The sequence below is a fragment of the Emys orbicularis genome, chromosome 9 (genome assembly GCF_028017835.1).
Source record: "Emys orbicularis isolate rEmyOrb1 chromosome 9, rEmyOrb1.hap1, whole genome shotgun sequence".
NCBI lineage: Eukaryota > Metazoa > Chordata > Testudines > Emydidae > Emys > Emys orbicularis.
Window position 1 is genome coordinate 27,759,013 of NC_088691.1, and position 144,179 is coordinate 27,903,191.

The following is a 144,179-nucleotide window of genomic DNA, read 5'->3' on the forward strand; positions in this document are numbered from 1 at the left end:
CTGTTTTTAAAGTGAGTGCTCGTGAATGAGATAGTCCTCGCACGTAGCCAAGCTATTACTAGCAAGCATTGTGCGGGTGACTGCACATCGCACTGACTGAGTTCTTAGGACCTGTCCTGGCACTGAGTCATCCCATAGAGTTAATTTTGCAACGTGGCAACATCCACAACTGATTTCACCAAAATGACTCTCATCCCCTGTGTGAGATTTGCGATCAGTTTCCTAGAGAAAGGCATTACCCGACAAGATGGGAAAGCTCTCAGCAGTTGAGCTCCCAATACATATAGACATACACATCAGACCTCACTAACTGTACTGAAGCCTAGCTCTACTCCTGATCTTTAAGCTTTCCCAGTGTTCCCCCTGCACCACTGAAACACCTTTTGGGGAGCAGACCTGCAGTTACCCCCAAGGTGGCCATGCCACCATCCTTATTCCTTGCTCTCTCCAGGTCACATGATGGGCTTTAGGTTTCTTTACAGAATGAATGAATTCATGACCTCTGCCCTAAAGTACATAATGCAGCTTTGGGCACAGTTAAAAATAAATTGTCATAATTAAGAGCCTCTCTTGAAAATCCAGCCATTTATTTCAGTGCCTAAATGGGAGAGGAGCTCTTTTGAAAACCTGGAACTTTATCTCTGGTAGGTGTCCATTAGCAACTGTCCCATAACATATCAATCACCAATTCCAATTGCCTTACAATACGAAAGTGTTTTGCAGCAAATGAAAGTTGAGGAGAGTGTAATCACAACAAGGCCCAGACTACACTGGAAGCATAGCTAGACTGGATCTCATAATTACAAGGTATTGGCTAAAGCAAGATGGTCCCTTGGCAGGAAGGTCTGTATCTCTACAGCTACTTGCCATTTCCCTCAGACCTGGTCTACAATAGGGTTTCTTGACAAAAATATTCCCACTATTGCAAACTAGATTCAGCTCAACTAGCGATAACAGTGGTGAAAGCCTTAATGTGTAGACGAGGCTAGTAGAGAGAAAGGATAGTGCAGTAGTTAGGGCACTAGCCTGAGTCTTTGGAGACCTGGGCTCATTTCTCAGCTGAACCACAGAGTTTCCTGTGTCACCTTGGGCAAGTCATTAGTCTCTCTCTCGCTGTCTGTCTCCATTCACCATCTGTAAAATGGGGACAAGAGCATGGGGGTGTGGTGAGGATAAATACATTAAAGACTGGGAGGCACTTAGGTGCTACAGAGATGAGATTGATATAAATATCTGAGATAGACAGACAGACATCTCCCCTCATCCACCAGTGTACACTACTGTTATTGTTTATTTGCATTGCAGTAGTGCCTAGGAGCCCTACTCATGGGCCAGAACTCCATTGTACTATGCACTGTACAAAGAGAACAAAAAGCTGGTCCATGCCCCAGACAGCTTGCAGCCTAAGTAAAAAATGTTAATGTTAGACCTGCTTTTAGCAGGGCTAGACACTGTGGGGTTAAATGCCACGGCCTATTTTGAGACAAAAGTTGACACCTTTGGCAAAATTCTAATGATATGGCCACAGCCACAGTCCCAGAATCTCTCAGGTCTCTGTGTCAGCCCTTTTGATATTTTTAATGGCTCCCCCATCGCTGTAGAACATTTCATTTATATTCCCTCTGGGGCACTTTGTTTGGGTGTGAGGTTATAACAGACCATTGTTGCCCCTTTTAGTCTGAGTGGTTAGCCAATCTGGGTTGCTTGCATTAGGAGGAGAAATTGGTGATGGAGTCAGGTATTTTTCTGGTGCAATCCCGTTTATTTACAGAGAATGGACACAAAGTCCTGTTTCCCTGATCACAGTTGGTACAAACAACAGCAGGCAGTTTCCTTGCTCAGAAATCAGTCTGCCTTTCCAGCAAATCCTGTGCCCAAAAGAAACTCAGTCTCTTGACTTCCTCACAAGACCATGCTCACAACTGCTTTCTCCTGACTTTCTGCTTCTCTCAGGCACAGACACACGAGTGTAATCAATCAATGCCCCACCACCTGCAATTAGTCCCCAAGAAAGCCCCTTAACCCACACAGCATAGCTTCTGCTCAGGCCTTGCCTTCCTGCTCATTGTCTTGGGTGGTGACTTTCTATTCTTTCAGCTACCACTGCACAAAGAGTCATTCAGTTTTCCTTCCATTTAGCCTGAATGAAAGGTGGTTGACTTCAACTAAGGGCTTGTCTACACTGGCACTTTACAGCACTGCAACTTTCTGGCTCGGGGGGGAGGGGGGGAGTGAAAAAACACCCCCCTGAGCGCAGCAAGTTTCAGCGCTGTAAAGCACCAGTGTAGACTGCCCCAGCACTGGGAGCTGCACCCCTCCTGGAGGTGGGTTTTTTAGAGCACTGGAAGAGCTCTTTCCCAGCGCTGCACGGCGACCACACAAGGCACGTTAAAGCGCTGCCACGGCAGCACTTTAGCGTTGCCAGTGTAGACTAGCCCTAAGTTTGCAATTGATCTTTATGTAACCCTTCTGCCCCTCTGAGTTGGCAGCAACAAGGGCCGGGTTCCGTATCTAGGGGTTCCGTTTCAATAACGCAATGCAAAACCGGCTCGAGCCCCCACCCAGTGACCTGGGACAATTACATACCACCCCCCGGGTGCCTCTAGGAGGCAATACTTCCCCTCTCGCAAGCACGGAGTCTGAGTGTAGCAAAAGCCTTTTAATAAAGGAGGGAAACAATGCGGCATTATGTTGGGGAACAACCACAAACAGGATTCATAACACAAACCATGAGCAAAAGACCCACCTTCAAGTAAGTTTGGCAGTGTCCTTTTCCCCTCAGGGTCTTAAGTCCAATCACCCCAAAGTCCAACAACCCCAAAGTCTCTGTCCCTGGTCAGTGCCGCCCCAGAGTTCAAAAGTTTATCTGCAGAGTTTTACCCCCCCAGCCTGGGCGGAAATGGGGGGGGGGCGCATGGGATGTTAAGGGGCACCTTACGTGGTCCGAGGCCGACTGCCCCACCTCTCCGTGGAGTTCTGCTGCAGCCTTTACCACGAATGGCTCCACTCTACCAGCCGCGCCACGCTGCTCCTCCAGCCATCCCATGAACTGCTCCAGCTGCCCCCGCAAATGGCTCAGCTCTGCGCCGCTCCGCTCGCTGTTCCGTGGGCCGCTCCAACCGTCCCACAAACTGCTCGGGTCTGCCAGCTGCTTAGCAATATTTCTTCAGGCTCCCCCACTGGTTAACACAGCACTCAGTGATCTCAGCTCAGCAATTTTAGCTCTTTTAGTGATTTCAGCTTGTAGTAGGGGAGCCCCAGTGCTCGTGCACCATTGGCCCAAAGTGAATTCAGTTCAGCGACTTCTAGTTAGACTCCTAATGGAAGCAAACTTAGCCCTGCTATTCAACAGTGGAGAGAGGGGGAAGTGCAATTGGTTTTCCAGGCCCTCAAAAGGGGCCCATACCATCAGGTACACATACCTGTCCCCAACCTCTCTCTATTCACTGGGTTTTGTAACCCATGCCCCTTGTCTAGCGAGTGCTACTTAGTTACTGGTGAGTCCCTCTGTCATACAACAGTTCCACTGGCCTTGATTCACAGAATCAGGGTAACAACACTTTATTCTTCCTGCCCCAATAACAGAGAAACTGGGGATCGCACACCAGCCAAAGTAACCACTTTCAGTTGTTGTTGTCCCAGGCTAGGCGGGTGGGTGTGCCTATTCAAACAAGATCAGCCCCTGAAGTTCTTTTCCACCCTCGCTATAATTCACCACCAGATGTCAGGGTAGAGCTCATCCTGACTCTGCTTACATATAAATCAAAGACACGCTTGATGATAGCCATTAATACCTTCCAGCGTAACATGTAGTTCAAGAAGTTCATGCTCCAAAAAAAGTGTAGTCTACTCCTATTTTGCACCAAAACACATCAAAATAATTTTGGGCCTTTTCAATGGACTCTTGACAGAGTCAAAATTTTCAGTTGAAAATTTCAACAAAAAAATAATTTTCATAATTTTTTGGGGGGAGGAGGAATTCCGCCCATCACTAATAAAAAGATTTCCAACTATGTTGTTGCTTAGGGATTTTCTTTTCCCTAAAGAACACAAACTCTTGCTGCACAAAGGATGTGGCCCGTAGTGTTTACCTATAAAACAAAATATCTGCCATCTTTAGTAAGTCCCGGTGATGGATTTGTATCATTGTATCTCTATCATCAAACTACCAACTCCATTTTGTTTTGTAAATGCAATTTTGACGGTAGACTGCACTGTACCTTCACTGTTGTCTTTTAACCTCTGCCTCGAGTGGAAAACACCAGGAGGTGTCAGGAGAAATCCCTGCACCTAGCAGAGGGCTCACAATGGAAAGCAATCCAGAGTTGTTTACCGGGATGATCTTCCATCAAATGGAAGATCAATAAGACATGAGGTGGCAACCATCCAGATGATCCCATTCTACCAGACATAACCAAGTAATGGATCACGTGAAAGGCACTTGAAGCTGCTCAGGGTGGTGGACACCTGACAGAGAGGACCGCAATTTATAAAAAAGACTCACTCCAGCAAGACATGGGGAGCAGACCAGGCCCAGAAAAAGACAAGGTAGGGCAGGAAGAGACAAGGAATCTTGGACCTCCTGAAAAGGCAGTGACCAAATCCCAAAAGGCTCTTGGAGAGGTCATTAAACTGAGGCAGGGGTTTGCATGCAGATTTTGTTTTTCTGCAGATCTCTATATCTCTTTTGCTATTCATAAATCATGTGTGTTTAGAAATTCCTTTGCAGAGTCTTTGTTACTTGTTTTCACTGTCACATAGTCCCCATGAGGGAAACAGTAAACCAGAGGGTCCTCAGCTTTTGTCCATTGTTACTGGGGAGGTTTGGGAGAGCAGGCCACAGTGTTGCCAAGTAGGCAAGTCATTTGTCCAGTTTTAAACCAAACAGTCCTCTTTTTGGGTGGTTTGTCCCCTGTCTGATACTGAGACAAAACCAGAGGTGGCTTTGTCCGATATCAGGCATGGGACGCCATTTTGAAGAGCACCCCATGCTGTGCTGCTCCGCTCCGCTTCCACTGGTATGACCTCACATTCACCAGGCATAAGAAATCACGTTCTTCAAAATAGCATCCTTCATGTGGTGTGACTTCGTACGCACAAGGTCATGCAAGCAGGGGTGGGGACATGCCAGCAGGGACCGGCCTTCGCCATTCCCAGAAATACCGGCATGTCCAATATTCTGGGAATGCTTGAGTGGCCACCCTGCCCAACTGCCACTTAGTGAAAGTTGCTGGATGAGCCTTGAAAAGTCATTAGAATAGCACAAAAAAACACCACCACAACTCCAGGGAGCCTGTAGAAATAGTCATGCAGTGTGTCTCTGTCTGTTCAGTGGCAGAAGCAGCCACCAGGTGCTTCTCTCCCTTCCAGTTTAATGTATGCCACTGCGAGAGGGAAGGGAGCAGCAATGGTCAGTTACCTGCAGCTCACCACTCCCACAACACAGCTCGGGGTCTATTCCCCTTGCACCATTCCCAAAGAGAAGGAGGAAATCCACAACAGGAGCATCACAGAACATTTCCTGCTGAATGCCCCCTCTTCTTCTTCTGGCCCCGCCCCCCGCCAAAGTCTGAGCTGCTCTCATCAGGCTCCAACATGTGCGGAGCACTGTGTGCATTAAAAATAAAAAGCCTTGTTGGGCACAATTATAAAACAAGAGGCGAGCAGGGCAGAGCTGGAGTCATTAAAATAAAGGATCTTCAATTGCAAAAAGAGTTTTTTCCCCACCCATCGCCTCCTTTCACACCGCCTATCAGCCACCCACCTCCACAAAGCATAAATTAACTTCCTGCAGCCGCTGAACAAGGCTGACTTTTTTTGCCTTCCATCTGCCGTATGTTCAGCATCTCCAGCGCAGGAGATCACACTGCAGCTCAGCACCGATCACTGAAGGCAACAAGTTGAAGTGGAAATCCTGTGCCCGTTGGCATTTTTTTTTTATTTTTAGCCATGCATGTAATGCACAGCCCAGGCAAGATGTCTGTCTCTGAGCAACTTGCAAAATGTATTGCAAGCTGCAATCTTCCCAACATCTTGAGATGGGGGGATAGAGGGGGGAGGTCAAGAGGTAGGGCGGGGAGGAGCTGGTAATTCGCTATTCATTTGATCTTGCACAGGGGGGAGTTTTTGAGATTTCCCTCTCCCCTTCCCCATGTACAGTCTGACAGGCATGAAGAGGTTCTGGCAAACCACTCTTAACGCTGAAGAAAAAATCCCTGCATACATGGGCTATTAAACGCTTTCATGCTGCAAAGAATTCACCTGTGCCTGGGTCTCAGGACCATCCTGGGACTAGCCACTGGGGGAGGAAGGGGAGTCCTGTGCTGATTGAAGTGCTATGCTTTCTTGCTGCTTAAAAGTGCCCCACCGGCACAGCAAACAGGTTGAGATTAAAGAGTAAACTCGGTAAACAGAGTAGCCATCAAACAAAGGGCTTTTTGGACACTCCGCCTTGCACCCAATCTGGTGCCCTCCAGTGTACAAGTGCCTCCAGCAGCAAGACTGCTCTAGAAAAGTCCAAACTCAGCCCCTCCCTGAGCCCAGGCAGGCATGTCACAGAATCTTTTCATTCTGTATTTAAGATTATGGAAAGTTACCTGAATGTCACCAGACTAGATTTTACAAGTCACAGGTTAGTGACTTGTGTCAGAGTTCAAGGCCAGGAGTCACCACTAGATCTAGTCTGGCCTCCTGTACATCCCAGGCCACCACCCAGCACCCGCACACTAACCCCACAGGAAATGAGACCAAAGCATTACAGCCCACAGGAGACTACACTATTATGTGCCACAGGCAGAGAATAGGAGGGACCGAGGTGCTTGAGGCCCCTGCAATGGCAGGGAAATGATTAAGATACAGACAGATAATATTGGCAAGTGACCCATGCCCACATACTGGGTAGGAAGGCGAAAAAACTGGAGTCACTGCCAATCTGACCCAGAGAAAAATTCTTTCCCGACCCCACATATGGTGATCAGTTAGACCCTGAGCATGTGAGTGAGAACGAGCCAGCCAAGCACTTCAGAGACAGAATGCTCGGTGCCACCTCAAAGCCCTGGCCCACCCTACCCCAGTGTCCCATCTCCAGCCATGGCCATCTCTAATACTTCAGAGGAAGGAGATTTTAAAAAACCTCCCAGCATATATTGCATGGGGAATCCCTTCCTGACCCCCTGTCAGTGACCTGCTGAAACCCGTGCTTTAGGAATATAAGTCATAAAACTGAAGTGAACCCCGAGGCTGTTGAGCCCTGCTCCCTACCACCACAAGCAAAGCTTGAAAAATCTCCAGCAGACCTACAAAGTTGCTAGATCTTCTTTGCCAGAGTTGACAGCTCTTGTTCTTTGTCTCCAAGTGTTCTTGTCAAGTGCGTCTACCAAGCTGACATACCAACCTTCTTCATGTGCTCCTTCAGCATTTCAAACCACTTTTTTCAGGTCTTCCTTATGCTCTTTGTCCCAGGACTAAATAGCTCTTATACTCTCTAGCCAATATATCCCACATCTCATTGTCGCATCACCCAGCCAGCTCAGTCAATACTCCCTCAAGCTTTTTGATGATGGGGCTACCTATAACATGGTTTGTACTGTTTCATTGCATAGCCCATCAGTTCTCATCTTACCCAGCATTCACCTGAGTATTCTCATTTCAACAGTGTAAAGTAGTAGCACTCCTCTCTTCCTCATTGTCCAGCATTCCAACCCATACATCATGGCTGGTCTAATTATGATCTTATACACTTTGCTCCTACTTGACATATTCTTATTGCAGAGAATATGCAACTCCCTCCACTTACACTAAGCACTGTTCATGTGGCTCCTAACATCCACTCTACATTCCATCATGGCTCAGCATTGAACTAAGGTATTCAAACTGTTGCAGACTTTAACTCTATCCCAGCTAATTTTACTGTCTTCTCATTGTCCCTCTCAGTGAAGCATTGTGTGTATTTTGTCTTTTGTTGGCTGATTTATAAACCATTTTGGGGGGAAATCTGGGACTGGGAGTCTGTTGGGGTCACCTGGCAGAAGCAACCATGGCTGGTAAAAGAGAGTGTAACTCAAGTGTGGCCAGCAGGCTGCAGTTACACACAGACACTCAGGGTGCGGCTTGCATGCTGGAAGGATGTTTGTGAGCAGCCCAGGTGGGAGCTACTGCAGCAAGGCATTGTAAGGCACCCAAGGTTGCAGGATAGGGATGATCCAGACCCTCACTGGTCTGCATTGTACCCTGGTATGTCTCAGTCAGGAAACTACTACATTCTTGCACATCTCCTTTACACTTGAAGATGTGGCCAATGTTCTCTTCCTCAACTCATTGGGCATTTTGCCAGTAAGGAGAATCAAGTTGAAAAAATTGTTACCTTCCCTCATGGCCTAATGCCTCAATTGGATACCCCCTCCAGTCTCACCACCTTCCCCCATTTCATCATATTTAGTGCTCCTTAAGTCTCCACCATGGTGATAAGTCTTGTGAAGTTGTTGCTTGCACATACTCCCCCTCAATGGCTTCTTCACATTCTCTTAATTGAGCAGTGTCTCATAGAACAGCTGCCACCCAGTGATGTCATTGTCTTCCACCAGTACTCTTCTGTTTTCATCTTTGATACACTTCACAGCTCCCAAGTCCTCTGGGCTTCTTTGCCTAATCCTGGCTAATCTATATAATTCTTTTCCCCCCATCCTTCATCAGTAGTCCTGTGTCCAAGGCTTAAAATGCCTGACCTTCAGCTTCCACAACTACTCTTTTCTTTACCCGCTTCCCCAGCTTGTAATCCTCATAACTTTCCACCACTTAAACCTTTTGCTTAAACCTTTCCTCCTCCACTGCCTCCCGCACATCGCTGGGCCTGTTGGCACCCCCTCTTGTATGTAATCAAGTGCTTCTCCCTCTTTACAGAGTATGTATTGTCAAAAATCAGGCCATGGTCGCTGGTTAATTTGAAGGCATCTCTCCCCGTTCATTTCTTGTTTCCAAGCCTCATCCTCTGTGACAATCATCGTAGCCTTCATTGTGTTCTCCCACCCATTCATTGAGATCTGCTCCAATAACCAAGTACTCAGCTTGTGGTAATTCACTTTATCATTTGGTCCAGTGCTATTTGGAATTCCTCCTTCTCCTCACTTATACAACCAACCTACAGCATGCATCTCCATCCAACATTAAATATTTGTTCTCTGCTCCATGCTGTTCTCTGCTCAGGGCTATTCTGACTTTCATCAGCTGGTCACTCTTCCTTTGGATATCCACTACCTTATCTTGTATTATTTCTGCTACCATTAATCCTATTCCATTACTCCTTGCTACTGAACCATGATACATTATCTTCTAACCCTCCCTGTTCATGGATTTTGACCACTTCCATTTTGTCTCTTATATACAGCCAATGTACACTCTCCTTTTTAATATCTTGGTTACTTCTCTTGGTTTCCCAGTCACTGTTCACACAAATCAGGGAAGACAAATGTATTTCCTGGACTATCTTTTTTAGCCACGTATCTAAAATTCAATAGCCTTTTCCCATGTTCCACAGCCATCCAGCGAAGGGGTCGTGCATCACTTCCGGGGATTGTCCTAGCATTGTACTAATATATTCCCTGAAGACGAAGACCCTTAGGTCGTGTAATTGACACAACTTTTACAAAAAAAAGAGTTAGCCAGGCTTGACATTCTTAATTTGAAGTTGGAGTCCCTTCTTCAAGGCGGACTGCCTACAATGGCTAACAAGCCCTGGAGCAATCTAGTTATAGGGTACCCAACACCTACATTTCACCCCACCATGCACACTTTCAGTTAAGAACACCTCTACCACAAAAAGGCAAGTGGCAGGTATTTAGCTGTCAGAGACTACATATTACGCCAGCTGCATGAGGCATTTTCTAGGGAGTGAGAGCTCATCCTCAAACCTACCTCAACCATGACAGCTCTTTAGGAGGCACCTAAACGTTACTAGATCTAGCAACAAAAATAGCTAAATTGGCAACACTGCAAGAGCTACATATTGTATTGGAAAACTGGTCTGAAATGAACAAGAAGATACTCAATAAAGACAAGTGCAAAGTACTACAGTGAGGAAGGAAAAGTCAAATGCACAACTTCAAAATGGGGAATAACTGGCTAGGCAGTAGTACTGCTGAAAAGGATCGGAGGGTTCTAGTAGACCACAAATTGAATATGAGCCAACAGTGTGATGGAGTTGCTAAAAAGACTATCATCATTCTAGAGTGTAGAGTGTTGTATGTAAGACACAGGAAGTAACTGTCCTGCTCTACCTGGCACTGGTGAGGCCTCAGCTGATGTATTGTGTCCAATTCTGAGCACCACCCTTTAGGAAAGATGAGGATATACTGGAGAGAGTCCAGAGGAGAGAACAAAAATTATACAAGGTTTAGAAAACCTCACCTATGGGAAAAGATTTTAAAAACTGAGTATGCTTAATCTTGAGAAAAGAAGACTGAGGGGAGCAGGGCCGGCTCCAGGCACCAGCCGACCAAGCACGTGCTTGGGGCGGCACCTTGGGGCGGGGCGGCGCTCGGGTTTTTATTTATTTATTGGTTCGTCGGGGCAGCGCTGGAGGGTTTTGTTTGTTTCCGCGGTGCTGGGGGGGGGGGGCTTCGGGCGGCGTGGCGCTCGGGTGGGGTGGGGCTTCGGGCGGCGTGGTGATCAGGGGGGTGGGGCTTCGGGCGGCTCGGCGGGGCGGGGGCTTGCCGTGGCACTAGGGGGTGGGGGCTGGCATGGTGCGGTGCTCGGAGGGGGGTCGGGGCTGGCGCGGCATGGCGCTCGGAGGGGGCGGGGGCTTGGCGCGGCGCTCGGATGGGGGAGCGGGGGCTTGGCGTGGCGCTCGGATGGGGGTGGAGGCTGGTGCGGCGCGGCACAGCACTCGGAGGGAGGGCGGGGGCTTGGCGCAGAGCTCGGAGGAGGCGGGCTTTGGGCAGCGCGGCGCTGGGGGGGGCGGGGGCTTGCGCGGCGCGGGGGGGGCGGGGCTTTGGGCGGTGTGGTGCTTGCGGGGCGGGGATTTCGGCAGCGCGGTGCTGGGGGGGGTAGGGCGGCGTGGCGCTCGTGGGGGGGGTATGGCGGCGTGGCGCTCTTTTTTTTGGCCTGGGGTGGCAAAAAAGTTAGAGCTGGCCCCACAGGGGAGACCTGATAACAGTCTTCAAATATGTTAAGGGCTGTTATAAAGAGGATGGTGATCAATGGTTCTCCATGTCCACTGGAGGTAGGACATGAAGTAATGGGCTTAATCTGCAGCAAGGGAGATTTAGGTCAGATATTTGGAACAAATTTCCAACTGTAAGAGTAGTTAAGCTCTGGAATGGGCTGCCAAGAGAGGTTGTGGAATCCCTGCAATTGGATGTTTTTAAGAACAGGTTCAACAAACACCCATCAGGGATGGTCTAGGTCAGGCCTGCACAACATACGGCCCGCGGGCCGCATGCGGCCCGCGGGGGCTCACTGTGCGGCCCGCGGGGGCTCACTCTCAAGCCTGGGAGGGAGGGGGAGCAGCGGCGCGCGAATCAGCTGTTTCGCGCGCCGCGGCCGCTCGGGGTCTCCCCCTCCCTCCCAGGCTCTCAAACCTGGGAGGGAGGGGGGGGGAGATCCACAGCGGCCGCGGCGCGCGAAACCGGCCCCCCTGCCCCAAGCGGGACACGGGCAGGGAGCCCTCGCGCGCTGCCGCCCCCCCCCCCCCCCCAAGCAGGACACGGGCAGGGAGCCCTCGCGCGCTGCCGCGCCTCCACCCCCCCGCCCCAAGCGGGACATGGAGCCCGCGCACGGCGCCGCACCCCGCAGGCCTCAAGCAGGACAGGGAGCCCTCGCGCGCCGCTGCCCCTCCCCACTGCCCCAAGCGGGACACGGGCACGGAGCCCTCGTCCCGCCCCCAGCAGGGACACGGGGCTCAGCCACCGCCCCCGTCCTGAGCGCTTTTTGGCCCCCCCCCCCCCGGGACTCCTGCCCCATCCACCCCCCCGCGTTCCTTGATGCCCCCCCCCAGGACCCCTGCCCCATCCACCCCCTTCCCTGTCCCCTGACTGCCCTCTGCCGCCCCATCCAACTCCTCTCCTGATTCCCTATCCAACCACCCCTTCTCCCTGTCCCCTGACCACCCTTGGAACCCCTGCCCCTGACTGCCTCCCACCGCCCCATCCAACCCCTGCTCCTTCCTGACTGCCCCCTGGGACCCTTGCCCCCATTCAATCCCCCTGTTCCCTGCCATCTGACTGCCCCGACCCCTATCCACCCCCCCACCCCACCCCCTGAACTCCCCTGTCCTCTATCCAACACCCCCTCCCTGCTCCCTTACCGCGCTGCCTGGAGGTGGCTGGCGGCGCTACAGCCACGCCGCTCGGCTGGAGCCGGGCCACGCCGCCACTGTGCAGTGCCTGGAGCACTGGGTCAGGCTGAGCTTGCAGCCCCCCTGCTTCCCGCGAATCAGCTGTTCACGCAGGAAGCCTGGGAGGGCTGAGAAGCAAGCAGCGGCTTCGCGCTCAGGCCCAGGGAGGCGGAGCAGAGGTGAGCTGGGGCGGGGAGCGGTTCCCCTCCGCGCCCCTCCCCCCGGGTTACCTGCTGTGGCGCGGGCGGCTCCCCCCACCCCAGCTCACCTCCGCTCCGGCTCCCTGGGCTTGAGCGCGAAGCCACCGCTTGCTTCTCTGCCCTCCCAGGCTTCCCGCGCGAACAGCTGATTCGCGGGAAGCGGGGGGCGGGATGGGGAGAAGCGGGGCAGAGTGTTCAGAGGCAGAGGCGGAGCGGAGGTGAGCTGGGGCTGGGGAGCGGGGCGGAGAGCTGGAGCACCCATAGGGTCGGCTCCTAAGGCGCCACTTTTGGATAATGTGCTCAGGGGGAGTTATGTCCAGAAAAGAGGGGAATATTTGAGAATGTCAGTCTATCACACATGACTGTACGGAGAAGAATAGCTGACATTTCTACCAATTTAAGTGATCAGTTAAAGCAGAGAGTCAGTGAATTCTGCTTTTACTCCCTAGCTATGGATGAAAGCACCGATTTAAAAGACACCGCCCAACTTCTTATTTTTATTAGAGGTATTGATAAAAACTTTGAAATTACTGAAGAACTTGCTGGCATGTGCTCCATGACGGGTCGCACAACCGGAAAAGAAATTTCCAGTGAAGTGATAAAGTGCACGAATGATAAGTCGGGATTAGATTTCACAAACTTGGTGGCCATTTGTACTGATGGTGCTCCAGCTATGTGCCAAAAAAATGTTGGAGCAGTTACTCTTCTTGAAGAATTTATCGGGAGAGAAATAACCAAACATCACTTCATTATGCATCAGCAGGTTTTGTGTAGCAAAGTCTTAAAATTTGAGCATGTAATGTCAGTGGTAGTTTCCATTGTAAACTACATCCGTTCTAGAGGACTAAAACATAGGACATTTCGAGCCTTTCTTGAAGGGGTAGACACCGAGTGCAATGACTTAATCTACCATACAGAAGTGAGATGGTTGAGTCGAGGAAGAGTGCTCCAGCGTTTTGTTGCTTTGAAAGAGGAGGTAGCAAAATTCCTAGAAAATGGGCCAATAAAATTCCCAGAGCTTGAAAATGAGTCCTGGAATCAAGATCTCTTTTTCTTTTGTGATATTAGAGCACACCTGAATGATCTCAACATTCAACTTCAGGGAAAAAATCAACTTATATTTCAAATGTGTGCAGCAGTGAAAGCTTTCAAAATGAAATTGAAACTTTTCAGAAGTCAGCTGTCAAAAGGTGAAATGTGTCACTTTCCTACTTGTGCACAGTGTATCCCTCAGCACAAACACGCCGAGTTAGGAGAAAAATACGCAAAGCACATCATTCTTTTGATTGAAGAATTTGACAGAAGACTTACTTTGTCTAAAGAAGAAGACGTCCAGTTGAAGCTGATTGAAGATCCCTTTTCTGTGGATCCAGAGGAAGTGCCACTAGATTTGCAGTTGGAGGTTATTGAACTTCAGTGTTCAGCAGTTTACCGAAATAAGCACAGAGAAAGCAGCTTGCGGGACTTCTACAAAAGTCTGGACAATGAAGTTGCACTGAAAACGTTCAGCATTTTTGGACGCACTTACATATGTGAACAAACATTTTCCATCATGAACATGAATAAAAACAAGCAACGTTCTTCTCTGACTGACGACCATTTGGAAGACATTATGAAAATATCCACTTCAAATATGACCCCCAAATGCGACAAGCTTGTTGCCGAAAAGAGATGTAATATTTCTCATTAAATTTGCAAGGTAATTATGAAAAGTACAAATGTTTTCTTTCAACGGAACAGATGTTTTTAATTTTTCCATGATTAATAAAAAAATTTAAAAGAATTTAAAAAATTGTTTGATTTAATTGAAAAATTCTTAATAAAGTATCACACACCCTCCCCCACAAACCTTAGCTGTTTCGGCGGTGCGGTGCTGGGGAAGGAGGGTTTGTTTCCGCGGGGCTGGGCGGTGCTGGGGGGGGGTGTTTCCGCGGGGGCCGGGAGGTTTCGGCCCTCAGCTGTTTTCTTTGGAGTAATATGGCCCTCGCCGCTTTATGAGTTGTGCAGGCCTGGTCTAGGTCTATCTGGTGCAGGAGGTTGGACATGATGATTTGTCAAGGTCCTTTCCATCCCTACATTTCTATGAAAGGAGGGATCATTCTTCTCATTTTACAGATGGGGAAACTGAGGCACAGAGCAATGACTTGACCTGCCCAAGGTCAACCAGCAGGCTAGTAGCAGAGCTGGGAATAGAACTCTGTTCTCCTGAGCTGTCATCCAGTGCTCTATCCACTAAACCACACTGCCTACCTAGATAAAAAAAATCAAATATTGTGTGAAATAATTAATCAGAATAAAAAACAAAGAATGTGATCACTTTCCTTTGTTTCTCTAGCTGGGAAAAAAAAACTTCTGGAAAAACACCCAATATTCTAATGATTGAAGAGGTTTTAGATTGTGTCCAACAGGAAATTGTATTTTATGGTCACAACTAAGACTGGTTGTTTGTAACTGCAAAATATAGGAAAAGTCATGGCAAAAAAGGCCACCACCAGAAAGGGTACAGGAAAAAAAAATTAAAAATCATGAGGGCACATTCTTTTTGAGGAAAATATATAGTACTTTGTGGGGGAATGATGGGTTTACAATTGAAACCTATACTTACCCCTACACTCCTCTTTGCTGGACAGGTACAGAGAAGAGTTTGCAGCTCATGAAAACATCTTGCTCAGCCACAGGCAGACATGGTCATGACAAACATGAAGCTTCAGTCACGATGAGCCTAATTAATTTGACTTATTAAAAATATAATGAAAATGAATGGCAAAACTGGCAGCAAACATGAGGGCTGAGCTCTGTTTGTTAAAAGTGCTTTTTATGAGATGCATCTAAAAAAAGGCCCTGTTTGTTTCACCTCAGGTACACAATGAGTTTCCCTGAATCATTATAATCAACCAGTTACATAAAATGAAAGCAAGGAGACTGGCAAAGCTCTATTATGGCTGACAACATACTGAATGTAACGAAAGTAGGACAGGCTGGTTGTAATATTCTTGATTAATAGAAACAGTAACATCAGTGAAGAGTGAGGGATAGATTTCAAAAACACAGATTTCATATTTGCAGTAAGTACATACACAATGATAAGTGCAAAGAGAGGTGGGTCCTATAAAGGAGGGTTGCTAGCCTAGGAGTCTCCACTCCCCAATGTAAAGGCACCACTGATGCTCTGGAGTGGGATGACAATCAGGAAACCTGGAGTTCAGAAAACAAATTTTCTGAAACAAGACCAAAAGCACTTCACAGGCCGCATTCAGCTCAGGAAACCCTCCATAGTTCATTTGGGGATAGATCCTGCTTTCTTCATGCACATAAAGCTGACTTCAGGAGGTATTTGTGGTGCATGAAAAACACTGGGTTGGCTCCACAGACAGCTCCTCAAACAAAGCTCCTTGTATGGCATATTATCAAGTAATACACCTCCCAAACTATGCTCTAGACTTGGGCAGAAAATTACTCGTCGTTCAGATTTTTGGGAGGATGTTAGATAGTGACCACACAGGCCCAAATTCATTCCTGGTTCAACTCCATTGGCTTCCCCATGAGACTGCTCAAATGGGTAAATATTATTCACTCCCTCAAGTGTTTGCAGGATCAGGGCCTATATTAAGACTAGAACAGCAGGAGGAAAGTGCAACAGGAAGAGGGTAAGTGAGAAAAAAAATATATAATTGCCTGGTCACTTGAAAGGTTAAGGCAAATACATCTTGAGACTAACAAAGAAGGGCTATTTCCCTCCCTCCCTTCTCAGCCCTGATGGGATCCATCTGAATGAAGGTGCTGTTCTAAATGTACAATATCCTGGGAAGAGAGAAAGTTATCAAAGAAAATGGTATCTTGTTATGCGATTTCTTTTTAAACCTGTCCCAAGGCAACCCACGGTGGGCTGGGGGGGGGGGGGGGGAGGAGACGGCTGGACACATAACTAGGTCACCTAGGTGCTACTATAACAAAAATAATAATACAGGATGTAGGTGCTGTGCCCACAGCAAAAGGGGGAAGTGGTTAGTGAGCTTCCTTGCAGGGAAGTTTTAGAGGGAGAGGAAGATGCTGAACCGCCTGTGGGAAGCAGTAGTTCCATAGAAGTGTTTGGGCTCTGGGTAGAATCCCTGTTTGAAGACTTCAAGGGAGAAGCACACTGTACCTGGGTCAAGAGGACGTCTGCCTACAGAGCCTAAGAATGATTGGCGTCGCGAGTGAGAGACACTGTATTTAGTCTGTGGACTCACAGTTGGTTACTGTAGCATACCCTGGAGGACCAGGGTTTAGTCTGTGAGTTAGCCCCTCCAAGGGTTTTGGAATATAACCCTGTCTAATATCTAAACTGTTTATAATAGCGTGCTTTGTCCCACCAGTTACTCCCATAGCTGAAGGACAAGAGATCTGTGCAGTGGCTCTGCAGGTTCAAATTCTGATGATGAGCCTAGTGGGAATGAAAAAATATATATAAACCTATATATAAAGTTAGTGTAAGGGCCATGGAGTAATTGTTGGGGTGATTTTGTGTGTCAGAACATTGTATTTAGTAATAAATTTGGATGATGTGCTGAAATTACCTCTGAGCCCATTTTCCCTGATGGCTTGGGACTCCAGAACCCTGCCTTGTTGAGCCAGACATGCTAGTCTGCTGCAACACAGATCCAGGTCTGAACTACGCCCACGAAGCTGAAGGCTTTAACTGAAAACCACTCAGCAGGTTACCTGTCCTCAGCACCCAGACACCCAGTTCCCAATGGGATCCAAACCCCAAATAAATCTGTTTTACTCTGTATAAAGCTTAATATTGTCCACCCTCTATACCACTGATAGAGAGATATGCACAGCTGTTTGCTTCCCCGGGTATTAATCACTTACTCTGGGTTTAGTAATAAACAAAACTGATTTTATTAAGTATAAAAAGTAGGATTCAAGTAGTTTCAAGTAATAACAGACAGAACAAAGTAAGTTACCAAGCAAAATAAAACAAAACACGCAAGTCTAAGCCTAATACATTAAGAAACTGAATACAGATGAAATCTCACCCTCAGAGATGTTCCAATAAGCTTCTTTCACAGACTAGACTCCTTCTTAGTCTGGGCCCAATCCTTTCCCCTGGTACAGTTCTTGTTAGTTCCAGCTCAGGTGGTAACAAGGGGACTTCTCATGACTGGCAGCCTCCTTTGTTCTGTTCCACCCCCTTTTATAGCTTTGGCACAAGGCAGGAAACTTGCGTCTCTCTGGATCCCCACCCCTCCTTCTAAATTGAAAAGCACCAGGTTTAAGATGGATTCCAGTACCAGGTGACATGGTCACATGTTCTGTGAGACCCCAAGCCTCCATTCTTTCTGGCCTGACTCATATGAACACAGGAAGGCTTACAAGTAAACAGAGCCATTTACAACAAATTGTCCTGGTTAATGGGAGCCATCAATATTCTAAACCACCATTAATGGCCCACACTTTGCATAGTTACAATAGGACTTCAGAGTAATACTTTATATTTCTAGCTTCAGATACAAGTATGATACATTCGTACAAATAGGATAATCAGTAGATTACAAGCTTTTTAAAGAGACCTTTTGCATAAAGCATATTCCAGTTACATCACAATTTGTTTTATTGTTTCATTTGTACTGTTCACACTTTGAGCTACGGAGCCTTTCATCCTTACAGTTGTCTGTTTGAATCCAGTCCAACTCAGCAGAGATTCAAAGTTGCTCCAACCTAGAGGATGCCTAGTGTTCCCTATCCGAGAGAAGGCTAATGGGTCTCAATTCCAGCTTGCATGTTGCAAACCCTCACTAGATTTATCCCACTGTGCATGTTTGTATAGTGCCTGGCACAATACAGACCCCATCTCAGTTGGGTTCTCGGTCTATAAGAGCTCCTGCAGTGAGGACCAAAATTGCCTTACTATATGTTTGTGAGGGTTGGCAACACTGCAACTGTCACACAAATATTGAGAGTAAGCAGGGGGAGTTAAAGAAATCAGAAGACATCCAACCCCCCCCCCCCCATTTAATGTTCTTGATTTCTTTTTCAGAGGGGGGTGGCGAGCTGGACTTCCGATTTTTCAACTTTGGGGGTTGTTTATTCGGTGTTACTGGATGGGCTAAAGCTTCCTGGGATGGTGCTAGGCCAGATTACAATAATTATTTTAACATGATCGTGCCCAGTAGTTTTGTCTGAAAATCCCATGTATACCTCTCTTCCACTTGTAAAAATAAGGTCAAAGTTGAGGATTGGCACATACACAAGCATTGAAAATGTGGCCCTTAATATTAATCTGTCTTGTGTGCTCATGTACTACTAGAATCAGGGCTTAAATTCAGCTGGAGCTGTCCAGAGTGGAGCTCCAGAAAATATTTTCAACCCCGCTGGAGTTTTCATAGCATGTTGGGGGCAGGGAGGGGTGTGGGGGCATCTGGGAAATACTCTGAGAATTTTAAGCCCTGACTAGAATAATCTCATTAGAATTTGCTACATCACTGAAATCATGCAGCAAATAAATGTAGATTTCTCTAGTCCTGCTACATGGGCTGCATTTGCTATTAGCTAAATGATGCTGCTCCACAGCATATGTCCATTGGCAAATTTCATTTTCTTTGCACGTCAAACAGTTATCTCAACCGGTTTTAGCTTGGCTGACGACCAATATACACGGAAAGGATATTTTACAGTAGGAATTTTAATTTTGCCTCTTTAGCAGACTTAAGAATCTTAATATTGCATTTCTGAAAATATTGGCCCAAATTAATCCCTTGAGTTGAGCTGTACCAGTGATGAAACTGACCCATCTATATATACATCTTCCTGCCCTTTCAATTTTAAATTATTCAAGCAGACTCTGAATCCAGCTAATACTGGTAGGTTGTTAAAGGGAACTCTCAGGCTGTGCACAACTTTAAAGTATATTGCACTTAGAATACAAAATCATTCCTCTGTCATTAGTTTTCCTTGCCCTCTTACTAAATATTAGAGATATTATTGTTTAAATAAGGGCTTTCTCCTATGCAGCTAGGGTTCTCCTCCTTGCAAGTCTTGATTGTGGTATCACAAATTCAGTACTGTGACTTCTCTGCAGGATAATTTCCTTGGTGACACACTGTGAAGCTATAAACACAGGATTTTACAGCTTCAGTGCAGAAGCTGGGTCATTAGGGAGAATGATCTTAAGTCAGAAGAGTGCCATTGTCAAAGCCTTATGGGAAATCCACGCTGGAGCGTGGGGCTAAGTACCCAGACAGAAATAATCAATTGCTCTGTATGTCAGGGGCAGGGCCCATCGTGTGTGTGTGTGTGTGTGTGTGTGTGTGTGTGTGTGCGCGCGCACAGCATGGAGCACAGCAGAGCCTGGGTCCATGACTGCTGTTCCTAGGCACTACAGTAATATAAAGAAAGAAAGTGCAAGTAAGGCAGTGAAACATCCCTGGCTTGGCAAGGGCACTCTTCTCTATGTTCTAGAACTCATGCCCCCTCCAGCTCCTTCCAATGCCAGTACCACAGGCTCATGGCTCTGCTGGGCTGGGGCCCAGGAAGGAGAGAGAGAGAGAGAGAGAGCGCGCGCTTGCTTTCCGCACTACCTTGGAATCTACAGCTTTTCAAGTTTCCATAAGGGTCACTCTCTCAGTGCATCGTTACCTCTCAATAGCAGACCAGAACATTGGGCCACATGCTGCAGACTACAGAATAGCCAGGTATTTGGTACTTAGTATTTGAAAGTCGCACTCTGCTAAGAGCAGTTATGAGCACTTCCCTTGAAGATTTGTTTAAATATTAAGGGTGTTTATGTACATACAGGGACCACATTACAGTCTAGAGAGTAGAGTAACTAGCCATGCTTGGGAATAAACTTCAGCATTCACACATCTATTGCTAGGTCAAGATCCTTAAGGGGTAGGAGTTGCATCCAGCTTTGGTCCTTAGAACAGCCCCAGGCAGTTACTGATGTCTTTAGGATTCAGTCTCTTCACCACAGTCACGCTACACAGCAGTGGTGAAGAATGCTGCTGTGACAATTTCATGTCTGCTACTAATTATCGTATTTGCCTTTGATGCAACCTTTTCACATGAAATCTTTACATTCCCCACTGGTTCGCTCCAGGAAAAGTGTTGTCGTGCATCTTTAACTTTTATCTTGCTGACTTTTATAGGCATATAATCAGAAGCTTATAATCATCTTAGAATGCTGCTCAGAGTTGTGCATATAATTTGTTGCCAACTCTTTACAGTAGCAACAAAGGGAGGCTATTATATGATAACTTAATAACAGGAATCATTATGATCTCTTTGAAATACAAGCAGCAATTACATTCATTTGCACTGCACAATAGGATTTATTGTACTAACATCCTGGGGAAAAAATATGGAAATACCCTATTGCCCTAACCTTGAGGATTCATCATAATCCAGTATATTCACAGCAAGAAATCCTGATATTTTCTGTACAAGAGTGGAGTCCAAATAGGACCTCTCTCTCGGGCAAATCTGGCAACGTATGAAAAAAGTCTCTAGAAAACATGTGCCACCACCTTATTCCGAGTACATAAATGGGCACTTTCTTAGCAAACTATAATAATCAAAACAACACATACAAGAGAAGAGATTACTCTTTTTAATCTTTTTCTCTGTAGATTTTCCTTCATCTATTGATAAAAAGAAGGGACGTGGAAAAACAAACTTGCAATATGTTATTGGGATTCTCTGACTTTTTCCCATTTTAGTTTCATTCCATCAGACCTTTTCAATTTTCATTCCTTTTCCTTTATACTTACAATATTTTCATCCCTTCTGTCCTCTGTTCTCCCTTCTTATTCTCTGAGTTGCCAAACTCCAAACAAAACAAATTAAGGGTTGGGGTTTTCTCTCTCTGCCACTTTCCTTTCTGCTCACTCCATGCTTTCTTCATCACATCACTTCTTCCCTATTATAAAGTTCCCCCCTGTCTCGCTCCCTTTTCTTCCCCCCAAACCCTCCCCTCATCCCTCTGTCATGGGGTGCACCACTCACTCCTGGCCTGGAATCTCCTTCTGGTCACTCTGGTGATTAACTCTTGAGGCTGACGCCCCTGTCCGCAGTTTGCACACCAACGTGCTCTCTCCCCCTCTGGTCTGCAGCCCCAGGAACCGCAGTGTCCTCTTTGTGACTCAGCCCTCTGGCCAGATAACTCAGCATTCCCCCTTCCAGGGTAGCAAAGTCCCTTCTCCCTAGTAGTTCTAGAAAGTCTTCCCTTCCACTGCCTCCATGCCACTCCCTCAGTGGCTGGTAGGGGAACCCAGGCCTGCCCTCTACTCCCGGCTCCAGTCCAGGGACCCTCAGCTCAGCAGTTCTGGGCTTTGCCCTCTCAACCCTCACTGCTCCTTCCCTGGATTGCTTCCTACCACACCTTGTTCCCTTTCTCTCTCTGGGTGTACCAGCCCCAAACCCGCTTCCTTTTTCCCAGGGAGTGACTTCTGCCTGCTTTTCTGAAGCCTTCCCCATCAGCCCCCATCTCTTGCCAGCTACCTGTTTTATACAGGCCCCACCTGTTCCTTCACAGCTGAACCTGCTTCTAATTAGTTCCCTGCTCTCTGGCTCTTCCTACAGGTGCAGCCTGTGGAGTTGATTGGCCTGCGTGGCCACCTTAACTCCTTTCAGTCCTGTGTCCCCATCCCACAATTCTTACAATCACTCCAGTAATCTTGCCCCCAAATTTCCTTTTCCCTTACAGCACAGAAAGCCAGCTCCTCGTTCCTTATTTTGGGTCTTGGGAACTTCCGTGGTCCTCTAGCACCATAAAAATGTAGTAATGCAAGCTAGACAGATGTTGATACTCTGAAGTTAGCTTGTCTAACCTGGCCCTTTGACTCCAGACACCCACACAATCCCTGTAGAGCCAAAGAGAATAGTCTTTAAAATCATTTTGAAATCCCATCACTCCTATGGGAGCAAGAGAATCACACACAGGTATCCATGTTCATGAATAGTGCACAACAGTCGGGAGGTCACAGCAGGTGGTTTGTGAGAGATGCTTAGAAGGTGGATAAGAACTTTACACAAAACATGTAACAAAATTACAGGTGAGAGACTAATCATCAGGACAGCATCTGCTCCTCCCATAGGTATAGTTCTTGGAGAAGGGCTGCAACGTGCCAGATAATCTTGGATTTATTAGTCTATTGGCCATCCTGCAGAAATCCAAGACCAGCTGGAAGAGTCGAATGGAGTCCACCAGCATTTCCATTAGAATGGGGTTTTTACTCTCATAATTCCATGCCCCTTGGAAAGACCATGTGCTCTGCTAACTAGGTACAGTAACTCCTCACTTAAAGTCATCCCGGTTAACGTTTGATTGTTACGTCGCTGATCAATTAGGGAACATGCTCGTTTAAAGTTGCGCAATGCTCCCTTATAACGTTGTTTGGCAGCCGCCTGCTTTGTCCACTGCTTGCAGGAAGAGCAGCCCGTTGGAGCTAGCTGGTGGGGCCTTGGAACCAGGGTGGACCGGCAGCCCCCCATAAGCTCCCCCCTCCTCTAAATTCCCTGTGCGGCAGCCGCCCAGCAGGTTATCAATTGCCGGGCAGTTCAACTGTCCCTCCCCCCACTGCCCTGTGCTGTTCCTGCCCTCTGCCTTGGAGCTGCTCCCGGGACCTCCTGCTTGCTATGCAAGGAGGAGGAGAGGAGGGGGGGCTAATGTCAGGGTGTCCCCTCCCCCCTGCTCCTGCCCCCCCCCCCCGCTTACCTCATCTCCATAGAGTGGGGGGGGGAGGGACACGACAGGGCTCAGGACAGAGGGAGTTTACCCACAGCAGCTGCTGTCTCAACTTGCTGATCTATTTAAAAAGGCAATGTACTTAGAGTGGGGTCAGCGAACTTAAAGGGGCAATGCACATCTCTCTCTCTCTCACACACATACAGGTTGTGTGTCTCGGTCTCTGTCTGACATGCTGTCTCCCCTCCCTACATTTGTGCTGCCTTGTAGAGTGTGAGGCTACATTAACAACAATGTGCTAACCCTTGAGGGCTCAGCTGTTCAGTTCATCATTTAGCAGTAAGGCATTCCCTGGGAAATATCCCACCCTCTGACTTCACCACCTCAACCAAGCTTCACAATCATCATTGCTGTACACAGTATTAAATTGTTTAAAACTTCTACTCTGTGTGTGTGACCTGCCACAGTGGAAAACTTCCACAGCAGTGACTTGGAGGAAGCAGTTGCCATTAATACCTGGGCACAAAATGCTTCTAGGAAGCATGGATGTCCATGGTATTCTGTGCCCTTTCTGTGCCAGGATCTGCTCCCCTCCTGCTGACAAAAATTCAAAGAACACTCCATGAGTGGGAACTGATTGTATTTCCTTTCCCCCCATCCTGGCTTATCCTGTATGGCCCAAAGACCTTAAATAAGGAATTTATTTGGGAGCTTTCCATCAACCAGCCAATTGATGTTCCAATGATTACTATAGTATAAAAAGAACAATTTTCTCTAACTTCAATGTAGAATTATCCAGAGCTAAATCAAAAGTTGAATTTTAGGTATGCTTAGTTAAAGTTCTAACTAGTTCACTTGTCTTTATAATGTCTAAACTGTTTAATAAGTAATGCAAAATCAAAGTAAGATTTACTTTTTTTATTAAGACAATCCCACAGCTGGAAAAATGAAACATCCTAAATTACATAAGTGACTTCAAAAAAACTCTAGAAAAAAATCTTTACAAATTTACATTTTTACAATACAAAAACTAACAGCTCGTTGCATATAAATATTACATTTGGTCTGCCATCAAGTGGCATTAAAAATCCCTGAAGTATTCATTTAAAGGGACCTGAGATAGCGGATGTGAAGATAGGGGCATAAATATCCCCTTGAAAAAAATCAATACAGAAACTAGACATATCAGTTCAAATCAGTTTTGTGCATTTTTGGTGGAGTATTTTAAACTGTCAAGAACACCGAAATGTGCGAGGCTAGACAGCACCATTTCATTGTTCCAAGCCCCTCAACTGTAAAAACTGATATTTCTAAATGAAGTCTGCTGTAATGATTCTTATGTAAAGAATGAATAACCTATATTAATATTCCTAGGGAAAATTAAAAAACCAGCCTTAGATATAGGAGTATGTTGGGTTAACGCCACTTACTGAAAAAGCATTTTGAAAAACTAAGTGGGGTATTTGTCCGTCAAAAGAAAACCTCTATGAATGGTAACACCAAATAGCACAGAAACACCAATTTATCTTGCATTCAAACAGACCCTTTCGTTCTCTAACACTTCAAGTGCTCTCCTCTTGCCCTGCCCTTAGTTTCACAAATGTTTAATGCACCCAGAAACCGGGAAGGTATGCACTATCTTCTTATTTATAAGAGACTCGGAAATTGTTCTAAGATGTCTGGAAGTTAAAATATTTAATGATGAATTCACAAAACATGGCTGTCTTTATCTAACAGGAGCATTAGTTTGTTTGCATTTTCAGCACCAAACGCTGAACTTAGAAGTTCTCATTTAAACACTCATCAGATTTGAGGTACCCACATCCATGCATATATGTATTTAAGCACCATTTTCATACTCGAGTTAAGGCTGTGACAGCAATTCCACTGGAAATCTAATTTTTCAGGGATTCATAGCAGTTGCAGAAATTTGTTGTGGGCTGAAGCATAACATAGTAAAAATGTACAAGCTTCCAACAGGACTTTGTGTTTCTATCACTAAAAAAGACAACTTTTTAAACCAAAATTTTGCAGGCTATTACTTACTATACATAAAGGAGGTTTTTTTTAAAAAGTGTGTAAACATCCGATATACTAATATTTGAAAGTTAACTACTGCACATGCGCAGTAATTTTCTATAATACATACTTGTAAGAACATGACAGCTTCCTACATTACTAAATATAAATTTATCCATAGATTGTTAACTGCTCCTTCAGTCTATCAAGTAAATAATTAGCATTTTATAAAACTTTCCATAACAATTAAAAAAAAAAAAAAACACACACCAAGAAATGTAAACACAAAAATACATTTTAAAAACATTAAGTTGTGATACAGACCAACAATAGTAAGACACACTAAGTTAAGGCTGATAACATCCTTAACCTAAAACTGGTTTGTTTACTCTGTCATCATCTGCACAGGTTAAGGGTGAATTATTAGTCTTGAGTTAGTTATTAAATGCATTTTCTCATTTTAATACTGCATGATTTGGAATGTTCATCAGACACATTCTATAGACATCTCGGAGCCATATTTTCAAATATTTGCCAAGATTCATCTCACTTTTAGTAGTCAGCTCCTCAAAAACATTGTCAGAAGCAATACATTTTAATTGGTCTTTCCTAAATTTTTAATTACTGTATATGGATATTTTACCCGCCACACACCTGACTTCAATTCTCTTCAGTATTTCTATACTATACAGTTTTCATATTTATGTGCAGTAGAAACAGCCAGGTCTACATTTATTTTTTAATCATAAGGGAAGTTGATTAAAACAAACAGTATAAAGAACTTAAACTGAAATCACCCACAAGTTGGTTTCCTAACTGTAAATATTTTTGCCTCCTCTTACTTTTACATATCACAATTCTTGTATTATAAACATGCCAAATAATTTTCCTACGTGGCTCATTTTTCAGGTGAATTACTCCTCTAATACTTCTCTTTTTAAAGAAAACATACCATCATGTCTCTCCTTTTTAATCTTTGCAGTTTGTGAAGTTAGTAGGTTTGAAAGTGAGGGATTATTGCAGACTTGAAGCAGATATAGATACACATAGGTCTGAGTTAACTTCCCCACACAGCTCAGTTAATACACTTCACTTTTGTCCTAGCAAGACCTTGCTATTGTAGGGCTCAAGCTTGCACAGACTATAGCTATGAGTTATTTTGTAGGGTTTGGGTTTTTTTTTTTTTTTTTAAAAAGGAGTACAAGTGGGGATAAGTATGACACCAGAAAGGATGTGATATTGAGACGGAAGAGGGAAACTTCATTGGGAAGCTTGAGTACACCTCATGCTCTGTAAGTATAACAGCTAAAAAGACATGAATCCTCTTGACACGGACACAAAACGAAAAAAAGAGAGTGAGAAACTTAAATCCGATACTACAGTGATGCATGCTGTGTAAGAACCTGAATAAAGTAGTATAGGTTGCTTCCAACTGAAAGATCTCATGAAAACCCAAGATTTACTCCCTTTTCAAAAAAACACATACACTAAAGGCAATGGAGAAAACACTTTTTAGTAATTGACTAATACTATTCAGCTATTTTCAGCATTTCAGAATGCTTCATGTACCATAAAAGATTTTATTTAATATTCAAAAACTCTCCCTCCCCCCCACAAACTAAACAGATAACCAAAACCTTCAAAATATGCCTTGCTGATTGGTGTTTGTGATGCTGAGTTGTAACTGAATATTCCAAAATGCAGGTAAAATTGTATGCTAATCCCACTATCTCAGACACTGGAAAGGAAACACATGAGCTTTACAGGTGTTACATTAACTCACGTCCAGATAAAGAAAACGTGATAATTCAGATAATAGCATGAAACAATTTATTCGGGAGGTCAGGTGAGACCTAAATTTTTAATTCAAATAGTCAGAACTGGCCTGTACCTTTACCTCAGAGTGAGTGCAAACAGTACTTGCTCTGAGTTGAGTGTTTACACTAGTGTAAATGAAGACCTAAAGTGCAAGACAATGGAGAATCAGGCCCAACAACTTTCTACATTTCTATTCATTTACTACTAACACTTTTGGAAGGTTTGTTAATAAGCAAAATATGGCAAGAAAAAAAGCTTGACTTGAATTTACAGACAAGTGACTTTAGGTGGACAGATGAGAAAGAACCTAATGTATTCCTAATGGCCCAGCAAGAGCATCAGAGTTAAAGTTTCAGCTGATCCTGCTGACACAAATGGGGGGAATACTACGGAGTGCAGGAGCAGCAGCACAGGCAGGCTCTTAGGAGAGGACAGAGAAACAAAGAACGGAAGGCAAAAGGGATGGAACAAAGCCACAAAACCCAGGAGGGGACGGAGCAGAGACACGCAAAATAAGGGGAGGCAAAATGGAAGTCTGGGACTGGGGTGAAGGCCTAATGACAGATATCAGTGTTCAGGACCAAGCTTGGGCCTGTGTGCACTGGGCCTGCAGGAGTTGGGCGTGCTCCAGAGGTAGTAAGCTGGTATTCAAAACACACACACAAATGTTCAGCCCCCTCCTCTTGAAAGTATGTGGGTGGTGGGGGCCAAAGGAGCCCTCCAACACCCAACAATCACATGTAACTGCTGGCTGGTGGCTCTATTTGCAGTCCTGTTTCCTAAGGCTGGTAATGGGATGCCCTCGAACTGTTGACACTAGGGAGTGAGACCATCCAAAACTTCCATAAACATTCATACCCATTTCTGGAGAAAGCCTTGAAGCACTGGTACTTGAATATTAACTAAATATCAGCAATCTACAGCCCAACTAGGGATTTTGTTAACCATTAGTATTTTAAATATATGATCAAAACACCTTCATACACAAGTGTTAAAGAGTAGACCCAAACAGAAGTTACTTTTGGTTAAAACTGTATGAATAAAGATAATGCTGATGATTCTGCAATAAACTCGGGGTGGACAGAGCTCTGTGCCTGCATGGAACCCCATTGATTTCAAAGAGGCATTACATGGGCACAGAAGTTTTGGATTGGGGTCTGAAGGACTGGGTTGCAACCCTTTTGGTGCAAGGGCTATTCTTGTTTCATTGCTCCTGCTGCAGCTGTCAGGGTAAAAATCAAGTGTCATGCAGCTTTAAGTACGTGGCTTCTAACTGAATTTAACATCTGAGTAAAAAAAAAAAAAAAAAAAAAGTGTCCAACTTATTACAAAGTTAGAATTCATCCACAGAATGAGGCTGAGAGAGAAATCAAATATCTAAATTGGAAAAAAAAAATCCAGATACGAAATCAAGTAAAAATAGCATTCAAAAATATAAGTTATTTCTTTCATGCTTATAAAAAGGTTTTCATGCACAAAATAAAATAAAATTAAAAAAAAATCTCAGATTCTTTACAATAAGCAATAGCTCTGTTGTTCTAGCACACCTGCTGTCTGGCTCTTAATCACATAACACATTTTAGATTAATACTTACACCACAGCAAAGTGCTGTTTTACTGTTATCTTCACAGTACTTCATTACATATAAAAGATACATTTAAGAACATATTTACTCTTATTCTAATTGTTGCTAAAATACATTTAAACTTAGGAAATCATGATTTTTTCAGGAATCCGCGTTTTTCCTCCCTCCCACCCCCAAATAAATTAATAATTACAGCTTCAGCCAGCCAGAAACATATGAATAGCATTTCTTCAGAATCTCAGGACTTTAGCATAGGAATCTTAGCATTTATATTGGTTGGAAAGAACTTTGATCTAAAATGTATATGATTATGTCTAGGAACTGACATATCCATGCTTTTCCTGATTACATAGATATAGGGACCAATAACTCTAGGGAAGAATACATTTTCTTCTGAATACATACTGTAAGAGATGATAGGACAGGCATTTGTATTTTAAAGCCCAATACAGAGCTAGGAGATCCTCTGTATCCATTTCTTTGTTAAATGGACCATCTGAGTCATGCCCAGAAATTAGTTTTGGCATAATCAGGACAACAACTGTAACAAAAAGTTTGAGAGATTTTTTTTACTGTACCATAAATTCAGATCATTACCATGTACTACTTAGACTGCTTTCTTCTCCCCACTCCCAAGCCCGACGACCCTCACAGCATTTGTTCCAGTTATCTTGCACCTGACTAGAACTGTTGCAAAGAGAGATCAGCCTGCTAACATTTGTCATAGAAAAAAGGCCAGAACCAAATCTATTTATGTATGAAAATATACACTTCACTATTCCTCCCTCCCCCCCAGGTTTTCCAGAATTATTGACAAAGTGATAAAAGTTGCACATTGAGGAAGAAATTTCAGAATTGCATCCCTCATTTATTTCAATTTCCAAACCTCCTCTCTCATCCCTTTTTCTCCACGTGTAATCAATGACTCACTATCTCAACTCAGCTAGAGATGTCAGCTAGATGTCTCTTCCTTGGTCTAACATGACAGAGTCCCACAAATCTTTTAGCTGGACCCTACAAAGTAGAAGGCTGCAACTCTCCTTCTCATGCCACAAGAACAAGCATGTTCCAATTAATTAAACACAGCCAGTCATTCAGTCTGAAGAGCAAGATACAGAGTAATCTCCTAACCCTACATTTCCCTCATAGCATTGCATACTGTATTATTACTGCCAGAATGACCTCAGTGTGCAAATTATTATTTTTCAATGCAACATTTACAAGGTAAGAGTACAGTACAGTGTGAATTCTCTTCTGGAAGCTTGAGCTACAAGGACTCTTGTCAATGATATGAATGGAAACTTATCAGTAATGATACAAAAATATGAGTAGCCAGTAGAGACACGATAGCTCAATTTAGGTTTCTTTGAACGTTTCAATAATCAAATTAAAAACAGAAACAGACTTTCATTGAATAAGCGATACCAGAAATGTGTGAGAGCCCACTGGCTGTTTGCCCAACAAATTACCATCTGCTAAAAGCATATTAGGCTTGTGAAAGCTTTGATAGCTACACTAAGGTTTGTTTCAGAGTACCAATATGATGAAGAAATGGTTACTTCACAATGTGAGCAATTCCATCCCCGCTATACTCATTCTTGCCTCTTCTTCAATAAGCACTGCAGAATAACATCAATTTTCTTTTAAGTTTCCAGTAGTTGTAAACAGAGGTAGCTGAGCTACTATTAAGACATGTAATGCTTTGAAGAGGAGAAACCTTTCAAATGTTGAAATTAACCCTTTGCAGCACAATCTCTATTAATGCTATAAAAATATGAGAGGACAAAAAGAAAATAGATGCAAGTAACTTTTGCATTTGGCACCTTCTGTCTAGATATTCATACTTCTCAAGTATTCTCTTTTTAATAAAGTTAATGCACACATTAGGACACACCACATCAAAGGTTTGCTACATATTTACAAGGCACCAACCCTTTTCTCACTTTTTACATGAATTACGAACCAACAGAAAGCATTTCAAACCCTCCTAAACTGTAGTATAAACATACTTCAGTTCAGCACAATTCATGAAGTTTGGCCTGGGAAGATTAAAATAATCCAGATCCTTCTTACAATATAGAAACGGTAAACATTTTATAGCTGCCTTTAGGATTGGTGTATTGTGCAAAAGTTATAATTATTACTGTGTATAAGGATTTATGACAAACCATATAAAAACTCTGTAAGAAGGTGCTATTTCTAGAATACAAAAAAACAAAACAAGGGAGAGATTTCATAATCATGATTCAAAATGTCATGCTATTATTGAGAAGCTGGAAGCTCCTTGAAACAAAATGAACTTGTAGTGCGTGGGGAAGAATTTCTGTAATTTAAGGCCTAATAAGTAAGGCTTTTTTTGACCAATGAAGTGTGGCAATCTGAAGTCTTAAAACAAATGTATACTGGCATAATGGAAAAGCACCACTGTAGAAAGTGAGTGGAGTCCCCCCACAACTTGCTTGGTAGATTTTCTGGTAAAATCCCTGCAGTAGAAGGCCTTTGAAGTTCATTTGAAATTTTTTAAAGATGTTTATCTGTCAATAATTCCATCCCATGAGATGGCTAACCCTGGCTTTTTCTGTCATTTTCCGCACCCTGCCCGATCTGGAAGTACCGAGATTCAGAGGATCCTCGGTGTGCACAAAGTTGTCGTTATCTGAATCGTCATTATATAAAACAGTTCTCCTGCCCTCGTTCCTTGTTTTAATTCGTGGTGGCCTACTGAATCGTCCTCCAAACATATTCTCGCCAAATCGTCCGCCAAACAGATTCTCAAATTCATCATCTGCCATTCGTGCACGTTTGGCTCTGGTTGCTCCTCGTGAAGCTCCTCTACCTCCTCTGCCTCTTCTTCCTCCCCTGCCTCCTCTTCTTCCTCTGCCGCAGCCTCCTCTTCCTCCTCTGCCACCTCTTCCCCCTCTGCTCCATCTACCCCATCTGCCCCATCTACCTCTCCTCCCTGTTCCTCTACCCTGCCAGTTTCTTTTCCCACTAGCAATTTTCCTTTTAATTTTTCTTTTGGGTTTAGTTTGCACAACTTTACTGTAGTCATGATCTCCATCAATGTAATCCTGATCTGTTCTAGAGGTTGATTCAGAATCTGAATCAGAGCCACATCTGCTTTCAGAGCTTGAACTGGATCCTGACTCCCCACTTTCTGATGAAGATAAACCAGGTTTTTCTTTTAATTCTCTCTTCTTCTCCTCTTCCTCTAGGTGTTCCTCCTCTTCCGAGGCACTTACTAACTTTCTCTTGACTGCTATCCGAGGCTCTCTGCTATCACCATTTGTAAGTGGTCCATCAAGAGACTGATCTAAACAAACACAAAAAACAATCACTTGTTAACAGTGTGATAAAGTTAAATCTGAACTGCAGTAGTTCAAGGGAAAAATTCTTTTCAAATATAAAAAGGATTTTCTATTAAAATTTACATTTCTCTCCAATAGCTTGTGCTATCAGCCCTCATCAAACATCTGTTCTGTAAGGCCCCAATCAGCATTTCAATACATACTTAATATTAAGCATGTGAGTAGTCCAACTGAAATCAATGGGATTACTAGGTACTTAAAACTTAGCACATGCTTTAGTGCCTTTGCTGTGTTGGGGCTTAAAATGTTTCTCCTTTCACAGTTAACATATGCTGCTTGTGAAGGCTGAAAAATTACATTAATCCTGGAAAAGTGAAGCCCTACCCCATAACAAATAACACATTTTTGTAAGTGCACCTTAACATGATAGCAATTTTATTTACAAAAATATACATATGTTGGCAAACGTGTGTGTACCCTTTGACAATTTCAGAAGAGTAAAACACTTATACCTGTTCCAGCATAGCCTTGTGAAAATTCTAACCACTGTGTAACCCCAGATTAAAAAAGCCATGAGCTAGTCAGGACATTTCTGTTCAACTTTTAAAATATTTTCCCCCTTCTCTTCAGCTTTAATATCCCAAATAAAATGTCAGCGATTTCCTAAAAGCCTTTGGGAAACTCCTAACTTTCTTTGAGAATTATCAACTTTTCCCATCTTGGCGACATTTTAGGGGCATTGGTTGAATCTTTGGAGAACATTTATCCCATAATTTAGATAACAGATTTCAGAATTGTAAAAAATGTGTCCGGAAACATGACAAAGCAGGGAAATAAGCTCAATTTAATACTGCACTAAGGTAGAGAGATCACACGTACATTTAGCTGTTTGAAACAGCAGGGTTTAAGCCCACTAGGTAACTGTTTCAGTACAGGGCTCACTCTAGGATTGCCAGGTGTCCAGTTTTCTACCAGAAAGTCCAATCGAAAAGGGGACCTGGCAGTGTCTGGTCAGCACAGCTGACTGGACGCTAAAAGTCCGATTACCAGAGTAATCACGATCAGCCTCCACACCAAGATGGCGGGAAGAGCAGCAGCTGCTCAGATGCTAATGGGGAGAACTGGCTGGCTCCCAGCTCCAGCCTCTCGGGTGGAGAGACAGGTACCGGCACCGCTGCTGCCCGAGGGGAGATCCTGTCTGCCCCTCTCGTCCGCACCGCTGTGCCCTCATTTTCTTGCCCTGGCCCTTCACTCTGGGAACCGACCCCGCCTCGCTGTGGCCCGATTTCCCCACCCCCATCACACACACATCGTCCTGCCGCTGCCAGTTAATGGTTCCCCCAATTCCACCGCCCCCTCTCTGCCAGTTAGTGCCCCCACCCACAGCATGCTCCATCAATTCCAGTTAGTCATCCCCTCATACCCCCTCAATGCCATTTACTGCTCCCTCCACACACCCCGAGTCCTCTCAATGACACTTACTGCTCTCCCTAAAATTCTAGTGCCCACACACAGCGTTCCCCCTCAATGCCAGTTAGTGCCCCTACAGTACCAGCACCCCTCAATGCCAGTTACTGCCCCCCCTTTCCCCCCCTACACACTTGGGAAGTAGGGCAAGGCTACTTTTCTGTAAGTTATCAAGAGTGTCGATTAATACATTTCTATTCAAACAATATTCTGAGATGCCTATTCTAGCGACAGTTTTTAAAATAAGTTTGATTTAAAATATAATACTTTCTTAAACAGCCAAAAATCACTTCCCAGCTTTTCAAAGAACTATTTAGACACCTAAAAAGACTTAATTTCTATAAAAACAAATCTTAGTGTGCATAATACGCCAAAAGCCATAAAATTTGTATCAAATTTAGAGACTCTAAAACAGAAACAAGATGATCAGGAGTATGGAAAATGGGCCTGGTAGTTAGCAGCACCCTGGCAAATGGTTTGCTGCATTTTATAGCAGAATTACATATGCTGCCAGGTTTGTTTGGCGTGATCTTGATATATTATGTTATAGCAAGGCATTCTTGTTTGTATAGCTGAAACTTGCCTTTTCTAAGTTTGTGGAACTTCTCATTCACCTTCACCCCAAGAAAAAACTCACATTCCTGTACTGTTTGGTATCTAACACATAGAAAAGAGGTGGGATAGGCTTTTAACCAAGTTATAGGAAAAAATTTTCAACTTTTTTTTGGATGTTAGTGGCAGTGCTACATCTCACTTAATGCAGATGTACTTAAATGTGTTTAACCCTCACTTAAATCAGTTTAATTTAATTTAGTAGTTTACTAGTACATGGTAAACAAGGATTAAATGGGTTGAAGTGCATCTACATTAGGGGGTATCATCTATTTAACTACAAAGACTTCAACATTAATTTAGTTAAGATTGCACAACTTTTCTAATATAGACAAGCCCTAAGCATTAGGACACAATTGCAAATACATGCACATTGGGTAAATGTCAATATGTATTTGTATAATACCACACTGAATCAGTTCATTATGTTTGCTTCACTTGAGTGTGCAATCAGGTTTCTCTTTTAAAAATAAAAATAAAAACCTGAAAAGGTGTGTGGGGAAAGCCTACCTACAGAATAGGTGAGACATTTAATGAACGCTCCTAAGGCTAGAGGTTTTTTCTACATGATTTTTCTGTGGAGAATTTTGTTGTAGAAAGGTATCAAGTATGAGGAGAAAACAAAGTTTTCCAAAAGGCAAAGAACAAACACTTCTTTTAAACCTCTCACGCTGTTCTAAGTCTCAAAAATCAGCACCATCTTGCTCAATCACACCAGCTTCCTGGGAGGGGAGAGCGAGCAGGGGAGGAGGGGGCATCCTGGGGGAAGAGGTAGGGCAGGGGTGTCTGGTTTTCAACAATTAGAAAGTTGGCGACCGTAGTCCTCACGGAGATTGAGGAGCACACTGGAGAACTGTAGATTTATACCACAACTTGCAGTGCAATAAATGTTTGTCTACAGTAATCCATAGATGCCAGAAGCAGATTTCTTTTCTAGTAAAATTAGTCATCCAAAGAAAGCATATAACTTCCAACCTTGTTTAACTGGTGTGGATTTACTCCTGACTAGTCTATTTTTCCCTGGATCAATGTTATTTCCACTTCGGTTCTGTGTATTTAACCCAGATGAGGATGGTTGGCCCTCCGTTTCTTCACCAATGGCTGAACCCAGAGCCTCCTCTGTAGTATCTGAAACTTAAAACAGGACATAATAAACTCAAACGATTTCCTTAATCTCTCCTTATACTGACGTACTAGGGCACCGTGCAAACAATCAGATTTCACAGGTCCAAAATGGCTCAATCTTTTCTTTAATTAATGCAGGGGAAACCAAATTTTTTATACACTAGTAACTTACCAAGAACTTGACGGATGTATCTAGTTTGCATGTAATCTATGCCAAACGTACTTACATAACCAAAATCTTTAATTATACAGCAATTAGATACTAGCCTTTGATAGATTAATACAACGAGCTTGTTTAAGATCAGCAATAAATACCCCTCAGCTTTTCTTCATACTGCAGTTATTAGGAAGCAGCAGTGGAAATACTTTAGGCACTCCTGTTTTCAGACTTTGGTTCTGCCATGTACACCATTTTTTATTCTACTTACCATGAGATGACACTGAAGAGCTAGTCCTAGTCAAAGGCAGTGAGGTATTCTGGTTGATTTTAGGTTGCACCTTCACTTGTTTCTGTTTCCCTTTAGGGCTGAAGATATGAAACATCCCCAAAAATATACAAATGTTAATGCAAAAGGATTTAAAAAACAAAAAACACACATAACACTGTTATCAGGTTATCAGTGTAAATTGATATTTAAATGTAAAACGGAGCATCTGATTTTCTGTCTCAAAGATTACATAGCTGTAGTAATTGAAAATATATAATAAAGCAAAAATACTGGTGAATTTATTAAAGGAATACAACTGTTCAAGAACAAGATTTTATCTTGCTTTCCTAAAAGGAACATACAATTTGCTTTGTTAATGTGTTATAGAAATTAAATGTGGCTTTTATACAGCACCCACCCCTTATACGAGCTCCAGTGTTTAAACTCACCCACAGGAGAGATTGTACTATAAAATAAGCCATATTGTTACTGCCTTCTTATCTGAACGTTTATTTCCCCCTAAAACAGAGGATTTCAAAATATGCAAATAGAGAGTTTCATTATTAAGTTACCTGGATGCTCTGCTACTAGATGGTGAACTACTGCTGCTCCTTAGTCGTTTTCGGTATCGTGGCCTATTCCTCTTCTGACACTGCATGGCCAACTTGTATTCAGAGATGATGTTTTTAATATGATTTTCAAATAAGGCAGATAGTCTAAGCGTCATGCTATAGATCTGGAGAAAGAAGTTATGGCCATATTTACTGATTGCTCGAACTGTGGAGCAAAATTATTTTTAACATGCAAAATAATGTTGCAAAGATTCACAGAAATATATCAACCTTAATATTCCAAAAGCAAAATCCATACTGACAGACAACTGCAAAGATCATAGCACATGTACTAGTATAAAGAAGTCATCTGTATTCTAGCTATAGAAATCAATAATGAAGTATTTCAGAGTTTATGGTCTTAAAATATAATTAATCTTCTTTATTGTACAAACCAAATAGATGACAAACTAGACAAACAAGTTAAGAGGTACCCCTAATAAGAAAGGATGAAAACAATTCATTAAACCTCCTGAAGTCTCAAGTGAAGTTAAACATTTTTTTTTTTATTTTTTTTTTTAGAATATCAGGGTTGGAAGGGACCTCAGGAGGTCATCTAGTCCAACCCCCTGCTCAAAGCAGGACCAATCCCCAGACAGATTTTTGCCCTAGATCCCTAAATGGCTCCCTCAAGGATTGAACTCACAATCTTGGGTTTAGCAGGCCAATGCTCAAACCACTGAGCTATCCCTCTCCCCCTTTGCATGAAATCAAGTTTAGCCTATTTAATTAAAGGATAGATTTTTGATTAGCCCCAATACAGCTGACAGAGAAGCCTGGTAAGTTCAGCGTAAGTACAGCCAAGGCATCTCACCCTCTGCGCAGCCAAGTTAGCACTGCCTGGGTCATGCCTCCAGCACGAAGAAGGAAGGGCAGGGGCTCTATATCTGATACTCCCCTACTGAGTGAGTGGAGAGGAAGGGGATGAGAGTGGGAGGAGCCACAGCTTTACCTCCATATACAGTGGCTAGCAGATTGTATCCAGGTGTATGGAGGTGGGGGGAAGCTTTACCCCAAAAAAGGGTTAAGTAATTTCCTCCACACCAGAACAAAGAGGAGAACACTTGAGACTCTGAGGGCTTGTCTACATGGGGAAGTGCACATTAAGGTAGGGTGTGAATTCAAAGTGCACTAGATATTCCACATTAACTCCCCATGTAGACACTCATACTGCACTCCAAGTGTGCCCTTGGGAGGTTTAGCTTAATGCTTTTCCAAAGTGCATTAAGCTAATGCACACAAGGGCACTGTATTTATAGCACTAGCTACTGTGGGCTTTTTCTCTGTGTAGACCACCCTGAGCCACAGCCCATTCCACATGCTTAGCACGGGACAGTGCAGCGATCTGCCACCCAATACTCAGAGCTGAGCCTAACAGCCCAATCTAGCCCCAAACATGTTTCATTCTTAATACCTGATGCACATTTCATTTCCTGCATGGCAGCGGTACCTGAAATGGGAACCGGCATTCTTTCCAAGTATGTTAAATGGTGGCGTTAAATGAGTGTGCCAGGACAGGGGCATTACTTTTTAATATGCATTATTTTCCTGCATTACTAAAGATCATGCCTACATTGGTTTTGCTTGGCTTCTGGAATCACAGTAACATTACTGAGTTTCAGCTCTCGCATAGATTACCAGAAAAAGAAGCTCCAACTTTAGACAGTGTCAATAGATGAATTAAAAGTAGTTTTAGTAACTACACCTGCCAGTCTGGGTAACTTTACAACGACGACGTTCCAAATATAAATAATATAAACACTACTATTTTTAGCCCCGCAGTGCGAGCCCAAGTCAGTTGACCCAGGCTCTCCAACTCACTGCCATGGGTTTTTCCTACAGTGTAGATATACCTATAGTATCTAGATCAGTAGTTCTCAACCCATGGCCCACTTGCGGCCCAATCAGCACAGCGCTGCAGCCCATGTGACATCCTAAGATCCATACAGGTAGTATATATAGGGTGTGGATGCAGCCCACATACCACAGAGAGCTGCATATGCGGCCCACAATGGGAAATAGTTTGAGAACCACTGATCTAGACTATAACTACAGTATTTTTGAATGTTGTGCCTGAAAAGTTTTCAAGAAACTGAGACATAGTCACCTGAAGCATGTTCTGGGAGGGCTTTGCAAAGGGGATTTATTATCCTAGGTTCTTAAAATGACAAAGACTGTTCATTTATATTTTAAAATATCATGCTACGACCTCCATCTGCACATTCCAAGTGCCATTCATTCCTTATATGAAAGTGTGATTGAAGATCATAGCAGAAATGGCCTGAGATGTCACGTATCCATGTTTTTATCACTTACCCGTGACTTTTTATTAGGTGTGTAAGCTTTAGAGTTGCAGAATATTAAGCGAACATCCTTGTAAAATTCCAGAGGATTGGTGTAATTTCCTGCTTCCAAAGTTTCTTTCACAGTGCTGAAATCCATTGGAGTGTCTACAATATCTCGATAGTCCTACAAAAATAATGTATGCAATATTAACAAGTAGGTAAAGTTATCACTAGCTGCCATGAACTGGTTAAGTAAACATTACATGTGTTTTGCTTCATGTCCCTGTACAGTCCAATATCTCTCAAATTTATCCTACCCCACAAAATAATCAAACTGTTCCACAAACTCTGTTTTAGACTAAACTTAAATCTTCTAGCTACAAGACTCATATTTACAGATTCCAAGGGGCTTTGCTGGCACTCAAGGGTTCACATTCCATCAGAGGGGAAAATGAGTTTAATGGGCTAATCCATGTTCCTCCATTCAATAGCACTAACAGAATGTGTCTGGCAGTCTCTCCTCAAGAGATCGTGAGATGTAGGAACAACAGGAGGGTCTGAAGTGCACTGACTGAGCTCTCTGAAGAAAGTGGCTATTTCCTGCCAGCTCTATTCCTGCTCAGTCCAAGGCTACGGGTCCCTCATTTTCTCAGAGGGAATTAATTTAGCACTCATTGAGGAAGACAGACTGTGACTGACAAAGAGGAGCTCAGTAATGTATCCAGCAGCATGAAGAATATATGACTTCTTAAAAGACTGAAATATTATGATAAGAATTTTTTTTAAATTACAGAAAGTAGAAATATATTTACAGGATAGGAGAAGAGATCAACTGGCTGTCTAAAAGGCTCGGAGTCCTCACGTTCATATATTAGGCTTAACAACTGCTTGCACTGTTCTTTCCAAGCATCAGGGCTTGCTTTGAAGGGCTGCCTTTTTATTGGTCGTCTTACCTGAAGATTTTAAGGGAACAAAATAAAAGTTGTATTTTAATAACATTTAAAGTATAAAGGTTTTTGTATCTACTGGTCTTGGCTTTAAATTACTATCAATGTGCTCAGAAAATGGTTCAAAATTGAAGTCCATAACTAAAAACGTGCAACAAAAGTTGAGTGGCATAACAATATGGTCTATGCAATTTACTGAAGAATGCATTTTCTCTTTTAGTAATATAAAAATACCCAACTCAATATCCATACAACATTTTAGATGCAAGAGCTGTGGTTCAGAGCTGTGGTTCAGAGCTTTGTATTTCGGAAAGGCCACAATGCCTTATTGGCTGACGGGAAAGTTGCTCATTAATTACCATGGGAAAATAATTGCTTGTTGAAAGTTAAACTTTTATCTATTAAATGTAATATAGGCAGACTTCCGTGGTCATTAATTTAGTAATAGTATGTATTTATAAAGTAAACAAATTCAATATTTTTCTGTCTACTTCCATGACTGAAGGAACACAAGCAGCTTGTATATTGTTGGTTAATGCTCTTGTACAGATATCCAAAGTATCAGGACAGTAACAGCCACTAAGCAATCATCAAATTATTTCTATAGTAATATAAGGTCCTGATTCTGCCAAAAACTTACACATGTGCTTAAACTTAATACGTACAAGCAGTGACTGACTGACAACAGCCTGTGTAAAGTTAAATCTTTGCAGGATCAGGCCCTAAGTGAGGGTTGTTAATTCCGTGGACCAACCTAACTCCTGCAGCATAAACTGGACGCAGATAAGTTATTTACTCACTCTTCTTTTCCCAGATGAAGTTCCAGGCCCATCTGACTCTACATCTACTTCTGCCACCTAAAGGAAACGGTAATGATTATGCTCAAACAAGTGTTCGCATGAACACAAAGAACAAAACCAAACTATTACTGTGAGAATAAACGTGTTGGGTAAGATTACTGCAATTAAAAAAAAAAAAATGATTTAAGCAAAACTAGTGTTTTTTTTTTACTAGAACTTTCACTTTTTATATTTTAGTATCTTTAAACAGAAAAGCTGCTTCAACTCCCTGAGTTTGTTTCTGATGTGTGTGTGCGTATATATCTATACAGATATATATACAAAAATTAAAATGGATGGATGGATGGATGAGATGGAGTCTTGTAAGACCCCAAAGAGAATATACAATGTATGTTCAGTGCTCTCTTATTTTTAAAGAAGTCTCTATTCATTTAGTTACATATAGGTTACTAGAACAAGAAATAGCACAGGAGTACAAACAGAAAAACACCTTACTTGACAGGTAAAATGCAAGAGCTATTTGTGACGTTGTGCAGTCTATATGGTTTTATAAAAACATGATAATAAGTGACTATAATGCAAATGGGATATGCTTCGTGCAAAAGGTCTATTGTAAGGTATCATTACAAAGCTCATAATCTACTGAGTGTGATCATCCTATTTGTAGAAATGTACCACTCTTGTATCTAAAACTAGAAATATAAAACATAACTCTGAGGGCCTATTGTAATTATGTAAAGTGTGGGCCATTAATGATGGTTTGGAATCTTGATGACTCCCATTAACAGGACCATTATCCGCAGATGACTGTGTTTACCGGTTAGTCTTCCTGTATATGTGTGTGCTGGCAAGTGAGTAATGAAGTCTTGCAGTGACATATGATCATGTCACCTGAACTGGAATCCATCTTTAACCTGGTGCTTTTCCAGTGAGGGGGGGTGAAAACCCAGAGGGACAAAGGGTTCCCGCCTTATGCAAAAGATATATAAAGGGGTGGAAGAGAACAGAGGGGGAGAGGAGCCATCATGAAGAATCCCTTAGCTACCACCTGAGCTGGAACAAGAGCTGTACCAGGGGAAAGAATTGTGCCCAGGCCTGGAAGGTGTCCAGTCTGAGAAAAACTTACTGAAGCATCTCTGAGGGTGAGATTATCTGTATTTAGTTTGATTAGACATAGATTTGCGCATTTTATTTTATTTTGCTTGGTGACTTACTTTGTTCTGTCTGTTACTACTTGGAACCACTTAAATCCTACTGTCTGTATTTAATAAAATCACTTTTTATTTAGTAATTTACTCAGAGTATGTATTAATACCTGAGGGAGCAAACAACTGTGCATCTCTCTCTATCAGTGTTATAGAGGGCGAACAATTTATGAGTTTGCCCTGCATAAGCTTTATGCAGGGTAAAACGGATTTATCTGGGTTTAGACCCCATTGGGAGTTGGGCATCTGAGTGCTAAAGACAAGCACACTACCGTGAGCTGTTTTCAGGTAAACTTGCAGCTTTGGGACAAGTGATTCAGACCCTGGGTCTTCGTTGGAGCAGACAGGAGTGTCTGGCTCAGCAAGACAGGGTGCTGGAGTCCTGAGCTGGCAGGGAAAACAGAAGCAGGGGTAGTCTTTGCACATTAGGTAGCAGCTCCCAAGGGGGTTTCTGTGATCCAACCCGTCACACTATTGTACTACAAAAATAGGCAACAAAACATATTTTATTAAAATTATTTATCCCACATTTGTGAGGAAAGAGAAAATGCAGAGATGTTTTGTGCTTTTTACATTACTAATATTAACGAACATATCTAGCACAATACACTTACGCTGGGCTTTTTCAATGAAGCTAAACATTTAAACACGAAAGTCCTGATTGACAGTCCCCTTCTTTCCACCAAAAAAACCCATGGGAGGAAGCTTACAGGGTGGAAAACTCCATGGTAAGCCCTTGTGGAGCTTCCCCCATTGTTCTGCTGGGGAGAGGTAGGATTTGCTGCCCTGAGCAATAAGCCACGAGGTTTGCCAAGTAAATGTGGATCCCAGGGTATCTGCAGGAGGCCAGCAGCATGTGTGTGGATGAGTGGCTCCGGCACCAGTCCCAGCAATTCCACTGAGCAGCATTACTGTCAATGATTCACCGTAACTGCAGCTGCACCCAGGGACCCCCCCTCAAAGGAAATCCTCACTGCAGAGAGGGCTTCATAGAAAGCTAATACAGGCCTATGCTGTATTATCTTTTCTGGGTGAGCTGTGTGGTGCCACAGGGTGGGGAAAACTGCATTTCCCCCACCAGGCCTGTCAACTCCTTCCCCCAACCTGCTCACACTTAGAGGGGTCTGGGGAAAGGGAACAGGATATGGCAACAATGCCAGACACTGCTGATCACCAAACCACATGGGAAGGATGATTCACATACCGACCTAGGAGGTACAGTCCTCCCACATGATTCAAGTGGGTTTGTGAAGGGAAGCATCAGGATTTTAAGTTACAGGAGCCCTTTATTTTTTTTTTTTTTTTAAAACCCATGCATTTATTCAGAGAGACAAGGTGGGAGAGGTAATATCTTTTGTTGGACCAACTTCCGTTTATGAGAGAGAGAAGCTTTCGCGCTTACACAGAGCTCTTCAAGTCTGGGCTACAACACCACTGCATGTATTTATTTATACAGCCTAGCAAAGGGTTAATCTACCTTCAACACTTTTATAAAATAGCAGCATTTTACAATATTAAAATCTTAGTGATTTCACACAAGAGTTCTCCTTTAACACCAGAATCAAGGGGGAGGGGAATCTTTCTGGCTAGGAGTTTCTTTCAAAACCATTGAGGGCAGAGCAGGAAACTGCAGGGTTTGTCTTGCACACACGAAAATGTGTAAGAATGGCCGAGAGAGCCAGTTATCCCTATTCCAGCCTCCTCCCATGCCAGTTTCTCTTTTTAAGGAACTGCCAGACCTGGCTTGTTTAAATGGCAGTCTCAGCCATCCCCCTCCTTCACCATTTTCTTTCAGGAAGCTGCAGTGTTTCTACTTCTTGGTGCAGTAGTAGTGGGACCGTTTGCTGGCTGCCTGGCCTGAGGTTACTGACAGGTGAAAGAAAGACACCAGAGCTTAAAGGGCATTAAGTGCCACTGCAAGGTCACACTACTACAGGTGTTCATGAGATCATGATAATTAGAAGGGAAACAAAGACCCCTAAAAGCCAATCTTGGCACCTAATTAAAGAAGGAACTGATTTTCATATTTTGGTATCAACTCTGAATGGCACAGACCCTGAACCTGCAAGGTACACTGCACACTGCCGACTTAAGTCAATGTTGCTTTGTGTGGACACTGTGGTGCTCCCACACAGAGCCCTTTGCAGGATCAGAACTTTATTACATTAATTACTTGGATCAAGGGGCCCCCTGATGTCAACTAGGGAGACTTTCCATTGGCTTCAGTGGGGTTTGGAGCAGACCCTTAAACACTGTTAGATTTGGGGAGGTGGGGGGAAATTTGTTAAAGGAAAAAAATATTTGCATTCACAACAATAGTGATTAGGACAAAAGTAACAACCACTCCTTTCTTACCCTCAAACACAATCATTCCACTGTATTCATGCTAGTCTGTTATAAAAAGCTATGAATGATGTGTGATGTTTATTCACTTGGTACAGATGTTCATCCAGCAATCAGTTTTCATTCAAAGATTTGAATAATAGATATATTGGGGAAAGGGGGCTGGAGAGGGTGGATGCAAATGACCATCATAAATGTATCCCACTGTCAATGGCTCATACACCAGAGCCTGAAAGAACTAAAGGCAAAACTAAGAAGTTCCAGCTATTGGCAGTCACCACATCACAATGGAAACTGCTACACTGCAATCTTCTTGAAAACTGCATTTTTTAAATAGATAAAAAAAGGACAATCGTGTTAAGCTTTGGAGCAGTTTCTGTCTGTCAGTCATCTTTACAAGGCAAAACCAAGAAATGAAAAAAAAGTAAAGTCTCAATAGACAAAATCCACTATGGTGCCACTTGGAAGGTGGACAGATTGCAGAGAGATGAATGTTCACCTGGTTTCTTTGGAGTGAATAATATAATATTACATTACCTCATGCATTTCCCCTCCACTCTTAGCATTTCCTCTCCATATGAGAGTGAAACTCAGGCACTCTGGGAAGATTCAGATGGCTAGCCAGACTCAAAGAATCAATCTTACTAAATGAGGAGAATTTATCATCTAAGACCATGCAACACAAGTTACATAACAACCATTCTTGTATCAAACCCCAAAGTGATTACACGTAAAAAAAACCCATAACAAACTTTAAACTCCGTCTATCTATTGAATAAAAAAGAGCCAATTATGCTTCTGATGATCATGCTTACTGCTCTTACCTCCTCCTCTTCATCAGTACTGCTTAGATCTTCTGCTTTCACTTTATTATATATATCCAATATATCAGTACAACTCTGATCCCTGCAGAGCAACAGGACAAGTCAAAATACATTTCAGAACTGGTTTAGAAACCCAGAAATGCTGGCATAAGGAAACACAAAGTACTCACCCAATATAGTGAAGTAAGACATCCGTTACAATTTTGGCTGCTTTAACTATAGGACTGTCTGGCTCATTGAAAGTCCTAGCATTATGCTCGATGTATCGAACCTCCCACATCAATGCTGAGATTCTCCTGAGTGGGGGAAGGAGAGGAAAGAAAAATGTTACCTTCCTTTGGTGCCATAAAAGTTAGTTAGAAAAGAGGTAGACCCTGCAAGCCCAGCACCAAGAGACAAAGCCTCTGTTCAGATGGCCAGGATGTCTGGCCCATGCCAGATTGGCAATAGCAGGCTCCATGGCCTATTACATGGTAAGGGAACTCACATGCCACAATCAACAATGAAAGGAATTGCCCCAGGTGGAAACAAATGCAGTGAAGGAACTTGGCTGAGAGGTCCCAATGGTAAATGTTTGTCCTCCGAGGGAAAGGAGATGGGGCTAACAAAGGTATTATTTGCTGCTGCCCCAAAATCAGCTCAAAAAGTTGAGATGCTACTAGATGAAGGCAGGAATATTGAACTGCCTCTAAGTTTGCTGCACTGCAGAGAAAGAATCAGGTGCAAGAGCAAGAAGAGGCGTTATCAAGCAAATCTGAACTGCCTCCAATATTTGCAGGATGGAAGACGCAAGGCAGATGTCTCAGATCAGGAAAGAGATCAAGACCCAGAAATCTGGTTTTGTTTTTGCAATATGACCCAAAAAAAAAAAAATTATCAAGACCTATTCTTTGAAGATGGGGTTTGGAGTCTAGTCTTATGCAATAGACCTGCTGAGGACACTGATAACTTCAGTGAATATTGTCACTTACTGTAATTTGTTGAGTTGCAATACATTCAGCTCAGCAGATCATTCTAGTGCAGCGGTTCTCAAACTGTGGGTTGGGACCCCAAAGGCTGGCTTAGACTTGCTGTGAACCATGACCAAAGCCCAAGGGCTGGCTCAGGCTTCAGTTCCCCCCTCCTGGGGTCATGTAGTAATTTTTATTGTCCAAAGGGGATCACAGTGCAATGAAGTTTGAGAACCCCTGTTCTAGTGGGATACATGATAAAATACACAGGAATTTAAATGAGGTACAAATCAAACTGACCTATAAAATCTGTTTTCAAGTCTCCTCCTGATTGTGGTGAGGTCAGTTGGGTAAGCAACTACAGTGCAATACATGGGATAGGCACTAAGGTCCACTGGAACAGCAAAGGGGTTAGAAATATCTAAAAACAAAAAGATCAGAATCAGGTAGACTCCACAGATGACAGCCCTGGCCATATGATAATAACAGAATTAGATCCCTTATAAAAAGAAAAATCCAGCAATCATTGGCCCAACGATAAATATATCTACAGTCATGTTGCTCAGTGAGCCATTCTGAATGCCCACAGGATGAAAATGAATTTCCCCTTGCATGAACTAGTTAAAAACTGCATTTGAGATTTCAATGCCAGTAGCTGTTGCTGAAAACTGCCATCTCATACAAACCTTGACGTAGGGGTGTCCAACATCAGAAATTGTAAACCAGATTCCTTCCTTGTTTAACAATATTTAAATAAAGTAGTTTCATACCAAGACTCATTAAAACCAATTATATTTTGTTCATTAGGGACTCAGTCTAGCTCGCTTGCTATCATTAGACATGAATTGGAGCACGATCAAACCCTATCAAGATGAAAGTGTGCCTGCAAAGGGTACCTAGAGGAATAAGAGGCTATTTCCAATGGGTTTTTTTAAAGTAAATTTCCCCCCCAAAGAGTCATTTGGCATCACGCTGATTTTCTTGATGCTCCTGTAATTTATTTCATGCCCAACATACCAAGGGTCAGAAGATAATCAATCCCCCTAATAACTCGTTCACATTCTTCATCTCTGGAATGGGTCCCCCATTCTCCTTCTTGGGGTTTATACAGTAGAGATGTCAGTTCCTCTGGGGACACGGGAACTCCAGCACCAACCTCGTCTGGATAAGCAGCTAAAAGAAATGTGAAGAATTCAAAAATAGTGAGCCATTAATGCCATGCCGGTATAATCGTACTGACATGGAAATGATAATGAATTCAAGAGCATATTTACTTCCTTCTGGAACTGGTTCCATGTCCCATGGACTCATCTTTTCTCTTTCATTGTTGTCCCAGCTGTTTAAAACAAATGAAAACCATATTACTTACATGCAACTATTTAATTTTTACCTATTTTCATTGATGCATGTAGGGTGTAAAATTTCTTCCAAAAGAGACTTGAAATAAAATGGCAGTGTGATCTTCCCAGAAGTATATTAGAGATGGGCCAAAGTCACAAGTGGATCTCAGCTTCCTTAGGATTGGGGGTATTTAGATCCAGGGTTTTTCTTCAAGCTCATCTCTAATACACAGAGTACTGGTCAAATCTCAGCAATGTATCTGCCTTAGCAATGACAACAATTAATAAAACCCAATGTTTGGGAAGGTTGTTTTACAGCAATCAATAACTACCGCCACTAGGGAAAAAAGTCAAAACATTTTTGTAACCACTAACCACAGATTATTTTTGTAACCAGTGACTGATAGATTAGTATTTTTAACAAATGCTTTTGTCAGATGATATCTACCAGAAAAGACTGTAATATAATAGCTACAGATCACTTTTGAGAATCCCAGTAGCGCTCCAGAACAACATAGTATTTTGGTTACTACTACTACATGAACAATGATATGCAAGGAAGAAACTGGCACAGCTTCTGTAACAGAAAATGGTGCTTCTCCAATTTGGTAGCACACTTTGAGCAAGTCGACAAGAGAGTAGATAATGGAAAAATGGTTGATTTTATTTATTTGAACTTTTAAACAAATCCTTTGACTAAACAGGAGGCTATTAAGGAACTATTTTGTGATGGGACAAGGCACAGTACTGCCATACACTAGCAACTGGCTAACACCACAAAAACAACACCCCTGCACCCCCAAAAAGCCACCATAGGGACAAATCCTTGTTTTTCAGTGTGACAAAACATTAACAGTAGAATGTCCCAAAGAACCACACTAGGACGGCTATTTTACACAGATATTTAGCAATGATCTGAAAAGGGGTGGAAACAATGAGGTGACACAAATTGCAGATGACTCAAAATGATGTTAGTTAAAACTAAAGAAGACTGAGAAACACTAGAACAGAGGTGGGCAAACTACGGCCCACAGGCCACATCCGGCCCGCGGGACCCTCCCGTCTGGCCCCTGAGCTCCTGGCCCAGAAGGCTAGCCCCCAGCCCCTCCCCTGCTGTTCCCCCTCCCCCGCAGCCTCAGCTCACTGCGCCACTGGCGCAATGCTCTAGGCGGTGGGGCTGCGAGCTCCTGGGGCAGCGTAGCTGCAGAGCCTGGCCTGACCCGGTGCTCTGTGCTGCAGGATGGCGTGGCTGGCTCCAGCCGGGTGGCGCGGCTGTAGCGCCGCCAGCCACCGGTGCTCCAGGCAGTGCGGCAAGGGGGGCAGGGAGGCGGGGGGGTTGGATAGAGTTCAGGGTGGTGGTCAGGAGGTGGGGGTGTGGATAGGGGTCAGGGTGGTCAGAGGGCAGGGAACAGGGGGGTTGAATGGGTGCAGAGGTCCTGGGGGGCAGTTAGGATGGGGGGGGTTGGATGGGGCAGCAGAGGGCAGTCAAGGGCAGGGGTTCCGGGGGCAGTCAGGGAACAGGGAGAAGAGGTGGTTGGATGGGGTAGGGGTCCGGGGGGGGGGCAGTGAGGAAGGAGATGGGGGGGTTGGATGGGGCAGCGGGGGGCAGTCAGGGGTTCTGGGGCTGGTCAGGGGACAGGGAGAACGGGTGGTTGGATGGGGCAGAGGTCCCCGGGGGGCAGTCAGGAATGAGAGGAGGGGTTGGACGGGACAGCGGGAGGCCGTCAGGGGTGGGGGTTCTGGGGGTGGTCAGGGGACAGAGAGCGGGGTGGGGGGTGGATGGGGCAGAGGTCCTGGAGGGGGTCGTCAGGGAACCGGGGGGGGGGGGGAATGGATGGGGCAGGAGTCCGGGGGGGATGGAGGGGGGGGGGAGGGCGTCAGGGGGTGAGAAGCAGGAGGGGTTGGATTGGGGGGGGGGGGGGGAAGAAGGGCTAGGCTACACCTCGCTGTTTGAGGAGGCACAGCCTCCCCTAACTGGCCCTCCATACAATTTCTAAAACCCGGTGCGGCCCTCAGGCCAAAAAGTTTGCCCGCCCATGCACTAGAAGGATCCAACAGAACCAGGCCAATGGGCAGCACAACGTTAAATGAAATTCAGTGTTGACAAATGCAAGGTAATGCACATTGAAAGACAAATCTGAACTATTTACACACATTGCTGGGTTTCAAATTAACTAACTATTCAGGTTAAAAGCCGGAGTCGTCACAGAATTCAACAATGTGTATGAATAGTTCAAATTATTATTTTCAATGTTAATTATATTACATCTTTAAACACTGAAATGCACCTGCTGCATGTGCAGCAAACAAAACATTACGCATAAATGAATGGAATAGACAATAATACTGTCAGTATTATCATGCCATAATACAAATCAATAGTATGCCCTCACCTGGAATATTGGCTCAGTTCTGGCCGCCCCATCTCAAAAGAGATAACAGAAAAAGAAGGGGTCCAGAGACAGGTGATGAAAATTATTAGATACAGGGAAAGACTTCCATATGAGACGCAATTACAAAGACTGGGACTTGTTAGAAAGGAGACTAATAAAAAGGAGACATAGATGTATACAAAATAACGAATGGTATACAAGGGGAAATCAGGTGTTCCTATTTATCCTTATAATAAAACTAAGGGACAGTCAATGAAATTGAAAGGCAAAAGTTAAAAACTAATAAAAAGAAACTTTTAAAAAGCCAACATAATTCAACTGTGGAACTCACTGTCACATGATCGGTGAAGCTAAAGCTGAGTAGGATTCAGAAAGGGAATTCTACATTTTTGTAGACAACGAGAACGTCACGGTTACATTAGATAGGATTAATTTCTTAAAAAGATTTAAAGCCTCATGCTCCAGCGCATAAAAGACAACCATTGGCCAGAGTAAGAATGAAACCTTCCCTATGAGCAGGTTATTTCATAACTCCCACTACATGGTTTCTTGCACCTTTTTCTGAAGCATTTGGTGCCACTGTCAGAAATAGGATACTGGACGAGAAAGACCACAGTCTGATCTGGTAAGGCAATTCCAATGTAACAAGAACCAGGAACTCAGTGTAGTTGTCTGGGGCTCTAATTCATATCAAATTGGGATTTTAGTGCAAAATTATAGTTTTGGGAGTAGGTAGGTCAGAAAGAAAGGTGGGCTGTTTGTTCATCTAAATTTTTTTCCCTTGATGCACACATGTAAATTACATATAAATACGCAGAGGAGAAAAGACCCATAAATGCTTAGATATATCAGATAGTAATAGTAACTATAGTAATCCTTACTGAACGCTGTAGCACTGGAAGGAACTATCAGGATATTCTGCCTGGAAAGGCTGCTGACTCTCCACTGTTCCAAACCACCAAGCATCATCTATTATACTGCGAAACCTATCCCCTGTAATTAAAATTAAAAAGAAAAAAAAAAAAGTTATTTAGCAGTGGAGTAATGTATCCATTTCTATTGTAACAGCTAAAACACCTTACTTATATAATATAGTAAAGTAAATAATTGACAGGAGTCTGTATGTCTACCCTCTTCATCACAGCAGCATACAGGGGCCAAAAAAGACCAAAGGAGAGCATCTTTACATTTCTGGAGATTGACAGCAGATTTCCCCTAGCCTCAGACCACAACCTAGCCATAGATTCTTCTGGTCATTATGGACCAATTGACTTTCTCCTCCAATATTATAACATTTCTCTTCCTCTCCTACTACTGCTGCTGTGTTAATCACCTTGCTGCTGAAAGCACAGCTTCCAATGGTGCCATAAAGATTCCATCATTATCATATAGTAGAACAGGGATCGGCAACCTTTGGCATGTGGCCCACCGGGGTAAGCCCCCTGGGGGGGCCAGGCCGGTTTGTTTACCTGCCGCGTCCGCAGGTTTGGCTGATCGCAGCTCCCACTTGCTGCGGTTCACCGTCCCAGGCCAATGGGGGCTGAAGGAAGCGGCGGCCAGCATATCCCTCAGCCTGCGCCACTTCCCACAGCCCCCATTGGCCTGGAGCGGCGAACCGCGGCCAACGGGAACTGCGATCGGCCAAACATGCGGACGCAGCAGGTGAACAAACCATCTCAGCCTGCCGGGAGCTTACCCTGGCGGGCCACGTGCAAAAGGCTGCCGATCCCTGTAGTAGAAGTTAGACAATCAGTGTAATTTACATAATTTGATACTGATCAAGTACATGATCTTACCAGTACACCAGCCTCCACTAACTTGGTGATGGTGGATCACAAATACAGATTGTCTCTCTGAAAGTCACAACTGTATTCTGTGTGGTTATTTATATGGCTCTTATCACCAGCATATCTGAGCATTCTGGCTTTAAAACATACCAGTCATGATCAGAAATTATTAATACGCAAATTGTAGAAGTGACAAACTATAATTTTTTTAAATAAGTTTAAATGCTAGAAAATAAAACATAAGGTGTTTACATCAAAAGGTGTGTTAGAATGCTCTCAAAGAGAAGACTGCACTTGAAAAATAACCAGTACATTTAAAAGTGAACAACCAATGACTTACAAGTGCCTCTTTCATTAAAACTGGGCAAATATTTACATTTTAGATTTAGAATAAAGACAAATGAATTGTATCCTGTCCAATATTGGTATTCAGCATGCCAAACACAAGGATGTGGTAAAACAGTACTTACCAATCTGCCAGTTCCTTTCTTTGGCTTCATTATAAAACTGATGCAGCACAAGGAAATCAATAACATCTGGCATATCATGGTACCTATGAATAACAGAAAACAATATTACTTCTAAACAAGATACTGCTTCCACAGTAATTGTTCTCGTGGAATCCCACAGGCAATCTTTTTAGTCTTCAAATACTATTTCATGTTCATTGCAGCAATGACAAGTGCTTACATGAAGCCTTCAACTGCAAGGAGATCAGGAAAAAGGGATTCTAGACCATTTGTAAGAATATTTGTTTTTTTGGAGAAATGATTTACTCACTTAATGGAAAAAGAGTCTCCTGTCATTTTGCCTGAGATAGGATCTAGAAATGCAAGCTTCAAGCAGCAGAGTGTAGGAGGTCCGACTTCATATTTAATTCCTACAGTCTTCACAAGTTCTTGTTCCTAATTATCAAAACACAGTGTGGGTCAATGTTTAGGGTTTAAAAGCAGCGTATCCATGTTTAAACTCACTCGTATATATGTACAAAGAAAGATATGTATTTATAGATTACTTCTTCCTTCCAGCCTAGATCCTTCTATCAGTCATATGCTTCATTCCTAAAAATCCAAGAGCATAATGGTCTCTCTAACAAAGAAGGATGAGAGGGTACACAGTACTTCTCCCCCGTATCATATTCAACAAGGCTGGTCATAATTTGGTTAACTGCACTGGAAAGTGTATTGGGGATAGTGCATTTGTTCTTCCAGAAGCAGTAGTGGCCCCAGGTGGGCATCTCTGGCCAAGGCCACAACCTCAAACCTTTGCACATCAGGAGGCAGCACTAGGGGAAGCAAAGTATGGTCTTTTTAAAAAGAAGATTCAGCATGAGCTAAATGAAAGCCTCTGGAAGTGCTAGGACTTGAGAGGCAATACCTGGAGGCATTATGCCTCTCTAAGGCTACGTCTGCATTTGGGATTAGGGGTGTGAGTCCCACCTCACAGAGACATGCTCGTGCTAGCTCTCATCCAATGGGCATGTCAAAACCAGAAGTGTAGTTGTGGCAGCACAGGCAGCGGCAAGCGGTGGCACAGGCCAACCGCTCCCGAGCATAAACCCACCTGGATCCCATGGGTATGTTCTTGGGACTGCTAGCTCATACCACCACAGGTACAATATTATTGTTAGTGCACTAGCTCAATGATAACCAGCACAAGTATGTCTGCTTGAGCTAGGAATCACACCCTAGTTCCAAGTGTGGATGTAACTTAAGGGGAGTAGTTCTTTCCCATCCCCTTCAAACTGAAGACGTCTTTGAAGACTCATAGTTGGCCCCAAACAGCCACCACTGATAACATATAGTTGGGACCTCTATTTGTTACTCTCAGGTTCTGAAACAATGAGCAGTATCTGTATGCTCATTCATTCTAAGAATGCTGAAGTGACTATATTAACAACCTGAGAGTTGCTAGTTCTACGTGAGTTAGAATGCAAGAAAAGGTAATACACCTCTACCTCGACAGAACGCTGTCCTCGGGAGCCAAAAAAATCTTACCGCATTATAGGTGAAACCGCATTATATCGAACTTGCTTTGATCCACCGGAGTGCGCAGCCCCCCCCCGGAGCACTGCTTTACCGCGTTATATCCGAATTCGTGTTATATTGGGTTGCATTATATCAAGGTAGAGGTGTATTTCAAATTAGAGTTGTCTAACTTTTGTTAGTGAAGAATACCATTCTAGGTAAACATCTTCCTTCAACTTGAATCTCCTATTGAGTTCCCACCATCAGTGATTGATTGATTGATTGGTGTATTTCATAAAAAAATCTTTAAAGTTTGGTTTGCAAAGCAACATTTTTAAACAGCATTTTTCTTTTATTTGTTCACATTTGACTTTAATGCAGAAGTTAATGACAGGATTCACAGATCGTGGAAGTATTTTTTTTTTGTTAAGTTGACTTACCCTGAGTTCCATTTTGTTCCATGGTTGTTTTTGCATGTTAACATTGTAAATTTTTGCCTTCCTTACTGCCCGCACATAAGCCTCATGGCCTTGCCTAAAATATATAATCTTAAAGAAAAGAAAAGAGAATGTGTAGATTTCATTTTATTCATACAGTTGATCCATAGGGTTATTTTCTTTTTTTTTTTTTTACTATATATATATATATATATATATATATATATATATATATATATATATATATATATATATATAGACACACACACACACAAAGGATCATCCCTCTTAAATTCTATAGGATATTTCCATAGGGATTATTTTCTTGGAAAACACTCTTATTCCTCCTTCTGAGCAGCAGGATATTTATATCTAGGCATCTGAAGCATCTTTATTGGCCCTAGCTAAGGCAATTTCATCTGCTGTCAGTGAGAACACGTACATTACCTCGTCTCCCATTTGTGGGACAAAGGGTGAACGACGTGGTATGGTATCCAAGATCCACTGGGGTGCAAACCATTCTTCACTGGGTTCACCTTCCATCGAAAGTAATCCACTTGGTTTCTTAAACAAATTAAATTATTTTTAGGGAACAAGCTGTAATTACTATTGGCAAGGCATGTGAACAAGTCATTACGTAGAACAAAGCTGATTAAATATTATGAGCAAAGCAAATCCTGAAATGCCAAGTCTCCAAGAAGATCAAGTGATCACCCATCATCAGCAATATAATGGCAGACTAAGGAAAGAATTCATTTCTTAAGATATATATAACAGGCCTAACAGCATGCTAAACGTCTGCCTCGACAAAAACCAAACATTCTTCAAGAGAAGCGTATAATAAAAAAATTTAAAATATGGAACTAACATAACTCCTTTAATGTCGCAGCCCTTCCACTAACCCTTTGTAGTTCTATCTATTTGGGACACAATTCAAAGTCAATAGGCTCACTTCAGGTGTGAATCTGACCCTTTACATTTGCCCTTTGAGATGAAGTTATACAAAAGGAAAGATGTAGGGGGGTGCTAATCACTTGGTTTTTTTTCCTTTTCCATCCTCTCCACCCCAATATATCCATAAAAGTAAAAGTAAAATAGACAGTTGAAAAATTTGAGAACCTAAGGACTAACACCTCAGCTGTTCCAGAGCATGGCTTGGCACAGCTGAGGTGAGACAAAACTGGCTCCAAGTCACCTTTGTGGCAAAGATCCTCAGGCTGGCTAGTAGCTGAACTGGCCCCTGGTGCAAGTTAAAGCATATTAATGGCTGCTCTGACGTACTTCTCGTTTGTGGTGACTCCAAGGGATGTTGCACCAGTGGGGACTGCTGGAGCACAAGTGAGTTCTGGCCCTACCTCTCCAATCCTCAAAACACTACATCCCTCCTCCTATGCATACAGCGTACTATGTTGGCTTTGCACTAGCCAAGGAAATCCTCAGACAAAAAAGGACCTTCATGTGGGCCTGGTTCTGGCCACAGTTATTCAGAAAACACAAAATAACTTGGTCTGTAGCGAGTAAATATAAAGGTCTCTCTCACTAACCTAGCTCTTTTATAAAAGTCTGTTCTTTTCAGCATCCTAATTACAAATCACTAAAAATATCAAAATTACCACTACACAACAATAGCATAACAAAGTTACACATCCAGAATCCTATTCTGTTCTACTTTAAGGTGAACTGTGACTACTGTGTTATCAGTCAGTCGTCTTTCATATATACTTGTTAATGAAAAAAATTTAACTTGAAGACAACCATTTATGAAAGATTTATAGCCGTAAAGCCAAAAAGCCATTAAAAAAAAAAAAAAAGCTAACCTTTTTTCTAGTCTGTTTGGGTTTCCTTCGTTTCTCTTCCAACCCTTTAGCTTCCTTCATGTTTTCATCTTCAGAGCTGCTACAGATCTTCCGAGTCGCCTGTCTGGTTTGTCTCTTTGGAGGCTGGAGATTAATTCCAGCATCTGCTGTCCAGTCAGAATATTCGCTTGAAGAATCACTGTAAATATTACGAAGTAAAAAGCTAAGAAACAAGGTGTCAAGAAAACCATAACTCTGACTTTCACACAATACAGTCCTAGGCCTCATCCTACAAGCTGCTCCATGCAGGTGGGTTCCTGTGGCTGAGAGGACAGCTGGCAGGATTAGAACTATATTCACATGAAGTCTATAGAAAGCCTAAATCATGCATAATTTAGACATGTCAGCATACTATTTCAGTTGCAAATTCATATACAAGCCAGCATTATATTTAATATTTGCATCATAGTAATGATGCCACTCATTCACAGAAGGCTGTAGGGACATATTTTATTGCCCTCGTGATTTCACATCAATTCTTAATGGATTTATTACTGGAATTTGCCAAAGTTTTAGCCTATAGTAGTGGAGTCTTTAAATGTATACTGCTGACTTCCATAACATCACAGTAACCGACATACACTTTCTGATTTAATATTAGCTCTCGTCCCTCCAAGCACAGAAGCATTGTATTTTTTTAAAAATTCTAAAAATTATGCACCAAGGTATTTTGACAAAATTCATTACAGAGAGCGGAACAGATTTGGCCACTTTAGCATAATGCAGTCATCCCATGTCAATACTATTACTTCACTAGTCAAATAATCAACTAACATTTGTGTTTTGGGTAGCTGACTCACAAATATGAAAACGCTTCATTTTGCAGATCTACTTCATACTAGCTCCTATTCTTGCACAAAATACAAAAAACTGTATAGCGGATAAGAAAAAAAAAGAAGAAAGTATTCGGACTAAAAAACATTTGAAAGTTAGGTGTGTGTATATATATATATATATATATATATATATATGTGTGTGTGTGTGTGTGTGTGTGTGTGTGTCGAGATATACCTATCTCATAGAACTGGAAGGGACCTTGAAAAGTCATCGAGTCCAGCCCCCTGCCTTCACTAGCAGGACCAAGTACTGATTTTTGCCCCAGATCCCTAAGTGGCCTCCTCAAGGATTAAACTCACAACCCTGGGTTTAGCAGGCTAATGCTCAAACCCCTGAGCTATCCCTCCTCCCACCTAAGGACAGGTCTTTCACACTGCCTTAACAAAAGGTAAGTGCTTTTGTAAAAACCTTGGTCAGTTTCACTACGATACTTCCTAGTTAAAGAGACACAAACATTCTGTCCAGGGTGATGGAGCCTGTGAACGTCAATGGTGAGCAGTGCAGAGCACAAAAATCTACTAAACAAGGTGTGATTCTCCTCCTTACCTTAATCTCTCACAGGAGTAACAGATTTACTTATTTCATAGTGAAATAAGTCCTAGATCAGGGGTCGGCAACATTCGGCATGCGGCTCGCCAGGGTAAGCACCCTAGCGGGCCGGGCCAGTTTGTTTACCTGCTGACGTGGCCGGTTTGGCCGATTGCAGCCCCCACTGGCCGCGGTTCGCTGTCCCGGGCCAATGGGGGCGGCGGGAAGCCGCGGCCAGCACATCCCTCGCCCGCGCCGCTTCCCGCAGCCCCCATTGGCCCGGGACGGCGAACCGCGGCGAGTGGGGGCCGCAATCGGCCGAACCTGCCGCGTCAGCAGGTAAACAAACTGGCCCGGCCCGCTAGGGTGCTTACCCTGGCAAGCTGCGTGCCGAACGTTGCCGACCCCGTCCTAGATACTCATTTCCATATTGTAGTCATGGCTCCAGAAATACCAGCCGTCATGGTATGGCTTTCTAAGACTACATAATCACAAGACAAAGAAGAAATATTTAGAAGGACAGGAAAAGCTACCTGGAACTGCTTTCACTTTGCCACACAGCTACAGCATCGTCCACAGAGGCATCACTTGTGCCAACTGTTTCATCTTCCTGCATTAAAAACAAAAGAGTCATGTTGTTATTCCTGCTGCCACACTTTCACCAAAATATTTTCTCTTTCACATTATATATGCAGTAGTACACCAGAGTTATGAACTGACCAGTCAACCACACACCTCATTTGGAACAGGAAATATGCAATCAGGCAGCAGCAGAGACAAAGAAAATAAAAACACCACAAATACAGTACACCTCTACCCCGATATAACGCTGTCCTTGGGAGCCAAAAAAATCTTACTGCGTTATAGGTGAAACCGCGTTATATCGAACTTGCTTTGATCCGCCAGAGTGCACAGCTTTACCGCGTTATATCCGAATTCGTTTTATATCGGGTCGCGTTATATCGGGGTAGAGGTGTACAGTACTATGTTAAACACAAACTACTAAAAAAGGGAAAGTATAAAAAAAGATTTGAGAGTAAGGAAACTGTTTCTGTGCTTGTTTAATTTAAATTAAAATGGTTAAAAGCAGCATTCTTCTGCATAGTAAAGTTTCAGAGCTGTATTAAGTCAATGTTCAGCTGTAAACTTTTGAGAGAACAACCATAACGTTTTGTTCAGAGTTACGAACGTTTCAGAGTTATGAATAACCTCCACTCCCAAGGTGTTAATATCTCTGAGGTTCTACTGTATTCGCCTGAAAATGTCATGATACAAACACTTGGATGTCGTTTGTCAAAGGAAAGTTATTTACCAGTAACTCAAGTTCTCAAAAAAAGGTCTCTCCAGAGTGATGTAGGAGGAGTTACATGACATGACTCCCCTCACAAACCACTGCACTTTTGATAGTAGCATGAACTACTAAAGGCGTGGGACAGCACCCACCCTGGCGGCATTCTAGAACCAATATATAGAATTCCACACCCCTATAAAAACTGTCCTTTAGGTCCTTTCAACCTCAGAAAACTGGACCCAAAATCCACATGAAAGGGAAAGGCTGAAGAATGTGGTCCTCGCAGATCTACAGACCCAAAATATAATCAGAGAATTCCAGTTACTAGTACGTGACTATCGTTTCTCTCTCACAAAGTTGCCTCTGCAGAACAGGTGGAAGAAGAATAGCCTGATTTTTTGAGGGGTGATGCACATAGCCCTTTAATGGTTCTTGCTGCTACTGAAGGTTTGTGGTCTGCAAGGCAAAGCGCTCCTACAGTGGAGAGTTGCAAAAGCAGATGCATGAGGAAGAACTGGATATCATCAGATGTTAAAACAATTAAAAAAAATTATACTTAAAATGGTTTCTTTCTTAAAAACGTAAAAAGGTATTAATTTCTAATATCTGAAACATATATCCATTAATATACAAGTATGGCCATTAATCAATAATACTAAACTTTTTCTTCTTGTCACAATTCTGATAACTATGGTGAGCTTTTAACTGAGCATTTAATTCACATGTATTTTAGTTTTAAGTTACAGAGCAGGAGAAGGCAGTGAATACATAGAATATGTATAATATGTCTTCTTATTTTACATGCTCCCCCTTTCCTTGCTGAGGAAATTCCATTTAATCTGTGAAACGTTCAATCCTTACTCTCGCCAATATCAACCACTAACACCAACACAGTATCTTTAAAAGTTGCTGCACAGAAACCACAAAACCAACCTACTTAGTGGCATCTACAATACATGTGCAATATGAAGTCTCTTATTTGCATGAAACACCAAAATAGCAAATGTCCAGGCCAATTAAATTAACCTGACAACACTTCAAGACTTCCTAGCAGATGATGTCCATTAAACAATCCATTTTTAACTAGATTTGAATACTTTTATATTTCTGCCAATTTAGGCACTGAAATAAATGGCTCATCTCCCTCCCAGACTGATTTAATAAAATAATGGCATGAATCCTAAAAACAATATGAATCAAATCCTTCTTCATAAAGGAAGAGAAAATCCTGAGTCTTAATGATAACACCATTTTGAGAATATCTGTAGTCAAACTACACAATCTATGAACAAGGAACCTATTGAAACAATCACTTGAGGTGTCATACCTCAGAGGAGCTTTCAGATTCTTCCTTTGTATGTGCATTTTGACTTGCTCCCTGCTGATTGTGTTCAATGGTGGAGCGTGTTTGGTAGGCATGCTGGCGTTTGCGTTGGTTTCTTCTCAAAGATCGTCCACTCCCAGGTTGATAATCGCTCTTTTGTTATTGGGGGGAAAAAGACAAAGATTAGATTTTTTAGCAGTTAAATATATATATACTACAAAAACATGCCATATTAAAAGGAATGGATGCTGTCCAACTCTCAACGGAAAACCAGAAAATCTGGAGTTCGGGCTGAAATGCCATCCCTAAATTATTCTGGCTTGGCTAGGTATTGCTGGAAAAAATATTGCCCATTGTTTTAAGAAGTGATTCGACCCTGAAAAATTGGTTATGCAAAAATACCACTTTCTTGCTGAACAGCTGTTCCCTGTGGTCTTGACTACAAAAAAGGAAATTACTATTCTAAGAACTGTGTGGTTCCTCTAGCATACTTGTAAAATGCATGTATAAAAATGCCACAAATCAAACTGTGAGATTAGACTTGCTTTCAACAAGACTCTAAATACTGTTTCAGTCAACACCATTTTAGTACTAGTGTGGATGTAGCTTGCTGGCAAAAAAGCACAAAAGATTCAAATAACCTTCCCACTGCTGTTCAAGAAGAGAAAGCCTACCCTCTATTACATGTCTGATTCCAAAGAAAAACATAGGATTGAACATATGATTTTACTGATTACGCATCAGCAGCAACGAAGCCAGCTTGACTTTCAGATCTCAGGTTGAGTTTGCAGTATTTGTACAGAAACTAGCACAGTGAACTTCTAGGCACTATGGTACTCCAAATAATATTAATAGAGAGGCGGAAGATGAGGACTGAAGGTTCCTGAAAAAAGGATCCTGTCAGCTGCAATACTTGCATACAATGGGTGAAATCCAGGCCCACTGAAATCAATGGGAGTTTTTTCAATGACTTCAGTGGGGACAGGATTTCATCCAATACAGACGTATTAAAAATGGTGTTTTGTATTTTAATTAATGGCACTTTTTAAAAAGCCCTTACAGCAGAGTGTGTGACTTCATCTTTGAATGATATCACTATCATCTGGTGGGTGTACAAAACAGATCTTTGATGTAGTATCTTAAGCGGACTGTGTAATATGAACTCCTAGAACAGTGCTGTTGCAATTTAGGGGCCTCTGTGCCCAAACACTGGGACTTCACATAGACCCAGGGGTTCATGACAGCAGTTGCAGAAGAGAGACGTGTTATGAATCCTTTTTTAAAAAAATGAGTAAAGTAGTTACCCATATACAACGCTTAATTTGTCAAGCAGTCAGTCATTTAAACGATTTTTCAATTTAAAATCTAACATATTTGGTCCTCAAAGTCTATGCATAACAAAATATTTATTGCATTCCCAAGAGCCTGAAAATACGTTAGGCCCTCATCCTGCAAAAATCACCATGCGGGAAGACTTCTTTCCATCCACACAGAGCCCCACTAAAGAACAGGAGGCTCCATGTAGATGCAGCATTTGCCCATATGTTGCAAGTTGTAGGATCTAGATCTTGGTACCAACATTTTTTTTTTAATCTAAGATGAGCCTTTACTCACTTAAACCATGTACTTCACTGTTTCCCCTCCCATGACAATGGTTTACACAGCTAACAGCAAACTGTTCTGCAGCACAGACTAAATTAAAAATGGAGCGACATAAATAGTAAAATTAGAAAGATTAAGTAGCAAGGATATTAAAACATCTAGAAAAATTGCTGTTGGACTTTTTTTGCATAATGCTTAAAATGGTCTCCATTCTTATTTTCCCTTTTCTTCTAGTGAAAATTACTCACCCTTTGCAAGGTGTGGGATGGTTTTCTCTTCTTTTCAACAGTGTAAAGATTAACTTCCATATCACCTTTGACAGCTCGGCATTCTTCCTGAACCCTTAAAACATACGGCAGACATTCAGCTTATTCACTAAGTCATTAAACAGACTGACAACAGTATTTGCTTCCTTGCTACCAGCTAAGTGGGCATAAATCCTCCTAGCACCCAGAGATTTTGCTTTGTTAAAAAAAAAAAAAAAAAAAAAAAAAAAAAACCTCTTTTGATGTCATTTCCCTATAAAAGGGGAGCTGGCTGGATCTTTGATGATAGCTCAAGAAATCTTTCACTGAGCATGACGACCTATTAAAATTTTTTAAAGCTGCACTAGGAAAAAAAAACTTTCAAGAAAGAACAGTCGAAATAAAACTGGCCCCAAAAAGGTAAGAATGGAATATCTGAACCAGCAAAGAAGGAGTTAAATAACCATATAGGTAAGAAATTACCAGTCTCCAAATTCCCAAGCAGAATATAATCCTAATTTTTAATTAAGTCTGAAGAAAATATGGTACTGAAAAATCAATTTATTAAAAAAAAATGTAAATAATTTCTCTCATTTTTGAAAGAGGCATCATTGAAACACTATATGATTTATTCTTCCTCCCCCAAGCATTCTTTGGAACATTATACATGCACACCCAGGAAACAATAGACTCCCTACAGTTATAACATGATCTTTAGTAGTATACACAGTTCATAATGTTTGTACAATTGATTCCATATGGACAGCACATATTGGATTCATAAAGAAATATGAACAAATTAACTCAATATGTTTTAGTATTCTTGTACTGCAAAGGAATGGAGATAGTTCCAACAGAAATTCAGTATCAATGGCTTCATCTTACCTGCTAACCCCTGGATGCAGCTCATTCACCACTACTCTTCTGCTCCAGGCCATGAGATCTCTCTCTGTGGCCATCTGACTGCGAGGAGCATTGAGATGCATTTGCCGGACCCCCTCAATCTGACCGCTACGTCTGAGACCAACATTTGGTGGGGAGTCCAAACCTGGACTTCTAAGAGCTAAAACACAAAAATGAAGATCTCTTTCCCTTTCATTTCCACAACTATTTTAATAAAAATCTATGCATAAAAATTTAGAGCCAGACAGAGAGTTTCTTCTCAGCCCTCTGCAAGTGGCAGAGCATAGTTGCGCTGGTCCAGAGGAGGGCAGTTTTATCACAGTTACTGATCAACTGAAAATCAGTGACTAACATGAGGTGAGGGGTTTTGATGCTTTCAATGAATATCTAGGGAAATACCTACTTCTATATGTCGCTGGAATGTTACCAACCACTTTGCACACACATAAAAAAAGTGATCAGTCAGTGCTGTGACTTCCTATGGTACCTGGAGTTTTCGAGGAGATTTCTCAGCCAAGTAACAATTAGGCCAACATAAGATGTGTAAGTAAAGTTTTTATAAGTACCTAGGGGCCAAAGTCCCATTGATTTTCAATAGGACTTTGACTTAGGAGCTTTTGAAAATGTCATGCTACAAAAGCAGATGAGATCGCTGTAGGCTCCAACACATCCACTTGTACTGTTTCTATAACCTACCCTGTTGTGCATTTTTTGAGGGTTCAAAAAAGAACTAGATAAATTCATGGACGATAGGTCCATCAATGGCTATTAGCCAGGATGGGCAGGGATGGTGTCCCTAGCCTCTATTTGCCAGAAGCTGGGACTGGGCGACTGGGGATGGAGCACTTGATGATTACCTGTTCTGTTCATCCCCTCTGAAGCACTTGGCATTGGCCACTGTCGGAAGACAGGATACGAGGCTAGATGGTCCTTTGGTCTGACCCAGTATGGCCGTTCTTATGTTCTTCAAAACAACTCTGTCCCTGAGCTGCTCTCAAGGCAGCACAGCTACATGCTGCCACTTACCCAGAGCCAGACAAAGTCTGAATCTTTCCTTTAGTCGGTCAAGTGGGGATAAGAAGATGCTGGGCTGTACTAGTACCACAGCTATTCCTCTCTTTGGTTTACTTGGCTATTTAGAAGTGAAATTATCTAATTTCTATATGCACAAATATGGTGCACATGCAAAGTACACTCATAATTATGCAAAGTTGTATGAAAAACTGGTTCTTAAAGTGTCAATTAGGCTTAAATGTAAACACCTCACTGAGGTGAATACAGGCAGTTCATGTGTCCCACAGCTACCGTTTCAAGTAGCCTGCAAACTCTGAAAGACAATGGGGCATCTGTTTACACTCCGTTCATGTTTGGAAGGTTATCTTAATCATATGGACTAGACTTTTTTTTTTTTTTAAATGAAAACTTGCACTATGCAAAATTTAAAATCGGTCACAAGGGCCAGATAAGAACCTCAAGCAGGCTGGACCTGGCTTGTGAGCTGGGTGTTTGGAACCACTGATTTAGATCAAAATAAACTTAGGTGTTCTGTTGGTAATTCTTTCCTATCACTTTGGTTTAAGGAAAGGCAGTTCTAAGCACACTGCTCCCATGGATCTGTATCAGTAGCAGATAGTTTAAACATAAGCAAGTCACTCAGTCATTTAAAACCTAAAACCAGATTACTAGCAAACGTACAGTAAACTTTTTAAGAGCTTTGGATACTATGAATAAACTGATCTGTGACTAGCTGACTCACAGCACAAGTCCACAGCATCTGTTACAACAGACAGTAAGCTGCTTTGTAATCAGCTGGTCAGATCTGATTGGGTTTGATTTTAGTTTTTAATCATGGTCTATATCAGAAGAGAAGTCAGGGAAACAGAACAGTGGGACAGGAGAACAAATTCAAGCTTTGAAATGAAACACTGGGACAAAGAAGATATGTTTATTTTATGAACACTGATGCATATAGGCAGCAGCAAGAGAGCATTAGCCTTTCGCAGCACTGTACTCTAATAACTTTGTCTACTTATTAATTATACACTGTTGTGGTGACATTAAGATACGAAAAGTTAGAAAGCATCATCCCTGCAGCAAATAAATGATAATATAGTAAAAGTTTATTTAAAAAAAAAGTTTGTAAGAGAATTATGGTCTAATTATCTTAAGCAGTCAGGCACTGCCCAGCTAGATCATCAAGTGCCCTCAGTTGTACCTCACTCTCTCAGTTCTTCTACTAAGTCATCACCTGAGCTCCAAAGACCTCCAGATGGGTTATTAATGCTTAAATCAGTGGTTCTCAAACTGTGGGTCACAACCCCATTTTAATGGGGTTGCCTGGGCTGGTGTTAGACTTCCTGGGGCCCAGCGCCAAAGCCCGACCCTCACCGCGTAGGGCCAAAGCCGAGGGCTTCAGCCCAAGGCAGCGGGGCTTGGGCTTCGGACTGCCCGCCTGGGGTCATGTAGTAATTTTTGTAGTCAGAAGGGGGATCACGGTGCAATGAAGGTTGAGACCCCCTGGCTTAAATGAATGGGGAAAGACAGGGAAAGAAAGCACACACAAGACATAATCATGGTAGAACTAGGCGAATAAATGATATTTTGGTTCAAATCACCAAACTGAAAAACCAGAGAAAATATTCTGTAAATGTTAGGCATTTGTCAAAAAAACAGAAAAACCCATTTTCAGGAGGTAGAGGGGGAACAGACTGTGAGGGAGTGTGTGTGGTGTCCCTTGATAACCTTTAGTCAGCGGTTAATGCACTTGTCTAGGATTGGGAGACTCGCATTTGAATCCCCAGTCTGAAGCAGGGATCTGAATTCACATCTCTCTCCTTTGTAACAATCCTAACCACCAGGCTATAGGCTATTCTGCTCTGAATCTCTCTGGCTGAAGCTATTCCACTTTGCATAAATATTCACTCAGCCGAGAGAGAATGCCTCCATAGCCTGGTGATTAACACACTCATCTGTGAGATAGGAGATGTGGATTGAAATCAATCCTCTGAATCAGACAGAGAAGATCTGAATCTGGATGTACACAGGCAAACTTTTCTGAAGTTGGCCCTGAAAAACATTTCCCCAGCTGAAACTATTGGGTCAAATTTGCAAAAGCATTGGCATTCTCAGTGCAACCAATCCAGGCACCTGGTCACAGTTGTTCAGGGTGCTTTCCTAGCAGTCTGACTAAATGAGTAATCAAGACAAGGGGGGAATACTTACCACCATTAATAGAGTGTGATCTACTGTATGGAGGGTTTGGGATAGCTTCTCCTTCATTCATTCGCCTCAGATCTTGTTCTCTCTGCAGCTCCCTAATCATTCCATCCAAAATACTCTCATCCTGGTCATTGGTTTGCTGCCCAATCACCTGTTCAATCACTTCACCGTCACCTTAGTGAGAACAAAACCACCAGTTTTACTAACAACCCAAACACACACAAACGCCGCACCACGTGCCTTCCTGCCTTCAATTCACATATATTATAAAATTTTGTATTTTATTTGTATAGAGCCAAGTTGACTCTTCTATTGTAAGATACATTGCTTACCAACTATTTCAATAAGGTGGTAAACTACAAAGATTTCCATGAGATACCTAGCTCCTCTGAATACTTTCCCATTAAGTTCAGCTCTAGTGGTTTCTCATTCCACTCATGCTACAGATTTTAAAAACTATTTTATCATTCATATGGATTGAAGCAAGAGCCAAAGACTATCAGTTTGTATGAAAGCATATACTCAAAAAAGAACCAAGAAAAGTCTTCTTGCGATCTGGTTCTTATACCTTGTTATTTGCTACCCAAATTTCTCTTGCCATATAGGGAACTACTTATCTAGGCAGAGTCCAAAATTTAAAAGATTCTCCCCACCCGTTGCAAGTATTAAGCCTAAAGCCACATGTAGCAGTAGAGAAAACAAATACTGTACTAATGTTTCATTTGGTATTGACAGTCAGATTTTTTAAAGATCCTCCTGTAGCAAAGGTTATATTACAAAGAACAAATTTGATTCCAAAACCAAAAACCCTCTTCCTTTTCAAAGATTACTTTATTTTGTTAATACAGTAGCTATAAAGTACAGGGCCCTATTCTGCCAGCCTTGCATACAGCCCCACTGAAATTAATGGATTCGTTGACTATACAGAATAAGGCTCACTAATGTTTGAGTGCTACAGATTCTCTACAATAACTCAAATCCTGTCTCTGATTTTAAGACAGGCCAATCCGTACACTTGCATTGCTTCATTCATGCTGTAATTCATCCCCCACATATTAACATTGGACTGAAGATCACTGTCTAGCTGAAGAAGAGCGATAATAGATCATTCCCTCTAATGTTGCCCTAGTTAATTAGCATTCATATACTTTTCAATAAGTTTGTTAAACAAGAATTTTAGATAACATACCATTAGCCACATATCCCAGTTGAGGAATAAGTTGTTCATCCTTACAATTTTCACGTCCTGGTACAAGACGTTGGTATCTTGTGGGATGTGGATTTCCATCCACATCCACCAGGAATGGGGGAGGCATGAGATGTGGAGCCTGTTGGGTCTGTTCATCCAGCACATAGTTATTAGCATCACGGATCAGTGGTCGATAATCCGTATGGAAGAACATCTGATCTGGAATCTACATGAAGGACAATTTAGTAAGAGGTGAGTGTCCACTAACAGCAGTCTGCTTTGGAACGGTTTCTGCACCCACAGAACACAACTCCGACACTGAGGATCTGCAGGGCCAATTACATGATGAAGAACACAAATGCGTTCTATACCCAAGGCTTGAAAATTCTGATGCCATGGAGCAAACTTCAGCAGCAGGATATGCCAAGCGAGGCAGGAAGAGTGCCTTGTACCCCTTTCTAATGATTCTCCTTGGACAGCTTAAAGAATGACATTGCTGGAGTCTGGAAGTAAGCGTGCAGTCCTCCACGCACCATAATGAAGAGCAGATGGAGAAATAACAAAAATTAATCATGTAAGTAGATGGGGAAGAGAGTGAGAATGAGGTAGCCAGGTGCCAACAGGAGCTCAGAAGACCAAGTTTCACATTTCCTGTAAACTAAACATAATTCTATTATAGGCTACAAAAAAAATCCAAAGACAAAACCACTACTGGTCCCACCACTACTCATATCCCAGAATGTATCTAAAAAGGCCTCATTTCATTTTTATTATAGCAGAGCAGCAGTTCTGCTCTATTTAAGGTTCAGAGTCACTGTTTGAAAGGCGACTATTTTAAGTGCACTAAGATCCACATGCTGACTCAGAATGTCTTGAAATCCACATGCTTACTGTACCTCACGAGTGTGTGGTCCAAATTTAGGCTCATGTGTGTAAAGGGTTCCTAAGATACAGCCCCCCAAAAATGGTGTTTACAAAAATCACCTGGTGGTGCTAACTCTTTTTGCCCACACATGGGTCTCAAACTATAGCTTTGATCCGCTCCAAACTGGTATCACCCTTAGGAATTTATCTAGTGCTTGGACCCACTTCCCCTTTGGAGAAGCACATTTCAAAAGCTATTGAGGGTAAAAGTTTAAAACTCCAGGTAAGCATGAGTGAAACTGACATGCCAAAGAGACCAAAATGCAGCCAGACCATGGGCCCTGGTAAAGCCAGAGGGCTTCCAGACAGTTATTACAAATGCTGGGAGGTGACATCCTGTGGTCACTGAACCTGAGCTACACCTATGTACCGCAAGGGCAAACCCTACCCTTGGCAGCTTCCAAGTGTGCCCTGTACACGTTCCTTACTCTTTGCCTGCATTCTGCAAAGGCTCTTTTTGGAAGTTTGGCACTGAGACCAACATGTCTACTTTACAGAGCTCAAAAATCCACAAGGAGACACTGATTCTACTGTAGAAGCGTTGTCAAGGAAATTAGTGTTAATTTAAACAGAGGAAAGATGAAAGACTCTAGTAAGCAGTTAGGATAATGCACTCATGCCTCAACCTTCTGAGCAATGGGACTAAGTGGGATCAAAGAAAAGTTGCTCATAACATTTTCTGATTCTTATAACTATTTTGGTGCAGAGCTAAGGAATAGAGGGGGGTCAGCGCCGAGTGGGGGGATGCAGGGCTGTGTTAGAGCAGTGCATGAGGTGTGGGGAATGGGAGGTGGTGTGGGGAATGCCCCTTTGCCAACCTTCATCCCTTAGTGCTGTGCTCTTACACGGCTACTGAGGAGCCAGCACACCTCGATAATGACCCTTATTAGCGTAAGGGAACATCCAAACACTATGTTTTTGAAAATCTAGTTCAGGGGTCGGCAACGTTGGCACGCGGCTCGCCAGGGTAAGTACCCTGGCGGGCCGGGCCAGTTTTATTTACCTGCTGACACGGCAGGTTCGGCCGATCGCGGCCCCCACTGGCCGCGGTTCGCCGTCCCGGGCCAATGGGGGCGGCGAGAAGCGGCGCGGGCGAGCGATGTGCTGGCCGCGGCTTCTCGCCGCCCCCATTGGCCCGGGACGGCGAACCGCGGCCAGTGGGGGCCGTGATCAGCCGAACCTGCCGCGTCAGCAGGTAAATAAAACTGGCCCGGCCCGCCAGGGTGCTTACCCTGGCGAGCTGCGTGCCGAAAGTTGCCGACCCCTGATCTAGTTCAATGGTTAGAACTTTGACAAATAACTAGGGTTCCAAAAGAGTAGTTTTTCTATGATCCCTCAATGAATAAAGGATCATCCTCAATAGGACCTTTCCTTTCTGAGAGCTCAGAAGCACTGACGGAGCAGAAACAATAAGGAGGGGAAGCTGGAATTCATCTTCTTTAGTGACATACTTCGGAGGAAGGGAACTGGAGCCATCTATGCCCTCCCTCCCCAGCTCCCTGTGACTGCTCAACTAGGTTAAAGGAGGGGGCGCCGAGGCTCACCAATAAGGGGGAAGGAATCCAGAACTCTCCACCTTCTGGATGCTGCCTCCACCAGTGAAAGGGGCTCCTCCTGTCCCTTCCTGCCTCCAACTTGCATGTCACTCCTCGCAGCCATGCCCCCATCCCTCCCCACAGCCCTTCCTAGTTTACCAGGGCCATGGACTGAGTGGCAAAGCAGAGGAAGGAGCAGGTGGACATGTGGAGAGGCCTTGGAGGAGCAGGCACGGTGGGGTGGTCAGAGATGGGTATGATGAAGAGAATATTAGAGGAGTCGGAGCAGTGTAAGAGCAGCAGAGAGGCATCTGAGCAGTGATGGAAAATATGGGAGTGCTGGGAAGGAGTGGGGTGCAAAGGAAGGGATGTCAGCTGTCTGAGCAGTGGGCTTCAGCTCTGTCCCACCAAAATCCTCCACATACATGCCCCCATATTTGTCCCCTTGCTTCAAAAAAGTCCCCAATGACTTCATGGTAGTCCCTGAACTTGCGTGCATCCTCTCCCCAGCTCCTCTATCTATGGGTCCCATGCCAAAATCTGCCTCATCACAGGGATGGGCTGAGGAGGGAGAACATGGATGCACTGGACAAGCAGAGAGGCCAGAGACAAGGTTACGATGGGGGAGCAAAGGAACTAACATGAAGCCAATGCATTCTGCGATCAGAGTAATCATTGACAAGAAGCCAGAGGCAATGGAAGGGGAGAGCTGGGCTGTGGTGCATGGGGATGCAGAAAAATTATTTTTAGAAAACCAAGAACATTAAATGTCCAAGAATTTCGTTCCCTCAAAGTTAAAGTTACCCAGTGGTACCTCATGCTCTTCCAGAATGGGGAGAGTGGCTACACTGAAACTTCTGAAAATCAGGACATACAAAGTTAAGGTACATGCTCAATTCACAATGCAACCTTAACTCTGCCCGCTTTGAATGGTTCCCCAATGTGCTGATAGCTCAGGCTATGATTTAGTCATGGATATTTTTAGTATAAGTCATGGACAGGTCACAGCCAAACAAAAATTCACAGCCGGTGACCTGTCCATGACTTACACTATAAATACCCCTGACTAAATCTGGGGGGGGGGAGGAAGGAGGGAAACAATGCATTTTGATGGGGTGAAAAATGTGTAAGAACAACAACAAAAAAAGACTGAATTATGTCCAAACAAAAAGGCCTACTGATATAATTTAAGGACTGTATAAAGATCATGCCTGGTAAACAGTGAAATGTGGGATCAGAAATCAGTGAACCAAATTTGATGTGTCACAAATTAGGCCTAATCAGTAAACCAAGTAATGAGAGGGTAGGCTAGTCTGCCCATCACTCCCCTTTAGGAGTCTTAAAAAGAAAAGATTTCTGGGAAATATTAGAAGCAGCAGCTGTCTGCCAACAAACATTGCAGCAGGATTTAATATTATGGCTGCCACCTCCACCATCTCCTGGGATCACACACCTTCTTCATCCTAATCCTGAGAGACATCTTGACTGGACAGGGACCCAGGTGACATCACCACTTCCACCAGCTTCATCCCAAACATCACCTGGGATGTTAGAACAGATGCACACACATACACACACACACACACACTCTGTAGAGCACATCATTTTCCTTCCATTTCCTTTTGTCTTTGAAGTCCAGCTTAGCTGGCCAAGACTATATATTTTGCAACACACCTGTAAACCTGTGACCAGAAAGACAGCTAACTGTAATTCCCTAAACACCCGATGTTGGTACAAGTTTGCCAGGTCTCAGATTGGCTGATAACATGTTCTGTGCTTATGTTTCTTCAACAGTGAGGTTACAAGTGAGAGTCAACACAAGAGACAGAAGAAGCATTTTCTAATCTTTGCTGTTCTCCCCCTCCCCCCCACCCCTCTTGTGTGAGCTTTTCTTGTTTTGTCTTCTAGGAAATGGGATTAGATTTTAAGAATAAAAACAATAATGAGACCTCCAGCCTGTCTCAACTAAAAATTCTTCTCTTTTCCCCAATAGGACAGTTATCACCATCTTTAATATAATCTAAAAAACGCTCAAGACAAGGGAATTTCCTTCTTAAAACTCTCTCCAGCTAAAGAGAAAGGGAACAAGGGTTATAATTAAAATGAAAGCCTTACCTAATAGTTAGGGCCCTACCAAATTCACAGCCATGGAAAAACGCATCATGGACCATGAAATCTGGTCTTCCCATGAAATCTGGTCTTTTGTGTGCTTTTACCCTATACAGATTTCACAGAAGAGAACAGCGTTTCTCAAATTGGGGGTCCTGACCCAAAAGGGAGTTGCAAAGGTGTCACAAGGATATTGTGTGTGTGTGTGTGGGCGAGGGGAGGGGTGGGGTCCACGATCAGTGTTCCCTCTAATTTTTCCAACCCAGGTGTGGAATGAATTGTTATCTTCACCAATATGGAGGTGATGTGTGACACATCACCTTAATATTGGTGCACATAACAAAATTCATGTGGTGGGGGTGGGGCCGAGGGGTTCGGAGTGTGCGACAGAGCTCAGGGCTGGGGCAGAGGGTTGGGGTGCAGGGGGTGAGGGCTCCGGCTGGGCATGCAGGCTCTGGGGTGGGGGCGGGGATGAGGGGTTTGGGGTGCAGGAGGGTGCTTCGGGGCTACAGCAGGGAGAGAGCTCTCTCTCCCCGCAGCAGCACCTGTGCTGGGGGGGGAGGTGGGGAGAGGCACCTCTCTCCGCCGCAGCAGTTCTGGGGCTGGAGCTGCAGGATAGGCACCCCTCCCCCAGTAGGTCCTGGCCAGGGCTGGGTATGGACCAGGGGAGGGGCGCCGTGGCAGGTCTGGACCGGGGTAGGGGCGCCCCGGGCTGCGCCAGAATTGGCCACGGCAGGTTCGGGCTGTGGCAGAACTGGGGCAGGGGAGGGGTGCCCCGGCCACAGCAGGTCTGGGCCGCAGCAGAGTTGGGGCTGGTGGAGGGGCGCCGCAGGCAGGCTAGGTTGAGGCGGGGGAGAGGTGCCCCCTCCCCGGCTGCAGCAGGTCTCTAGGCAGGTTCCCTGAGCACCTGCGCGGCGCTAAATAGGCTGCTGTGCAGCCATGCGGCTTACAGGGAAGTTAGGTCACAGTATTGCCACCCTTACTTCTGCACTGCCTTCAGAGCTGGGCAGCTGGAGAGCAGCAGCTGTTGGCCAGGCACCCAGCTCTGAAGGCAGCGCCCCGCCAGCAGCAGTGCACAAGTAAGGGTGGCAATACCATACCATGCCACCCTGACTTCTGCGCTGCTGCCTTCAGAGCTGGAGGGTCGAAGAGCAGTAGCTGCTGACTGAGGGCCCAGCTCTGCAGGCAGCAGCGCAGAAGTAAGGGTGGCAATACCATACCATGCTATCCTTACTTCTGCGCCATCCTTATTTCTGTGCTGGTGCTGATGGCGGCTCTGCCTTCAGAGCTGAGCTACCGCAGCCGCCACTCTCCAGCTGCCCAGCTCTGAAGGCAGCGCCACTGCCAGCAACAGCGCAGAAGTAGGGGTAGCAGTACCGCAACCCCCTACAATAACCTTGCACCCCCCACACACTCCTTTTTCAGTCAGGACCCCCTACAATTACACCACCATGAAATTTCAGATTTAAATAGCTGAAATCATGACATTTACCATTTTTAAAATCCTATGACCACGAAATTGACCAAAATGGACCTTGAATTTGGTATGGCCCTACTAATACTTCACATGTAAAAAGCTCTGTGTTCCCTTTTCTGTATCTTTAATAAAAGGTTTTAAAGGATTTTTAATTATACGTATGATATGGTACTAAGCAGGCTGAGGTCTCTGTATACCAAACCCTGTTTAATGCTGTCTCATGTTGGACAGCTTCATGGCCATGTTTACACCTTTGTCTCTTTGGATCCATTTATTTCACATAAATGGATACAAAAGCACTTTAGGGCAAAGTCTAACATCTTCTCTTTGCTTAGGCAAAACTTGAGTTTAGGCTGGGTTTAGCAAAGAGGAGTTACCTACACCTGGCCTACACTCAAACACTGAGCCTAACTCCGCACAGACCACCCCAGACTACTTTACCCTTGCCCTGAGGATTACATCTGAGACATTGCCTTCATGTATCCCTCTCTAAGCTATGGAGACCAAAATCACATATGCCACCGAACGGCTGACAATCCCCCTGGCAAGAAGAGCCCTGTGTGCTGCTACCGACACAAACTACAGAACTCAGCAATGAAATCAGGCATACTTGATCTCTCAAGGTACATGTGCACCTTTCCTCCTATCACACTGACAGCTCTTCCAATCTGCTCCAATTGATCCCTGCTCCATTCAATACATGTACATAACAAAGTGAATGAAACCAAAGTGCATGCAGATAAATGCCACAATACCTACTTGGAACATGACTACAAGAATGTGCCATTGTTTGTGTTGTTTTTCATGTCTACCTATGGCTCCACCCTACTGAACTATTCACAGTAGCAACTACCAGCTCCAGAGGGCAGAGTTAAGGTTAAATTTCAGGAGTGCCTGTACCTTACACCTCTTTATTTCCTAATTTTCAGAGGTCTAAGAAAAGAAATCTGGAGCATTTATTATATGAGTTAATCTCATCACTTTCTTTGATGTAGAAAAAGGCATCACTGAACAATAATTATCTAGTCAATTTTCTGTTCAGTTTGCACACAGAAGAAAGGATTTTATTGGATCTCGCAGAACATGACACCAACTGACCACCTATGTTGGAGAAAAGAACTTGTGTAAAATTTAAAAGAATAGCAGTGACACATTTTGATCAAATAAAACCCCTCTCTCTTCCTTAAGATGCCTACAGACCTTCTTTGGTGTTCGGATTGCTTTTTCACAAAGTGACACTTTTCCTTGCCAGGTTAAGTTAATAACATGTAGTGCAGTCACATTCTCTCCAGGTTTGCCAAACATCCTCTATTCCCACTACCAAAAGAAAATTTACTGTGGGATATTTAAACACATGCAGATTTTGATTTAGAGAACCAGTGACTGCCACATAATTCAAGTACCATTTAGAGCTCATCATGAGAGAAGTACCATAAACAACACTTCCCAAACAAAACCAGCCCAAAATGCAGAAAAGTCTAAGATTCAGTCAACCCACCTTTTCATAATATTTATTGCATCCAAAACCAAATAATAGCAGATGCCCATGTGAGTCTGTGCAGGCAAAATGCTGTCCATCTGGCGAGAATTTGCAATCAAAAACAGCACCATGGCCCTGGCCTTCAATCTGTAACATACAAACACAGCATACCCATTTTAAAACATATATTTTCTAGACTAGCTTCAATATGACGATTTAATCAGCCATACTTCAGATTCTTCAAATATCATTATATAACTGCACACATATTCTGTTTATAGGTCCCAATTTAATATAAGATCCATCTCACACCAATGAAATGGAATTTCACTAATCCCCCCCCCCCCATTTAGCTATTTTTTAACATTTACAATTCTCAGTTAAGTTTTAAGTTAGTGTCCCATCTTTCCTAAATCTTAATGTCAAAACTTAATGCCAACACCCTTAAAGCTCCATTGTGAAAAAGTTGGTCAAAAACATTCCATTGATTTTCAGAGATGTAAACATGATCGATTACCAAATGACTTGGTATTATTCTTAAAATAATTCTTAAAATCCTTCCTTCCTAAAGCCCAGTTTCATACAAATGTGAAAATATTCCCTGACAATTCTTACCATGTTAAAGTAATTGCGAATTTTTGTTCCTTTGTCAAGGTCCCAAACAAAAATGTTCCCATCATGACCTGCAGAAAGCATGATCCTTTGGTCAAATGGATGTGCTTCCAAAACAAAAACTTCATCATCATGGCCCTGTGATGAAAGCAAAGTAGGAAAAGAAAGTAATGTTTCTATAGAACAGCTCAATGTGCAACTACATATTTATTTTGAGGTCAGTGATATGTAAGCGTATCAGATTAGAACTGTATCACTCTTCAGTCACTGTTCTGAGGACTTTTAGCTCCGTTTACTATCATTCACTATCTCATAGCCCAGATTCCCAGCTGGGCAAAGGTAAAGTGGAGGCCAACAAAGAGGACAGTTGCAGCTCCCTGATCTTGGAGCTACTTTAATACAAGCTGGCTATGGCCCTAAGAAGCCCTTATGTCAGCCAGCAATTGCTGGAGAGCAGCAGCACCATGCTAATTTCCTCTCTCCCCATAATACACACTCCTTAAACCAGGACTCAGGAGAAGCATACAGCTGACCTACTTCAGAAGTAAGACATTACTTAGTGCCTGGAAGGATGGCAGACTCCAGCCCTTAATCTTGTTCTGGACACAGAAGTACAGAATTTTGAAATATACACTGGATTTTTACTCACAGATAAACTATGAAGAAGCTGTCCCGTGGTCGAGTTCCACACTTTCAAAAGGAAGTTGTTGACCGCAGTGATGACAGTGGTATCATATCGATCCCAAGCCACCATAGTAACCTTCAGTTTAGTTACTTTGTCCTCCCCAGATACCAAGTTGTTACTGTGGAAATTCATAATTGAAAAAGTACAAATCATACCTCAGTAACTATAGCAAAACCTCTCAGTAGCAATTCAATTGGAAATTAGTGGGAGATTGGCTGTCACCACTATACTGTATACCAGGGATTGGCAACCTTTGGCATGCGGCCCGTCAGGGTGTGGGCCGAGGGATGTGCTGGCCGCTGCTTCCCGCAGCCCCCATTGGCCTGGAACGGCGAACCGCGGCCAATGGGAGCTGCGATCGGCTTAACCTGCGGACGCTGCAGGTAAACAAACTGTCCCGGCCCGCCAGCAGATTTCCCTGATGGGCCACGTGCCAAAGGTTGCCGATCCCTGCTGTATACTATTGGGTATAACAGGACCGTGAAGTTTGATTGAATTTGAAAATAAATAATGGTTCATGCAATTCTAGAATATATTTTGTTGTGGTGGAAGCAGGATACAGGAAATATTAAATACATCTGACATTAACCTTAATCCTTCACTTCTCTATTTGAGTAAACCAGCTCTTACTATTATTAAACATTTACACTGCAGCAGCACTTACAGGCTGCAACCAGCTTCAGCTCCATTGTGTTAGGTGCTGTACAAACATATAATGAATGACAGACCTTGCCCCAAGGAGCTTACAATTGAGGTAGGAAGAATTTTTCTCTCTTTAGTCTTAAAATAAATTTTTGTTTTGAAACTGTGGAAATTTGAGAGATGCATGCACATCCATGCAATTTATAAACATTTGGAATTCATAACATATTTACAAAACTGCGGAAAAGTTGGTTTATATTGAAAGATTTTCACTCTCTTTGAAAAGCTGAAGTAGTTTCACTTCCTTTTCTATGTAACAGATCATTCTTTTTCCTAGAAAATTAATCATTTCCCCCTTTTTCCCGTAGGCACTTTTTTTTTTTTTTTTAAAACACCCACCACTGTTATTTGCTATAGTAAACTCCATCACGAATACCTACTGGTTAAATAAATCTAAATTATAGTTAGATGGCCACCTTAAAGATGTTTAGTGCTACACATGTAACTTTTGAGAGATACATATATATTTTCTGAAACAGCAGAGGGAAATGGACAGAATTGTCCAGCAGGTCTTTTCCATCTCTATTTTCTATGCCTGTGTTTGTTCTAATACTGGGCTACTTATTGAAGTCATTTGAAGAACAAGCAAAAAAACCCACCCTAAAAATTAAAAACCCAACCAGCATATCAAATCTTACATCATGTTGCATCTCCAAAAAAAATAATGTTAAGAAACACTATGAAAACATTCAGATAAAAGTCTTATAACCATATTAGATGAAACAATAAAGAAATCCCAAAATATATTTTAAAAGGGACAGAATATGGAAAAAAATAAAAGAACAAAGTTCAGACCTTTCAGCATTTTTCTGCTCTCTGCCATTTGTTTTCAACTATATAAGACGATTTCCAGAATGACCTCACACCCTTTTACTGAAAACATTAATTCACTAGCATTCTAACTGTAATTGCAGAAAATCTTCACTATACATTAATGACGGGGTGATCCATGAAAAATTATTGAATTCATATGATTCAACACCAAGATGAATCACAGGATGTACTTCGTTTATTTTTGTCAATTCTTAGTTTAGTTTTAATGTTTATTATAATACTTCATAGTATATAATAAATATAATATGGCATATTTTGTAAAAAATAAAGAACTCTTTGGAATTTAAGGCCACACTACAGCAACTACAATTGAATCTTCACTGATAGGTGGGAGAAACCACACTTTTTTTGTGCGTCTTATAAAATGTGCAGCTCAAACTGCACACAAGCGAGGTTCCACTACAGCAGAGGTGGGCAAACTACGGCCCGCGGGCTGGACCGTCCTGCCCAGCCGTTGAGCCCCCGGCCCCTCCCCTGCTGCTTTGCCGCCACGCGGGCAGCGCTCTGGGCGGCGCGGTTGCACGCTCCTGCCAAGCAGCGCGGCAGCGTGTCTGGCTCCGGCCAGGGGGCCGGGGGGCTGGATAAGGGGCGGGGGGGTCCGTCAGGGGACAGGGAGCAGGGGGTTGTTGGATGGGGCGGAGGTTCGGGGACGGAGGAGGAGCGGTCGGGGGCTGGGGAACAGGGGGGGTTGGATAAGTGTGGGAGTCCCGGGGGGGCTGTCGGGGGCGGGGGTGTGGATAGGGATCAGGAGACGGGGATCGGGGGGGTTGGATAGGTGTAGGAGTCCCGGGGAGCCTGTCAGGGGGCGGGGGTGTGGAAGTCAGGGGACAGGGAGCAGGAGGGGTTGGATAGGGGGTGGGATCCCGGGGGGGCGGTTAGGGGACAAGGAGCAGGGGGGGTTGGATGGGTCAGAGGTTCTGAGGGGGTGGGAAGTGGGAGGAGGCGGATAGGGGGTGGGGGCCAGGCTGTTTGGGGAGGCACAGACTTCCCTACCCTGCCCTCCATACAGTTTTGCAAAGCCAATGTGGCCCTCGGGCCAAAAAGTTTGCCCACCCCTGCACTACAGCTTCTTTCCTAGAGAGAGAGACTATTCAACATTCTAGTTTCTTATGTTAAATAGGAAGAATGTGCCATCCATGAGAGCAATGAAACTGCTGAGTAGATATGTTAACAGATTAATTTCAAAGTTAATTAAAATGTTCAGAAGAATTGTCATTTAATGGACAAGGACACAGCACTTTCAATACACATCAGACTACATGCACAGAGATTAATTCAAAATATAAAATACAACATTTTTCAAATTAGTTGCTGGAAAGGTTTTGTTCTTACACATAGATGATGACACAATATAAATTACTGTTTTGCTTTCTTTTACCCTGTCATTTTAGTAGCCATATCCAGGACTATACTCTTCCATTCCTGCTGCTGGTATTGCCATATTCTTGCTGTTCCATCTCTGCTCCCACTGACAAATCTTAAGCTGTAGACAAATGTGGAAAAAATAAGTCACGTAATTTGTCAGCATCAAAGCCAGAGAATATTTAATCTTTCTTTCTATTTTGTTTGTACATCTCTGTTCCAGAGTGTAATGAGAAAACAATGAGTTTATATATTTTCTATTAGATATTGTACACAAGATTAATTACAGTTACAGCTAGCAGATGGCCTTGGAGCGAATTCAATGTTGTATTTCATATAAGCTGCACTTTCTCTTTTTAACGACATCAGTGAATCCCTTGAAACAGTTTATAATGGCAGCAGAAAAGAAAATATATGGCCAGGTTCTACTATAAATTATACTGTATTAACATTTGTACAGATTATGCCCAAATCTGCCAATGAATAGTGCTGTTTGTGAAGATGAATGTACACAGCTTTATTTTTCAAGCTATTTTAGGTTAAAATGTTAAATATTTAATAAAATGACACTCACCTACATAAAACTGTCATGGTCATCAATGAAACAATATTTAGTTTTTCTTGTCATAGAGAAATTCCCCAAGTATTGTACATTTAATTCAAGGATGCCCAGCACAATTTTTTTACTCTTAAGAAAAAAAAATTCACCTGAAGCTTTCCGTGTAAAAATGCAAGCCTACACAATTATATTTTAATAAGTGATAGTTTCTTTTTTTTAAAGTTTAATTCTTACTGTAACGGAGAAAGAAGGGAAAAAACCACCTATAAATACACTTATGCTAGGTTCTTCCTTTACTTTGACTTTATTTTCTTTCAAGGACTTTTCATTACTCCTATAATCTAAACAGGGGGTTGTGGATTTTATATTAAAAGCATCAATATAATAGGCTGAGTGGGGAACTTGCAAGTGTCTAAGTGACTTAGGACTTTCAAGGAGACTTTTACACCTACATCACTTAGGCCAGATCTGCATTAGGAGCACTTTGCTGGTATAACTATACCAGCTCGCTACACAGGCAAAGCACTCCTACGGTCTACATAGTTTATACTGGCAAAAAGGGCACAGTTCTGCCAGTATAAATTACAGTAGGAGCTTTTGCTGGCACAGCCACGTTGGTCAGAAATCACACCTCTTCACACCCCTGACCGACAGAGCCTTGCCAGCAAAGATCTGTAGTGCAGAGCTGGACTTAGGAACTTTTGAAAATTCTACCATGGGCCTTTTGGTTTTATTCTCTAACTCTCCTCCAGTGTTTATCTTCTAGATCAAAAGGTCTTGCAGGTAGGGACAGCGTATATATTAGTTTTCTGCAGAGTGCCAGCGACATTGTCAGAGGACAGCAAACAAATGTGAATAAAACATACCAAAGGAATGATAGCCAAGATATTAAGGTTTTAAATCCTGGTCCTGCAAAAGTGGAGCCAGTAGAAGGCTGGGGGTTTAGAGAGCAGATGCTGCATACGTACATTAACTACTTTACTTATTGTAATATGGATCCACAATAGAGTACACAGGGTAATATTCTTACTAAAAATCTGTACCGGCATTCATAATAATTCATGCCAGACACACAAGAGGTATTTCAGTTTGGGAAATATTAAGACTGCTACACAATATTAAACTCTATTAATATAGTTCCTCCACACAATGACACTTGGGGAAAAAAGTGTACATAAACGACCAAAAAAATGTGGAAAGAATACTAAGCAACACATGGAGCATCTGTAGTCTTGTGGGAAAAATTGGACTGTAGTGCTCTCTGCTGCTGATTACAAGGAGAACAATTAACTGAGAGCTGCTTTTAGGTAAGTTTCAATATATCTGAAATGGGAGGGATGAAATATGCTTTTGTTTTAAATGAATTGTTATCTATTTTATAAACAGATGTAATCTGACATTTGTACATGAAGATAAACTGCATCTCCCACTTCTCTTGAAGAGTGGTCCTCTGCTTTGTCCTTTACATACAAACCAACACAAATCCCAGAGCCAAAAACATGGGGGACGGGGAGTTTCCTGGCTACCCCTACACAGTACATCTTTCCTTACAGAACCTCCCAAAAGTTGAGATCAGCTAAGGTGCTTCATTGAACAGCACGTACATCTAAATATATGGGGACGGGAGGCAGCATGTTTGTAACTAAAAACGTGCTTCTCTTGCATGATTTTCAGAACTCTGTTTTGCTGAACTTCAAGGCATGGGAAAGGACTATTTGCTTACTCAAGCCATTGCCCAAGATAGGCCTGACAGAAGAAATCAGACGTCAAGGAATTAGGTCAGTTAGTAGCGGTTGCTGTTCTTGTCTTCTAGTAGCATATCAGCACTTTTATCCGTTTGGAAAGTGTTTTAAAATATGCCAACTATTCGCTTAAAAAAAAAAATTAAAAAAAAAAAACAAAACACGAATGGAAATGCCCCCAAGAAGCCTATGCAATGGGGGCATATTTTTCTATTAAATCAGATACAAAAATAAAATAGCCCTCTTAATCCCAATATCTCTCTTACAGAAGTGAAATCAGTACATGATCGGGTCAGGACAAAAAGGGAGCCTTAGTTCTTAATTTCCTTTCTTTTGTTAAATATGAAATGCTAAATTAACAAAAATTTAGAGTCTAAATTAAATTAATTGCCTTCCCACACCATCTTTAAAAAACAAACAACAAAGGGAAAAAGGGGGAAATAAAACTGCCTTTTCATTCAGTATCACACTGGGTTCATGAGTTCTTTTGGCCAGCTGCACTGTTGATTGCATCACTAGGATGTTGATCCAAGCACATTTCTTTTGAAAAGAAAGAATTTTGCATTGTGCCTAAATGCAAAGGGAGGATTGTGCAATGAATAGTGGGGGAAGAGGACACAAGTAGCCTCCTCTTTTGTGTCTCAATGTAGGAAATGGGAAAAATACAGCTCATCTGAATTCAAGAACTACATTAACAAAGCACTACTGCCAGTGGTAGCTTCTCCAAATAGGGGCTGTGGTCATGGCCTCACCTCTTCTGAAATAGCCATCAAAGCTGGCTGACCGTTGCAAGGTTGGTACAATAACCACTCTCCTTGTGCTCTCTGGAGTTCCAGGAAGCATTGACCCTGCTTTCTGTAAGAAACATCGTTGCTCTAAGGCAGTGGTTCTTAACCTTTACTGCAGCCTGCACCCCTTTGGTTCTCAAAATATGTTCTCGCACCCCTTATCAAAAATCGTTGAAGTAGGTCAGTTCTTTAAACCTAGATATATTTTTTGTTTGTATATTACAGTAATCGTTAAAAGAAAGTATAATGTTAATAAATACATAGGTTTGATGAAACAAAGTAGTTGTACTTACATGCCTGTGCTTAATTTGTGTTTTTGATGATTTACCTTCTAAAAAAATCTGACATGTCTCGCACCCCCAGAAAGGGTATCTTGCACCCCCAGGTTAAGAACCACTGCTCTAAGGGTATTAGTCTGCACTAAAGCAAACAAAACCCCCAGAACTTGCACATTTTTAAAAACTTGCTCTAATGTGACTAAAGCCACAGAGTTGACAATCTAGATGAAATGTTTTAACCTGATGCAATTTCCAGCTGAAAAGTTATTAATGTTAGGAGATATACAGAAACCTAGGCTTACTGGCACAGTTGGTCCTACTAGAATTACAAAAAATACAGACATGTCACTCAATGTGAACCTAATCCTACAAGGCATGGAGCACCTCCCATGAGATGCTTAGAACCCTCAATTCCTGTTAAACTCAACGAAGACTGAGGGTGCTAAGCACTTTGCAGCAGCACAGCCCTCTAAAGTATGATGTCAAGTTTACTTAGTGGGTAACCTGTGTCTCCATGATAATTCTACCGTTTTTGTTAATCTTTCATTTAGGGCCAGATTCCAATACCCTTAGTCGTGTGGAATAGTATCACATTCCATGAGTATGATGTTCATCTTAATAAAGAGATGACTCAGGGGGGTGGAGGGGATGTGATAGAGATTTATAAAATCATGCATGATGTGGAGAAAGTGAACAGGGAAGTGTTATTTACCCCTTCACAAAATACAAGAACCAGGCGTCACCCAATGAATTAACAGGCAGCAGGTTTAAAACAAACATAAGGAAATATTTCTTCACACAATGCACAGTCAAGCTGTGGAATTATTTGCCAGGGGGTGTGGTGAAGGCCAAAAGCTCAACTGGGTTTAAAAAAAAAAAAAAAAAAAGAGAAATGGATAAGTTCATGAAGGATAGGTCCATTAATGTCTATTAGCCAAGCTGGTCAGGGACACAATCCCTTCTTCTGGGTACCCCTAAACTTCAGACTGCCATAAGCGGGAACTGGACGACAGAGGATGGATCATTTGATAATTGCCCAGTTCTGTTCATTCCTTCTGAAGCATCTGGAACCAGCCACTGTCGGAAGACAGGATACTGCACTAGATGGACTGTTGTTCTGACCCAGCATGCCCATTTTTATTGTCTTATGTAATCCCACTGTACTCAATAACGCTACTTGCGGAGTACAAGTCTACTAAACAGAAATAAGGATACGGAACTGAGCACCTGATTTGTTTTTTCTAAACCATAAAAAAAAAAAAAAAAAGAACTTACTATTTTTAGTGGTTTACTCCTGAGGGAATTCTGTGCCACCACGCAATGCAGAATTTGCGCAGAAATAATATTCTGCGCAGAATTTCATTTTTCCCCGCAGAATCGGTGATGCATAACTGCTGGCCACTACTAGGGGTCACTGGACCCAGCAGAGCCAGGCTCCCCAGCTTGCAGTGAGCGGAGCACCTGGCCTAGCAGGAATGGAGCCCTACGGCTCTGCACGCTCTGGCTGCTGGGCTTGATCCTCATCTGCCCGGGGACGGGAGTGGGCCTCGGAGACCCAGTTCTGGCAAAGGGTGAGGAAGGGCAGGGTTGCACCGTTTCCCCTGGCAGGACAGTAATGAAGCTGTGCAGAGCGGAGCCTGCAGCTGAGCTCGGGAGGTGTGTGTGTGTGTGTTTCTGGTCTGGGGAGCCCCACGCAGCCCCCTCCAGCATCCCCCAAATACCCTCTCCCAGTACACAGACCCCTCCTGCACCACCAAATACACCCTCCAGCATCCCCCAAACTTATCCCCCCCTCCAACTCCTCATCCCCCAGGCAGCTTCCTTTATTTGGGAACTTGAAATATAGTAACCCTATGAGAGCAGGGTGAAAAAATAAGAATTGACTAAAAGACTGGAGGCGCAGAGTTTCCCCCCAAGATGTGTCCCACTGGCACATGACACACCCAGACAGAGGCACCTGACAAAAGAACAACAGAGAAACGGGACTTGGGCAGTCGTAGAGGTTTCTTTAACTCTCTACCCCGGGGGAATCTTTTTTGTTGTCTATATTGTTGCAGACATACTTGCTGACAGGTATTTTGAAATAAATTACCAAAACAACAAACTGGCATGACTATATTGAGTTATTCTGACAAAATATGCAGAATTTTAAAATATTGTGTACAGAATTTTTAATTAATTTTTTGGCGCGGAATTCCCCAGAAGTTACACTAGGAGACATGGAATCCAGACTCGGCTCTGCCACTGGCTCGCTATATAACCTTGGACAAGTCAATTAAAATGAGAGGACCCTGTGTAAAGTATGACTACTGTTATAAAACAAAAGACTCTTTCTCAAAAAGTTGTTTGGAAAATTAAATACAACAACAACATGTCATACTGGAAAAAGCCCAGAATACATGCTTACCTGTCACCATTGTTACAGAACTGAACTGCAACTACTTTGTCCTAAAAACAAACAAACAAACAGAGCAGAAAGCATTTTGTAAGTCTGGAATTCTTTTTAGTTTTTTTAAACTAGTCAAATTGGATCTTATAGAATTTCAGAATACAGAAGTAAAAATATTTGGAGTTAAATTTCCAGAAACAAATATTACTAGACATTATGATCTATCTATACCATTAGTAAGTAGTAGTTAGTTATTGTACTGCCCTTGGAGCAGCCTGGGAAGAAAACTGGCTTAGAAAATCACAATCTCCCTACTAAACTCCTACCTGTTCTTGTGAGGGGGCGTGCTGCAAAAGATGCATATTTGTCACAGCACACACTCCCAGATGTGTTGATATAGCTATACTGCCATGAGCATGAGGTGGAATCAAGGCTGGGAGCCTGTATATTTTATGAACTCACAATAACTGGGGAATTGCTAGGACCAGAGCCTTTCTCAGCTACTGAGGCCCAGTGAGTGCCAACTCCCAAGGAGGTTGGGGAAGACTGCATTTTAGTTCAAAACCATAATGGTTGCTGGTGTTTTTGGACCGATTATTTCAGGATCTGAGATCAATTTATTCCTCAAATTTCAACCATATTCCCATTTTTGAATTGTTCAGATATAGACACATTATTACAAATTTGTTCACTATTCATATTTCTGATTACTATTTCATGCAAACAAGTGTCAGCTTATGGATTGCTCACATAACATGTTGGCCACGTGCCTTTCTTATTCACTATTCCTGACAGCTTATTTTAATCATATGGTTTTGATTCTGTTCCCTGACTGGATGACTATAATTTAAAAGAAAAATAATAATGAAGATTTATCCTGAACAAGTCCCTGATGTTTCATCCTTTCAGGAACATGCTGACAGCAATTTGCAGTTAAGAGGAGCAAGGTTGGGGCTATAAAGCAGCCAGCAGTAACCATATAGATAACATGTGATGTTAACATGCGCTGTCCAACCACTAAGCGCACTGCCAGGGCTCAATATCAAATGGGTATTAAGAAATGTTCTAATGCTGGGTTTAGCAATTTCCATTTTTTTCTATCAGCCTTCATCGAAATTCAACAGTTATAACAAAAGCCACTGAGACTCATAACTTCGTTAAAGACAGACTGATATTTAAAACATTTTTCAAAAAATGCTGTTTGTTAAAACATGAAATAAAAAAGGATTCTTAACAGTTTTCTTTCAAAATGAAACCACACTTGTATGCTCTGTTTGATTTCACACCCTAAAACCAGAACACTTGTTCTCTCTCATTACAGGCATTTCTGATCTATATCAATATTAAAGTCAGATACTTAAAAATAAAATGAAGGGGTGAGGGTGTAGTCAGGTAGTTGAGGCACTAGCGTAGGGGGTCCAGTTTTGGTTTTCTGCTTCGCCACTGACCTCCCGTGTGACCTTGGTCAGGTCACTTTGCCTTTCTGTGCCTCAGTTCCCCATCTGTAAGATGGGAATAATAGAATCATAGAACAGAATCACAGGACTGGAACAAACCTCGAGAGATCTTCTAATCCAGTCCCCGGCAGGACTAAGTATTATCATCCCTGGCAGGTGTTTGTTCAATAGCACTTCCCTACCTCATAAGTTTGTTATAAAGATTAATATATTAAAGATTGTCATGTGCTCAGATACTAAGGTACTTAAACGGCCCCCCATCACCAAAGACAGACAGAAAATTAGTCCAACAGGATTTACAAGACCAAACCTAAATACCCAGGGTGAGTTAAAAATGGAAAGAGATTTAATTTCTCTTTCAGCTCTTACCGTATGGGACTCTAACTCAGCAATTTTCTCTGGCGATTCCGAGCCCAAATAATATATTCTTATCACATGGTCAGTGCTACCTGTTGCAATGAACATGCCACCTGAGAAAGACAGTATTTTCTGTGAGAAGAAAAGCCACTAAAGGAACTAAAAACTTTGTGAGCATGGTGTTACTGCTAGAGCATAATTCACAGTTTTAAATTGAGGATTTTCAGTGGAATTAAACTTGTTCATAAACATTTAATCTTGGTTTAAATGTTTCCCTGATCTGCACCTTCTGAGACCATTTACACTTCAACGTATCTCCTTACTGCTAAAGAAGGGTTGAAATTACTGGACCTGTTACTGAACAAACAAGGATAACATTTCAAAATACAGCATTCAGTTACAGCAAGTCTACCGCAGTTCTATCAGCCAGACCAATACACAGAAATAAAAGGCAAAGAATGGTTTGCAAATCTCTAGGCCCAAATGCAGTAAAACACTTAGGACTTAAGCAAATTCTTATTGAAGTGACTTCACATGCTTGTTGAATCAGGGCCTGACAGCGTAAACTATTTTCCTGTAATGACTGTTCTCCGATGACAGTGTCACACAGAGAGTCATTATTCAGTATGGGACGCCTGACTTGTGATAGTGAAAGTGCTCTAGTGATTTCTGAAATCCTAACTTTCATGGGGGGAAATGGCACGGTTAGTGTGGACCTGAAACAGGCTAGCAATTTCAGATAAAGATAATTACAGGTAAATGATTTTGTTTCACTCTGAAGGTAAGTACCACAATAAGATATCTTCTCTCTTGCAGGCTACAAGGCTGGATCAAAACAGGGAAACAGACTATAAATCTTGAAAGACACAGCGGGACACGAAAACATACATTACCACAAAAAATGTCCCTGTGACTGAAGTGTTATTGAACCAAGTCCCTGACACTTTGGGATTAGTTTTGTTACTTATAATCTACAATATCATCTATGTTACATGACAAACTATTACACACAAAAAATGTCAAAAGAACATTATTCAGGATGCAAAGTCAAGGACCCAAAAGTTAGGAAATGCCCAAATTAAGGAGGCCTGTACAACTTTAATTCAGCACCTTGAGCATCTGCATGATGACACAGTCTAATTAACTAAATCATATACTTTTCCCCCCAGATTTGGCCCAATTTGGGCAGATTTTCACAGGGATAGCAAAAGGAACAGCTCTGACACAGAGGCCACACCCCTGCTAAATTTCAAGTCTGCGCTCCAAAGTATGGAGGGGCATGAAAGAGGTTTTCAACAAAAACGTCACCAGAATTTTTTGTACACGGGCAAAATACTGTATTTTCCCCCAGTCTCATTCTCAGAAACAGATTAACTATGTTGGCTGAAATTTAAAAACACCTAAGGACAGAAAATTTAAAGTTTAGCAAAGTTATAAGCAACAGAAAAATAAAATAGGATTTTATAATGGGAAGTGTCAGACTACCATAATAGTAGGCAGTGCTCCCAGCTCTGCCTATGATATCTATTATAGGGAACACACATGATCTTTTCAATATCAAATTGTTTTCTATCCAATTTTAAGTTCATAGAATGTTCTTTAAAAGTATAAAGATTTTAAAAAGGGAAAGGAAGGTAAAAAAAATATATTTTCTTTTGAACCACAAAATGTTGAACAAAGCCATGAACACAACAGTGGCAGGAAATACAGGCTGAGAACAACATGACTTCCCAGTTTGGAAACAGATCTTATATAAAAAATAAAATTAGAAAACCCTGGACCCTAATCCAGGAATGAGTTAAAGTTTGACTCAGAGTTTTATAACAGTACCAATGTCACCGACAGGATCTAAATAGTAATTCCTTTACATTATACTGCAATAAAGAGTTTAATATTAAGATAAATTTAAAAGGATATGGAGCTTCTTTTCTACCAGCCACCATGCTGAAGCAAAATTCCCTCTGAAGTCAATAGGAGGGATTTCTAAATATGGACTTTGTGATTTGACCATATGAAAAATTAATGCTTCCCAATTGTAGATTTCCCCACTTTCCACATGAGGGCAAAATTAACCTAATCATCTTTCCTACTGAAGAATTAGCCAATTTAAATGTACAAATTGCCACTGAATATTTAATTTAAATCACTTTGTTTCCCCCAAAAAATCTCAAATCATTAGCAAACTTTCTTCTATAGAATATCAATATATTCCCAGATATATTGTCTTCATTATTTTTCAGTAGCTACAGAGGACCAGAGATTGTTTTAAAGCTAACCTTCATTTTTTTTTTAATATCTATCTATATCTATATACACACACACACACACACACACACAAAGTAAAACTGAAGTGCTATTTCTTGACTTCTATACATACCGGAGCTGAAAGATGAACAAGATATCTGAACCCCAGGCCTGGATCTCTCAGCAAATTTCACAGGGCGATCCCTAAATGCAAGAAAATAACATGACAATTTTAATTGTATGACCTTATCTTCATGTCCCCTAAGACGAGCAGTATCAGAGTAACTCCGTGGTTAAAATTAAGGTCAGTGTTTCCATTTTAAGTTCTTTTATTACAGAATTTGTAACTTGAAGTTTGCCATCAGCTAGATACCCTTAAAATCAGTTTAATAAAAAAGTAACTCATGCTCTCTACTTTTGAGAGTTAAAAAGATCTTTTAACTTTTTAAAATTTCTTTGTTTATATTCAACAAGCCAAACACTTAAAATAGAAACTGACAAGCCACCAGCCTGTAGCATGTCATCAAACCCACACTTTTTAGGGATGAAATTCTATCTAAAGAGGTGTACATCTCCAATTAAAGTTAATGGAATTTGCATTCCTGCACATTTTAGAGAAGAATTTGGGCCTAAACATACAGGCCTTGGGCCTAAAAGTGAGGAAAACATCCCACAACTATTGCTTGCAAAGCATAGAGCAAAGAACTCAGGGACCAATCCTTTGCAGCCCTGTGGAAGTCACAGCACATGAGGAGAAAGCACACCCCCTAAGATAGCTGCAAAGGCTTATGTGGCTACCCACCCACGCCGCTTCTCAGACTCCACACTGTCCCATAGACCAGTATAGCAATCAGGCACTGGGGAATGGCATCAAGGACCCACTTGCAGATTGAGTTCTTCATTGAAAGCATCATGCCAACCAGGCAAAGGAATAAACAGCAAGGGAAACTGCTCTCTTTTCATTGATCTACCCCAAAAAGAACGCACACCTTTTCTCTACACACATCTCACTGCCCCCTCTCTGGTTCCACATGCTTCAACACTTTCTAAAATAAGTTAAAATAAATTGCTTCTTTAACTGAATGATTATAAACACCAAAATAAGCTTACTTAAATTTAATTGTATTGGCATGCCACTGCCAGAAACAGATTGCTCCATCAGCACCAGTAGAAGTGAGGTATCGGGTTATTCCTTTTCTTGCTGGAGAAAACTAAAAATACAGTTATGGCAGTTAAATAAGCTGACTTCCCTGCCCTCTTAAATACAGGTATCTTATGAAAAGAAACTACTTGCCACTGACAGTATGAACTTTCTCTGAGTGTATAAAAAGACTAACACACAGAATCTAAGCTTTCATAAAAATCAAACAAAGGAAGTGGAGCATGTGTATGTTTTGAGTAGCGAAGGCACTCACTCTGCCATGCAGAAGCTAGGAGGCTGGGAGAAGGTGAGTAGCCTAGACCTTCCTTTCTTACAGGACAAGATGAGAGAATGCTCCTCTTTTCCAGCAGCTGAGTTTTATCTGACACACATTAGCAGAGACTGATAGAAAACTGGACACTGGATCCAGTATGATCCAGGATAGCACCCTGGCAGGAATTTGAGCACCCTCCCACTTCCCAGCAGGTTGTTTTTTTGTTTTGTTTTTTTTGGGGGGGGAAAAGGGGGAATGGTACTTTTTACCAGGGTGTCACCCTGTGGCCACGGGTTTGTCTTTGGTGACACAGTCTGGATAGGAAGTTTAATGCTCTTGCAACTAAGTATCTCGTAAATTGCTTAAGCTCTGCTTATAAACAATAAAACGAATTTAAAACAGCATACTTTCTTTACAGAAATTGTAAACTTGTATAAGAATGTCACAGAAAGCTATTACAACCAGTTTTTGCATTCTGTACATGTATATAAATCTCCAAAGAAGCTACACATTTTATGATTCATTATAACATGGCAAAAAAAGTCAAATATTTTAAATGAAAACCATTAACTCGGAAGTAAAACTGACTTTCCTTGGACACAGAGTACTGAATCATCCAACAGTTACTGAATAAACTCCTGAATGAATTCTAGTTTTCAAATTATGTGTTCATATGTATGTGCTCCTTTCAACATCCACCTACATGAAATTGTATCAGTGTAAATTAGTTGTTTCCATTTATAACCCAGTAGCATAAGGCTCTGTCTGCACTATGCCTCCTCCCATATTAGGGAACTGTGTTTGAACTTGGTTTAAACATGGTGCCAACTACAACAATGTAACATGATTTCATCGGCTATTACAGACTACACTGCCACTACAGAATGGAACTGCTGGTAACGTAACGGAGGATGTAACAGCGTAAGTACTACTAGAGCAGTTTGCACACAGTGACCATGCTATTTCAGTTTTGCCCCTTATCCACACTTGCATGTGCCACACCATTGCAGTTATACTGCCCTCTGTCTACATATGCCACAGTTTCCAGCACAGCTTCCTGAAGTTCAGATTAAGATATATGCAAATCAAATGCAAGTGATCTGCAATAAAAAGCTTTTAGCAAACAGATATTTTTTGAAAAAGTAAAGCGTCCATTCAGTCACAGCCCTCTGTGCAGACTGCCGAAAGGGTGACAGTTGTGATGACAGCCTTTAGATACCTGATCACTAGGAACTACACCAATCAATGGATTTTACACAAGCCACAGAAAAGTGGTTACATGGCAACAACTTTAGGTCACTCTCAAGCTGAGGCAGATCTGAACTGCCGACTTAGATGTGAAAGAGGTCTGCTTCCCATTGTTACTCCACACCCTTCCCCACCATTTTAAAAGACACTTGGGAATCTGGAGCAAGTGTAATCCCTTACCTGTATGGACGTAATGGAAGCTGAATGGCCCTGCAGCACTGCAACTGGTGCACAGGTTCGAAGACACCATACTCTGACTACCTTATCACAGCTGCCTGCAGCCAGCAATGTGTTTTCATAGTTAACAGCCATGTCAGAAATTTCAGCTGAGTGTCCTCGCAACGTTGAAAGCAGACGACCGTCATCTGTAGCCCAAATTTTCACCAAGCAATCATCTGAGCCCTAATATTACACAAACACAAAGATTAGGCAAAGACATTTCCATATATTTTAGACAGATGAGAATCCAAAACAAAACACAACAGTCGCTGGGCCATGACTGCAAGAAATGACTACAAGAGGGCTCCAACGAACATACGAGTCTAAGCTCGTGGATGCCTTTGCAGGATCAGGACTTTAAATATTTCTTAAAGTGACAAAAATATCTGAACATGGAACACAAAGGGAAGACTACTAATGTTAATATTACCTTCTGCAATATGATCAGGTCAGCAATAACTGAGGTACATATAGGAACCTACCACATATATTTTCAACTCATTTTATTCTATATAATAAAATCATATACACATCACATTTGTGGAAATGATCCGTATTTGATAGACTAAAGACCCACATGAAGTTTCAGAGCTACGTAATAAATACATTTGTCTAAGGGGATCTCTGATCAATAATCCATCCCTACCAGGATTTATTATTCTAATATTCCAACCTTTGAGCCGTTTCGTACACCTTCAATATTTTTAAATGAAACTTCAAATGTGGAATTTCTCCAACCAAATTACACCAATCAAGGTCTTGGGATAAGACTCAGCCCTGAGCCTCTGATAGTTTTTCGATACACAACAATGTCATGGAACACCTACAGTTTACACTGACTAGCTCGCTCGCTCCGCTTCTCGCCGCCCCCATTGGCCCGGGACGGCAAACCGCGGCCAGTGGGGGCCGCGATCGGCTGAACCTGCCGTGTCAGCAGGTAAATAAAACTGGCCCGGTGCTTACCCTGGCGAGCCGCATGCCGAACGTTGCCGACCCCTGATCTAGACACTAATACCCATCAAAAAAGTCCCCGGTACAGGGGAATTCTCTGCTGGGCATTACTGTTTTGGATCCAGGTTGGCTCTGCCTCCCCAAAGCTCTGTTCAGCACAGGAGAGAATCTTGCCAGTACATTTTTAAAAGTGTAACCCAATATGCTAGCACAATTGAATATAATGTGAAGTGTAATGGGGATTTACATTTAATTCCACTTAAGTGAATAAAATTTCAGAGATAAATGTGTTACATGACTGCATGTAATTGTTGCTGGGAATACAGGCATAAAAGAGAAAGAAGATTAAAATAAAAACAGAAGGGTTTGTATTGATAACGTATATGTTTTTTCTATGGTGGGGAAAAAAGCTGCCTTTGAACATGGAAGTACAATAAAAACCTCACAAATTCAGATTTACAACTGCAAGATAAACTGTGAATTAGCAACTCTTGTGGATTAGTAAGTGAATACACACAATAAAAGGCAAGGAATAACATCACAAAATATATTTTGTTCACTTATTTTGACAGCTGCAGTTTAGTTTTATTTTTTATACTTCATAGTATGCTAATAAATGTATGAGTAGTTTTTATTTTTTAAGAAGTAGATAATCTTAATAATGAAACTTTAGTAATAAGAGACCTCACTACAGCATCTGCTATCTAGTTTTTAATAAGAGATAAGGGAAAGACTGCCAGTTTTTCAAAGCGTGTAGCTTAGCAAAATGCAGGCTAGTGAGGGACTTCTGTGGACGGTTTAAAAACAAACCAGACTCACTCAAGTAAGACACATCTGAAGTATTTCCAAACCCCAGAATATCACAGGAATCTGGCACCACTGAGCAAGAAAGCTCATAAACATAACACATATTTATTGATACAAGCCACAGAGCTTTGAGCTGTAAACAACTCTCCTATAGTTCTATGTGGGGAAGTGGATAGCTGACCAATAGTTTCAGTTGCCTGTCCACTGATGCGGTGAGCTGTTCTAAAAAATACAAAGACAAAACAAGTATACTACACAGACTCTGCGCTTGGGAAGGTGGAAATTCTGGGAGAGGTAGTGCAGAAAGAGTTGAATTTCTAAGCCTTTCATAACCTTTGTTTTTATTTCTTCCTGGATGACAAGTTCATTCTTTTAAGCCAGGAAGAGCTGTTTAGGGCATCAAGAGAAAAAAAAAATAATAACAAACATTCAGTGATCCAAGATATTACAATTTTTAAACTCACTGTGAAAATTCGTCTCCCACTGCGGTCAAATGCTACACAATATACAGATGATAAGTGCCCCAGAATCCTCTTGTGCATCTTCATATGTTGGTAGTTGGATGATGGGAACAAATGGTTGAAGCGTCCATATCCAGTTAATTGCTTGGCAGAAATTATATTTACTGGGAAAAAAAATACATAATCATCTCCTAAGACCTTGTTTGGCCTGGGTTTTAATTTAAATATATCACATTTAGTAGGAAAGTATGATTCTACAGCTTTTTAAGACTGACTCTCCCATTTCTTACATATATCTGTACATCATCTAGTATTATGGAACCCCAATCCTGATTGAGGCTTCCGAGGGTTATGCCAATGCAAATAATAAGAATAACAGCTCGCACTGGCAAAAATTAAGGAAAAAAATAAAAATAAAGTCAGTGTCTTTTTAATCAGACCACGGGGGGGGGGGGGGGGGGGCAGGGGGTAGAAGGGGGCTGCAGACCACAACTACAATCCTTTCTATGCTTCTCATATTTAACCATCCTTCTAAGAAACAGCTTAGTTGTGTTATTAAGCAAAAATTAATCATATAGAAATAGCAAAGAGAAACAAGAATGAACAAAATCAAACCCAGATAAATGAAAAGTGGAGAACTGGAAGGAGGAACTTAAGATAAATTTTTAGCTGTATCACCACCATTGGCTTTCTGAGAAGAATAAGAAAGAGTCAATGGTAAAAAATGAAGCATCTGTGTTTAACGCTGTAGGCAAGTCAACATGTAATTCATCAATAAAAATGAACAACACTAAAGCATCAAACATGGAGAATTTCCCAACCCTTAACTTACATTCTGTAGATAAGAGAAAAATTCCTGAAGATCAACAAAGAGTGCAAAAGTGATCTTTGTACATGTGCAAACGGGAGCACTTACAATGTCTCTCTTGCACATTTTAAGAACCTACCACCTTGAAGCAGAATGGATGCTCCTATTTTTAATTTTTAAAATTACCACATTCAATAAATTGCTTTTAACACAAACACTAAAACAGTAGCAAGAAGCAATTTTCAAAGTGGGTGCCGTTATTTAAAAATAAGGTATGATTTGATGTAATTGAAGTACGTGATGGAGAATAAAAGAATATGGTGATAGAGAATACTATGATTACCCTCTGAACGGGCTTGGGCTACTTTTCACAAGTGAAAAGAGCTACCTCCAGGACCCAATAAAAGGGTTTCTCCACATACATTCCCCACAGCCTACAGAGGAGGAGCACAGGGCCATTTTCCAGATGGAATCTCTGTTGCTCAGTTTCCTTAAGTAACTTGGGGGGGGGGGGAAAAAAAAAAAAGACGACATGGGAAATCTGTGGTACAACTGAGAACATAGCCCTGATCTAAGAGGCATTAGCCCCACAGCCTATCCCCTAGATCAGTGGTTCTCAACCAGAGGTACACGTACCCCTGGGGATATTCAGACATCGTTCAGGGGATACATCCAATTCATCAGGATATTCGCCTAGTTTTACAAGAGGCGACATAAAAAGCATTAGTAAAGTCAGTACAAACTAAAATTTCATATAGACAATGACTTGTTTATACTGCTTCATATACTATACACTGAAATGTAGGTACAATATTTATATTCCAATTGATTTATTTTATAATTATATGGTAAAAATGAGAAAGTAAGCAATTTTTCAGTAATAGTGTGCTGCAACACTTTTGTATTTTTATGTCTGATTTTGTGAGCAAGTAGTTATTTAAATACGTTGAAACTTGAGGTATGCAAGACAAATCAGACACCTGAAAGGGGTACAGTAGTCTGGAAAGGTTGGGAGCCACTGCCCTAGATCAGGGCCTCTCACACAAAATTACTTAAAATCTTTTTTTTTAGACCAACTAATAACACTTTGGTAGAGTACCGCAAGTTCTATGTACATAAAATGCTAAATAAATAAAAAGCACTATTATTAGGCTTCCCCCCCCAGATGAGGTAACTAAGGAACAAGAGGGTGAGTGACTTGGCTGGGAAGCACTGTGGCCTAATAGAACAGGCACTGGCTGTAGAATCAAACAGTGATCAGAGTTCCAATCCTGGGTTTGGTGCTTTATTTGCTATTGCTTTCAGTATATTTTCTAAACCAACATTCAGGACCCCATACTCAATTGGTGTCTATCAGCATAGGCAAACTTATACCAGCTAAAGGTCTGGTTATCACAGCATCGATAGGGTTTTGTTGTGCATACATGGCTAATGGCTTTGTAAAGAGCTCCCAACAGGACGCTGTGGCCAAAAGGATGCATAAACAGGTGAATCTCAAGTAGAAGTAGAGAGGTTATTTTACCCCTGTATTTGGTAATGGTGTGACTACTGCTAGAATACTATATCCAGTTCTGGTGTTCACAATTCAAGAATGATGTGGATAAATTGGAGAGGGTTCAGAGAACAGCCATGAAAATAATTAAATGATTAGAAAACGTGCCTTATAGTGACAGACTCAAGGAGCTTGGGGGGGGGGGTGGGGGGGGACGACACACTTGATTATAGTCTATAAGTATTTACAGAGGGAGTAAATATTTGACAATGGATTTTCAAACTAGCAGAGAAAGGCATAACACGATCCCATGGCTGGAAGTTAAAGCTAGAAAAAAATCAGATTGGAAATAAGACACACATTTTTAACAGTGACTTTAATTAACCATTGGAACAAATTTACCACGGGCTGAGGTGAATTCGCCATCACTGACAATTTTAAAAATCAAGATTGTATGTTTTTCTAAAAGATATGCTCTACTAATTATTTTGGGGGAGTTTAAGGCCTGTATTATATAGGAGGTCAGACTAGATGATCACAGCGGTCCCTTCCAGCCTTGGAATCTATGGTCTACAATGCAATTAAAGACCCATGGCTGGCCTGTATCAGCTGGCTCATGCTAAGGGGCTGTTTAATTGCCGTGTAGCTGTTTGGGTGCAGGCTACAGCCTGAGCTCTAGGACACTGCAAGGTGGGAGGCTGCCAGAGCCCAAGCCCAAATGTCTACACTGCAATGAAACCTCCCCTTAACGTGAGCCCTATGAGCCTGCGTCAGCTGGCATGAGCCAGCCGTGGGTTTTTAATTGCAGCGTAGACATATCCTATGAATTTAAGCTTATCTTATCAACTGAACGTTGAAGGACGAAGGTCTCCTCTGTAGCCACTATTAGCACCTCTCACTCCTTTAGTTTAATAATCTGGTGAACTGTTTGTCCCATTTATAATTTGTTTTTAATTTTATCATCCTTTAGCTACATACACAAAAGATTATGAAGGATTTTTATGAAACCTGGGGGGGGGGGGGGGTGTGGAGGGGACACATCATTTCAGAAGCCAATTAAGGTTGCCAACTGACTAGTTGGTCCAATAAAAGATATTCCTCACCCACCTTGTCTCGCTATACGTTCTGGGACCAACACAGCTACAACAACACTGCATACAACAATATATATACACACCTATCACATCATTTACAAATCCCAAGCACATAGAAGCAAGGTAATAAAGATAAACTGCCCAGACAACAAAAACATTGTTTTCAAGTATAAAGAAATATTTATTTCATATCAGACACAATTTTTTTCCAGATGAGTAGTGTTTGACATTAGTAATGAAAAATGGTATTCATTTTATTTCAGTTATCTATAGTAAGTGCACATTACACACAGTGATCAGCCTCAAATACAAGTCCACAATATAAGTAACATAATTTTACCGTCCATCAACTTACACTTTTCCTATTAAAATGTATATTCAACTTTCTTCTCAGGAAACAGTTAGTACTATGCCAAAATATTAACTGATATTTTCCATTTAACTGTCCCTGAGAACATTGTGTTTATTATGTAGGCAGTGTAAGAATTATGTCCTTAACTATTTGTGTATCTTTTTTCCCCATTACAGTAGTGCATAGAGGTTCTATTGCGCTAGGTTCTGTACATACATAGGAAGGGCTTGCCTACACACAGTTTTTGTACTATTTTAACTAGATCAGTTTCTAAACCTATATAGTCAAAGCAGGACAACCCCCTAGTGTGGACACAGTCATAACAGTATAAAGGTGTAGTCCTTTAACCTCGACCACTCTTACTTGCTTTTCAGTGCTTGGGTTTTGTAAATGATACAATAGGCAACAACGTATTTGCCCTTTAGCAATTTCAAACAGTTTTGCACCAGAGTTTTGTTTTTGGAACATAAATGTTTAAAAGATTTAAGAGTAGCATGAACCAGGAAGGTTCACATACATGTCAAAATATGCTAAAAAAACACTATCTTCCCTGTATTATAAATTCCACAACCCTTTTCTCACCGTGTTATTAATTTTAAAATTAAATACACCAGAAACCCTATTTTAAGAAAAGTAGTACATGGTTTATTTTGTTAGGCTAAAATTTTCAAAAGCATCTATGTGACTTATTTTGAAAATGTTAGCACCATCCCCTCCCCTCCCCTCCCCCACATTTGCTATATACAATATCAGGGAAATTTTCAAAAACACAAAAAGCAGTAAGGTGCTGAACTCCAGTTGAAAGTCAATGGCAATCTGGCATCTATCTCCACGCTTATAATCCTAGGTTTATTCTCAGGTTTGCAATTGGCTCACACCTTGACCACGTGAAAGCCCCTTTAACTTCTCTCTGCGTCCACTTCCTCCATGTGTAAAATGGAGATACTATTACTTCCCTACTTTAAGTGGATGATTATAAAACTTAAATATATTCATGTTTGTAGAGTACTTGGATATCTTTGAATAGAAAGTGCTAAAGAAATATCAAGTATTATTGTACCATTAAGCAAAAAGAAGATGGTTAGCAAATTTGAAGCGTTCGCACACTGGATTCCCATTTTTTTTAAAAAGCAGCCAACATTAACACAAGCATACCACACACACAAAAATTAGGCTGCGATTGGTTTTCTATATTCTTATATTTCAGTGAATTACTGCTTTCAGATAAATTGCAAACAAAAATATGCAATCCCAGCTCTCACATCTTTCAGTGGAAGATTAAAACAAGTTTAGATATAACAAGGAATTGCACGCATGCGCAAACACAAACTCTCCAAAAAGCCTTTCTGAAGGCTGGTTCCTTTAGTACAATGATGTTACTGTACTCATAATGCCTAAAACTTTAAAACTGGGATTCCCACACAGAGAATTAGCAACATGCCAGCCCTAAGAAATTTTAGCAACATATTTCACTAGTTGCTTTACTTCATGCTACATTGGGCATAACAGCAGCCAAATAGTCTATCTGACCACAATTATTTTCTCCTGGGAGGACCTTTTTAAACTGTATTTCCATGTAGCAACCCCCTCATAGGATGGGCTCTCTCTAACTGCAGATGGCATGATGGACAGAACATAAGCACATCCAGTTCACCCTTTAAAAAAAAAAAAAAAAAAAAAAAAAAAAAGTGCTTCCTTAGAGTGTTCTTCTTGGGCAAGAGCTTAATTTCTAGCTGCTTAAATGATTCATCACTTAGACATATAGGTGCCAGCAAATCTTCTTGTTATTTACTACCATTTGCAGCCATAATATTAATTTACACATTGGGATCCATGCTCCCAAAAATATCAATTGTTTGATGCCACAGATAACCTGAGTTATTCTCCCCTCAGGAAGGAGAGGATTCTTCTCTCAGAGAAGGAATCCAGAATGCATCTTCCCTTGTGCATGAAGCTTGTAGATCCATGGAGAATTTATACTCCAACTCAGAGATGTTGGGACATCCCAAGGGGAAGCCAACCCATCTGTTGAATGTCCTAGCTCTCCTCTCCCACCCAAAGGCAGCACAGCTAGCTCTATGGCTGTGCTGACACTGAATTCCCTGATCCACAGGGTATATTAACCCTCCTCACCTTATCAAGGAACAGCATTAACTTTGGATGAACTTTCCATCTGAAAAATCTGCCTATAAACTAGAGGAGCATGCTTTAGGTGTGGCTGTTCTCCTGCTTTTCCCTGACAGCTAGCTCCACCCCCTCAGTGCATAGATATACACACACACACACACACACACACACACACACTCTTACATTACTCCAATTCCCAGACAAAAATACGTAAACTAGAGTCCAAGCCATGAACACACGTTAGTAACTTAAGTGTAAAATTCCCAACAAGCATGTTATTTAAATAAAACACAATTTAAAAAAAAAAAAATACAAACCCAAGAAATTGAGAGTTAACGGCTGAAACACAAAAATCTGAAAACAGAGAAACAGTTGCTCAATTGTACAAATGCTTGAACTACTTTAGATCCCTTCCTTATGGGTGGAGAACTGAAAACGTGAGCCACAGAACATGAATGCCAATGTCAGCACCATATATACATGTCTCCAATACTAGGTGTGGTGCTTTGTCACCACATTAATATTTGTTCTTTTCATGTAAGCACTGTAATTTCCTAATCTGGCCAGATGGAGTTGTATATGGAGACATGAAACCTGCATGGCTAGCTAGCACAATCAGAAGGCCTGATTTAGCAAGGAGACTAGGAACAACACATACAAGGGAATTGAGCTCTGAGTTGGGGAATAATTGCCTTCAGTACATTATTTGTATAGTGAAATATTTATGAAATATTTTTGTGGACTGTGCATATGGCCAAAAAAAGGAGCTGAACTTGGCACAGCTACTGTAAGAATAGAGCATTGTAGCCTTCGTAGTCATTGATATGACAAAGTTCTTTTTATATGGATAGGTAGTTTCCCCAGACACATCCTCCTCCTGTCCCAAAGAGTTTCCTAACACACTCAGTCTGTGTAGAAGCACACAACTGCACTGCATACCAGTACTCTTACTGCATTTCCTCCCCAAGCTCTCCTAGTTGTAGGTTGAGTGTTTGTTGGAGGGGGAAGAAATGATGATCATTCCCAACCTTACCTCACTCCCCACAAATCCCCTGACCTGGAGGGAAAGGATCTAGGTACTGTGCAGCACACAACCTAAGGATGAGGAGATAACCATGAGCAGTCCAATAGAAGTAGCATCATATCGGTTAGTAAATTTTTGCATACTCAAGTCCTTAGTTAAGTTACTACTGAAGTCAATATTACTCACTGAGGGGAAAATATCAGACACTTTTACACCTGCTATTTCTGCCCTTTGCTTATTTATCTATCTTCAAGTGTAAATCATTTGTATGCACAACCACAATAATTTCATAAACAAACCAAACAATTATGTGCCTATGTTACTGGAAAAATTACACTTAAAGCAACATTAGGCTTCAGAATTAACTTATTATTTAAAAGATCTGTGAAGTACCCCAGTTCACTTTGAGCTGTTTCCCGCTGTCTAAGACAGAAATACATGAGTTCACATTTGGAAGGCTCTCTTCTCAAGCATACCCACTAGAATGTTATTTTTATATATATATATATTATATATAAAAAAAAAATAGGGGGATGTGGCGGGAAAGGGGAATTTGTTAATTTTAAGATGAAATGTTTATTCTGCAGCATCTCCACCTGTCACAGCGGCAATCAGGAGTTTAACATTTCTGGTTTAAATATTTACCTGCTTGTTTACCAGAATTCAACCCATTCTACAAAATATGTAACACTGACACTTATCTTGCCTTCTAAGCAACAAGATTTTTAACTATTTAAATATTAAGAATGGCAGATTACTCAATGAATGCTCCGAGAACAGCATTATAAGTTTGCTTGGTACTTAACAAACATACAATAAGACATCTTTAAAAACCTTACAGCCTATCATACCCAAGACAACCTATTATATACAAGAGGAGACTTCGGACAACAGTTCAGAAATGGAAGGAGTAGGAATTGTTGTGAAATCATATCCCAAAGTGACCATATAGTTCAACTATAACCAAGTTTTAGGGAGTGTGTTTTTTACATATACCTGTACACTAAGTTTCCTGTCTCCCCTAACTGCAGTTATGCATACATATGGAAAGCAGAAAAGACCCTTTAAGTTGTAACCATACATATTAATATTTATACAATAAATGAAAATGTACATAACAGCTGCTTCTACCATCACAGTTTTATCTTGGTGGGTTCAGAAGTGACAAGAGATGAAGCAGTAAGGATGCAAAGAATTATTAACCATAAAAAACAGAAAACTATTCTGCTCTTTACCATCGTAAAGTCATTTTACAACTGTTATGTCACAGAGGTAACACATAGCTCTTTCACATAACAGCCATGAAAAAAACAGATCAAACTTTTGAGCCTAACTATAATTAACGAATGGTAATACAAATTATCCAAAACAAGCTGCATTTTGATTGGCTGAATCACCTAATTAAGGTTGTGATCCAGAATCCTTTACATATGTATAACTTCTATTTCCATCAATAAGAGTTGTATGTTAATGATTAAGATCAGACCATTAACAGTCCATTAACACAACTGTTGCTTTATCATTACTAGGCTAGTTTAAAAGAATAAATGGAGAGAAGTAATCATGTAATACAAAGCCATAATCCCTTTGTGACCTCTAACTATCAGGATCACACGAGTTATTAGCCAACAGAAGGAAAATTTACAAGTGTTACATTGTTGCATATTATTTGTCAGGATATTAGAGAGACAAGGCGGTGAGGTGATATCTTGTATTGGACCAACTTCTGTTGGTGAGAGAGAAGCTTTCGAGTTTACACAGAGCTCTTCTTCAAGTGTAAACTCGAAAGCATCTCTCTCTCTCCCACCAACAGAGGTTGGTCCAATACAAGATATCACCTCACTGCCTTGTCTCATTATTACTACTATTCTGTCATTCTGTTACTTATGTAACACACATCTTGTGCAGAGTGACACTGACGGGGTCTCGGTCACAATGCTGAACCAAGTAAGTTGTGTTAGTTTCATTCCCAGCAAATGTTGATTTTAGGAAATAAAGGAGGAAAAAGGTTGAGACTGAGACCAGAAACATAAAAAATGGAATGGGGACAGTAGGAACAAAAAATAAGCATCCTCAACATGAAGAAGAAAATCAAAATAATCCCAGATGGGAGGGTCCTAGCTTTGGACCCTAGCTTTGGGTAGAGGATAGAGAAACCCACTAAGAAGGTGAAGGGGAAAATTTCCAAAAAGGCTAAGGCAGGGATAGCAGGAAGAAAGAGACAAAAAAGAAAAAACTCAATTTTTTTTGGATATTTTAAATTAACAGCAATAATTGGACTGGATGCTAAAGAAACTTAGAAAATCTTCCCTGTTTCATTTGTCAACTTGCTCTATTTGAGAGAAGTGAGGGTGACAGCAAACAGATTCCTCAGTAGACAACAAAAAAGTGTGCATGTGTGTGCCCATCTGAAAAATAAAATAATAAAATAACAAAGAAGGTGTACGCAGAGGGCAGCTGCTTGTCCCCCGGCAAGCCATCAAGTTGGTTTCTTTGCTGTAACAATGGCTAGTTTAAGTTTTAGCCCTTGTCTACAGGACAGAGTTTTTTTTTCAGCACAGACTAACGGTGAATGTAAATCCATGTAGTTATATCACAATAAGAGTGTCCACATTAGGGTTTGTATTGGTATAAGCATTCCTTTCATTATTTTAGTTTATTTTAAATCACTTGGGAAGGTGTTTGTACTAAACCAACAAAAGGAATGTTTATATCAGAATAAAAGCATCTTCACGGGGGGGGGGGGGAATACCAATATAACTATAGCTGTATACCTAATAAAGCACTCTGATGTAGAAAAGGGCTTAAACAGTTCAATGCCTACATGTCTTATAGTTATGGTGGGAATCACCAGTTGGTGCTATTATACATAGTCTTACAAGTTATTTTTCCTTAACATGTGTGCGCTGTTCAGACTGACACAATGCGCTTGGGTTCTTAGTTTTGTGATTCAATTTCTTTTTGAGGGAGCTGTGACAAGCAGTTCGCTCTGTCTTAATCTCTCTAATCAATCCTTGAGGCAGAAGTGTTCCCCAAGAACCAAGCACTGGTGTTTTGGCTGAGATTCCTGGAAGAAGGAATTGCCTGTATGCTGTTTCTGACCAACTCTGTTGAAAAGACTGTCATATATAGGTTACATAAACAAGAACATATCCAGATTTCATATCACTGATTTCTCCTCCAAAGGGATGCTAACAAGTCAGGCTCTGACATCCACCACCACTTGGCAGAGGGGCAAGAATATAATTTATGTATATTCAGGCATGCGCGCATGCACACACAGATTTAAAAATGAGAAAGCAAGAGAGCATATGAAAAAAAGACTTATGGAAGAAGCAAAACACTTGTAGAATAAATTAAAAGCTTTGGGGATGAGTTCATCTTGAAACTCATCAAAAAATGTAAATGAAAACCTAAAGTAGCATCTGGATTAATAACAAAAGTTTCAATTGAAAAAGCTAATAAAGATATGAATAAAATTCAAAACACTTTATATTTTAATGGGATATTACTTACCCACATTTGGTGGCTTCCCATAATTTACAGGTAGTTCGGGAGGTCGGCCTCTGTGAAGAGCTGCAAATGCAGATCCCTTCCATAGCGTATGCCTGCAGTCTAGATCAATGAAATTAACAGTTTATCAAAAAAAATAAAAAAGCTGCAGAGGTGGGTTCTGCATTCAACTGACCTATTTGTCCAAATACTGATAACACCAAAAACTCAACAGTCCCTGACTTTCTAGTATGCCCTGGCTACAGAGAATCACAGTTTTCATAAAATGCAGCTGAATCATTTTAAAGAGTCAGATTTCAGACAAACTAATGATGATGAACCTCTGATTTGTATGTACTATGTGATAAAGTCTTAGAAACATTTTCAAATTCTCTCTTTATTTACTTGGCTTTTCAGGTTTAGAAAGTCTAAATTTGATGGGGGGGGGGGGACTGCGAGAGTGTAGGAGTACATGTAATTACCAGTGTAATAACAACATTTAATAAACTTCACATGAGGAAGGAACCCTAAAAATTAAAAATCTCAACTTTTCATCTTAATTTGCATTAAGAAAGTCCCAGTGTATTATACATTTGGGAGAAAGTACACACAAATACTTTATACGTGGGATGGGAGTGAGTAAGATTTTTGTTTTAATAAATCTGGTTTCCTTTAATTGGTGGTAATGTGCTTTCCACATTCTCTCTCTTTTAAAACATTGTTTTTAAAATTAAGGCCATTTTCTTTTAAGGTTCGCCAGCTACTTTGCTGCCAGTTGGCCTCAGACAGCCTTCCCTCTAATGGAAACAATAGTGCATTTTCTGAGCCTTCTCAAAGTGCCTCGGAAATCAGAGCTGGGCATTTTCCATTAGTGGCCATCTGGAAGGAGAGAAATGATCTTCTATGATGAGGAAGGGCTGTGGAGCAGAAGGCTAATGCCACTGACGGATAGACTCATGCATCACCATTGAATCTATGAACACGGAGTGTCCAAATCCAGGCAGAACCCTGATGGAATATTTAAGTACAACCCAAATTCTACTATAGCTTTCTCTTATTGTAATACTTATATATAGAAGTGCAACTTAAGCTTTCTAGAACAAAGGTGTGAGCTCTCTATTTTCTGTCACTATCTAGACTACTCAAGTGCAACTTTAAAAGATCCATAAAAATGTCATTCTGGAAAGAACAACTACTTCTTAGAACAAAGATATTGTTTACCCACCAAGTGGCACAAGGCCAATATACTTTCTCTATACAGAAAGTCAAATACATACAAATTCATCACATTGATCTTCAAGTTATCCTATATCTCTGACTGACTCATCTGAGCTCTGCCCAGTAATCATCTGCCCTGGAATTTATTCTAACATTTAAACTGGAATAGGGGTTTGCAAACAGCCATTGTTTTTTTGTTTGTTTTATCAATCTGCCACAGAAATGTTTTCTTCTTCTCCATCACATTACACCTGCCAAGGGCCCACATCAGGCAAGATTAAGCCCTGGTCTTGCGGCAGCTTTTCTGTACCTAAAAATGGCACAATTTTAAAGTGATACCCCATGGTTTAGCAGGGCTCCCCTCAGGCACAACATCCAAATGAAAGAGGAGACTCCCAGCTTCCCAGTGGGACCCAGCATTCCCTTGTAGGAACAGATGCAGCTCTTCAAGTTTTATGACATTTTTAGATAGAAGAAAAAGGTATTACATGTTATCTTTACAGCTGTCTTACATTTATTCATTTCTTCTCCTTCTAAGTGTTACACAGTTACATTCAAAGTAAAGTATCTGGCAATGAACATTCAAAACTAAGTACCTAGTTTTACATGAACAGGGATATTAAACACTGTTTCAGCAACATCTTTTAAAATAACTGAATATTTCTAAAATATTTTTTCTGTACCACATATGCATAGAGAGACTAAAAGCTGGTATGGAATAAAGGTTTTATGGACACTTGCTTGGGATGACCTGCATAGTGCTGAGTGGCAATGTGTATCCTCTCCCAAGAAAAGCTCTCTCTCATAGGTTATTGTATGTTGAACTATAGCACCTTAAATTTACAAGTATATGGTGGGGTTTGGATGCTGAGTTTGGGTTTATGGTTTGGGTTTTTTCACGACATATTAAAGTAACCTAAAGTCTGGGATATAATTAACAAATTGCTGGCAACATCTCAAGTCTCCCATTCTTCAGGATAACAATAGCTGATGGCTTACAAGCAAAGCAATGGCCCCTATGTCCAGTTTGGATATTGCACACATCCCTCTTCTACACCTCCTACCAACTTTAGGCTATGTCTACACTACAGACCTTACAGTGGCACAGATGTACTGCTGCAGCTGCACTCCTATAAGATCTCCCATTTAAGCCACTCTACGACAACATAGTGCTGTCTACAGTGGCGCTTTTGTTGGTGAAACTTATGTCGGTTGGGAGGATTTTTTTTCCACACCCCTGACCGACAAAAGTGCTACTGTAGACATAGCCTCAGACCAGTGCGCCTTTTGCAGGTGCTGTTTAGGGGCAATGGGTTTTTTGCAACATTGTACTGTCAGAACTCCAAGTGTAAACACAGCTATATTGATATAAAAAGGCTTTTGCCAGTACAGCATATTTTGCTTCTAGAACCAACATAAGCCTCATCAGTGAATGCACTTTTTTGCCAGTATAAGCTGCATCTACACTTGGAGGGTTTGCCATTATAGCTATACTGTACCAGCAAACCTTTTCTAGCTTAATCCTGGCCTTAGAGAAGGCCCAACTTTCTCCTAGTGGTTGTGTTTTAGCAATTCTGCAACTAGAACGTAGAAACTGACCATGGAAAGTAGCATGAGGAGTGCTCACACAAGTATGCAAACGCCTCAGACACCAAACTTAAAAGATACTTTGCATTAAATATTAATCATTCGTAACTGTTTAAATTAGTTGTGATTACGTGGACTTTAAATCTTACCTTTTGCTGCCCTTAGCAAAGATTGCCGTCCTACACCTAGTAAAGTCTGCACTCCAAGAACACTCTGTGGGATCTCTTTGTCTAAGAGGGGTCCAATTCTCTCACAGATTTTCAGAAGATAGTCTGGAGGGATGTGTGTATTGGCTGCCACCTAAACACATGAAACACCACACAGCATTTTTATTTTTCCTTAAATTGGAGGTAGGGATAGAAAAAAAAATATTTCTTTCCTCTTCATCTGAGCTTTTTTCATTTAACATTTATTCAGTTCATATTTAAATATCCAAGTACACAGACAAGCAAAAACAATTTTTTTTAAAACTCAATATGAATTATACCCAGTATATCTAAGTATCAGAGGGGTAGCCATGTTAGTCTGGATCTGTAAAAAGCAACGAAGAGTCTTGTGGCACCTTACAGACTAACAGACGTATTGGAGCATAAGCTTTCGTGGGTGAATACCCAGTATATCTAAGAGAATCCTGTAAATACCTTGGACATTAAGAAAATTGACCAGTAAGGTCGTGCCAATAGCCAACTCAATAGCTTGTATTATAGTTTCAAGTATTACATGATGACTTTGAAATTCTGAAAGCCAGAGAGGAAGAAACATAAATCCCCCAAACCTCAGTGTTTTCAATGGAGTACTTTGAGTAAGCAGAGGGCAGTTTGGGGAATCATTTTCTATTTCACCACACCAGTTTATTCTTTTCACATAAAGTATCTACTACTCAGCTAAGAAACTATGGCCTTCCTCACTTGCCAGATATTTTAACCCCATACGGTTGTTACAAACATGTTCCATTTAAAACTAAACAATAGGGGGTGGGGGGAAAAACCTGAAAACATTACAATAGCTGCAAGGTCTGTCTGCTCAGTTTTCAGCTGTTGTGAATGGGTGCCATTAAGACCTGACATTAACTGAGCTAACTCCATACCCATGGGGTGTAAGATTCAAGTCTCCCATCATAAGAAAATGGTCTGCATTCTTCTTCAGTATTGCCCTTTCCTAGATAAAGATAGCCTATTTCCCAGTACAAAAACAAGCAAATCACTTCTTCATTAGCCAGTATGAATAGCAAGCAAGTAGCAGCTGGCCATCTGAAATTTCCTAAGCCAGTCTTTTTTTTGGCTATTTCTAATAAATTTCATTTAAAATTCAGTGTTAAGATTTTCAGTTTAAATTGTTCTTCCAACACAGAACACACAGTTGCTTCCACCTCCTTTTTATGGTCAACATCAAGGGAACATTCATAATTACATACTGAAGATTTGAAAACTAGAAAATATACTGTATCACTAATAGCTATCTTACGCTCCGAGTACCTTTCCCAGGCCTGAAAAAGAGCTCTGTGTAAGCTTCTCTCTTTCACCAACAGAAGTTGGTCTAATAAAAGATATCACTTCACCCACATCATCTCACATCCTGGGACCAACAGTACTACTATAACACTGCAAGCATATATAGGTTATATCCCACATGCTCTGATGCGATGAAGAAATTTTCATCAGCTAAAATGAGTCTATGGAAGAAGAGCTCTGTGTAACCTCAAAAGTTTGTCTCTCACACCAAGAGAAGTCAAGTCAATAAAAAGTATTATCTCACTCACCTTGTCCCGCTATATTGTAATCTGTCTTTTCATTTCACCAAACAGCAGACCTAACTACTTATTACTAAAGTACGGCCAGAAGTTCTGGCATTGCATCCATTGCAAAGAAGCGATATGCGCGCGCAGAGCACTCGCATTCCAACCGGAGTAGTTTGTCAGGTGGATTATTACGACATTAGGATTCAAAATGGTCAATAGCAGTAGTATTATCCTGGCACAACAACATGATAAGTCACATCCTCTACAATACACTTCCACAAGTAACATCAACAGGCCAATGAAAAAGGAGGATTTTCTAACGACAAATACAACGTTATACTTTATTAAAAGCAAATAAAATGCTTCTCATTCAACTATGAGAGGGGTCAGAAAATCAGGCCCTTCAGTGCCACCTGAGCAACCATTGCTTCTCAAAAGGAAAAGTAGCACTCAGAGAAACCAACAATAATTCCAATAATGCTGAGCTCTCCCAAAGATTCTGGATTTAATAGCAAGATGAGACTCATGGAAGAGGTCATCAATATAGCCACAGGCAATATACTTAAGGATTTAAAGAGCAAACAGAACTGATTAAAGTGAATCTGTCACTTCATAAGCAGCCAAGATGAAGAACACTGTGTGAATGTAATATGACCATGATTGCCCAAACTAGTCAGCAAACAAGTTGCTGCAAGCAATGAAGAAGAGCAGCTGGAACCAGTGCTAGAAGGGAGCTTCAACTATCAAGCCTCACAATCACAAGAGTATATTGTATTATGGTGACCCTTAACAGAACAATTAAGTCAAAAGTTACTAATTTCTTAACATTGTTCACTGTCTGTAAAATAGGCCCCTCAATAAATGGGAAAAAAAGAAAATGAGTCTTCATGACAGCTTTTATCCACAAGCAAGACTTCTTTCTTCCCAGAGATGGAGAGTAGATAGCTCCAACATATCCATTTGGCAAACTCATTCATATTAGAGACTGACTTTGCAGAGTTGTGGTGCAGGAACTAATAACTTACATCTCATTAGCATATTTATCAGATCCCACTTTCTTCTTTGAAGTGATCTCACCAGTCTCATATGAATTTAATAAGGAGCTAGCACAGCATCTTGAGACACCCTGCATACCAAATTCCTTGTGGACGGACAGTTGTCATCAACGATAGATTTCTCCCCTCTAGATATGACTTTCACCCAAACCCAGTTTCCCTCAGCTGCCAAAGCAACAGCCAATGGTCAACCTTATCAAAAAGCAACCAAGTCTAGAAGGACCCAAATAGATAACTGACCGTTATATAAGGTAAGCAGGAAGTTACTCAAGACCCTGATGAGTGGAGTTTCAACTCACAAGGAAGTTCAGAATCTGGAACTCACCCAGGATGTCACTGGTATTCAAATGCACCTGTGGCTGAAAAGCCACCATCCACTCAACTACCTTCTCTAAAAATGAAAGGTTTGAGAATGGATTACAAGCACCCTATTATCAAGCAATGTTGTTATTTTGAGATGAGGCAAACTGACTTATGTACAAGGATTTCCAATGCCTTCTCCCTTGCTAGAACTGGCATTGACAATGTCAATCAATAATGGCCCCACAATCTCACAACTACTTTTAAGTAACTTAGATAGACAAGGTAAGAACTTGGGACCCAGTCCTACAATCTGATCCATACTGGCAGAGCCTTTCATTGGTATGAAGTCCCACTGAATTAATGCCTACATCGATCAGACTGCAGGATCAGTATCCAAAACCAGTAGGTCTCAGGGAACCCAGGAAACCATGTACACATCTTCAGCAGACAGACCAAGATGGGCCTAATGAAATAAGACAGCACATCAGAAACCAGGACACAGCCAATCCATTTTAAATGCAACGAACAAAATCTGTAAAAGTAGTGAGCTAGAGGCAAGCCAGCTGGGATAATTAGCCTGCACAACTACCAAGCAGGTGTGTTCACTAGACCTCTCCCAATCCAAACTTCAAATTATTGATTGTCAATGAACTCTAAGCACGTTGAGTGTTTCTGAATGCTAGCGTAGACACAGGCTGTAACAAACACATGGGAGCATCCACATTAGCCTTTACAAACACGCCAGAGGTAGCTCAAAAGTTCATTGGCTATCAATAGTTCAAGGTTAAAAAAAAGTCTAGTGAAGGCAAGCGTTTAGAGTGGGGTAGCAAATTATTTTTTGTCAAGGTCCAAATTTCTTGGTCAAGATATAATCACGGTCCACACTCCAGAGGAAAGAAAAAAAACCACAACACTAATTATAGGTAAATAAAAAGATTTCGGGGTCCGTTCAAAAGCGCCTGGTGGTCCAGATTTGGCCCACAATCCGCCTATTGACTATCCCTGCTAGAGTTTACTTAGTTGCTCACGTTGCATATGCAAGCAGCTGCATGGCATTAGTCACAGCACTTGTGTAAAAGTGCCCAAAATTGTTGTTTCCCCCGCCCCCATCTTTTCAACGAAGAGTAATACACATACACACTTGGCCAGAAATCTCTACAGTTTTTTGTTCAGTAAGTATGTTTAAAATTCTTATTTGCCCTTAAGCACATTTTAAATAACACTTCTTATGTCCCATATTATCTGACATTTAAGTACAAGACCAGGTCCAAACAGAATAGGAACACAGAGAAATCGTCACAGAAATTCAGAAGATTTTGGATAGAACACACAGGTTTGAGCAGATTGGAGGCAAGAATTAACCAGAGTTCTCTTATCCCTGTTAATTATATTCTCATTGTTAATTATACAGAATCAGAGGGCAACTTTTTTTTCTAAAATTCAACAAAGGAAACCCTGTTTTTAAAATGTACTTTTAAAAATTGCTTACGGCTACCGTTAAAAACAAAATTATAAACAGAGGGAAAGTCTACAAAGCAGGTTTTTAGATATATCCCTGGTCACTTCCCAAAAGCCAAATATTTAGTCAGACTGTATAAAACACTGAGTTTGTTAAAACCTGTTGAATTCAAGCTCCTGACTATCATTTAGGAGAAAAGCTTCTTTTGTGAAAGATGTATAACAACCCCTTCTCTATTCAAATGAGGGACAAGATCTCTAGAGAATCCTGCAGCAAGAACGAGGGAAATCAAGACTTGCTAGTCTTTTTTTTTTTTTTTAAGATTTGGAAAAGACAGGAAAAAAATAAAGAAAAAATAGAAGAGGCCTCTCTTTATACACCATAGGAACAAGCAAAAATAAAAGTTCTTCCTTTGCAATTCACCTATCTGCCTTCTCTATGTTATCAATATTGGCATCAGCATGAAGGAGCAGTGATGCTGCAACCTTTTAAAGAGAGGTTTTTAACTCAGTGTGTAAGTGATTGGTAAGGAGTGGTAAACTGCATCTCCAAGATCCCCAATTACATTTCCAAGAAAGACTATTAAAATGAATTTCATCGTGACCTGGGCACCTCATGATGGTGGCATTGTTCTGCACAATACCTTCAAATGTCTGACTCCCCCCATAACACTTGAGGCCAGACAAGTAGTCCAAATATACATAGTCACGTACATTCAAGAATCCAGACATCGAGTATATCAAACCCTGAATGATGATGGCTGGAGAAAAGCCATTCCTCCAACATCCTCAGGTGAGATAAAGCTTTATTCAGGGAACTGATAGAAAAGGCTAGCAGGAAAGAAAATGAACAACATGAAGGCAGCCATAACAGAGAGCTACAAACACACAATATTTAATTTATACTCCTTTACTCTACTGTAACCCACCTTAACTAGTTACGTAATATTAACACAAAATGCAAATGAGGGAAATTTCCTGCCTGTTTTAAAGTCAGAAAGCAAAACCTTTTAATTATCTATTAAAATATAGAAATCACAACCACTTCCAAACAATTCCAAAACCTTGTTTTTTCCTCAGCTTTTTTCCCCCCCACCTGATTTTTATTGTCTTCATTTTACTGGTACAAGGTTAAAGTTTTAAATAATTTTATGTGGCCTCAAAAAATGCCATTAGATAAACAAACAAGATAATCCAGAGGTGCCCCAATGTGCTCCAGAAAGTGTGGATGGATTTAATAACATAAAGAACAAAAATGCAAAGATTAATGTTTCTGTTGAAGCAAATGCCATATATGCCTGAAATCAGATTCGGTCTCCCCTACTGTTGGCGTTCCTCTCAGGTGACAGATATAATCGCAGAGCAAACATGAAATAACCTAGCAGCTAGATATTTGGTTCCCTAGAAAAAAAAATATTGCACTGAAGTTTTATTCACCACAGTACTTACTCCCTTCCCTTTCTTTCAGTTTAAATATCAGGCCGGGCTACCATCTGACAGAGGTTAGATGGAGCATGATATTCTCCTTCAACTCTCCATAGCTTAGAGAAAAGAAAAACCACAAGGTATGGATGCCGCAAGTCTCCTCTGTAAGGGGGACTTCCCATTTTTTAGTTTAACTTCAAAGTTACTGTTCCAGGGGACACTGCCACATGAAAAACTTATTATTCAGTCAATAACAATGTAGTAAAGTTTGAGCAATACCATGTCACCCTTCCACACAATCATTATAATTTGTGGGGTGGGAAGGGAAACAAGTGCTTATCTTCAGTTTCTGATAGACAGGCAGGGCAAGTCAAGATCATATGCGTGCAAAATACGGGTGTTGTGAAAATTAATAAGAATGATTTAACGTCATTCTGAACTGCAAAGTCCTATATTGGTGCCAAGCTTTATTGTATGTAACTCTTGGTAACTTTAAAAGCGCGGAGCCGGGGGGTGATTTGTACCCTCCAAAGACAATGAAAACCAACTCATTTCTTCCAGTCTTTGCTGCTTCCATATAGAACCACCACAACTTCATATACTGTCAGCAGGAACTGCAGATGCCCGCGACCTCTGAAAATTAGACTTCGAGTGTCTCCAGGTGCCTAAAGCCCAAGTACTTCATCTGCAGTCAACAGGGGCTTCAGGTGCCACCCCTTCTGAAGATCAGGCCCAGAGAGTCTCCAGGGGCCTAAAGGCCATATGTTGCTTCACTGCAGAGGGGAGCCAACATCTCGAGAAACGAGTCACTCTCTCTGATTGCCTTGTGTCTCTGCACATGGAATCTCTGGATTTGCTAACTATAATATGAAACATTTCATATTTTTACTACACATTCCTGAAACATTTAAGTGACCTTGTGCAGGATTTATTGTTTAAATAAGGCAGTCAATTACATCAGTGTGGTGTGATGGATTGAACATAGGCCAGGAGCCAGGAACCCTTGAATCATAATACTGTCTCTGTCCAGTGACTTCCTGTGTGTCACTTAAACAATTAACCTGCCTTTTAGTTTCCCTCTTGCAAACGGCAGGTGCTTGTGTCTTACTTCACAGGGGACATTCTGAGGATGTTAAAAAGCTATTGCAGTATCTTATGTTATCAACTCTCTTTACCTTACCAGTAACATTGGATTTCAGGGAAGTTCTTTCAGTTCTAATAATCTATTTTCTTGTTACTATATTTTGTTTACATTTGGCATTTCCTCTCATCTGGGACAAGAGCAATCAATGCAGAGTTTCATTTGTTGATTGATGGTTTCACATACAAGTTCTTAGTGTTGGCTGTGACGGCTGGGTTTCCAGCACTGCAGGGGAATGTTTACTTGTTGTTTTTAATGGGGGGGGGGGAAACTATTTATATTGAATTGTTTTTAAAAGTGGAAATATCACTGTAGTGGGTAGGTTTGCTAAAAGGTTTATTTAGACCCCATTTAAAGGTGACAGTGTGTGTCAGTGCTTTGAAATCCTAGAAGGCCAAAGAAGTGCTGCTGGTATTGTCACCATTAATGACGAGGGGTCCACAGCTCACAGGGTTATTACTCAGCTGCAGTAAGTGACCCTTGGGCTCCAGCTGCCCCCTGGCTGCCCCGCAGCCTCCCACTGTGCCAGGGCCATGGTGTCCTCCCCGCCCCCCCACGTAGAAACACTGGCCCTGTCCTCAGTTCCCGTATTTTGGAGTTGCAGCCAATCAGAAGGCAGCTTCCATTCCCAAACACGGAACTACAGCTTGTTAAGCGTTATGCCATTCGCCAGGCTCCCCCCAGCTCTTTCTCGTGCCCTCAAATAACCCTCCACAACAGGCACCTCGCTCGCAGCCTCCCGCACACACGCGCCGGGGGCAGTAACTCCCCCCACACCCCCAGTGACCGGCGAGGCGGCCGCCCCCCGCCCCACCCCGGGGCTCAGCGCTCACCCCACGGTGGGGAGCGGCAGCCGGGCGGGGGAACTTACGGGGAAGTTGGAGCGAAACTTCACTCACCAGATCCTCGAAGCTCCTCCGGTGCTCCTTGCCCTGCCAGTCCAGGCGGCGGGGGATCAGCTGCGGCAGGGGAGGGGGCAGTCAGCGCAGGCACGGCATCTCCCGCACCCTCCCCCCGCAACCCCCTTCCCAGCCAGCCCTGCCCCGCGCCCCGGCTGCTCCACGGCCCGGCCCCAGGCGGGGGGCGCGCGGGGGCCGGGAGGGGGCTGATCCTTACCCCGCTCCTAGGCCCTGCCCACCCCCGCACGGGTAGCACCTGGAGAGGCGCCCGCCGCAGGCCACCCCCCGACCGCTCCCCGCTGCTGCCCGAAGGGTCTCCAAGAGCCGCAGGGGGCCCCACTGCGGGACCGGGCGACTCCCACCTGCCCGCCCGCCCCAGCCCGTAGCCCCTACCTGGTGCGCCTCCAGCTCCTCCACCAGCACCTGGGGAGAGACACAAAGGACGTGAGTCCGGCACCCACCAAGCGAGCGGCGGCTCCGCCGCCCCATCCGCCCAACCCCGTCCCCCCGCTGGCCCCGGCGGCGGGGCCGGGCCGGCCGGAGCCCCGCGCTGGCCGCTCACCTGGGCGGATTTCCTGCAGGGTCCGGACTGCAGGAACCGGGCGATCAGGTAGTAGAGCTCTGCGGAGAAGAAGGGGACGCGGTTACAAGGGGGACACCCGTCAGGGAGCGCCGCCCGCCTCCCCCCGCAGCGATACCCACCGGCTTCCAGCTGGGTCGGGGCGGCCGCTGTCGCCATCCTCCTCCAGAGGCCCGAGGGGGGGACAGGGGCGGATCGTACCCGGGGGGAGCCGCTCCTACTGCGGCCGATCCCCCATGGAGCTGCTCCGGTGCGTGTCCGCCGCGCTCGTCGCTGTCTCGCTCGCTCTCGGGTTCATTGCATCTCGTTTCGCCCCATAGATATCCCGGCCCGAGGCAGCCGCCGAGCAGGGTGTAGCGCTACCGCCCGCCGCTAGGGGGCGGTCGTCCAGGCAGGGGAAACCCCAAGCGGAAGGAAGGACGGACGGACTCGGGGGACGTGCTGAGACAGCGGGACGACGCTCTGATACGAGTCTTCCGGAAACTCGGTGATGCCGCGGCCCTGTGCGGCTTCCGGGTCTGCGTCCTGCGCGCTGTGACTTGGTCCCTCCCCCCGCGGGGGGCGATGCTGAGGCCCGCCATTGTAACCCCTGGCACACAGCGCCCCCTGCCCGCCGGCTGCCCTGTGGCCGGCTGATGTACTGCCCGGACGGCCGTCCTCGCGCTGGGCCTCCTCGACCGCGCCCAGCCAGGAGATCGGGCTGAGCCGCCCCAGCGCAGCCTGACCGAGCTGCCAGTGAAACCCGGTTCGGAATCCTGGGGCCGGCTGCACCCAGGGGAGGCGGATGCCTTCAAACATGGCAGGCCTTTAAGGTCAGAGGCGGTGCCTGCCCAGCGGGGGCTCTAAGCAGGATCACTCCCCCCTCCTAAACATAGGCTTTAAGGCGAGAAGGAACCATCCTGTTCATCTATCTGCAGCACGCCCATAACCTCTGGCTGATGATCCACCATTTATTCTAGTGCAATCCAGCCAGTGACCTAATTGTATTCTTTCCCGGGCCAGACAATCCATCAACTCAGCACTTATGTACACACGTTAAAAAGCCCACATTAACTAAGATGAATGGTATTTTGAGGAGTAGTACTAAATGGGGGAGTGGGGGCTGAGCTGCCTGGGTCCGAAGCAATTGTTTAGTCTGCTTATGCCTAATGTCATGACTGCTTAAATTAAAGGAGGCTTATCTCTAAGCATTTTACAAAGTATGTATAATATTTTAAGCACCTCTGGTATAAGAGGCAGGTATTTCAAGCGCTGGGGTACAGATGAAGTGTGATTACAGAAGTACATTACAATCCTGCTGCCAACACAAGGAAGTAGTTAAGAAAGAGTGAGGCCAAGAACAGACCTTACTCAGCCCTTAACATATAAGACTGAAATTCATGAGATTCAATTATTGTTCTACTTTACTATTATGTGAGTTAGAGGTGGAAAAAAGTATTAGGTCATCTAGTCTAGGCAACCCGAAAAGAGGTAAAGCTTAGCTGCAATGGTAACAGCAGTCCAAAGTAATAGGGATTACTTTTACGGATGCGATGCCTGTTTCTGTATGTAGTGTTGTAGGTGGGTCGGTCCCAAGATATTAAAGAGACAAGGTGGGTGAGGTAATATCATTTATTGGACCAACTTCTGTTGGCAAGAGATACAAGTTTTTGAGCTTACACGCTTGTCTCTCTCACCAACAGAAGTTGGTCCAATAAAAGATATTACCTTACCCACCTTGTCATGCTTATTTTTGTTGTTTGACTGGTTACCAAATAGTTGCTACTGATAAGCAGGGCTTTGAAGACAATGTCTGATCATTTGATAGCATGAATACAGCAGCCATTTGGAAATAAGTATTAATTTTAAAAAATAATGTGCATTGTTCATGATTCAAAGTTTTCTTAAACTAAGATACACAACAATATGCATGTTAGTGTTTTCTAATGACATATAAAGAACTTAAATAGACCTATAAATAATACCAGTATATGTTTGTAGTGATTTTCTCTCTGCTATAACTATTAAATAAAGGTATTCAAATAGCTCAGTGGTTTGAGCATTAGCCTACTAAACCCAGGGTTGTGAGCTCAATCCTTGAGCGGGCCATTTAGGGATCTGGGGCAAAAATCTGTCTGGGGAGTGGTCCTGCTTTGAGCAGGGGGTTGGACGAGATGGCTTCCTGAGGTCCCTTCTAACCCCAGTATTCTATGATTCTCCATAAAATGTTCAAATTTGGGAGCCTATAGATAGGTACCTAAATAAATGATCTGATCGTCAGAAGTGCTGTGCACTCATTCCTCCCGTTGGAGTAAGTAGGACCTGGACACTGCAAGTGTTCAGCTGTTTTGAAGTTCAGACCAGCCTCAGTCCTGCAGTTGGATCAATGTGGGCCAACCCCTGAAGTCAGTGAGATTCCATGTCCGCCTACCCTGTTCCAGGATCAGGGCCACAGGTAGGCTACCTTTAGTCACTCAAGTAAAAATAATTTGCCCTCAGTGTTGAAGAAAACAGACATTATTGTTAAACTGCATTTTTTTTTAAAGGCTTGCAAACGTCAGAGGAAGAAGGGTGCAGTAGCAACCAACTTAAAGATCCTCAAGGACAGCAGATAATTTCTCATAGGAAACATGGCTTGGCAAAGCTTCAGAAAATGACTTCGCCATACCAAAAGATGTCAAAACCTGATAGCTTGATATTTTTATGGGGTTGCCAAAATGTATCGTTCTGTGAGATTAAATGACAGCTATTCACTACAGATCCTGTGTATTTTTGTGGGAACATCTCCTTAGTCCTACCTTCTCTTTACTTGTTTCTTGATGAGTAAGTCAATAACCCTTTACTTCTTTATTAATAATTCTTTATTTTGAAGTTGTATTTTGACATATTTGGCATTCTGTAGCAGGATTTGTTTTAACAATGCTTTGAATGGCTGCTTTGGCATTAGAGAAGTTGCCATCCAAGCTGAAAAAATATAACAGTGCATGGATCTAGTACAAAAGTAGCTGAATCCCAGTGTTCTGTTTCAGCATGGCTGAAACATGAGAAACAATTTAATTGTTTCTGCTTTCATTAGATTTATGCATAGTTTAAAAACTTTTGTGAAGTACAGTTTCAAAGCCCTCAGTGCTGTTATTACAGAGATGCAGTCTGGCCTACATTAATTTTTTCCTGTTAGGTTTTCAGATGACTTCAGTATTATCTGCCCTAGTTTCAGCAATAGTCCATTGGGAAGGAATTAGACTTATGGCATTTGGTTGCTCTGTACAGTTCACACGCCAAGCTGGTTTGTTTTCTATGAGACATTTTAACATAGTAATTCCATGTTGTTACAGCATCTTGAATTAACTGGTTGATGGGTAGGCATAGTCTTTTTTGTATACGTGGTAGTATAGAAAATACTAATGCTGGGGGTTTAAAATAGCCAAGAAGCTTCCAGCCCAGTAGCTCTTGATAGCAGATATGAAATAGTGGCTGGATAAAGCATCATTACTGACAGAGATGCAAGCTGTGCACAAACAGGCCAAACTGTAAATATCAGCTTTTGGTGTTTGTTTCCAACATTATCTCCTCTCTGTAACTTTTTTTTCCCAATATTTCCCCAAAAACTCTTGAAAGTCACCATACCTGCACTTGTGAGAGAGAGAGAGAGAGAGAGTGCAAAACTGCAATTCTGTTAAATTAGTTATCAACGTAGGAGACAGGAAAACTAATGAAGAACCATGTTGTGTTATTCTGGAGCTATGCGTCAATGATGAAGAACATAGGTAATATTTCTCTCGCCCCCAGCATTAATAGTTATAGGCATATTCTTTCACAGATGTCAGAAATTTGATTGAACAAAAACTCAGATGAGATTTTATAATATGGTTTGAGAATACTCTGCAGTATAACAAATCCCTTGTCTTCCAAAGTTGAATATAGATCCATATCATGTGCAAATATCTCACCAAGAGCATTGTGTAGCACCATGTCCTTTCATGGCCCAGGCCTTCTTCTGAGTGTTAACAGTCACCCAGCATATTTCATTTTGAAAATGACAGGTTTCCCTGGCAACCATTTGATTGATGTGGCAGTCTTAATATATCTCTGCATGCCTGACCTGCACTTACTTCACCATGGCAATTGTAGCATACCCTGAAACTGCACCACCGCAACAGAGAGTGGCTTTGCCATTCTATATTTAACTTTGGCAGAATTATTTTCATAGGGTCTGTTCTAAAGCCCACTGAATCTTTCCATTAACTTCAGTGGGCTTTAGACTGAAAGCCTAATACAGGTTGAAAAAATGCCCACGCTAGGCACACCTTTCTATTGCTCATATGCTTCCCACACATTCAAAATGGAGGTCTCTTGCCAAATGCTGCATGATTTCACAGGATTCCTAGTCACTGTACTCACAAACCTGCCACATGACAGCTCTATATAGTATTCCCTAATGTTCAGATTTAATAATACATCAGCAAGAAAGCATCACCTTAATAATCACATGACTGTTTGTTAATTCATGTTCACAGCGTACAGATATTTGCAGCATGGCACTATGTGTACAAATCAAATACAAATCGATCTTTAGTCACATCCCTACCGGCAGCTGCATAGCTCCGCCCTGGCCAGCCTCCAATCCAAGAGATTATTGTTGCGGTTACTAGTGCTGAGCAACCTTCTTTCATGTGGCAGGTTCTAAGCTACTACATCTTCACATTACTCCCATTCTGCCAGCCACCTTTTAGTACCTCTCAGGGTTCTTATGAGGCCCTTGACTGTGAACAGTGCTGCTTTGCACGTGCCCATGGATCTCATACTAAGTGGTCTTTGCTTTCTGGTGAGTGATGCCTGCTTGCAAGTTTGTCCCTAGTTCCACTGGAGCACTGTTTCCTCACCACCACCACCCCCATCTCCCCAGGCATACTAAAACCATTATTCCACTAATGGTTCCTACCTGCAGCTCCATGACCCACTTCTTCCTGGCTCCTCCTCATCCAAGAAACAGCACTTTTTGGAGTACCAGAGAGTCTCTTAGCCACAGCAAGGTGCTATGCCAGTGTCCACTTATGCAAATTGCTCCACATCAGAATTTTATTATACAAATGGACTAAGGGGGGAAGCAGTATGGAAGGATAAAGAAGAACATGAACATTAATTAGCATGATAATTTTTGCTACTAAGCAAGAGAGAGCAAAATTGTCAAAGGGGAGGGGGAGATTGAAAGAAGTTCGCTGACGTTTACCTTTCCCGGTTTTCATTACATTCTCCTTTATTTTATTTTTCTTTACAGCTTTTCAGTTGTAAAGTAGGTGTTTGGGGTACCACATATGAAAGGAGGAGAGATGGAATGTTGGAATCAGCTGATTCTTTAGCAACTGGAAAGAGATGGGGAAAATTGAAGCAGTGCAGTGATATCTGCAGGATCATTTTGATAAGGGGAGAAAAAGGTCATAGAAAGCCATGTAGCACCATGTGACCAAGTCTAACAACTACACCCTCCCCCCCAGTTTTTTGTGATAATGGGGAGCCTCAACAGTTGTTTGATCCCAGGATTAAATAATATGGAAATCAAATGGAAGGAGTATGGGGAAAACTTTATTTGCCAGGTTTGTTAATGTTTTTAAATAGCAAGGAGAGGAAGACAGCCCTGGATTTATACATCTTTCTGTGCCTTAGCTGTAAAGGCTGACTCAAAGAGGTCTACCCAGCATCCTTGCCGCTCCTTTATGATTACAGATTGCCAGTGTGCTGTATTTAAAGGATATCTCCCATTCATACACAATTGCTTCTCTCTGGTCATCTCCTTTTAAATACAAGTTCACATCTCCACAAACCCTACAACAGATTAAAGCCAACTTCCTTATACCAATGTAAAATAGTTAAGTCACTGCTAACATACCTAGTTAATCTCTGTACTCGAGGGTCTCGGTCATTATCCCTCTAAGATGATAATAAGAGAGATTGGATCCTTTACCAGACACACTTCATGGTTTATAGCAGGGGTAGGCAACCTATGGCACGCGTGCCAAAGGCGGCACGCGTGCCGATTTTCAGTGGCACTCACACTGCCTGGGTCCTAGCCACCGGTCCGGGGGGCTCTGCATTTTAATTTAATTTTAAATGAAGCTTAAATGTTTTAAAAACCTTATTTAGTTTACATACAACAATAGTTTAGTTATATATTATAGACTTATAGAAAGAGACCTTCTAAAAACATTCAAAGTATTACTGGCACGCGAAACCTTACTTAGAATGACTAAATGAAGACTCGGCACACCACTTCTGAAAGGTTGCCGACCCCTGGTTTATAGTAATCTCCCAGGTAAACACAATGTAGGAATGGTAGGTAATGAACCTTTACACATGAACTGAAAGTATATTACTATGAAAGAGGAGAGCTGGTTGATATTGATGTAGGTCTCAAGTTGATTTATGATGTTTCCATGTGTTATATGTTTGTGCATTGTCTCATCTAGCTACATGTTAATGAGTTCCCTTTGCTTTTGCTCACTTCATCTTTGATCTCCCTCTGTCACGGATGTAATTAAACATCCTTCCCCAACATACCTTGTCTCCATATATTAGTGGTATGTCAAATAAAAAATATTTGGGGTGAAAAAAAGGAAAACTCCCTCATAGTTCTCTCATTACACCATTTACTGTGTAAACTCAACGGGCCCATCTTCAAAATACAAGTGCCTTGTCATCATACTTAATACAGCTTGACCAGTCAAAGCCTTTGTCTAAGGCAGTGGCTCTCAAACTTTTTTACTGGTGACCCCTTCCACCCAGCAAGCCTCTGAGTGTGACCCCCCCTTATAAATTAAAAACACTTTTTATATATTTAACACCATTATAAATGCTGGAGGCAAAGCGGGGTTTGGGGTGGAGGCTGACAACTCACGACCCCCCATGTAATAACCTGAGGGGTCCCGACCCCCAGTTTGAGAACCCCTGCTCTAAGGCTTTCTCTACACTACCACTTTTGTTAGTAAAACTTTTATTGGTCACGGTTGTGAAAAAAACACCCTCCTGACCCAACATAAGTGTCACTGGCAAAAGTGCTGGTGGGGACAGTGCTATGTCTCCTGCTGACATAGCTAACGCCACTTGTTGTGAGTGGTTTAATTATGCCAGCAGGAGAGCTCTCTCCTGCCGGCAAAGAGCGGCTCCACGGGAGACCTCACAGCAGTGCAGCTGTAGCGGTACAGCTGTGCTGCTGGAAGTTCTGTCGTGTAGACATAGCCTAAGAAACCCTAGCCAGCAACACACAAACACTTCCTTTCCCCACCCATACTCCCATTTGATAATATCAGGAACTTCTCTCACATTCACATTTATTAGCAAGAGGAACAAACATCAGTTTTTAGAGGCAGGCCATTCTGCTCCAGCCACCAGCCTTGTTCTGCTGCACCAGGGTTGTTTGTGTTCTTGTCTATCAGGGTTCCTCTCACGCTCCGTCTATTAGTAGCCTTTTATGTAGCCTGTTGAATACTAACACCAGCTCTACACTACAGACTTGTGCCAGCATAGCTATTTGGGTCAGAGGTGTAATGAGATATGATTTGTGACCAACATAGCTGTGTTGGCAAAAGTGCCTAGTGTAGATACAGTTATATCAGCAAGTGCACTTTTTTCAGTACCACTTATTTTGCTCAGGGGGGTCATGCCACAAAAGTGAAGTTTAGCCAGTCCACACTAGGAGTGTGTTGCCAGTATAGTAAATCAATATAGCTATATTGGTAAAGTGCTCCTAGTGTAGATCTGGCCTCTTAAAACCAGAACGCTAAAGCTATAACAAGATCCAATGGCTGTGAGTTGAAGCTAAACAAATCCAGACTGGAAATAAGGTGTACGTTTTTAACTGTGAGAGTAATTAACCATTGGTATAATTTACCAAGGTTTATGATGGATTCTCTGTCGCCGACAATATTTAAATCAAGATTGAATTTTTTAAAAGATATGCGGTAGTGCAAAAGGAAATACGTTGGGGAAGTTCTCTGACCTGTATTATACAGTAGGTCAGACTAGATGATCAGAATGGTCCCTTCTGGCCTCGGAATCTATGAATGTAATGAAATACAGACCATTTAAAAGTCACATTTCAAAGGGGTCCAGCTTTCCGAGGTCCTTGACAAAAACACTTGAAAAGCAGAAGAGAAAGGGAGTGACCCACCTATGCCAAAACATGGCCAAGGTGAAGCAATCTGCCATAGTAAAAAGATAAAGTGTGTGAGGAGACCACTGGAAGGGAAGGGAATGTGAACTGAAATAAAATGAGAGACAGCAAAAATGGCAACCAACAGGAAGAGAGAGAAAGAGCGTACCCATCTCTGTGTTCCATCAGGATCCCATGTATTGTGTGGCCTATCTGAGCAGTGGTCAGGAAAATACCACAGCAGGTACACCCTGCAACCAATAGCAATCATTCTTTTACAGCATCCTAGAACCTTCTACTCTTTTTGCAGCATCCTGCTAAGATAGAGGTGTAGTAGCATTCTTTTATAAAAGGAAAGTTTAGCCCTTCTGGTTGTAATACACTTGGCAGTAAGAATCATTGCAGTCAAAGACAGATGGGTCAGTGCTCCTCTTGGGAAAGTTGTGCTTATAACTGATCATCAGTGATGGTGTGGAAAGCAGTACTTGATAAGTAATACATGCTTTAGACTGCAGTCTTTTGTATTCACACACAACTTACACATGGAAGTTGTATGTGGAAACTTACAGTCCTGTTATATATAAGCAATGTTCTACTTGTAGCTGCTGGGGATGGTGGAAAAAAGGAAGGACGCTAGAGCCAGAAGAGAGATTGGAAGTCTGGCTGGCTGAAGGATAGGGTTGATGCTGGACAGCAGGTGGTAGTGTGAATGGCAGAGGATCGTGTGGTCTGAAATGGCATGCTGATGGGGGAGAAGAGGGAATGGCTGTGTAGCTGGAATAGAGGCATTGATGTGTATGTGTTGCTGTGTGAGACAGCTTCTGCTCATATCTGGTCCTGAACTATAAGTATCTCCATCTAAACCAGTGGTGGGCAACCTGCGACCCATGAGGGTAATCCACTGGTAGGTCGCGAGAGTGTTTGTTTACATTGACAATCCACAGGCATAGCTGCCCGCAGCTCCCAGTGGCCGTGGTTCGCCATTCCTGGCCAATGGGAGCTGCAGGAAGCGGTGGCCAGCCCGCACCACTTCCCGCAACTCCCATGGCCGGGAACGGCGAACCGCAGCCACTGGGAGCTGCGGGCAGACGTACCTGCAGATGGTCAATGTAAACAAACTGTCTCGCGGCCCACCAGCGGATTACCCTTATGGGTCACAGGTTGCCCACCACTGATCTAAACCCTCGTGGAATTTATGTTCCACTTAATGCTGTTAATTCTGCACCATCCCCATTGAAGTTTGCAGCTGATGGGTGGGTTTAGCTGGTGGTACTTCCCCTTTCTCCTGAAACCAAGCCCGCTTCCCCATACCAGCTCACAGAACGGCATATGCTGTGTGGAGCCCAAGTACTTGCCTCTGTCCTCCTCCCCACCCAGCAGCCTGTCAGCAGAAGCATTTGTGCATGGAGAAAGCACTTTCCACATGGTCATGTGATACAGAGGAAACAGTTGCATGAAATTTTTCTTAAAGATAACAGTGATTTGGGAGCCTAATTACCACTGATTTTCAATAGGATTTTGGCTCCTAAGTCACTTAAGTGCTTTTGAAAGTTTTACTTTTAATGAAGAATGAAGATTAAATTCCATAAAGAAGGAACAAAACGATGGAAAGCTCAATCGGTAGAAAGAGTCTAAGGTAGAAATCATTAGAGACAGCACGCAGTACATTACACTCTATGCATGGCTTGGCTATACACATCCAGAGTAGCTTCACAGACTTCAGCAGAGTTAGACTGGATTTACAAAGGACTAAATGAGGGCAGCAGAATTTGTCCATTTGTTTTCAATTAAATAACCTCATGTGGGGTTGGAAGGTGCGGAAGGTCCTAGAACACTGAAGCATAGTTCCTCAGGAGGGTTCATGTCTCTCATACAGTCCAGTCCAACACTATCAATTAAATTTTCCAACATTATCAATTAAATGTATTTATGGAACACTTTACTCATAATGGACCACATTCTGTCCTCAATTATACCTGTTCAACCCTATTTGTAACATAGAGGCCTATAGCTCTGATCCCAGCAGGATGGTCTGTCTAAAATATGGTAGAATTCCACTGTAGTATCTAGGACCAACTTTTCAAGTCTAATTGACACCACCATATATTTCAAATGATTGTCTTTGCTCAAAACATGCCGGCCAGATCAGGACTGAAGTTCACTGATAGTTTTATGAGGGGGAGTTGGCACAGCATTAAAGCCGAGCCATTTTTCAGTGGCCAAAACAAATTTGTTTGGGTTGAACAAAAAGTTTCGAACATCATTTCAAAAAGACATTTTTTGAAACAAAATGTAGATTAAAAAAATGTTGACATTTCTAAAAAAAAAAGTCATCTTTTTTTTTTTCAACCAAAACTATTCACCGAATTCAACCTGAATTCACAAATAGTTTCGGTTCCTTGAAAAAATGCATTTTTTGGCAAATTTACTATTAGCCAAAATAAATTTGCCCAGCTATGCATGGCACCAACATGCACTGTACTTGTGTCTAGTCAGTAACATCACTTCCTTGCCTTAATATGCTCTAAAAATAACATTCTTCCAGAAAATAGTGTTTTTGAAAGATAGAAGAATGTTTTGTCATGTGACTGAAGGTCTAGGGCTATGTCCTGTCCAGGTTAGCTCTGAGAGGAGAAATGAATCAAAACAAATCCTGTTGTCTCGAGTAGAATTGAACAGGCATGCTAGGGAGAAGATTTGCCTCCATCCTTAAATATATACAAATGGGCATATGTCTGGATCTGGATTTGCCTTGACTCTTATATATACAAATAGGTGTATGTGTCCATGTGAAGTTTAAAGGCTACAGAATTTATACAAAATAAGCATTTTTTAATGCTTTTATACATTCACCATCCTCCTTTGTACATGTCTACCTTGCATATCACATACCTAGCAAATATAATCAAATGAGTAGGGGAAATTCCTACACAAGCATACTTACTTTTTAAAAGTGAAAAACTGGTTTTATTTAATTGATGTGAATATCAAATTTACATATGGTTTAAGTTGTAGCAAATTAAAAGCTCTTATGTTTACAGGTTATTTTTCTGAACATATGATGAACTTAAGTGGAACTTAAGAATTTGTCCTTTGTACTATACAATGGTGGTGACCAACGCCTGGATATAAAAAATTACAGGGCTTCCTTAAAGTGTACGTCAAACATCACAACCTCATATGAATTTTTAGCAGCATATTTAATGTATTGCAATTGATAAATACTCAAAATGTTGTGTCTGAATTTCAGGGGAAAACAAATATAGATACGTTATGTAGACCAATATGATGTCACATACTAAAAAAAATTCTCAAAACTTACATTGTTTTATAACATGCTGTCTTGGTGGCTATTAAGTAAATAGTTGTGATATTCTAGAGAATCTTAGTTTGCATTTTTGCTATTTGTTTCAATTTGATACCATTTCATTTTACTCCTGTGCCATACAAATGTTCCTCTAGATGGTGCTCCATAATCAAAAATTGCATTTAATACTATCCCATTCTAAAGACTCCCGAGAAATAGTCTTAGTCAAGAAGACAGTCTCCTTTGTCTCTAAATTCTGTATTATAATAATTCCATCTGTACTGCAATTTACTGACTTCTGATTCAGTAAAATAGAAATACATTATTTATTGCTCTTGCAAATCTTAAAACCTATGCACTATAACACAAAATGCCATCTGTGTGGAATAATATCATCTGATCCGCTGTGGACTGATCCATATCTCATATCTGTTATGGCAGCCATTAAGTGGTGTGAGCTGTTCAGTGTCCTGTTGAGCTGCTAGATGGTATGTATGTCATTGATTTAATTGTGATAATTTTTATTTACAAAGGTCACACATAATATAATTCTCTCTCTAAATATGTAATACACACCCATGTAGGTGCAAGTGTTTACATTGGATGTAGTGTATAAGAAAACAAGTAATTCTAACAACAATGGTAATGTGTGTCCATATATGTACACACAGATATAGAAATATATATTAGACACCAAGATAAATAATTTTACCATTTAATTAATATATGTATCACAACCTTGGTGAGACAAAATGTATACAGGAAAACTCACAAGTTATTCAGCTCTTTTCAAACTAGGAAAAAGCAGAATAGGTCCTAACTGACTGTCTAATTTTCATTATTTTTGGTATTAGAATTCTCCTTTTACACATCTATGTTTAAGGGCCTGATCCATCGTCAGGAGTCTTTCCATTGACTTCAGTGAGTTTTGGATTGGGCCCTGAATGTTCACGCATCCTCTAGTTCATGGTTTCTCAACCTTTTTCTTGCTGAGGCCCCCCTCAACATGCTATAAAAATGCCAGGGCCCAGTGGGGGCGGGAGGGGGAACTCAGGGCTCCGGGCCAGGGGGGAGACCCTTGGCATAGGCATAGTTTTACTTCTATTTGGCGGTGGGGGACAAGCGCTGGCAGGGCTCGACCCAGCTCCAGACAGCAGGGTCCAGGGAGGGAGCACCACCTCCACCCCCTGACTCACTCAGGAGGCCACCGAGCCTGTCTGGGCTGTGGGGGGGGAAGCAGCTAAAAAATATAACTCGAAGACGGGACTCAGTTCAAAAAGTTTGAAAACTGATCAGGGTGCAGGGAGAATGGTAGCTAGGGGCTGTGTGCAGGTAGGGGCATAGCTCAGGGTGCAGGGAGAGGGGTAGCTAGGGACTATGTGCAGGCAGGGGGGTAGCTCAGGGTGCAGGGAGAGGGGTAGCTAGGGGCTGTGTGCAGGCAGGGGGTAGCTCAGGGTGCAGGGAGAGGGGTAGCTAGGGGCTGTGTGCAGGCAGGGGTAGCTCAGGGTGCAGGGAGAGGGGTAGCTAGGGACTATGTGAAGGCAGGGGGGTAGCTCAGGGTGCAGGGAGAGGGGTAGCTAGGGGCTGTGTGTGGCGGGGGGTAGCTCAGGATGCAGGGAGAGGGGTAGCTAGGGGCTGTGTGAAGGCAGGGGGATAGCTCAGGGTGCAGGGAGGGTGTAGCTAGGGGCTGTGTGAAGGCAAGGGGTAGCTCAGGGTGCAGGGAGAGGGGTAGCTAGGGGCTGTGTGCAGGCAGGGGGGTAGCTCAGGGTGCAGGGAGAGGGGTAGCTAGGGACTGTGTGCAGGCAGGGGGTAGCTCGGGGTGCAGGAAGAGAGGTAACTAGTGGCTGTGTGTGGGCAGGGGGGTAGCTCAAGGTTCAGGAAGAGGGGTAGCTAGGGGCTGTGTGAAGGCAAGGGGGTAGCTCAGGGTGCAGGGAGAGGGGTGGCTAGGGGCCATGTGCGGGCAGGGGGTAGCTCAGGGTGCAGGGAGAGGGGTAGCTAGGGGCTGTGTGAAGGCAGGGGGTAGCTCAGAATGCAGGGAGAGTGGTAGCTTGGGGCTGTGTGCAAGCAGGGGGTAGCTCAGGGTGCAGGGAGAGAGGTAACTAGCGGCTGTGTGCGGGCAGGGGGGTAGCTCAAGGTTCAGGGAGAGGGGTAGCTAGGGGCTGTGTGAAGGCAAGGGGGTAGCGCAGGGTGCAGGGAGAGGGGTAGCTAGGGGCTGTGTGCAGGCAGGGGGTAGCTCAGGATGTAGGGAGAGTGGTAGCTAGGGGCTGTGTGCAGGCACGGGGTAGCTCAGGATGCAGGGAGGGGGTAGCTCAGGGTGCAGGAAGAGAGGTAACTAGCGGCTGTGTGCGGGCAGGGGGGTAGCTCAAGGTTCAGGGAGAGGGGTAGCTAGGGGCTGTGTGAAGGCAAGGGGGTAGCGCAGGGTGCAGGGAGAGGGTAGCTAGGGGCTGTGTGCAGGCAGGGGGTAGCTCAGGGTGCAGGGAGAGAGGTAACTAGGGGCTGTGTGCGGGTGGGGGGTAGCTCAAGGTGCAGGGAGAGGGGTAGTTAGGGGCTGTGTGAAGGCAAGGGGATAGCTCAGGGTGCAGGGAGAGTGGTAGCTAGGGGCTGTGTGCAGGCAGGGGGTAGCTCAGGGTGCAGGGAGAGAAGTAACTAGGGGCTGTGTGCGGGTGGGGGGTAGCTCAAGGTGCAGGGAGAGGGGTAGCTAGGGGCTGTGTGAAGGCAAGGGGGTAGCTCAGGGTGCAGGGAGAGGGGTAGCTAGGGGCTTTGTGCAGGCAGGGGGTAGCTCAGAGTGCAGGGAGAGAGGTAGCTAGGGGTTGTGTGCGGGCAGGGGGATAGCTCGGGGTGCAGGAAGAGAGGTAACTAGGGGCTGTGTGTGGGCAGGGGGGTAGCTCAGGATGCAGGGAGAGGGGTACTATGGACTGTGTGCAGGCAGTGGGTAGCTCAGGGTGCAGGGAGAGGGGTAGCTAGTGGCTGTGTGCAGGCAGGGGGTAGCTCAGGATGCAGGGAGAGTGGTAGCTAGGGGCTGTGTGCAGGCAGGAGGTAGCTCAGGGTGCAGGGAGAGAGGTAACTAGGGGCAGTGTGCGGGCAGGGGGATAGCTCAGGGTGCAGGGAGAGGGGTATCTAGGGGCTGTGTGCAGGCAGGGGGACAGTCACGATTTTTGGGTCTTTTTTTTATATAGGCTCCTATTACCCCCCACCCCGTCCCGATTTTTCACACTTGCCGTCTGGTCACCCTACCAGGGGCCTTCATGATTGACTGTCTAAAATGGTGTTATAATGGGTACCTAAAAATGTGTTACCTTCATTTACTGAAATAAAATGATGCACCTGCCATACCCTCTCCTTTTTCCCATTCACTTGTTAGCTTATTGAAAGAGCCTTTAATAAGCATTACTTTTAAATGTTCTCCTCCTCTACCTTCATGCTGGGTCTCCTACAGTCTGGCTCCTGCCTGCTGCACACCCTAACCTGCTCTCACCAAGGTTTCTGACACCCTCCTCTTAGCCAAATCTCAGTGTCTCTTCTTCAGCCTCATTCTCCTGGATGTCTCTGCTGCTTTTAACACTGTCAATCACTTCCTCTCCCTCATGGCATTGTCCTCTCCAGGTTCTCCTTCTACCCCTCTGTCGATTTCTTCAAAATCTCCTTGGAGGGTCCTTTCCCAACCATTTTTGTGAGGGTTCCACATTGGGTGACCAGACAGCAAATGGGAAAAATCGGGACGGGGTGGGGGGTAATAGGAGCCTATATAAGAAAAAGACTCAAAAATCAGGACTGTCCCTATAAAATCGGGACATCTGGTCACCCTAGTTCCACAGGGCTCTGTTCTTGGGGCCTTTTTCTTTTCTCCTTCTGCAATCTCTCTTCGGATGATTTCATCTGCTCACTGTAGCCCATAAGGCCAATCAACTAGTTGCTATACTGTATAATGTATTTTCTTCATTGGTTTGGTTGATTATATCATTATTTTCTTGGGTTTTGTTTATGCTGAATTTCAGTATATGTTACTCATAAGAGTTGGCTGTAACGCAAGGAACCTACAGGGCTGTATCCTGTATGATTAGCTAGAGTAAGTTAGCATAAGTGTTTGTAACCTTTGGCATAGATAAATGGCTTTCCGGTTACCCCTTTTGACTTTGTGGAACTGAGTGGGGAACCAAACAAAGAACTGAATGTGTTTACCGTAAGTCTGGAACAGACCGGTAACCGCAGGGTACACCACAGAACATGGAAGTCATGATTTAGGCCAAAGATAACAGTTTCGGGGATGAGATAATCGATATTAATACGTATGAATACATGTCATAATATGTTAACCTATAGAGTAAGTGTACCCGAAGATTTATCTAGGTGAGGAAACAGGATTTGGGCATGGTAGATTGGGCAGGGCCAGGACCCTATAAGGGGGTAAACAACCATGCAGGGGATCGCTCTTTCCTATCTTCTATCAAGCTAGCAACTCAGCTTTGCAATATAGCTTAGCTGCTCAACACTCGAGCCTGATCCCTACCAACTTGGGAAGCCTGGACCATCGAATTCATCAGGCATGCCAGAGATGAGGCTGGTCCTCTGTCTCCCACTACCAGGTCTTCAGGGAAGAGTGTGAGTATGTTAGTTTAGGTAGTCTTTTAGAATAGAAATGTTAGCACCCTGGGCCATAGAATTGTATTACTGCTTTTTGACTCTGTGTTTTATATCTTTGATTATTCTTTCATTCATTTTAATAAAGATCTTAACATTTTGGTATTGTCATAAGAACATAAGAACATAAGAAAGGCCGTACTGGGTCAGACCAAAGGTCCATCTAGCCCAGTATCTGTCTACCGACAGTGGCCAATGCCAGGTGCCCCAGAGGGAGTGAACCTAACAGGCAATGATCAAGTGATCTCTCTCCTGCCATCCATCTCCATCCTCTGACGAACAGAGGCTAGGGACACCATTCTTACCCATCCTGGCTAATAGCCATTTATGGACTTAGCCACCATGCATTTATCCAGTCCCCTTTTAAACATTGTTATAGTCCTAGCCTTCACAACCTCCTCAGGTAAGGAGTTCCACAAGTTGACTGTGCGCTGTGTGAAGAAGAACTTCCTTTTATTTGTTTTAAACCTGCTGCCTATTAATTTCATTTGGTGACCCCTAGTTCTTGTATTATGGGAATAAGTAAATAACTTTTCCTTATCCACTTTCTCAACATCACTCATGATTTTATATACCTCTATCATGTCCCCCCTTAGTCTTCTCTTTTCCAAACTGAAGAGTCCTAGCCTCCTTAATCTTTCCTCATATGGGACCCTCTCTAAACCCTTAATCATTTTAGTTGCTCTTTTCTGAACCTTTTCTAGTGCTAGAATATCTTTTTTGAGGTGAGGAGACCACATCTGTACACAGTATTCGAGATGTGGGCGAACCATGGATTTATATAAGGGCAATAATATATTCTCAGTCTTATTCTCTATCCCCTTTTTAATGATTCCTAACATCCTGTTTGCTTTTTTGACCGCCTCTGCACACTGCGTGGACATCTTTAGAGAACTATCCACGATGACGCCAAGATCTTTTTCCTGACTCGTTGTAGCTAAATTAGCCCCCATCATGTTGTATGTATAGTTGGGGTTATTTTTTCCAATGTGCATTACTTTACATTTATCCACATTAAATTTCATTTGCCATTTTGTTGCCCAATCACTTAGTTTTGTCAGATCTTTTTGAAGTTCTTCACAATCTGCTTTGGTCTTAACTATCTTGAGTAGTTTAGTATCATCTGCAAACTTTGCCACCTCACTGTTTACCCCTTTCTCCAGATCATTTATGAATAAATTGAATAGGATAGGTCCTAGGACTGACCCTTGGGGAACACCACTAGTTACCCCTCTCCATTCTGAGAATTTACCATTAATTCCTACCCTTTGTTCCCTGTCCTTTAACCAGTTCTCAATCCATGAAAGGACCTTCCCTTTTAACCCATGACAGCTTAATTTACGTAAGAGCCTTTGGTGAGGGACCTTGTCAAAGGCTTTCTGGAAATCTAAGTACACTATGTCCACCGGATCCCCCTTGTCCACATGTTTGTTGACCCCTTCAAAGAACTCTAATAGATTAGTAAGACACGATTTCCCTTTACAGAAACCATGTTGACTATTGCTCAAGAGTTTATGTTTTTCTATGTGTCTGACAATTTTGTTCTTTACTATTGTTTCAACTAATTTGCCCGGTACCGACGTTAGACTTACCGGTCTGTAATTGCCGGGATCACCCCTAGAGCCCTTTTTAAATATTGGCGTTACATTAGCTAACTTCCTGTCATTGGGTACCGAAGCCGATTTAAAGGACAGGTTACAAACCTTAGTTAATAGTTCCGCAACTTCACATTTGAGTTCTTTCAGAACTCTTGGGTGAATGCCATCTGGTCCCGGTGACTTGTTAATGTTGAGTTTATCAATTATTTCCAAAACCTCCTCTAGTGATACTTCAATCTGTGACAGTTCCTCAGATTTGTCACCTACAAAAGCCAGCTCAGGTTTGGGAATCTCCCTAACATCCTCAGCCGTGAAGACTGAAGCAAAGAATCCATTTAGTTTCTCCGCAATGACTTTATCATCTTTAAGCGCTCCTTTTGTATTTTCATCGTCAAGGGGCCCCACTGGTTGTTTAGCAGGCTTCCTGCTTCTGATGTACTTAAAAAACATTTTGTTATTACCTTTGGAGTTTTTGGCTAGCCGTTCTTCAAACTCCTCTTTGGCTTTTCTTATTACACTCTTGCACTTAAGTTGGCAGTGTTTGTGCTCCTTTCTATTTGCCTCACTAGGATTTGACTTCCACTTTTTAAAGGAAGTCTTTTTATCTCTCACTGCTTCTTTTACATGGTTGTTAAGCCATGGTGGCTCTTTTTTAGTTCTTTTACTGTTTTTCTTAATTTGGGGTATACATTGAAGTTGAGCCTCTATTATGGTGTCTTTAAAAAGGGCCCACGCAACTTGCAGGGATTTCACTTTAGTCACTGTACCTTTTAACTTTTGTCTAACTAACCCCCTCATTTTTGTATAGTTCCCCCTTTTGAAATTAAAGGCCACAGTGTTGGGCAGTTGAGGTGTTCTTCCCACCACAGGGATGTTGAATGCTATTGTATTATGGTCACTATTTCCAAGCGGTCCCGCTATAGTTACCTCTTGGACCAGCTCCTGCGCTCCACTCAGGATTAAATCTAGAGTCGCCTCTCCCCTTGTGGGTTCCCGTACCAGCTGCTCCATGAAGCAGTCATTTAAAGTATCGAGAAATTTTATCTCTGCATTTCGTCCTGAAGTGAAATGTTCCCAGTCAATATGGGGATAATTGAAATCCCCCACTATTATTGGGTTCTTAATTTTGATAGCCTCTCTAATTTCCCTTAGCATTTCATCATCACTATTAATGTCCTGGTCAGGTGGTCGATAATAGATCCCTAATGTTATATTTTTACTAGAGCATGAAATTTCTATCCATAGAGACTCTATGGAACCTGTGGATTCGCTTAAGATTTTTACTTCATTTGAATCTACACTTTCTTTAACATATAGTGCCACTCCTCCCCCTGGCTTTCCCCCATCTCCTAGTTTAAAAACTGCTCTACAACCTTTTTTGTCCTCAGTATAAGTATCCTTGCCACATAACCCAAGGGTCCTCTCATGGCGTTAAACTCTCTGAGTTTTCTAACCCTGTAGCCTGAAATAGGACAAGAACCTAAATATCTTCTGGTCAGATTATTGGCAAGCCGTAATAAACTAGTCCATAAATTCAGGTCAACATCACACAGTTTCAGCTACCATCTCTTTGTTCCTTATTTAACTCTCACCATCCAATCCTGCATCCCAAAGTGTTTCGCATGTCAGATTGTCTCTCTGACATTTGGCTGCCCCACTGGCAAGTTAAAATTAACATGGCCAAAACTGCATTCGTGATTTGTTCTCCAAACCCCTCTCTTCTCCACCCTTTGTCACTGTTCTTCATTAATCTGACCAAGTTAACCCCCCCCCCCCATCCCTATCCCCTACGTTAAGTCTGAACTTCTTGTCCTTGCTACAACTCCTTTCCTGGGATGATCCTGGAGTGGCACAGCAATGCAGCAGCATCCTGTGCTTACGGGATACAGTCTAGCTTTAAGAGAGGCATTCTCAGCTCCTTTCAATGAACCCAACCTCTCACCACAGACTTTTATTAGTAACAGGCTTTTGCTAATTCATAGGGGGTTGAGTAAAAGTTTGTCTGCACATCTAGAACTTCCATCCGGTAATTTGAATGAACCTCAGAGATATGGTGGGAAATGAGCAGTGCAGATAGAGAACATCAGAAGGATGAGGATTCTGTCTGTGGAGGAGGGCGGTGGTGGTATAGCATAGATTGCAGCACAGGTGATTCTTTGCTTTCTCCTGCTCTGACACTGTCCATCGTGTCAGACAAACTACCAAGGGTCTAGTTCAGTAGTGCCCAACCTTATTACACAGGAGGGCCACATAAATATAAGCACAGCCTTGTATGGCCAAACAGATTCTACATATTTTAATAAGATTTAAAGTCACCTATATTGATTTATATTTTAAGTTCAGCTTGTTTTGTATGTATTTAGAATGTGCAGTATTGTCTGTTTACACACTTGTGTAAATTAAAATGATATAAACCTGATGACAAAATGCTAATAAATCAGCCTTTAGTGTATTATGTTGAAGCAGGCCACAGGCCTCATGAAATGCTCTGGTGGACTGTGTATGGTCCACGGGCTGTAGGTTGGGCACCCCTGATCTAGTTGATATTATCTGTCAAGTAGTTAGCTAACTGAGGGAATCTATTCATTTGTTTCCCCATTTAAACAAAATGTTTCAGCATAGCCACAACCATATAAGGAGACAACACATTTTATTAAGCTGCATTTTGCTGGAAATGTTCATACCTTGCTCCTGAAAAACATACTGAGTAGGATTTTCAGAAGCATCCAAGTGATTTAGGAGCACAAGTTTCTAAGACACGTAGATGCTTTTAAAAATCCCATTGACTTTCTACAGGACTTGTGTGCATGAGTCACTTAAGGAGCTTTGAAAATCATACCCTGTGCTGCTAACTACACTGTGTATATCAGTGGTTCTCAAACTTTTGTACTGGTGACCCCTTTCACATAGCAAGCCTTTGAGTGCAACCCCCCCTTATAAATTAAAAACACTTTTTAATATATTTAACACCATTATAAATACTGGAGGCACAGGGGAGTTTGGGGTGGAGGCTGACAGCTCGCAACCCACCACGTAATAACCTCACGACCCCCTGAGGGGTCCCAACCCCTAGTTTGAGAACCCCTGGTGTATATTGATAGCATAAGACACAGTATCCCACTTGTGTAATTTAAAGAGGGGACTATAGATGAAGTTCTTGTAGGAAGTTTCTTCTCCCTTAGTTTTTTCTTAAATATTTGTTATTTCAGCCATCGTCCATCTAAAGGCAAAAAGTTTGCTTTTCAGCCACATTGTATAAGCTCCAGGGAAAAGCCCTGTCTGGCAAGGGTGGTTTAGCAGTATTCAAAAAGGCAAACTTCACTGGAGTCATGGAAATCCCCTTCACCCTCTCTTGGTTCCTTGTTATTATTTTAACAACGCTCCTGGAAGCCCCATCCATTGTATCACTGAGGAGCCTCAATGGAATTAATCATTCTGAGAAATGTTCCTGTTTATAATAATAAATTACAATGACTTGCAAATGGAATATGAGCTTCCTTACTCATAAATAGTTACAGCAGCAAAGAGACCTGACCATAAATGGGGTGGGTATTTTTTATGTTTTGGTTTGGTTTTTGGCAATATGAATTGTATGAATAGGGTGCTTACCAGAGTAAACAATTTGCCTTGAATGGAGATGATGGGACATTTTCCCATGAAGTGCTGCAACTCCCTGAGCACCATTATGAAATTCACAGACACAAGATAGAGTGACTGTATTAAGTAAGGCTTAGGAGGATTATGGAATTAAATTGGTTGCCCCCCTTTCACCCTTCCCCAATCAAAGAAATTAGAAATTTAAATACAAAAAAGGTGTTAAAATAATACAAAGGGTTTGACTAAAACGTATAAAAGCAAAGAAACTCAGTGTTAAGACTGCTGCTTTATTCTGGACTCCTAGTGTGTTTAGGCCTGTAATGTTTTTTTAATAGCTTGTGTATTTAATTCCTTCTGCTTTTAAAAATTTTCGCAACATAACTGTTTACAGCCCAATACTGTTGCCTTGAGGCTTTAATCACCAAATTATTCTTATTCCATATTAGTTTCCTACTCAGTGTTACTATTCATTGTACTTACCTATATAATTTCACAGTGAGAACAATGTTGCAAGCATCCTATTCATTTCAATGAGAGTTTGGGTAATGAAAGCTATACAGTCAGATTTGATTAATCTATGCTGGATTTATCCAGATGTCTGAATATCTGAAAGGCTTAAGTGGATACCCGTCTTCTGCTACATGCACGTACCCTTGATTTGTTAATCTGAAAATGTTTTACTCTCAGTAAAATTTTAAAAAATAGACTTTCCAAACTGATTTACATTAATCAGCTCTGATTGTGCCGTGAAACAACTGGCACAAGTGCACAGTGGTCTGATCATATTTAGGACACATACACACTATCTTTCAAGATAGTCTGCAACATACCTTTCATATTACAGTCCGTGGCAAAAGTGCCTTAATAACTGAAATGAAGCATAGAAAAAATAATTAAAAATAATACTTCTCACTTAAATGACTACAGAAGTAGTTCTAACCAGGGGCTCTTCTTTCCGCCTGTATCTTTCTCTGTGCTATTACTGTGTCTTCCCATTCAAATCAGTGGTGAGGTGCTTTAAAGTCTTTATATTTAGAACAGTTTTCTCAATAACAAAATACATTTCTAACACCGGCTAAACCCAGCCAGGGGCATGGGTAACAGTAAGAAGGTATCCTATTAATATTAACAGGATTTTTTCAGGTTGTAAGCTCTTTGAGGGCAGCGATTGCCTTTTTTATTATGTGTGTGTGCAGCACCTCTTTGCCTGGGAACTTTGATGCTGTGGGAAAGTTTGTATGTTTCACTGACCCTGTAAGCTATGCTGGCGTGTGTCTTAACTCCTGGTAAGACCACCCAAGCTGGACAGGTCAAAGAGTAGGAACCAGATGAAAAGCAGCCCACTGGTTCTCCAGGTGGAGGGTTGAGCCATAGGCCAATAATCTATCCTCATGAAAGAGTTAGTTATAGAAACAACAAGGTAGCCATTCCAGCAAACAGCATGATAGACGGGTGGAGGAGCCTTGTTTGTGCCCTAAATGACATCTGACAGTGTGACAAGGATTCAGATTTAGTGTAAAGTGCCTAGCCCAATTAGCCCTTGATTGGGGACTCTGAGCACTACAGCAATACAAATAAATAATAAGTAGGGCTGTCGATTAATTGCAGTTAACTGACGGGATTAACTCAAAAAATTAATCAATCATGATTAATTGCAGTTTTAATCGCACTGTTAAATAATAGAATACCAATTTAAATTTATTAAATATTTTTGGATGTTTTTCTACATTATCAAATATATTGACTTCAATGACAGCACAGAATACGAAGTGTACAGTACTCACTTTATATTATTATTTTTTTTATTACAAATATTTGCACTGTAAAAATGATAAAAGAAATAGTAATTTTCAATTCACCTCATACAAGTACATAGTGCAATCTCTTTACCATAAAAGTGCAATTTACAAATGTAGATTTTTTTTATTACATAACTTCACTCAAAAACAAAATTGTAAAACTTTAGAGCCTACAAATCCACTCAGTCCTACTTCTTGTTCAGCCAATCTCTAAGGGTATGTCTACACTACAAAATTAGGTCGAATTTATAGAAGCCGGTTTTATAGAAATCGGTTGTATATAGCCGATTGTGTGTGTCCCCACATAAAATGCTCTAAGTGCATTAAGTCGGCGGACCGCGTCCACAGTACCGAGGCTAGCATCGACTTCCGGAGCGTTGCACTATGGGTAGCTATCCCACAGTTCCCGCAGTCTCCGCCGCCCATTGGAATTCTGGGTTGAGGTCCCAATGCCTGAATGATGCAATACAGTGTCGCAGGGGGTTCTGGGTACATGTCGTCAGGCCCCTCTCCCTCCGTCAAAGCAACGGCAGACAATCAATTCGCGCCTTTTTACCTGGGTTACCTGTGCAGACAACATACCACGCCAAGCATGGAGCCCGCTCAGCTCAGCTCAGCTCACCGTCACCATATGTCATCTGGGTGCTGGCAGACGTGGTACTGCATTGCTACACAGCAGCAGCTAATTGCCTTTTGGCAGTAGACGGTGCAGTATGACTGGTAGCCTTCATCGGCGATCTGGGTGCTGGCAGACGTGGGGCTGGCAGACGTGGGGCTGCATTGCTACACAGCAGCAGCCCCTTGCCTTTTGGTAGAAGATGGTGTATTACAACTGGTATCTGTCATCGTCGTACTGCAGTGGCTGAAACTCCGTATGTCCCCCAGTCGCTGCCTTCCCAATGACGATGATGGCTATCAGTCATAGTACGCTATTTTCTGCCAAGCGCCCAGAAGATGCCGAGGGCTATCAGTCATGCTGCACCGTCGTCTGCCAGCTTAAGATGTAAAAAATAGATTTGTTCTGTATTCATTTGCTTCCCCCTCCCTCCATGAAATCAACGGCCTGCTAAACCCAGGGTTTTGAGTTCAATCTTTGGGGGGGCCATTCTGTGTGACAGTTGTTTGTGTTTCTCCCTGATGCACAGCCACCATTGTTGATTTTAATTCCCTGTACCTGTACGCCATGTCGTCACTCGCCCCTCCCTCCCTCCCTCCGTCCGTCAGATACTAGTTTTGCGCCTTTTTTCAGACCAGACGCCATAGCTAGCACTGGGATCATGGAGCCCGCTCAGATCACCGCGGCAATTATGAGCACTATGAACACCACGCGCATTGTCCTGGAGTATATGCAGAGCCAGGACATGCCAAAGCAAAACCAGGACCAGCCGAGGAGGCGATTGCAGCGCGGCGACGAGAGTGATGAGGAAATTGACATGGACATAGACCTCTCACAAGGCACAGGCCCCAGCAATGTGCAAATCATGGTGTTACTGGGGCAGGTTCATGCCGTGGAACGCCAATTCTGGGCCCGGGAAACAAGCACAGACTGGTGGGACCGCATCGTGTTGCAGGTGTGGGACGATTCCCGGTGGCTGTGAAACTTTTGCATGCGTAAGGGCACTTTCATGGAACTTTGTGACTTGCTTTCCCCTGCCCTGAAGCGCCAGAATACCAGGATGAGAGCAGCCTTCACAGTTGAGAAGCGAGTGGCGATAGCCCTGTGGAAGCTTGCAACGCCAGACCGCTACCGGTCAGTCGGGAATCAATTTGGAGTGGGCAAATCTACTGTGGGGGCTGCTGTGATCCAAGTTGCCAGGGCAATCAAAGACCTGCTGATATCTAGGGTAGTGACTCTGGGAAACGTGCAGGCCATAGTGGATGGCTTTGCTGCAATGGGATTCCCAAACTGTGGTGGGGCGATAGACGGAACCCATATCCCTATCTTGTCACCGGAGCACCAAGCCACCGAGTACATAAACCGCAAGGGGTACTTTTCAATGCTGCTGCAAGCCCTGGTGGATCACAAGGGACGTTTCACCAACATCAACGTGGGATGGCCGGGAAAGGTACATGATGCTCGCGTCTTCAGGCACTCTGCTCTGTTTCGAAAGCTGGAGGAAGGGACTTTCTTCCCGGACCAGAAAATAACCGTTGGGGATGTTGAAATGCCTATCGTGATCCTTGGGGACCCAGCCTACCCCTTAATGCCATGGCTCATGAAGCCGTACACAGGCAGCCTGGACAGTAGTCAGGACCTGTTCAACTACAGGCTGAGCAAGTGCCGAATGGTGGTGGAATGTGCATTTGGACGTTTAAAAGCACGCTGGCGCAGCTTACTGACTCGCTCAGACCTCAGCGAAAAGAATATCCCCATTGTTATTGCTGCTTGCTGTGCGCTCCACAATATCTATGAGAGTAAGGGGGAGACATTTATGGTGGGGTGGGAGGTTGAGGCAAATCGCCTGGCCTCTGATTACGCGCAGCCAGACACCAGGGCGGTTAGAAGAGCACAGCAGGGCACGGTGCGCATCAGAGAAGCTTTGAAAATGAGTTTTGTGACTGGCCAGGCTACGGTGTGAAACTTCTGTTTGTTTCTCCTTGATGAACCCTCCGCCTCCCCCCACCCGGTTCACTCTACTTCCCTGTAAACCAACCAGCCCCCCCTCCTCTCCCCCCCTCGAGCACCGCTTGCAGAGGCAATAAGGTCATTGTTACTTCACATTCATGCATTCTTTATTAATTCATCACACAACTAGGGGGATAATTGCCAAGGTAGCCCGGGATGGGTGGGGGAGGAGGGAAGGAAAAGGACACACTGCAGTTTAAAACTTTAACTCTTATTGAAGGCCAGCCTTCTGATGCTCGGGCAATCATCTGGGGTGGAGTGACTGGGTGGCCGGAGGCCCCCCCACTGTGTTCTTGGGCGTCTGGGTGAGGAGGCTATGGAACTTGGGGAGGAGGGCTGTTGGTTACACAGGGGCTGTAGAGGTGGTCTCTGCTCCTGCTGCCTTTCCTGCAGCTCAACCATATTCTGGAGCATATCAGTTTGATGCTCCAGCAGCCGGAGCATCGACTCTTGCCTTCTGTCTGCAAGCTGACGCCACCTATCATCTTCAGCCCGCCACTTGCTCTGTTCATCCCGCGATTCAGCCCGCCACCTCTCCTCTCGTTCATATTGTGCTTTTCTGTAGTCTGACATTGACTGCCTCCACGCATTCTGCTGTGCTCTGTCAGTGTGGGAGGACATCTGGAGCTCCGAGAACATATCATCCCGAGTCCGCCGTTTTCTCCTTCTAATCTTCGCTAGCCTCTGTGAAGGACAAACATTTGCAGCTGGTGGAGGAGAAGGGAGAGGTGGTTAAAAAAGACACATTTTAGAGAACAATGGGTACACTCTTTCACGTTAAATTTTGCTGTTCACATTACACAGCACATGTGCTTTTGTTACAAGGTCGCATTTTTCCTCTTATATTGAGGGCCTGCCGGTTTGGTGTGAGAGATCACTCACGCAGTGCCAGCAACAGATTTTGGCTTGCAGGCAGCCATGGTAAGCCACAGTCTTTTGGCTTTTTTAACCTTCTTAACATGTGGGAATGGTTTCAAACAGTAGCGCCCTCATTTCCCGTACCAAGCACCCGTTGGGTTGGCCATTTAAAATGGGTTTGCAATGTAAAAGGAGGGGCTGCGGTTTCCGGGTTAACATACAGCACAAACCCAACTAACCCCCCTCCCCCCCACACCCAATTATCGGGGATGATCACTTCACCCCTCCCCCCCACCGCGTGGCTAACAGTGGGGAACATTTCTGTTCAGCAGAGCAGGAACGGGCACCTCTGAATGTCCCCTTAATAAAATCGCCCCATTTCAACCAGGTGACCGTGAATGATATCACTCTTCTGAGGATAACAAAGAGCGATAAGGAATGGATGTTGTCTGCATGCCAGCAAACACCGGGACCATACGCTGCCATGCTTTGTTATGCAATGATTCCAGACTACGTGCTACTGGCCTGGCGTGGTAAAGTGTCCTACCATGGCAGACGGGATAAGGCAGCCCTCCCCAGAAACCTTTTGCAAAGGCTTTGGGAGTACATGAAGGAGAGCTTTCTGGAGATGTCCCTGGAGGATTTCCGCTCCATCCCCATACACGTTAACAGACTTTTCCAGTAGCTGTACTGGCCGCGATTGCCAGGGCAAATTAATCATTAATCATTAAACACGCTTGCTTTTAAACCATGTGTAATATTTACAAAGGTACACTCACCAGAGGTCCCCTGTGTGCCCTCAGGGTCTGGGAGCATGCCTTGGGTGAGTTTGGGGGTTACTGGTTCCAGGTCCAGGGTGATAAACATATCCTGGCTGTTGGGGAAACCGGTTTCTCCGCTTCCTTGCTGCTGTGAGCTATCTACATTATCTTCATCCTCATCTTCCTCGTACCCCGAACCCACTTCCCTGTGTGTTTCTCCATTGAAGGAGTCAAAGTACACGGTTGGGGTAGTGGTGGCTGCACCCCCTAGCATGGCATGCAGCTCCGCGTAGAAGCGGCATGTTTGCGGCTCTGCCCCGGACCTTCCGTTTGCCTCTCTGGCTTTGTGGTAGGCTTGCCTTAGCTCCTTAATTTTCACGCGGCACTGCTATGCGTCCCTGTTATGGCCTCTGTCCTTCATGGCCTTGGAGACCTTTTCTAATATTTTGCCATTTCGTTTACTGCTACGGAGTTCAGCTAGCACTGATTCATCTCCCCATATGGCGAGCAGATCCCGTACCTCCCGTTCGGTCCATGATGGAGCTCTTTTGCGATCCTGGGACTCCATCACGGTTACCTGTGCTGATGAGCTCTGCGTGGTCACCTGTGCTCTCCACGCTGGGCAAACAGGAAATGAAATTCAAACGTTCGCGGGGCTTTTCCTGTCTACCTGGTCAGTGCATCTGAGCTGAGAGTGCTGTCCAGAGCGGTCACAATGAAGCACTGTGGGATAGTTCCTGGAGGCCAATAACGTCGAATTCCGTTCACACTACCCCAATTCCAACCCGCTAAGGCCGATTTTATCGCTAATCCCCTCGTCGGAGGTGGAGTAAAGAAACCGGTTTAAAGGGCCCTTTAAGTCGAAAAAAGGGACTTAGCCGTGTGAACGTGTCCAGGCTTAATTCAATTTAACGCTGCTAAATTCGACCTAAACTCTTAGTGTAGACCAGGCCTAAGACAAACAAGTTTGTTAACATTTACGGGAGATAATGCTGACTGCTTCTTATTTACAATGGCACCTGAAAGTGAGAACAGGCGTTTGCATGGCACTTTTGTAGTCGGCATTGCAAGATATTTACATACCTGATATGCTAAACATTAATATGCCCCTTCATGCTTCGGCCACCATTCCAGAGGACATGCTTCCATGCTGATGACGCCCGTTAAAAAAATAATGTGTTAATTAAATTAGTGACTTAACTTCTTGGGGGAGAATTGTATATCCCCTGCTCTGTTTTACCAGCATTCTTCCATATATTTCATGTTATAGCAGTCTCGGATGATGACTCAGTACTTGTTCATTTTAAGAACACTTTCACTTCAGATGTGACAAAACGCAAAGAAGGTACCAATGTGAGATTTCAAAGGATAGATACAGCACTCGACCCAAGGTTTAAGAATCTAAAGTGCCTTCCAAAGTCTGAGAAGGACAAGGTGTGGAGCATGCTTTCAGATGTCTTAAAAGAGCAACACTCCAATGTGGAAACTACAGAATCCAACTACCAAAAAAGAAAATCAACCTTCTGCTGGTGGCATCTGACTCAGATAATGAAAATGAACATGCATTGGTCTGCACTGTTTTGAATCATTATCGAGCAGAACCCATCATCAGCATGGACACATGTCCTCTGGAATGGTGGTTGAAGCATGAAGAGACATATTAATCTTTAGCGCATCTGGCATGTAAATATCTTGCAATGCCGGCTACAACAGTGCCATGTGAATGCCTGTTCTCACTTTCAGGTGATATTGTAAACAAGAAGCGGGCAACATTATCTCCTGCAAATGTAAACAAACTTGTTTGTCTGAGCAATTGGCTGAACAAGAAGTAGGACTGAAAGGACATGTAGGCTCTGAAGTTTTACATTGCTTTATTTTTGAATGCAGATTTTTTGTACATAATTCTACATTTGTAAGTTCAACTTTCACGATAAAGAGATTTGACTCCAGTACTTGTAATGGGGGAATTGAAAAATACTACTACTTTTGTTTTCTTACA

General features: G+C 42.5%; 1 protein-coding gene across 1 annotated transcript; it reads right to left on the reverse strand.

Moving 5' to 3' along the window:
* Positions 1 to 31,157: 31,157 nt before the first annotated feature.
* On the reverse strand, positions 31,158 to 115,030 carry BRWD3 (bromodomain and WD repeat domain containing 3). The gene is made up of 40 exons (XM_065411275.1): positions 114,994 to 115,030; positions 114,854 to 114,912; positions 114,685 to 114,714; positions 114,292 to 114,351; positions 106,422 to 106,572; positions 103,492 to 103,590; positions 93,082 to 93,242; positions 90,821 to 91,042; positions 89,088 to 89,188; positions 88,111 to 88,181; positions 85,746 to 85,846; positions 83,938 to 83,978; positions 78,180 to 78,284; positions 75,230 to 75,383; positions 74,584 to 74,718; positions 73,987 to 74,115; positions 66,444 to 66,669; positions 65,258 to 65,428; positions 62,018 to 62,195; positions 61,136 to 61,229; positions 59,289 to 59,438; positions 57,204 to 57,280; positions 55,267 to 55,444; positions 53,897 to 54,013; positions 53,453 to 53,560; positions 51,826 to 51,950; positions 51,516 to 51,598; positions 50,140 to 50,251; positions 46,800 to 46,861; positions 46,543 to 46,698; positions 45,826 to 45,946; positions 44,746 to 44,871; positions 44,576 to 44,657; positions 40,204 to 40,260; positions 39,269 to 39,409; positions 38,488 to 38,640; positions 36,133 to 36,296; positions 35,561 to 35,658; positions 34,983 to 35,141; positions 31,158 to 31,933 (listed from the first exon to the last, which is right to left on the reverse strand). The coding sequence occupies exons 1-40, from the start codon at positions 115,028 to 115,030 to the stop codon at positions 31,158 to 31,160; spliced, it is 5,370 nt and encodes a 1,789-aa protein (XP_065267347.1).
* Between the last annotated feature and the right edge of the window lie 29,149 nt (positions 115,031 to 144,179).

What these genes read in the sequence shown, in the direction of transcription:
- BRWD3 (XM_065411275.1), bottom strand. Translation starts at nt 115,030, where the DNA reads ATGGCGACAGCGGCCGCCCCGACCCAGCTGGAAGCCG. An exon ending in GTGGGAGACGAATTTTCACA is followed by an intron (nt 91,043 to 93,081) that starts GTGAGTTTAAAA and finishes GTGTAATATTAG; the next exon opens with GGCTCAGATGATTGCTTGGT. An exon ending in GCCAATACAATTAAATTTAA is followed by an intron (nt 88,182 to 89,087) that starts GTAAGCTTATTT and finishes TCTTGCATTTAG; the next exon opens with GGATCGCCCTGTGAAATTTG.